Source organism: Piliocolobus tephrosceles, chromosome 4 (assembly GCF_002776525.5).
Source record: "Piliocolobus tephrosceles isolate RC106 chromosome 4, ASM277652v3, whole genome shotgun sequence".
NCBI lineage: Eukaryota > Metazoa > Chordata > Mammalia > Primates > Cercopithecidae > Piliocolobus > Piliocolobus tephrosceles.
In genome coordinates, this window is record NC_045437.1 from 138,872,911 (window position 1) to 139,016,434 (window position 143,524).

General features: G+C 42.5%; 3 protein-coding genes across 11 annotated transcripts in view; 2 read left to right on the forward strand and 1 right to left on the reverse strand.

Moving 5' to 3' along the window:
• Positions 1 to 7,365, forward strand: part of GLRA1 (glycine receptor alpha 1) — a 101,208-nt gene extending 93,843 nt beyond the window's left edge. For 2 of the 3 annotated variants that reach the window (XM_023227054.3, XM_023227055.3), the window contains 2 exons: positions 727 to 873; positions 6,917 to 7,365. In XM_023227054.3, coding sequence (XP_023082822.1) covers positions 727 to 873; positions 6,917 to 7,207 — 438 coding nt within the window. In that variant the 3' untranslated portion in view covers positions 7,208 to 7,365. Of the gene's footprint in view, positions 1 to 726; positions 874 to 6,892 lie in introns of all 3 variants that reach the window. The other variant, XM_023227053.3, reaches the window with a different exon arrangement.
• An 11,139-nt stretch (positions 7,366 to 18,504) lies between these two features.
• G3BP1 (G3BP stress granule assembly factor 1) lies at positions 18,505 to 58,132 on the reverse strand. 7 transcript variants are annotated; one of them, XM_023227096.2, is made up of 12 exons: positions 57,977 to 58,132; positions 43,324 to 43,466; positions 39,385 to 39,466; positions 38,735 to 38,908; positions 35,529 to 35,619; positions 34,221 to 34,317; positions 32,387 to 32,588; positions 30,504 to 30,605; positions 29,817 to 29,928; positions 29,471 to 29,599; positions 28,940 to 29,049; positions 18,505 to 26,002 (listed from the first exon to the last, which is right to left on the reverse strand). In XM_023227096.2, the coding sequence occupies exons 2-12, from the start codon at positions 43,416 to 43,418 to the stop codon at positions 25,796 to 25,798; spliced, it is 1,401 nt and encodes a 466-aa protein (XP_023082864.1). In that variant the 5' UTR covers positions 43,419 to 43,466; positions 57,977 to 58,132; the 3' UTR covers positions 18,505 to 25,795. The 7 variants fall into 7 exon arrangements, with proteins under 7 accessions (XP_023082864.1, XP_023082869.1, XP_023082871.1 ...); XM_023227101.2 differs by having other exon boundaries at positions 43,324 to 43,436; positions 57,977 to 58,124; XM_023227103.2 differs by having other exon boundaries at positions 43,324 to 43,436; positions 57,973 to 58,052.
• Positions 58,133 to 75,562: 17,430 nt separating this feature from the next.
• ATOX1 (antioxidant 1 copper chaperone) lies at positions 75,563 to 91,402 on the forward strand. Its single transcript, XM_023226993.3, has 4 exons — positions 75,563 to 76,040; positions 82,122 to 82,197; positions 87,752 to 87,922; positions 91,264 to 91,402. Exons 1-3 carry the CDS (start codon positions 76,035 to 76,037, stop codon positions 87,874 to 87,876), a joined length of 207 nt encoding a protein of 68 aa, XP_023082761.1. The 5' UTR covers positions 75,563 to 76,034; the 3' UTR covers positions 87,877 to 87,922; positions 91,264 to 91,402.
• Positions 91,403 to 143,524: the final 52,122 nt, after the last annotated feature.

Below are 143,524 nucleotides of genomic sequence, written 5' to 3' on the forward strand. Positions count from 1 at the left end.
TTCATATAAGATATGGATTAGTGGTTGTTTATGGCTAGGGGAATAGAGAGGTGATAGCTAAAAGGTAACAGATTTATTTTTGAGGTAATGAAAACTTTCTAAAATTGACTGATGATGATGGTTGCACACATGTGTGAATATTCTAAAAATCGTTAAACTGTACACTTTAAATGTGAGAACTGTATGGTATGTGAATTATATCTCAATAACACTTTTAAACAATGCCACAAAACTTGCTGTTCTTATTAAGATTCAGCTGATTTTCTTGAATAAATGTTGACAGGACTGATATAAGCCTTTGGTAATTAGTGGAGGTCTGAAAAGTTGGCACTGACAATTTTTTTCCAGTGTTCTCATTAATTTTTTGGAGGAATTTTCAGGTCCTTACAATGTCATTTTTGCTGACAGCCTTCATTCACTTTTAATGCTCAGTACAACAGTTTGTTCCGATCACCCTTAAACAAAACACAGCATTCTGTTCTAAGTGATAATGCTAAATATACCACTGTCCTCTCTTTAGTACTCTCATAGGTACCATAATCTATTGACCCCAATATTCTTTCCAGTCTGTTTGATGCATTTCTCTTCTGTTTTCCTCTCTACCTCCACCCTAATAACCTAGCTGAGGAGCAGACAGCAGTGGGTGATGTGGGGAATTACCGAAGAGCTTAATGTTTTACACTCCTCTGCTCTCACCTCCCTGTTTCTCCTCCACCCCTACTCTAGGTGTCCTATGTGAAAGCCATTGACATTTGGATGGCAGTTTGCCTGCTCTTTGTGTTCTCAGCCCTACTAGAATATGCTGCCGTTAACTTTGTGTCTCGGCAACATAAAGAGCTGCTCCGATTCAGGAGGAAGCGGAGACATCACAAGGTAGGCCTTTGGGTCACTGCCTAAGGAGGGATAGCTGGTAGTGAACAAAAGATTTCTAAGCAGTCTTGTCTTGTGTTATTTGTTTCAATGGTCCACCCTTCTCAATGTGCAAGGCAGGTTAGAAATAGGAATTAAAGACCTAGAGGTCTCAGCTTTTCCTCCCATAAACAATGTCCTAGAGTTTGGTCTATAGGCAGTCACTCTTCGAATCTAACAGTAACACTACAGAAATTATCAAGTTATACCTAAAGGCAGAACTAATTAATTAGAAGCTGATGGGGTCAAGAAAATAACTAACTATAAACCTAAAAGATTGGGAGATGTCCGTTGGCTTTTTTCTGCAAGCCTGCATTGTTTTAATAAGCTTGATTCCAGAAGACAATTGCACCACAAAAGGTAAGATCTTAAAGTAGGATGCCCAGGTTCAGGCCTTTGCTTCCTGCCTCCAGGAAAGAGGAAAGAGGCAACAAGCAAGATCTCCGCCAGAGTGGGTTCTCATATGAGGGATTGAAAAAAGGAATATTTGACAGGGCACCTCTGAAAAGTTACCAACCTCTGTTCACAAGGTTGTGCACTGACCAAAGAATGCTAATGGGGAGCATGCAGCCTGCTGGAGCAAACTGCTCCATACCCTGGGTCCATAACTAGTAACCCAGAAGATCCAACCACCCTGGCTTTTTCCTTAGTTCTTCAAACATACACACAGGACTTTTAATATCTTGTTCTCTTTCCCTGTACTGCTCTTCCAGTACACTGTGTGTCCTAGCAAATGCCATGTTCTAATTGAACTCAATTTCTAAACTTCTAAAAATGTATTCTGATTTAAAAGCATAAATTCAATGATGTGATTTTTTAAAGCCAATCTCTTCCACCAAATCGCAAGCACCATAAAAGCAGAGACCGTGTTTGTTTTTGCTCCATGCTCTATCTCTGGTGCCTAACACAATGCCTAACATACAGTGAGCATGCAATAAGTATTTGTTAAACAAATGAACAAAAGGATAAACAAACGATTAGGTTGATGCAAAAATAATTGCAGTTTTGGCCATTAAAAGCAATAAAGAAGAAGCCTCCAGACAGAGTCTGAAGTTTTTCCAGTGACAGATTAGGGCAACCAGGGACCCACACACTATGACCTGTCATAGTGTTTCAGGTCACAGCACGTACCTGCAATGTGCCAGGTCCCACAAGCTTTAGACTGACCTATTTAAAATCATTGTCTATTAGTCAGTAAAGCTCAAAAATAAAATAAAACAAAACAAAATAGTTGCCTGCCCAAGCGCAATGTGCTGTGACAAAGGACCCTGCCTCTTAGTTTTCTTTAGTATGTGACTTCGAGCTAGCCTATTCTTGGGCCCAGGTTCTCCATGTGCAAAGTGCATATAAAGGGAAACTGTGGTGAGAATTAAATCAGGGGATGCCAAAGTAGCTTTAAGTTTTGTTCCTGCCACACAAGTGCCAAGGATTAAAATGATTACATATACACACATTTCCATCAGTATGTTTCTTAAACATCAGCAATCTGATTCAATTAACTTCTGGCAGTTTACCACAGGGAGGAGGCCGACATTCCAAGACAGAAGACGTCCATGGGAATTAAGATATCACCATCCTTCTAAACTACATTAAGGAGGAAATTGTATTGGGTTCAGCAAGCCAAATAGAACTTCTTAAATGACTCCTAGTTTTAGTTACTCTATATTGTCCATTTAATACCTAGCCTCTGATGCTTAAAAAAAAAAAAAAAAGTCTAATTAAGAACCTGGCACGATGGCTTGTGCCTATAATCCCAACTATTAGGAAAGCTGAGGTGAGAGGATTGCTTTAGTCCAGGAGTTCCAAACCAATGTGGGCAACATAGTGACTTTGTCAAAAAAAAAAAGAGAGAGAGAGAGAAAGAAAAGAAAAGAAAGGAAAGGAAAGAAAAGAAAGAAAAGAAAAGAAAGAGAAAAAAGAAAGAACGAAAGAAAGAAACTGACCAAACATAACTATCTCTGGGATTTTATTTTTCCTTTTCTCCCCCCGCCCCCATAGACTAGCTGCTTTTTGTAATTTTGTCTGCTAGAGACAGTTGTTAAAAACACTAATTTGAAAAGACCATGTCCAAGATATTTTACTAGCACCAGCCCTTTTGATTGGGCACTGCACAGCTCCAGTAGATGCTGTTTGCATGGATTAAAATGAGAATGGAGCCTCCTAAAGATATATAGTATGGTGGGCCTATGGTACTTTCAAAGGCTGCTTAGACCTTCCCCAAATATCTACCAGTTTGACACACTAGAAGAAAACAAACACTATCTCTCTGGCCAGATAAAGTGTGAATAAGGCCACTAGCTAGATTTGATCAGATTCTCCTGCTCAGTTCCTTCCTGGAAGATACCTCAGCAATCACCCCATCCACTCCTTCCATGCAACTGATGAGGGAGACCCACAATAGCAAGGCCAAGTCGCCAGTATCATGAGGCACTGCTGGCAAAGGCAGGAGAGGTGCTGAAAAACCCGAGACTCTCCTCCAAACATTAACCATACCACCATGAGTTCTCATCTGTTCATCAGTGTGTCCATCCTGAAGCAGATAAAAATGGCCCTGCATTTACTAGATCTTAAATAAAAACTAAGCCTCATCCCAAGGCAGAGGTCAAAAACTAGTAACCAGAAGGCCAAATTTGGTGTGCAAATATCTTTACTATGGCCTGGAATATTTTCAAAATCTGGACTAAGGGGTCAGCATTTAAAAATCACACTTCTGGCTTCACTAGAAAAAAATCACAGCATCCAGCCACACTGGATATGCTTCCCATAAGGTACTGGTGCACTGGAACTGCCTTTAGGTAGGGAATGCATTTTCCAGTTAATACCATCCCTTCTAACCAGGGACATTTTTCAGCCCCAACTCACTTTACCACTCACGTCTCCTGCCTGCCTCCTTGTATGCATTTGAATTAACGTAATCTCATTCATAAGGGCTCTTAAGTTGGCCCAAATATCAGAAATTACAATGATACAGAATTAAGCTCACTATAAAGAAGAGTTTCCTTTAGAGTAAGCTGCTCTGGAAGTGATTTGTACACTAGAGGTGTACAAATTTCTTCTGCAGAAACCTCTCCTTAACAGGAAGTTTGCAGACAGGATTTTAAGTCCCAGATGGTGAGTGGAGAAGAATTAGCTACATGCCTGAATTTCTCAGAGCCTGTGATCTTGGCCAGCTTTCCCAACTCCCACCATCTTCCCATGTTGCCTCATTTATTGTGCAGAAAGCATCTGGTTCTCGAATTCTCTGGCCGGCCTCCTTAGGCAAATTATTAGGAAACCATATCTGTGAGCACCAAACTCAGCAGGCATACTACTAGCAACCTCCCTGAGTTCCAGAGTACACTACCAGATTTCCCCTGCTCCGGCTCCAAGCAGCTCTAGATGCAGTTGGGCATGCATTTCCTGCCACCTGCTGGTTCCAATACGAATAGCAAGCCTTTTACCAGTCATTCCTAGGAAATTTTTCTCCCAGACACAGAATGAAATTGATAATCCTCTAGCTAGATGGGGCCTTCAATCCAAACCTCTACTCCTTCCATTCCCATGTTTAACAGATGAAAGGCAAAGAATAATTCACCCAAAGCAGCATAAAAAGTTAATTTGGTGCTTCCCCCTACCTAACTAGGTCCCAGTTTAAAATAAAAAATAAAATAAAACAAAACAACACCCCAGCTCCACCAAGGGGAGATTTTCATTGAAATGCAATAGTGGCAGACTTAGACCCCCTTCTAAGTACTAGGTCCAGCAATTTGGCCAGCTCCTCCCAGCTCCTCTCCTTGGCCCTGGCATTGAATCTTCTACTGTTGCCCTATTCATAGACAAGTACTTACTGAACACCTGTTTGCCAGGCACTGTATGTAGCATATCCTCTTCCTCCTCACTTCTGCAATGGTGTTGGACAAGATTCATTCATTTTCCAAGGATTTTTTAAGCATTTACCATATGTCTCAAACCCTTCTGGTGCTAAAAATACAAGTCCATTTAAACAAACAACAACAAAAAAGGAAGCTAAAGCTGGTTAAGATATACAAGTAAACATTTGCTCAACAAACATATACCAAATTTTGAGCTTATGAACCAGGGACTATGTTCATATGTTCAGTGTTGAGAGTGCAGTGAACATAACAGACTTTGCCTCTACTTTCATGGAGCTTATAATCTAATAAGAGACAGATGTTAATGAAGAAATTACCATACAATGTGATAAGAGCTTTAAAAAAAGACAGAAATATGTACAGAGCGCTTATAGAGCACACAGCAGGAACGGCTGGCCTATACTTGGGAGCTCAGAGAAGGCTTCTGAGGAAAAATTAGGTGAAAGAGGAGTTGGAGCCAAGAGGTGGGGTTGAGAGTGTGTTCCAGGCAGGGAGAACAACTTGCACAAAGGCAAGAAAGGAACTCAATAAAAGAACCATGACATTTTCAAATATAAGGAAATACTTCAGTGACTAAAGACACCAGATAGAAATGGCACAAGATGAGACTAGAAAAGCAGGCAGGGTCCAGGTTCTTAGGCCTTGTTTATTGTGTTCAGGATTTTAATTAACCTGAAGTCAGTGGCAGCCTATTAAAAGGTTCTAAGCAAAAGATGACCAAGATCTGTGTTGTAACGACTCAGATGGGTTGGGTGGTGGGGGCAGATTGGAGGCTGTTGCAATGGTGGGCTGGACACAGTGGCTCACACCTGTAATCCCAGAACTTTGGGAAGCCGAGGCAGGAGGATCTCTTGAGGCCAGGAGTTCAAGACCAGACTGGGTAACACAGCGAGACCCCCATCTCTACAAACAAAATAAAACAAAACAAACAAACCGGAAGGTGGCCTGTCCTACAGTAGAGATGGAGAGGTACCAGTGGATCCTATACTGAGTTTCTTGTTCTCTGTCGGCCAGGTCCTGCACGGGAACAAGCAGAAGATGGTGTTCCTTTCCTTAAAGCGTTATCTAGGTGGGCAATGTGAGCTGATAAAACTTCCTAGTGCCAACATTGAATCAACAGCTCAGTTGAGACCAAAACATTAGACTCTCAGTTCCTCCTCAGAGCTCACACGCAAAGATAACAAAGCTGGACATGAGGAGAGCAGACAATAGGGCCTCCATGATTCAGACCAGGGCAAGACCACCAAGACCTGGGAAAGGGATGAACTAGAAGGATCAGGGCAGCAGGCGTTTTGGTAGTGAACATAAGGAAGGGACATGAGAATGCACAAGAGAAAATGTACAAACAAAGCTGGAGGGGTGCAAAGTATCTGGTGGGGGAGAAGGAAGGCCTAGAAAGGTAAGTTGGAGCCAAATGATGTAAGGTCTTGAAAGAAAACTTAGTAAAAATCCAGAGGTCTATCTGAAGTTACAACTGCCAGGGATGTGGGAACGTGGAGGCAGGAAGAAGCTGTGGCTTCCCTGGCTTCTAGAATGGAAGTGAGGCCCAGAGCTCCTGCTCCATCCTGGCCCATAGCCATCCCTCTTACCACCCACTCCTGGGAGCTATTAATTGGGGAATGGGATGGGGAAGAGGGCAAGGAAGCAACAGAGGCAAAGCAGGGGATCTCTCCAAATTGTCCTCCGAATTTCTAAGTAAAACCCAGTACAACCTTGAATATGTTCTCAATTATAACCTCTGATGGTCAAAAGAAACTTGTGGAGTAGTTGGGAGAATCTTATCCCCCAGGTAGAAGAAAAAATGAAATAAAAATTCCCGAGACTCACAGAAGGAAATTACTTGCCTATGGTCATACAGCCAGCAATTTATACAGCTGGGACTTGAACACAGGTCTCCAGACTCTGAACCACATTCTTATCCCCTGTTTTGCACCTGTTTCAGCAGGCAAGTGGCGCCCCTCTATAAGGCAGAACTCCCCAGCCAGCCAAAAAGCCTCCAAAAACCTAGAGTGATGCAGTCTGGAAAGCAGGGAGAACCAGATGGGCATGGCCTGGCCCCCAAAGGAGTGCCTTGCAGGGAGGGTGCCTAGCCCCTGTCTTATTTTAAGTAGAGCCCCATGTTGAATCTATTCCAGGAGGATGAAGCTGGAGAAGGCCGCTTTAACTTCTCTGCCTATGGGATGGGCCCAGCCTGTCTGCAGGCCAAGGATGGCATCTCAGTCAAGGGCGCCAACAACAATAACACCACCAACCCCCCTCCTGCACCATCTAAGTCCCCAGAGGAGATGCGAAAACTCTTCATCCAGAGGGCCAAGAAGATCGACAAAATATCCCGCATTGGCTTCCCCATGGCCTTTCTCATTTTCAACATGTTCTACTGGATCATCTACAAGATTGTCCGTAGAGAGGACGTCCACAACCAGTGAAGGGTCTGAAAGGTTGGGGGAGACTGGGAGAGGGGAACGTGGGAATAGCACAGGAATCTGAGAGACTAAGGAAGAGAAGGGGAAGACAGGGAGGGGACACACTTACACAACTCTCTCTACAATATGTGCAATAGCAAAATGCAGTGATGCATGAATTTCACAATGTGGCACTATTTAACCTCGGGTGGGCTGTGGGCGGGGGTCAGGAGGGACTTTTCTAATATAGGAACTGAGGGCTGGGAGGAAGGGAGGGGGTAAAGGCAGGGGTGGGGATTGGGGAAATAATAGCTTTCAAAAATCTCAGTCCATGGCTGTGCAGTTTTCCTGTTGGGAAGGAGAGCGCAGCCTGCCCCAGAGCAGAAAGCAAGCAATGTAATATATGATATATATTCATGCTTAATATTAATGCAAAACCACAAAAACAAAAGATTTGTTTCTTAACCTATCAGCCTAGTAACTGCTTAAATTTTTAAAGTCACAGAAGTAATGGACAAATTTTCCCAGAGTGGAAACAGTCACAAATAAGCTTGCTCTGGTGTATGTCCCACATCATACCCCTCCAAATGCCATACCCGTCTTCAAACTGACCCAGGCAGACACATGCCAAAAAGCCATTTTGCCTCTGCTTCAAGAAGGCTGTGTGGTATGGGAAAGGGTAGTGGAAATGGGGACAGGTAGAGAGACGAGAAGGGAGTGACTAAAGAGACAGACATTTCAGAGGCCAAGGATTGAGAATGTAGGTTACCCCAGCTCAACCCTCACATCTCAAGGCCACAACTGTCCCTCTCTGAGCCCTCTTGCTTCTGTGCTTCAACAATGTCCCACTCACCCTCCACCACCACCCAGAAATGGCCAACGTGGTTTTCTCATTATATTGCCAATATGCAACCTTTTTTTATGATTAAAAAAAAATCTTGAAAAATAATATGCAGATACACTGAGTGTAAACAGGTACTTTTTTCAAATGTCTATTTTTTTGGAGAGTCTCTTTGGAATTGCAACTCAGTGCATGTTTGGGAAGGTGGGGTCAGTGGTGTGAAATACAATTATTCTCTAGTGGTCCTACAGAGTAAAGTTTTAAGAGGTGAAACGGCAGTGTTGAGTCTGCTGCCGATTAGATATAAACGGGTGGGGAGAGATAGTAATGTTTAGAAAATGTTTGTTATATTTTGACATATCATATATCACAATGTGCAAAGTTTGGGGACTGACCCCGTTATATTTTTGTAAGTCTCTTTTTTTTCTTTTAGGTGCTTTAACATTTAGGAAAGTTAGACAAATATTTTTCTTTCAATTCTGAAGTGCCAGAATTGTCCTGGGACAGCTAGGGCACTCCAGAAAAAAGAAGGATCAGGAGATGAATTTAGTTTGGGGGATGGGGTGGGCATGGTCCTGCTGACAGAAATGGATATCACAGATGGGAGGTCTGCAAGGTGGAGACAACAGGCCTCTGTCCACTGTCAACAGCACTATGCCTGAAATAATGGCACCATTGTCTGAAGCATTTTCCCTGCTTTGTTGGCCCATGGCCAGAGTACCGGGGTTCCATTTCTTTCTTTGCACTTTAGTGTCTGAGCTTTGGATCAAAGGTGTAGGTAGAATGTTGAGATAGCTGACAATCAGTATGTCCTGAGGCCTGGGGTTTCAAATGTGTCTTTTAAAAATCTCCAACTTGAGGCAGGATGGAGGAAGAGTGGTAAGCAGAGAAGACACACTGGAAGCCTAACTTTTCCCTAAAGCACCTTCCCCTAGGGGATTTTCTCCCATTCCCTCAGCACAATAACTAATACAGTCCTAAAGCAGCAGGTCAAGACAAAGATCTAAAAAGATTGACATAAAGAAAATGCACTATGCAGTCAAAAAAGGATTTGGCTTTGAGGCTTGAATGGTAAAGGTGTTTACATCCAGGTCCAGGGAAAATAAATTATTGCCTTCCCTTCTCTTGGCCTGTGTAGACCAAAAAGCTAAACTGTATTACAGCTTTGGATGATATGATAGAACCTGTAATCTTATTTTTCTAAGAAAACTTGGGAGATGGGAGCCAAGTGGGTAGAAGTCTCTCATCGAAGACCACCCTTTCCCCCATCACAAACATGTGTCCAACAGAGGAAAAGTTTAAAAGAGGGACTTGAACGACTACACTTCAAGATGAGAACATCAGTCTTCGAGCTGCTGTCAGCACCTTTCATTAGCACTATATTCTCAAGTGGTGCATGAGTCTTTGGAGAGGCCCTTTCACTAGCACTTTATTCACTTTATTTAGGGAAAATCATTTTTTAATCTAAAAAAATTAAGCCCTTCTTCCTACTTTACTCATTACTGGACTAAATTCAGAATGTCTGAAGTCTTGGTGAATCAGGCAACAATCGTGCTAGAGCTCCAGCAGAAACTAAAGACAACGCCGTAGTTCTAAGACATTCTGCCTCCACTAAAAACAGATAAATCTGCAGATTCCAAACCAGCCTCCTTATAAGTAATGTCTGGAATCCATCTGAGAGAGAGAAATCACTGGGCCATTTGCCCAACCTCTGCTGGGTCCTTGAACTTCTGCCACCATATTCAATAGCTTGTGGGCCCACTGGGAGCTGCCAGGTTGACAGTAGCCAACAAACAATTGAAAAATCTCTTTGAGACACAGAGGGGGAATGTCACTGAAATCTTCTCTCAGACTATTTCAAACTAGTGTCCCTTATGGAAAACCAACATGAGTGGAGTGATTATAGCAATGAAAAGAACCTGGATTTTTAGTCCTGCCACTACAATAGGCTGAGTGACCTTGGGTAAAGGACTAGGCTTTAGTTTCTCTAAATACACAGTATGAAGAGTAGTATAGTATCTAAACTCCCTCTTAGGTCTAAGTGCTCTATGATTCTGTGTTTAAGCTAGTCTACAGGAAATTCACACAACCAAAAATTTAATGTCACTTTGATTTCTAAACCCTCCAAGGTGAATGTGTGGATACGCATGCATAAACACATGGACCCACACATTATTGCCTTTGGAAAATTTGCAGATTTCTTTTTTCTTTGCCCCTCTTGGTGAACGGTGGTGAGGAAAGGACATGAATCATTACAAAGTCAAAAACATCATCATGAATTAAGAATGGAAGCATATCCAAGGAAAAGACATTATCATCAATGTATAATGTAGTAAGGATTTAACAAATTACATGAATTTCATCTTTATGGAAAAATCAAACCAGATAAGCTAAGCCAATTACTTTAAGTGGCTCCAATGAACAGGGCAATACTTTCTTAATTTCCTCTTCAGTTTGAGCACAGGGGGATACTATGCTTTGGGATTACAGATGCCAAGTGGTATGGTGGCCAAAAAACTGATTTAGGTACAATGAATGGTTTACCAGTTTTCAAACTCTTTGCTTATCTAGACCACACCAGTATTTATACATGGTGTGAGAACTGGACACTGGCACAGAGGATTGGTGATTTCACCCTCCAAAACTACAGCTAATCCTAGGAGCCAAATCTAGGAGATACTAATTAAGCAGACCAAATTTCTGCTTAATTGATTCTCACTTATTAGCTTATAATGTATCTCATTCATTTCAAGAATAGTCAAAATAAATGGCCAAACTTTGACACCCTCTAGTCCTTTCAAATATTGTTGGCTAAGACTCTAGGGAATGAACAAGAACAGAAATGAATAGAAAGGAAAAAAAAATGTATGTCCGTGTGTATGTGGGTATGTAATATCTTGATTTTTAACTCTATTTTTAGTTTGAGTCTAAAGAACAAGAGGATTGGTCTTTTGACCCAAATTATTCCTTCTAAACTGTCAATAAATAAGAAATGAATCCCTCTCAAAAGCTCACCAATCTTTTTCATAGGCTATTTTGTTCATACTGGGGAGAAAAATAAATATGAGAGATGGTTCCTTTCCCTCAAAGTACACATCTTTATGAGCATCATAAAATATAGAGATGGTGTTTTGTGAGGCTGCATTAGATTACAGACTGGGCTGATGCCCCACCTAAACTGGTACCATCACTGATAACAGTCTTCTGTGAAAATTAGATTCCTTAGTTAATTGCAACACACTGAAATGGAAGGGGTGATTATTACGTCTGGAGTAACTGCCTCCTTACTAGAAGAATCTGGGAAGCACAAGGCTTGGTGGTGGTACAATCTGTATCAGCTTTAGGACAGAAGTCAAGATCTAAGATTTGTAGCTGTTTCCTAGTCTGGCTGGAATCCCAGTTAAGGAGCCATGAATACCACTCTAAAAGCATCTTATTCAACGAGCACCTTTTGCACATTCTACCCACCCTCCACACCAACTCTGAAAAGGCAGACAAGATTTTCTCTGTGGGCTATGTTTCCTGGGTTGGCTAGGTGGCTTACACTCTGGGGGGCTGGTAAGGTATGTTGAGAAAGAGTGAATCGACCTCTACCCTTGATATATGGCATCATTCCTTCTTGAACCAACCAACCCAAAAATTCTCTAAATAGGCAAGCAGACAGCGTGTTTTTAAAATATAATTTAGCTTATTTTCTACCACTGAGCTCCTTCTCTCAGAAATCAACTACAGAAATTTGAATTAAGAACCTTCCCCGGCTGGGTGAGGTAGCTCATGCCTGTAATCCCAGCACTTTGGGAGGCTAAGGTGAGCAGATTACCCAAGGTCAGGAGTTCGAGACCACCCTGGCCAACGTGGTGAAGTCCCATCTCTACTAAAAATACAAAAATTAGCCAGGCGTGGTGGCGGGTGCCTGTAATCCCAGCTATTCGGAAGGCTGAGACAGGAGAATCACATGAACCCAGGAGGCAGAGGTTGCAGTGAGCCGAGATTACACCATTCCACTCCAGGCTGGGTGAAAAGAGACTCCGTCTTAAAAAATAAAAATAAAAATAAAAAAATAAAAATAAAACAACCTTCCTATTTTCTTGCAGTTCTATGAAGCCAGAGACAAGTGCTAATCCTGACCAAAGGGAGTAGTAGGAGAAATACGACTTGTTTTAATTGAGCTGCCTTGCTCTTGAGAACTACTTGCACCAGTGTAAGGGAAATCATGTATGTTCATAAGGCTTTGGCTTTATTGTATCCTGAAATCCTAATGCAGAGGGAGAACATCCTTGGTAAGCTGAAATCCCTATAGAAATAAATAACTTAAAAAAAAAAAAATCCTGAAATGAAGCCCTCCTCAACCAAGCCCAGTATTAAGAGAATGAAACCAGTAACTTTTTTCTGATTGTCTGAGCTGAGGATCCCAGAATGTCAAAGGTTTCCTACAAACATCTCACCCAGGTCTGAGTAACCTAGATTCGCAAGGGCCCATACTAGATGACACTTCTACCAATTATCATCCTGTTGTTTCCTAAGGATTTCTCAAGTTGTAGAGACAGTAAATAGGTTTGCTCATACGTTGGTGCTATTTCATGTTGTTTTGATGGAGCTATGTGGCTATTTAAAGCAGTAATTAAGGTGCTTTGTCATTCATTAGAACAGCAAAATGAGTTCCAAAGTAGAAAAGTATTGGGCAGTAGAAACTGCCCAATAATTTTTAATACTAAGGCTCCTTCAGCTAACAGACCATTACTTCCCCTTCTTTTGCTTTCCCCCTACTCCTCCCACTGCCTCTCTTCTGTCAGCATCCCGTTTCATCAGTTTGTGCCTCTTATTTTATGAAACCGAACTATTAAAAGATGCTGATTTATTTCCAAGAGAAATAGGGTAGACTAGAATGGACATAACAACTCCTGTCTTATTTGCTTTAAGGCTGCAATTTCTGTTCATTGTCTTGCCCATGCACTTTGAAATTTCATTGCTCTGCCAAGTTTCCACTGGAACATTGGGTCGAGAAGTCAAAATGTAGAGAATAGCAAACCAAGAATATACTCTTCAGAGAGCCCAGTGATGGCAATTATATACTACATAGGCCATTAACCAGCTACAAAGCAGTAGCAGCTAACTAACCTGGGGATAAAAGACATCTGCTGGCTGCATACTGATTCCAAGCATAATGGGTCTCCCATTCCCACCTCCACCTGGCTCCACAATTCCCTGCATTGTCTTTTAACCTCCTCCTCTTCAGACTTAACTGTTTCCTTATGCAACTCCAGAAACCCAGTATCTTATTTAAACACACCTGCCATTTGAAGTAGACAGGTCAGGGAGCAGTGTGGGTCCTTCTTCTGGTATAACCTCAGGTTCATCATGGGAATATAGATAAGCTGTTTCACATTCTTGGCCTATTTACTCTCCTGTAAAAAGAGGGAGTTGCAGGAGATTCTTCAAAACCAAACTGAGTATTTTGATGGGTTGAAGAAAAGAGCTATACGGTGTGTTGTAAAAGGTTTCATTGTATTCTAGTATCAGGCTTGGCACCCCATCTCAGGCCTTCTGGTGAGTAGGTAGGGAAACATTTAAAAAAAGAATAGTGAGTCTTGGCCCTTGAAGAGATTATAATCTTAATCCTTTTCCGTGAAAGTCAAGGTATTTCACAACACTGGATGACTTGCCTCTAAGACTAGCTTCTCACCTGAGAATCCCATCACTCATCAGGACATTCCACTCTGGTGTTTTAGCACGTGTATCCTATGAAGGCTGTAACCCACTTCCCATGGCAGTTGTCTGAATTCTCTGCCAAAGCCTCTGCAAGAATCAGAAATCAGAGCAGAACTTGTGAAATATCCTTAGAGAAATAACTGTAATGACTCCTCCCTGCTCCCCCCTCCCCCACCCCTAATGTAATCATAGTGAGAAACTTCCAGCAAGATTTGAACAATGTATTCCCTAGTGTGTTCCTGTTACTCTAAGTGCAGCTAAAGCAGAAAAGATGGGACCATTCCAGACCATTGGAGGGTTTGTCTAAATTCATACCATTGACCACACTAATAAAAAGCAATTTATAGCAGACGTGACTGGAGTTGAGCCAGCTCTCTCCATATTCACCCTCAAACAAGACCTCACCCTGGAAACGTTTCTGAAATGCTTCTGCACTCCTATGGTTTCAACACTTCTTATAATCAGAAAACACTCTCTTTCTCAACAGGGATATTATGTGTGCTTTATATCAATGGAATCTGAGACAATCAATCCAAAGTCTCTTGGAGGATGGGACATTTGAGCTCAGATTCTAAACAAAAGTTCTTTTCCATAGCAGTTTACTATCTGGATTTATGTAATTGTGGTCTCATTCCAGCAGAGGAGTTTCTAACGGCTCTTTACTCCCACCCAAGCTATGGACATGAAGTAGGAAAATGAAATTACAAGGGAAGCATGTCAACAGAGATGCCCCTCTCCAAAAAAGTTAAGTAGATGCTCCTGCTTGTGTTGAAGTCCTTTTGTCTGTGCAAACTAGCCAGATGAGTTCATTGGACAAGGCCTCCATGACTGTGCTTCATAGAATCCACTTGGCCTCACCTGTCTCTTCAGTTGCATCTAGCTTGGTCTTTGGCACAACAGGACCATGAGCTACAGTAGTGATGTCAGGAATGTCTTAGCTACTGCTCTAAGGGCCAGCACAGTACCCCTTCTGGTCGGCTCTGGATGTTGTTCAGAAAAGTGGCACTCTTTGAATGGTCCCTATTTAGTGACCCCAGGTCTGTCTGGTTTAGTGGGTCTCCAGGTCCACGTACATGTCTTTGGATGACTTTTGAAATGTTTCCTTAACCAGGAGAAAGCATTTTAATCTTCTTTCAAAGTGTAAGTTAGAATGGGTTCAGGAAGAACTAGAATATATTTTATTACATAAAACATCATATGCATACATAATCTCCAGTTTTTCTATTCAGATTTTTAACTTCCCTATACCTGTCTTTCCACCTGCTATATATTAAATCTATTATGGAAAATCGGTATACCATGAAAGCAGGGCATCAGAGTAAAAACACAGCCCCTTTTCCTACAATATAGAAGGGGATAATAAAAGCACCAATATCACTACTAAAGTGGGATGTAGTAACAGGAGGAGGAGGAGAGTCCCATGAAGAGGGCAAAAATTAAATCACGGAATGTGAGCAGTAATCTAAACAGATGAGATTTTGAGAGATGAGGACAAGATTCCAGGGAGAGGGAACAGTATGAGCAAAAATATGGAGATTAAAAACAGACAGCACATTCCAGGTTGTTATCCATTTGGATAAAGTGTAATCAATGGGAGACATGTTTGGGAAGATAGATTTAGAGTACATCGAAAGCTTAATGGGTCAAGATTCATTTAGTATAGCAGTTCTCAAAGGCAAATGAAAATGGTACTCCTTCACAAACAGAGTGGCTTTCTATCTTCTTTCCATTAGCTGACACCTTCAGTCCAGCTCAGATTTTCCTGTACTTATTTTGAGCGAACTTAACTTTTCCTTTGTCTCAGAAGTAGAGTACCCACTAGAAATTCACATCTTCAAGAGTGTCAGTTTGAACCAGTAAGTACTATGCATTTAGTCTGTCCTAGGCACCCACTAGAAAGGGGATAGATAGGTATGGTAAAGTCATGGTTTTACTATGAGCTCACTATACTGATTCTCAACAAGTTATTTCAGGCGTTATCAAGGCAATACTTAGTACAATGAAGGTATTTCTAAAGGAGAGTTTTTGATCCAAATTATTACCTTTTATTGATCTAACTGAAGTAGTAAACAGACCTGAAGAAAACATAGTCTAGCATGTCCTTTTTTACACCCTCAGTTGCATCTGAAATTACTTCTCCCAACGAACATCTCTATTCAAAGCATGAAAATCAGGTCCACAAAGAAAAAAGGTATAGAGGGGAAAAGAAGTCAAATACGAGTAGAAAAAATAAAGACAAACATGTAATTGACTGGTATTAAATCATTGCTGGTATTAAGTCATTCCTAGTCCAAGTACAGAAAAGGAAGTTTCTTTCACAAAGCTACATTTCTTAAGCAAATTCTTTAGAACAAGATTGCCTCAAATCTTTTTTAAAATTGGTGTTTATATATCAAATAAGCAGTTTGCTAAACTCAACTTTTTCCACATTAGATGTATCTCTACCTCATCTAAAATGATACCATACTCAACATGTCAATTTAGCCTGAATGGTATAGAAAGGGCTAAAAAATTGAGTTCCCACTAGGTACTTCAGAGCATTTTAAATTCATACTACTTCATATTTTAATGGTTTAATCTTCCAATACTTAAGCCATTATATTTTCAGCACTAACAATAGTTAAAATGGTATGAGTAAATTAAATCCCAAGGGGGTACCACCTGCTTAGTATATTGAATGGATATAGATAAAATACCTACTCAATGTGATCCTTGTGCTTATTAGACAAAAGGTTAGTGCAATGTTTAAAAAAAGGAGAAACAGCTTGAGTTTTACTTTCAATTCAAAACAAACATAGCAGGGACCTCAGTGGCCTCCAAGTATGTCTGACAAACTGGATAAAACATGTCTTCAACTGCTTTGGACTTGAAATGGACAAAGTGAACCACAAAGTGACCAATACAAAAACCTAATACTTTTTAAGCCCTCTTGATATTCCAAGACTGCCAAAGGGTATTCCACTCTCAGTCTAGGTCAGCATCACAGTAGACCTGTTCGTTAAAAATCACCCTATCTAGAATTGATGCAAGTTACTGCAATGAATAATTTGTAGTGCATTTAGGGTGAAGAGTGGTTGGTGCATGATTAGAATACTCAGTGACCGTTAACTTGTCAAGTGTTCAGACATACCATAGTGCTTCCAAATCACAAATCACTTGGTCCTCTCCCCCAGGAGAGGCCATTTAGGGAGACCTCATTCTCAAACTTGACTGGCCTAGGGAAGCTATAGAAAGAGATCAAATTACCTTGCAGCCATGGTTGTGAACATACTGGAGCCATACTTGAAAACTGGCGATAAACAGGACAACAGAGAGAATTCATTGCTAAGACAACATTAATGGCAAAGTTGTCTTTAATTTAAAACATTCCAAAATGAGTTTAAGATTACAAAATAAATGCAGTCACTGGAGGAAGGGGTTATTTTATTTATACACTCGATCTTAGATTTAGCAACTTTTAGTTTTGAGTCAGGATTCATTGACTAACTTAAGATGGGCTAGTTTCTGCCAACAGGGCAAGAGTGTGCAATCTCAGAGTCCCACCCAACCTTGCTAAAGCAAATGACTTCTGCATTAACTGGAAGTCATCCCCAAAGGACTTGCCCTTCATGTTTTCCCCATTTTGCCCACTTACTTGCACAAAAGGTGTACCCTTTGTCTTAAAAGTTCCCTAGTTTGATGTTTAGGCAGAAGAGCAAATCCTAGGTTATTATTCTGCAAATAATTTTACATCTCCTTTATTCCAAAAATGTGCTACTAAGTTAAATGTATCAAGACCCACAAGGGGTAAAAGTTAGATACGACCTTCCAATAGCTAGGGCATGTTTCCTGAAACACTATGGTTCATTAGGTTCACTAGTACATTATTCAAGAAGTTACCGTAACCCCAAAGAATCTAAGGGCACTGTGTAATTCTTCAGGTCACAATGCCAGCACGACTGTGGAGTCTGTTACAGGTAAGACAACCACAAGTTACGATTCTGTGATTCCAAATACTTTGGGGATGCAAAAAAGCGTGAATTAGCTAAGCAACACAGTGCTATGATGGAAGAGGTTCAAGATGATTCATACTTTCATGCCAGACCAGAAGTCACAAGCCCACATAGCAGCAACTCTTGACAGCTAGCCAAAGTAGAAAGTATTTCTAAAAAGCAGCCTGGGGACATTTTAATTAATTGGCCTGGAAAATTAGGTCAGAATTACAAAGTTCCTCATCTTCATGAAGAAGAAAATGTGATAGTATGTCTTTTATATGGAAATTTCTTTGTATATATGTATAAACTTGGTATGGCCTTAATGCTGCAGTTAAGGATTTGTTTGGCTACCACCTTAAGCAGCGTATTAAGCAATCGCTTCCTTAATGTAACATTTTTACTTCTTACTGGACACTCAACCTTCAACAACTAATTCCCTTTTGCCCCTTACTCTTCCCCTTCTTTTTTTGCATGAAGTCATAAAAGTTACGGCAGTTATTTTTTGGCTTGTAAAAAAAAAAATCTATTTCTGCGGTCTGAAGATGGAATGTAAAATTTCTGTGAAACATGTATATAACAGTATATTTATTGAACCATCCATATACAGATATCCATGCTGATTCCAATGGAAAAAAATTAAAGTTTTCTGAAATTTTCTGTGGTTAACTCGTCATTATTACTATTTAACCAACTTTATATGCAAGAACTTTCACTTACCCCAGGGAGAAACCTATGTATAACCTAGAAAATATCTCACTTTAGACAAGGTTTTATGCCGAGAAATGAGAATTCACTGGTTCATTCAAGAAGTATTTATTGATAGGTGCTAGGCAAGATACAAAGATGACTCAGACACAGATCCTGCCCATAAGGAGCTTACAGTCTAATAGGGGAGAGAGAACACATACATGGGATACATGGTCAGAGCTATGTTTCAGTAAGATGAATCTAACATTGTGTATAAAGTAGGCGGGAGTAAGAAGAGGTTAAGTGAAGCTGAGAGAGTACTGAAATTAAATAGGTGAGGAAGACAGACGTGAAAGACTTGAGGTAGAACTGACAGGACTTAGCTGAAGACTGGATATTGGGAATAACAAAAATGGAAGCAGATGACTCAGACTTTAGCATGGATGATGTCATGAACTGAAAGGAGGAACAAGTTTTGGCAAAGAAATGAAAATTTCATATAAAATTCTTCTGCATAGAAACAAACTGCCTGGGATATACCAGGCACAATCAGGAAGAAATGGCTAGTTACCCAGACCAATGGAAGCACCTCAAAATGGCCAGTGACTTCCTCCCCCTTCTATACCCATCCCCCCAAATTTCCCAACAATTTCCTCCACTAAAATGGTGTAGTGCCTAACATTTATTAAATTCAAGGTCTATCTCCAGACATGCCTCCCTTAGGAATGAAAATAGAAATATATTAAGTTATTCAACTCAGTAAGTTATCATCTAAAGACTCTAGTTGTGAGTCACTGTACCTTCTGGTGGAATATAGAGATTAACTCGCTAGTCCTTGTCTTCTAGGAGCTTACAGTCTAGTAAAGTAGTAAAACAGATAATGTAATTCTAATTCTAGATTGAAGGGGTAAGTTATGAACTATGAGAAAGACAAAGTGCTCTAGAACAGTTTTAGAAATGAAGGTCGGGAACAGGACCTCACACAAGAGGGACAATGTGGAAAGTAGATGAGAATGGATTTGTTCCTCAGACAGATCAGCCCCAAAAAGGGCTACTCCCCATTCCTGTTGCCAATTTTTTCTTAGGAAAAAACATAGCTCTTGTACTGATCTTTTAAAAAAAAAATTACTTACACGGCAAGAGATCGGAGGAAAGGGGAGAGTGTAGATCTCAGTGGACCTTCAGGGAAGAGAGAAGGCACTTGAAGCCAAGGAATCACAATGCCTGGCTTATCCGGGAGGACCGTAAGTGTTTTAGCAAGGCTGGAGCATCACTTCCATGAAGAGTGGGAAAAATAACTGAAAAGTAATATTAAGACCTTGATATAAATATGGCATTGCCAGGCACTAAACAGGGTACACGCCTAAGACCAAATTGCTGCCCCCTAGGAGCTTACAATTACAACAATACAAGGTGGAAAAAGCACCACAATGTACAGAATGCAAAATGCTGAAGTATTTAGGAGAAATTACAGCTGAGTTTCAGCTATTAACACATTAGGATACCCAATAGCTTTCTGACAGCTAGTAGTAAACCCATCCCTGAGGGGAGCACAAGTTAATGTCCTTAGACAACAAGCCCTGGTAGAGCTGAGCCATTAAAGACAGTTCTAAGAAAACAGAGAAAAACGGGTATGAAAACTACAGAAGCAACTGGGTGAACATACAAAAAGTGATACCTTCCCTTTTTCTCCTGACAAACTTTAACAGTGCTGGCCTTCCTATAGTGAATCTAAATTGATGATCACCGTATTACTTCTAGAAGATCTGGGACTCTACTAGCCAATTATCTGATCATTTGTAAAATGAAGGGGTTGTACAGGTCACTTACTAGTCCTTTCCAGTACTAACATTCTATGATTCAAAGAATTCTGAGAGTTTCTCCGTTCTTTGTGGTAATAATCAAAATAGAAGAAAAAAATTTTAAGTCTGATGCTTCTCACTCAAAAATATAATTATTTTCTATATAAATGACAAATGATCCCTATGCTATCAGCTAAATTTTACTTCCACCCTATCCTTCTTCAAAATTCATGAATTTTTTAAAACCACATGTCCTACAAGCTACCTTAGCATGCACCAAATGGTTTTTCAAAAAGTTTTCTCCTCTCCTACTTCCTTATACCAGCTTCTTGGTATAATGTCATTTAAAGGGCCAAATCAGTGTACATCCAATCTTCATAACAAAATTTTAAAATTTAGGAGAACAACTGACATCAAAACATAAGGACAATGAGTAACCCAAGTGGTTTTTGTTTTGTTTTCTAATTTTTTGTTTTTTAGAGACAGCGTCTCACTCTGTCAACCCAGGTTAGAGTGCAGTGGCACGATCATAACTCACTGCAGCCTCCAACTCCTGGGCTCAAGCAATATCCTGCCTCAGCCTCCTGAGAGACCGAGACTACAGGAATGCGCCACCACGTCTGGCTCACTTTTCAATTATCTGTAAAGACAGGGTCTTACTGTGTTGCCCAAGCTGGTCTCAAATCCCTGGCCTCAAGCAATCCTCTGGCCTCAGTCTCTCAAAGCACTGGGGTTACAGGCATGAGCCACCCCAACCCACCCCAAAGTGATTTTAACTTCAGCAATAGTTAAAACTGTTTCTATCCAGGTTAAACAGGATTTAATCTTCCCTCTAATTACTACAAAAATATAGGCAACCTTCCCCATAAGTGAGTTCTTGAAAATAAATACTTGGTTCAGTAAATCAATAATTTCTGGTAAACATCCTTAATTCACTTAAAAAAAAAATCCTAAGACACACTGTATGCACTGTATGCACACTGTAGCTTACAAATCTGGGACACTGGCCACATTTCAAAATACTAAACACATATGAATTTCTGTAATTGCCCAGGTCACATGATTTATTAAAGAAATAGTTGATCAGATTCCCTATATTATTTTCCTCTTACTTACAGGGCATTAAAATAAGCTACTAGGTTTAAGTAGAAACTGTGGAGAGAAGATGAATCCAATGTTCTCAAAGTCAGTCACATAAACAGAAACTAAAAACCTAATTCCAAGTCAACGCATATGCATAATCAAAAACCAAAACTGGTTAAGGGTTTTAGGTAACCTCTACTCATCTTTTTACTCATTCAGGCCTTGATTTGAGACATGAAAGCATGAACAAGGCAGTTTAATTTCAGTGTTGTTCTGAGGTGGTATCTATCCACTAGTAAGAATGTAAATATAAACAAGTTTTATTTCACATGTGCCACCATCTCTCCTTTACTATAGTCTGTTAAGATTTGACAGGCCCACCTATGGTCCCCAGAACCTCAACATTAAACAAATATAAATCCCAAATATAAATCCCCTTAGAACTAGAAATTCTTAGTTATCATCTTGTGCCACATGGCCATTACTTGATTAGCAACTTTAACTCAACTCCTCAGCCCACATAAGACATTGCAAAGTTTTTTTGGTACATTAGGCAGTTAGCTAAAAAAACCTGATATTCAAATAAATGTTGATGTTACTTCTTTTGCAAGTTTAAAAACGGCTCAACTAAAAAGGTCAACAATTATCTTATCTGTATGCAGTACTGCAAAGATTCCTTTAAGTAGCACAAAAAGAAAACTGCAATATAAAAGACATCTTTACAGATTTGACAAATGTAACCATTTAAAAGAAATGTCACTCAGCAAAAACAGTGGTCTACAAATCTAAGCTCTTCAGAAAGGTTACCTATAAGTTCTAAAATGGCTTTCTATAAAGTGCAACATTTTCCATTAAACTGTTAAATTCTACGAGGGTTTTTCAAACAGAGGGATGAAGAAAAGTATCAGAAGGTGACAGTTTATAAGCACAAACCACAAATTCTATAAACTCACCTGGATTATGCTCTAATAAAAATATTGTTATCCACATCCAGATTTGAAGTTTGCACTAAATTATCAAATCAGATGAGAAAAAAACTTAAAAACAAACCACTACTATTGTGTTACCATATATAATCTGCAAATCAAAAAGACTCACAAAATCCAACTTTAATTATCTTGTTTGCCCTAAAGGAAATTAAGAACTGTAATGTTAACCTTGTTCTGAATGTATTCCAGACTCAAGTCTCCCTACAGTAGGAAGTTCATTGCGGTCTATGTTACTGAAATGTAATTAGGGGGGCATGATGGTTCCAGAGAAAAATCATCAGTTTGGGAAGCAAATGCGCTCCTTGCTACATGGATGACTTGGAAGCCTGTCATTTAACTGCTCTGATTCAGTTTCTTCCTCATCTATTTTGCTGAGGACAGTATCACCTAATCCGCAGCACAGATGTGAAAATTAACTTTTCTAACCTAAAGTGCAAATCAGCTAACACTGTGGTAATGACATACTCATCCAAAGTCAAATTATTATTTTTGGATTATCGATCTCACTGGTCCCTAGCAATATCTGACAAAGTTGAGAACACTGGAATATACAAAGTAAAGCCCAACCTCACCACTAACACAAAAATACAGTTTAAGGCCCAAGATCTCTAATTATAAATCAACAGGTCTTAAAAAACTAAGACCCACTGAACCAAACAAATCTTATCTAGCTAAAATACTCATGAGGCCAGGTGCAATGGTGCACACCCGTAGTTCCGGCTACTTGGAAGGCAGGAAGACTGACGAGGGCAGGAGCTTGAGACCAGCCTGACAACATAGCTCAAGACCGTGCCTCTATAAAAATAAAAATTAAAAAGCAAAAACCTCATGGGTCAAGAGTTCTAGGTTCAGTAGCTAATAACTATACATTGGGCCATTCCTATGGATGAAAATTTTCATTTTAAAATCTGAAAATGTTCAATGTGATGAGCTCCTACTGCTGCCACCTATAGAAAATGTTGCCCTAACATAATCATTTTCCAGCAGTGGAAATGTATACATCTCTAAGCTCTCATGTTTACTCTACATGCAATAATGTACATCATTGTACGAGAATTCTCAACAGTGCTGATCATGCTAATCCTATTTCTTAGGTCCAATACCATCATTCAAAACCTCACAATCATCCCAACTCTGATGACTTAAAGTACTGGAGAAGCCTTGTATTTTCTGAGATTGTGCAGTAATTCCCTGCAACAAATTGCAAGCAGCATCAGCATGTATTGCTACCACCTCTCCACATTTACACACACATACACAACACACACATACATTTGGTACAGACAATAAAAAGTGAAATTACTAATTCCTTAGACGTTACTGTAATTCTTGAAACAGATTTCTATTTCCTAGTTTGTTATTTATCTGAGGCTGAGTTTCAAAAGAATGAGTCTTCATTCCAGTTCTTCTAATCCCACAGCTCCACCCATCCACAGGAATAGGGACTATCAGTATTCTCAGTGGGGTTGCTTCATTTTTACACATTTGGTATCCTTAGACCCCACCCAATAAATGCCAGATGCATGTCTCTCCAACAAACCTTCCCAATTTCACACATTTCTAAAGGTCCTCTAGGATGTGATAACGCCAAGCTGAGGACTGCTGCATCTAGTTAATGCCGTTAAGTCTCCAAATAGGAAGAACTCCTGTTTTGAAATGTGTAATTTAATATTCACCTGTGAAGGATAATTTCTAGGCTATCCATAATTTATTACCTTGAAGTTACCACAAAGTAATTTTTTTTTTCAAAGTAACTCAAACTAAACTTTTCTTTCCACCCACCATACGCTTAATATAAGCTACACAAGTATAAGTTGTATTTCTTCCTGTTATCACTGATCTGGGCCAAAAGTGGTTACCAAAGTTACTTAAACTAACCCTACAAAAAACCCATGTGATTCAGTTACATTAAGTTTATGTAAAGGAGATGCTGCCAATTTTCAAATATTTGAGGAACCGGAACCAAACTGGTAATACCAACTTCACTGTGGCCTTAACCATCACAGCAAACCTAGTTTCTCAGTAACACAAACCAAACATTCCTATGCTATCTTCAAACGACAGTCCTAAAGATGAATACTGTTAAGAAAATAAATACGCTGAATTTTACAACCTGGTTGCCCTTCCATTAGTAATGATAAATAATCACACAAAATTTGTTTCACACGTGTAAACAAAACCTTCACCCATCTCACACACAGCACTCAACAAATAACACATATGTGAAACGAGTATTAGTCTATATTGCCAGATTAAATTTTCTTCCAGAAATATTTTAATAAAAATTGGCCATTTCCAAGTAACACCCACTGCATGCCAATCAATAAAAGAGAACCATAACAAAATAGAAAATTTACCATATGGCTATGATTTTAAGAAAAAAATGCGGACACAAGCACATGAGCAAAGTCCAATATTAAAGTAACATTCCTTCTTACGGGCTATGATTAGGAATCTGATTAGATACCAGAATAAAAACACAAATGCTGAACTATTTAGGTCAAAGAACCTCTATAGAAGCATCTGTCTTCGAAGGCATTCCAGTTTGAGACTCAATTTTAGAATAAGGCATAACAAACACGTTAACAAAAGACATACACAAAGTGATGAGAGGGATTCTGCAATTCCCCACATACTCTGGACCTAATAAAACAAATCTAGATTTTTTTTTAATTATTTTTGTTTAAACAATTGCCAAGACTGAAATCAAAGATAAATAGAAGGCACAACAGTTTTGCTCTGGTTGTTATCTGAGTTTTGGGAATTTTTTTGCTTTCTGTTTTTTTACAAATACAAATTAAACATGAAAAAACTACTTTAAAAAACAACAGTTCAAGAAAAGCCTATCAGTTGCATTCTAGACATTTAAAACCTATTATCACAATTTAAATTTCAATGGTAAAAACAGTAGGTTTTAGAATTGTTTTGTGATCCTTTATCAAAAGAAAATTTCTATTCCTTTTATTCAGTTTTTAAACATACCAGTGAGAATCAAAATTGTCAAATTTTTCAATGGCAATTTCTCCATACTAGAAGGTAGTCATGACTCTCAAAGAAGAAACAATTTGGGTTTTTCCTGCCTTCAAAATATTATCAAATCCTGTATTTCTTACAGGCTTTTGAAACATGTAGAAAATAAGAAATATTCCAATGAATGAAACATACCAAATGTCAGTAATACACAAGACATTCCTTTGGGGAAATGGCTGTTAAAAAAAAAAATCCAGTCTGTATATGCAAAGTAAGCAAGGAAATTCAGTCTTTTTTTTTTTCTTTCTTCTTCTTTAAAAGTCCATTATTCCTAAAATACCATTCCACAAAATTGGAAGTGAAAGACTAAAGCTCAGGAAAGGGAAGAGAGGGAGAGGGAGCACACACCATTAACACACAAAAAAAGTAAAATTATACAAACTTAAGCAGTTTATAACAGACTGGGGTCATACTCCAAGATACCAAAGGCTGGTCGAAGAAATTCACCATTCTGCTGGAACTAGGGTTTGTATGGCTGCGTGAAGATCCATGAAGATTCACTGCCGTGGCGCAAGCCCCCTTCCCACTCCAAATCCTGGTTTCTGCACCATGCCTCCACGGGGAGGGCCTCTCATTCCACCACCCAGCCCACCTCGAGGGCCTCCAGGTCCCCGAAGGCGATTATCTCGTCGGTCGCCTTCCCTGGCAGCTCGAGTCTTCTTCTCTTCGACATTCAGACGGACCTCACCTCTGAACATGATGGGCTGTAAGAATCAAGGTGACCAGACTTAGAATAGTGATGAGCTATCACTATCAAAGAAAGCTATAATAATGAACCAGCAGAGGCTGGGCAATGGCTCACACCTGTAATCCCAGCACTCTGGGAGGCTGAGTCAGGTGGATCACGAGGTCAGGAGTTCAAGACCAGCCTGACCAACATGGTGAAACACCATCTCTACTACAAAAATACAAAAATTAGCCAGGCATGATGGCACATGCCTGTAGTCCCAGCTACTCAGGAGGCTGAGGCAGGAGAATCACTTGAATCTGGGAGGCAGAGGTTGCAGTGAGCCAAGATCGCATCATTGCACTCCAGTCTGGGAAACAGAGCGAGACACTGTTTCAGAAAGAAAAAAGAACCAGCAGATTATAAATCAGCTAAATTCTCACAGTTCAGTTTTTTGTTTGTTTTTTTAATGCGACACAGTTTCACTTGTCACCCAGACTGGAGTGCAATGGCGTGATCTTGGCTCACCGCAACTTCTGCCTCCCGGGTTCAAGCGATTTTCCCTGCCCCTGCCTCCAGAGTAGCTGGAATTAGAGGCGCCCGCCACCACACCTGGCTAATTTTTGTATTTTTAGTAGAGACAGGGCTTTGCCATGTTGGCTAGGCTGGTCTCAAACTCCTGACCTCAAGTGATCCGCCCACCTCAGCCTCCCAAAGTGCTTGGATTACAACAGTTCAGTTTTTAACTGAGAACATACAATTTACCATTAACAAATACATGGAAAGGTGATTAGGTAGGCAGGCCAGTTTTAAAAAGCCATTTTAAATAGCACAGCAGCACAAGTTAACTCTCATCGTACTTATTTTTTTCTCATATAATTATGTAAATTGAATAAAGAATTGCCACCTTCCCCATAGATTTGGAGGCTTAGAATAAAACCTCATCATCGCCAATGTGAAAAGATGGTACTGTACATATTTATGCAAAGTACATATATATTTAAAATAAAAACTTCATTAATCTGACATAAACTTTAACTTGTTCTTCACCTCCTGAGAAGTTTGGATAGTCTTGGGCTTCGTTTCCTAACAGAGCCAAAGTTACCAAATATTTTAATATATTCAATTATGCTCTTCACCAGCAATATAATTTTCTAATTTCTTAAAATGAGCATCTAACAGTACTATGTGTCAGGGAAGTGTTCTATTCAAATTTACTAACTCACTTAACCTTTATAACAACCCTCTGAAGGTAGATACGTACTCTAAGGACTAGCAAACTAAGGACTGGGGAGGTTAAGTAACTTGTCCCATGGGTCACAACACTAATGAGTGATGAAAGGAGAATGTAAACCAAGGCCTCCAAACTGGGAAAAATAAGCTTTGAACCGCTAAGCTACACTACAGTATGTCATACACCAGGGCAGTCAGTCTTACATAAGCTATTTCTGCTCACACAAAAAATTACTGAAGGAAGCATAGCAGACTTCTATCAATACCATGAAATGAAGGGTGGCCACTAGGCCTAATAACGTGCTGAATGACGGATTTATCTACAAAGCCTACTGGACATTTCTGGGTTCTTCAGTGGCTTTGGTGAGATGAACCACTGTTCTCTCATTTCTCAAACAGTATTTTGCAGGAGATGCTTCACAAAAATATGTGGTAAAGTAATTTGAAAGATAATGTGTACGTGCATACTCAGGTTGACATAATGTTATGACCACAACATTAAACTATGCAGTATGGCCAGGTGCACTGGCTCACACCTATAATCCCAGCACTTTCGGAGGCCAAGGTCAGTGGATCACCTGAGGTCAGGAGTTCGAGACCAGCCTGGCCAACATGGGGAAACCCCATGTCTACTAAAAATACAAAAAAATCAGCTGGCACGGTGAGGGGCACCTGTAATCCCAGCTATTCAGGAGGCTGAGGCAGGAGAACTGCTTGAACCCGGGAGGTGGAGGTTGCAGTGAGCCGAGATCACACCACTGTACCCCAGCCTGGGCAGCAGAGTGAGACTGTCTCAAACAAAAAAAAAAAAAACCTTGCAGTATGCCCATTAGCATTCTGGAAAATATCACTGATCTGCAATATTTCTATTACATGGTTTAAAGTACACAATTTTAATCCACAGGGACAGAAAGCGGATTAGTGGCTGCAAGGGGCTGGGGAGACAGGTACAAGGAATGACTGTTTAGTGAGTAAAGAGCTTATGGCTATTAGTAAAAAACTTTTGGAATTAAAGGTAATGGTTGCACAATATGTGTTCTAAATGCAATTAAGTTGTACGTTTTTAAATGGTTAATAGTGTTATGTAAATTTCACCTCAATAAAAAAGTATAGCTTAGTAAATTAATATTATTTATACCCTTGTTCTTCTCGGCTACAACAAAAAGCAGTTTTTTGCTAGGGGAGGGGAAGCTTTCTTTGGGGCTACGACAGTAAGATTTACATTCTACAAATTCTAATATTAGAATTTACAGGGTTAAGAGTGCTGTTACTAAGGGTGGTTCCAAGTAGTCTGACTATATAATTTATCTTCCAAACCCAATTTATTGACTTATAGGAGAAGTTCTTAATAGTTATTCTCTACAAAACAGCAGTACACCAAAACTGCCCTGGGCAAACTGGCTCTTATCTAATAGTTAAAAGTAGGTTTGTATTTCAACTCCTGTGCACCAAAAGCCAACACCAAGGAAAGGTAGTTACATAAATCTCAGTGCACTGATAACTATTCATTTTCTCATTCTCATAATTCATGTTTTCAAAAACTAAGTTATTTAAACATAAGTTTCGTTTTTCTAAACCCCCAGGCAGGTCTTTTAACAACGGTTGAAAATAATGGAATAAATTACCTGAATATGTTGGAATAAACTGCACTTTACATAAAGACCCAGCTATAAAGATAAATATATTCTAAAGAACCAAAACCCTTTTAAAAAAAAAAAAATCAAGATGAAAAGCTGCTTACCCTGTTGCTAAGGACCTTCTGAACAGGCTCAGAATCATCAAACACAACAAAACCAAAATTGGGTAATTTCCCACCACTGTTAATGCGCAACTCCACCACGTTCCCATAATCTGCAAGTGAAACAGATTCTCAGATAACTACTTAGACCATTCCCTTTAAACATTCCATGTACACAGTCCAATACAGTAGCCACTGGATGCATGTGACTACTGAGCACTTGAACTATAAATATAGCTGGTCTGAATTGAGATGTGCCTCTCATAAGTGTAAAATTATGGGAGGCACATTTGGATTTCAAAGATTTATTATGAAAAGTGTAAAATATCTCTCACAATATTCTTACATGTTGAAATGACAATGCCTTAAGAGTTAAATGTTATTAAAATTATCCAGTTTCTTTTCACTTTTTTTTTTTTTTTTTTACCATGACTACTAGAAAATTTATAATTACGCATGTGGCTCATTTTCTATTTCTACTGTACAGTGCTAGAGACACTAGATGAATTTAGTGTTCAAAACTCAATAACCTACTTTGAAAGAAATCTTTAAGCTCTGATTTGTCCACTTCATGAGGCAGGTTGCCAATGAAGAGTTGGTGACTGTCAGGGTGTCTCACCATTCTTCGGGGTTCAATGTCACCTTGCTCACCAGCCTCACGGACTTAAAAGGAGACAAAAACATCAATGAAAGGCAAGAGAAAGAAGACATCTTTCAGTGACTGCTCACATTCAATAGTTTTCCCTCTACCCTAAAAACAGGCAATTCCATCAACCCTACAATATTTTTATTTTAAAGTATATAAATATCAACTGCCCTCCCAAAATAAGCTCTCCCCTCAAAATCCCCCAAATGAGAAATCGCCCTTCTGAGCTCTTACTTGGTCTGGGTCCCCTTTGGGGAGGAATATTTATTCGCTGTTCTCGCACTCTTTGATCCCTTTGAGGTCTCTGTGGTGGAATCTGAGATTCAGGCTTAGACTCTGGACGGGGCTGAAAAATTTTAAGTTAACTTTTGTGTTAAAACAAAGCAGGCTTATCCTCTTAATGAAATTTCTTAGCTAACAAGTTTTAAACTAGAAAATGGACAATTCCCTTACAAGAAAAATCATTAAAAACCACCTTATACCCTTTTCTTCTGTCCTATGTATCAGTTTTGTTTCTACATTGATTTGGGGTTTCTTTTTTTTTCTTTGAGCCAGATTCTCACTGTGTCGCCCATGATGCGACACAGTGAGCACAATCGTGACACACCGCAGCCTCAACCTCCTGGATTCAAGCAATCCTCCCACCTCAGCTTCCTAATTAACTAGGACTACAGATGCATGCCACAAGGCCCGGCTAATTTCTTATTTTTTTGTAGAGACAGAGTCTCACTATGTTGCCTGAATTGGTTTCAAACTCCTAGGCTCCAGTGATCAGCTGGCTTCAGCCTCCTAAAGTGCTGGGATTGCAGGCATGAGCCACACTGCACCTGACCAGTTTTCACATTCTCTAAACCTCTGTTGAATCAAATTACCAAAATATAAGTACACTTGCCTAATATACAAGTTTTATTAAGACCTTACCTGTGAAGCTGGTACTTTAACAACATGAGGTGGTATCCCAGTAACTGGAACAGCTCCACTGGGTGGAAGGTTCTTACTGGTCACAGATGCCCAAGAAAACGTCTAAGGGAGCAATACCAACATTACATAATTATACCATGTATCAAAACAATATAAAAGCTACTAACTCTTGATTGCCTGTACACAACAAATGGTAACACATTCTCACAGGCAGGATGGAGTTTATACATATATTAAGATTCTTCTCTTTCAGCTATTCAAAATTTAGTACTGAAATTCCTTGGGACTGATGATCAAGTACCAGGCAAATCTGAGAGGCTTAGGTTCAAGAAACTACTCACTTTTTTTTTTTTTTTGAGACAGAATCTAGCTGTTGCCCAGGCTGGAATGCAATGGCATGTACACAGCTCGCTGCAGCCTCCATCTCCTGCGCTCAAGTGATCCTCCCACCTGTTTCCCAAGCAGCTGAAACTACAGGCATGTGCCACCATATCCAGCTATTTTTTCTTTTTAGCAGAGATGAAGTCTCACTATATTGACCAGGCTGGTCTTTAACTCCCGAACTCGAGCAATCCTCCTGCCCTCTGCCTCACCAAGTGCTGGGATTAAGTGCGTGAGCCACAACGCCTGGCCCAAGGAAAGCTACTTCCATTCAAATTTGTGAGTCAAACAAAATTCCCTCTCCTCTAAAATCAGCTCAGCTCTTCCTGCTGTGATTCCATCCAATCCATGATAGAAACATCGACTCAATTACATCAACTGTAGAATCATCATCAACACCTTTCTCACACATTTAAAAATTGTCACAACCTGTTATTCTACCTAATTATTTCTTTTCCATTTCCACTGCCACAACTCTAATTCAAGCCATCATTCTCTCTCAACTAGGTTTACTATATTAACCAACTAAGTGGTCATCTGGTCCAGTCAAACTACTTTTCCACTTGCTTCTTACTGTTTTCTTATTGTGACAAGGTCTTACTCTGTCTCCCAAGCTGGAATGCAGTGACATAATCATAGCTCACTGCAGCCTTGACTTCCCAGGCTAAGCAATCCTCCTACCTCAGCCTCCCAAGCAGCTGGGACCACACATAGGCATCACCATGCACAGCTAATTTTTTGCACTTGCAAGCTAAAGTCATTTCAACATTGCTCTTTCCTACTCACCTATTAGCTGCCAGAGAGCAAGAACCCCTATCTGTTTTGCCAATACCTATACTTTGAACAATGCCTAACACACAGCAGGAATTTGAATTAATTGTTGAACAAACAAATGACATAACCCTGAGCCTGTAAATACAGCACTAAAAATTATATTCCTTCCCAGAGTGCTAAATGTAAAGGTTTCATGAGTTCAGTTAACACCACCCTAATAAGACTAAGGAGGACAAACTGAAAACTTCCAAAATCAGGTATGCCAACTAGAAAAGAAATTTTACTTTAGCAGTTCATTTCTACTTCCACTATAAAGTTATCTTCAAAAAAATTTCATAGAAAAAGTACATTCTGCCATGTTGTTTTTCTTAAAAAGATGTTATGCACTTGTAGTAACAAGCATGTAATAATTCATAGTGTAAAAGACTAAATATTAAAAAGATAAGGAATCACTGACATGGTGCTACAGTGGCACCTAAAATTTCTAGTCTAACAGGCATTCAAGTTACCTAGGGGAAGGGAGTGGTTTATTTTGATGAAATAAACTAATACACATCTTACCTCTCTCTTATCAAAGGCATGGCTCAGTATCTAAGAAATTTCCCTGAAATGAACCACCAATATGAAAATGTATCTACAAAAGTCAACCAAACAGCAATACAGAACAGAGATTTTTCTTTTTTAAAAAATAACTAGAAATAGAATAAAAATGAAGACATGTTTCATACCCTCAAGTCTTCCTGTACTGTCTGAGCTATGTCTGCAGGTGCTGGAGAAGAACTCTTCTGAGTATCCTCAGGAGCAGTTTCTTCTAAAACTGGCTCAGGCTTTTCCTCTTGGATTTCAGATACAGGTTCTTGTTCTGGTTCTGGTTCAGGATCAGGCTCTGGTTCAGCAACAGGCTCCTCTAAATGTTCTTCCATGTCATTACTTTGATGGAAAAATTTGAGAAATATCATTCTGCCACCATTTATTTCGCAAAAAATTCCCCATCATTTATTAACCAGAAACCAGAACACAGAGTTAGCTCCATCAAAAAAAAAAAAAAAATCTAAGAATCGTATATCTGAGTTTTTAAAAAGTAATTTTTAAAATGCCACTCAATAACTTCACTGGAATCCATTTGGCAAATTCTGATGAGCAAATGATTCAGGACATCAAAATGAACCAAACCACTTTATGGCTGGAATCCCACAATCATTACAATTCATTTAGCATACAACATCAGAAAAACTCTCAAAATAGGCTGGGGGAGATGGGGAAGAAGGTTGCCATTCAATGGGTACAGTCTGTCTGTTAAGGTATATAAAGTTATCTTCAATAAGATTTGTAAGGTGAAAAGTCCTAGAGATCTGTCATACAACCGTGTCTATACAGTTAACACTACTATACTTTATACTTAAAAATGGTTAAGATGAAAAAAAAGGTTAAGATGGCAAATTTTATGATATGTGGCTTTTAACACAAACACACAAAAACTTTCAAACACGTAAGGAATTTGGGGGAGAAAATATATTAGTTATGATTCAGAATACAATTCTTAAAATTCCACATAAATCAAACCAGGAATGCTGTTAAAACTGCAGAGGGGCTAGGCACACACCTGTAATCCTAGCACTTTTCAAGGCCAAGGTGGGCGGATCACCTGAGATTAGGAGTTCCAGACAAGCCTGGCCAATATGGCGAAACCCCATCTCTACAAAAATACAAAAATTAGCCGGGCATGGTGGTATGCGCCTGTAGTCCCAGCTACTCAGGAGGCTGAGGCAGGGGGATTGCTTGAACCCAGGAAGCGGAGGTTGCAGTCAGCCAAGATCATGCCACTGCACTCCAGCCTGGGTAAGAGAGCGAGACTGTCTCAAAAGAACAAAAACAAAATTGCAGATGTTTTGCCTCCTGAAAGTCTAATTCAGTAGGTTTGCAGTGGGACCATGAATCTTCATTTTCAACCAGCAACCCAAGTGAGTAACCTGATTAGTTCATCACACCTTGAAAAACACTTGGAAACACCCTTCAGGCACTGAATATTAACATTCAGTGTCACATGGTAACAAGTAAATATGGATTTCTTTTGCTATCAAACACATTTCTGTTCCAATCACAACGGGGGAAAAAACCCAAAGGTACAATGATGTACTTACAAAGGTAATGAAATTCTTTATTGCTACTTAACTCACATATTGGTATTTGTATCAATTTATGCCCGATCTCTAATAGGTGTCTGTCCACTTCATATTCCCTCAAAGCATTTAATACCTCAATACATTCAACTCTTGATAAACAATATGCACGTTTTCACTTAACACCAAGAAAAAACTAAACCAAAAAGAAACCGGTATTATTTAAACTAAGCAATAGTAGATTGCCTTCACAGTACAATTTACTATTAACAACAAGTTACATATTTTTGTTTAGTCAAAATTACCAGAAACAAAACCATTCTTCTGAGAAATTATTATTTTGAGGTAATTCTCAGAATATATAAATGCCCTCCAACAAAGGGAAAGACTAGACAATGCAAGTTCTTATGCAGCCCCGCACATGTGAACAAAATTTTCTTACCTGACAACTGCCTGATCATAGAAAGTTCCAGAATCATCAGGTACCACCTCAGGTGTTTGCTGTCTTTCTTCCGGTTCCTCTACTTCTTCTTCAGACTCTTAAGTGAGAAAAAGACATTTAAAGTAATTTGTACTTACTGAATTCACATATACATTCACTTTCACAATGTTCACAAAACAACAGTGAAGAAAAACACATATAAATAAAGTAGGGCAATTTGGTAAAACTCATGGCATTGACTTTAAGGACAGAACTAAGGCTTTTAAGAATAGACTTTTTTTTTGAGACGGAGTCTCACTATGTCGCCCAGGCTAGAGTGCAGTGGCGCAATCTCGGCTCACTGAAAGTTCCACCTCCCGGGTTCACACCATTCTCCTGCCTCAGTCTCCCGAGTAGCTAGGCGTCCGCCACCACGCCTGGCTAATTTTTTCTATTTTTAGTAGAGACAAGGTTTCACCATGTTAGTGAGGATGGTCTCGATCTCCTGACCTCGTGATCCGCCTGCCTTGGCCTCCCAAAGTGCTGGGATTACAGGCGTAAGCCACCACGCCCAGCCTTAAGGATAGACTTTAACGCTACTGTAGTGTCTTGGTTTTTAAGAGCATGGAGCCTAATGCAGGCTTTCACCCTACTGGCTACATTACATTAGCCAAATTACATTAGGCAGTTATCTAATGCAGGCTCTACCACTTTACTGGCTAGGCAAATGACTGCTTATCTGTAAAACAGTATTACAAAATAAATATACTCTCAGCCAAATAAACAACATACAAATTCTATTATTTTGGAGAAAATTTTCCATGAGTCTCTGTGTCTACACATCTTCCATGCCTATTCTTTCTTCTAGACTGTCTTTCAAGAACTTTTATAGAGCAAACAGCTTTGAAAGAGTATCTCCCCCAAGCACAAAGAGTAGGCATGTTTACTGCCTGTTGTAATAGATCTGTGTTCCCTAAACTCAGTGTCCCATGCCTTTAACACAACCCACTGCAGTAGAAGTATCATCTAGCCTTCTTCATGACATCCTGTTGGTAAATGTGGCAAAAATGCTACTACCGTTGCTGTGAGTTAACCTGTCTCCTTCTGACCTAAGAGTCTTATATCTTCTACTAACATCCACGATATAAGCTAACCTGTTAGCAGCTTCAAGTAGGGTAAAACCTTAGACTCTTCATATGCCATGATAATTAGCTATTAATGAAGAACAGAGTGTAATGAAAACAGTAAAGAAACGCATAGTCTCTTAAGGGCAATCTGATGCCATTAAAAAAAACTTAGACAAGTAATTTAAAATATTTCACTACTTACCCTCCTGAGGCTCAGTGACAAACCCACCAAAGACCTCATCTTGGTATCTGAAGATATCATTGTGAACATAGAATTTATTTGCAACAGACCCCTGCAATGCCAACAGAAAGTTTTAATTTATTCAACAGACTTTTAGAAAGTCGAATCACTCCACACCATTGGTGACTGAGACAAGCCTGCTTCCATGAGACATCTGGCAATGTCTGGAGACATTTCAGTTTTTGTTGTTGTGGGGTTTTCAGACAGGGTCTTGCTGTCACCCAGGTGGGGGTGCAGTGGGCCATCACAGCTCACTGCAGCCTTGACATCCCAGGCTCAAGGGATCCTCCTGCCTCAGCCTCCTAAGTAGCTAGGACTATAGTGGCGCGCCACCTTGAAAGGTTAATTTCTCTTTTTTCTTTTTTGAGTAGAGACGAGATCTTATTAAACTGCCCTGATTGGTCTTTAATTCCTGGGCTCAAGTGGTCCTCCTGCCTCAGTCTCCCAAAGTTCTGAATTATGAGTATGAGCCAGCATGCCCTGCCGACATTTCAGTATTCACTACAGGGAATGCTACTGACAACTTATAAGGTTAGGGATGCTGCTAAATTCCTGCAATGCACAGGACAGGCTCCAACAACAAAGGATTAGTTGATCCAAAATGTCAACAGTGCCAAGACTGAAAATGCCCACTCTACAATAGCTAGTAACAAGACTACACTCACATATATTTTGTTTGCTCAAAACACTTTACCTCACCACAAGATAAATATGCAGAAACTGACAAAGTTCTAAGTATGTAAGATGCCACAGTTCACACCTCAAATCATTATAAGGCAATCATATTCTGGATGGGCGCAGTGGCTCATGCCTGTAATCCCAGCATTCTGGGAGGCCAAGGCAGGCAGATCACCTAAGGTCAGGAGTTCAAGACCACTCTGGTCAATATGGTGAAATCCCATCTCTACTAAAAATAAAAATAAGAGACAGACACAAAGGGCCACGCCTGTAGTCTCAGCTGCTAGGGAGGCTGAGGTGAGAGGATCACTTGAATCCGGAAGGTGGAGGGTGCAGTGAACCCAGACTGCACCTCTGCACTCCAGCCTGGGCAACAGAGCGAGACCTTGTCTCAAAAAAACAAAAAAAAGGCAATCATATTCCTAACTTCAGCAGGTATTTCCCCAAATCTGTATCCAAAAATATTGATATAAACACTCGAGAGTAGTGTAGTCTGAAAAAGACTGCTCGCACTAGGTATAAGACACACCTGAGTGCAGATCCAATTATATAATTTATGAGTTATTCAGTTTCTAAGGCTGTTACTCCTCTGTGAAAAGAGAGGTATCAGCTAGGCACAGTGGCTCGTTCAACTCCTGAAATCCCAACACTTTGGACGGCTGAGGTAGGAGAACTGCTTAAGCCCAGGAGTTTGAGACTAGCCTGGGCAACATACTTTTTGTAGAGTGTGTCTCTACAAAAACAAAAACAAAAATTAGCCAGGAATAGTGGCCTGTGCTTGCGGTCCCAGCTACTTGGGAAGCTCAGGTGGGATTATCATTTCAGCCCAGGCAGTCAACACTACAGTACGTCATGATCCTACCACTGCACTCCAGCCTGGGTAACACAGTGAGATTCTTATCTCAAAAAACAGAAAAGAAAGATATAAGCATATGCCTCAATACTCTGTGTATTAAATGAGACAGTTTACATAATAGTGTATTATACTAACGAGAAGTTAGATACTTCCTTTAAAAGAAAGAAAAACTATAATTAAACCTATAACTGACAATCATACTCCATGTGATTCTTTGCATATTTAGAAGTCTACCACATCTTTACATTTTAATCTAAGCCTTCCTCTAAAAATTATGACTGTAATGGCTTCGTGTAATTTTGCACAGACAAAAAGTTATCTCATATTCAAAGGTTAAAAGATTTTAGGTGTTTTAGGTTTGCTATCCTAAAAAGAAAATTTAAGATTAATGCTAGAAGAAACAATGATTTAATCAACAAGTTCATACTATGCCATTTCTATATACATGCTTAAGCAGACTGGATTCCTAACCTTGTTCAGTCTGGACCAATCCAGAAGAAAACACAAATGCAATCATTCAATATAAACTTGTCACCCTTTCGTAAGTATAACTAAAAAGAACCAGGTCTCCTTGAAGGAACAGGTGATTCAAGAATAGGGGCTGGGCGAGGAACAGTGCAAGATGAACCTGAAACATCTCATGCCATAAGTGTTCAAAAAAGATAAAAGATAGAGAATCTCCCATCCTTTATTTACAAATCAAAAAGAGAACAAATAAGGCTGGGCACAGTGGCTCACACCTGTAATCCCTGTACTTTGGGAGGCTGAGGCAGGTGGGTCACTTGAGGTCAGGAGTTAGAGACCAGCCTGACAAACATGGTGAAACCCCATCTTCTACTGAAAATTCCAAAATCAGTCAAGTGTGGTGGCACACTCCTAGTCCCAGCTACTCGGGAGGCTGAGGCAGGAGAATAGCCTGAACCCAGGAGGCGGAGGTTGCAGTGAGCAGAGATGGAGCCACTGAACTCCAGCCTGAACGATAGAGTGAGACTCCGTCTCCAAAACAAAAGAGAGAGAGAGAGAAAACATATTTAACTTTACAGTGGCAAAACCTAACTAATCAAAATTCATATCACAACTTAATGACATAATGTGCCTCTCTAACGTGAGGCAATGAATGACACACGTAAAGCATCCTACAAAACAAAGTGATTATGCTCTTCAAAAATGTCAACACAATAAAAAAAAAAACCAGAAGATTAAGGAACAATTGCAGATTAGAAGAGACTAGAGACATGATAGCTAAATGCAATGTGCAATTATAGATTCCATGTTGGACAAGGAAAAAAAATAACTCTAAGACATTATTGGGATAATTTCCCAATTTTAAATATGGATGATAGAATAATTATACTGCATCAACATTTCCTGAATTTGATAACTATACTACAGAATGGAAGAGAATTCTTTATTCTTAGGAAATGCCCACTTGAGTATTTTAGAGAAAGAACTACACACATGGGGGCAAGTGGTGACAGCTGCTCTAGGTAAGGAGTGTATAGGAGTTATTGTACCATTATTCCAAGTTTTCTATAAGTCTGAAATTTCAAGTGTTATTGAAGATATGTACAACTGTTCATTGTTTCTTTTTTCATGTATTGGATCATTACAAAATAATCATTCCTATACATACCTCAGGAGCAAGGACAAACGTTTGCATGAATCTCCTCAAAGCCTGGTTGTTGTTAGAGAGAAGCCCCATCACCTGGACTACCACACCATCATTTAGTGTGGCATGAGCGTCAACATGGCGAATCTTGGTGTGGCAGTTGGTGAAGTTTTGTGACATCACTTTCCTGTGGATTTCCTTAAAAAAAAAAAAAAAAATCAACTGTGAATGCCTTAAAATTTAAATAACTTCCAACTAAAAAAAAACTTTCAACACAACACAGGTAAAGAGAATGTACATATTTAAATTACAGGAAACGCAGACTGTATTTTGATGTTTCTTTGTATACTCTATTCCCAGTGACCACACTTGAGTTTTTTAAATAACTGTTCTGAATTAACACACTTTTCAAAGTTTAAAAAAGATGACCCCCATGCTAAAGCCGATTATCTTCCAACACACACAAGCTTTATATCATGCAAAATTAACAAATCTGACATCACATAAATATTTCAACAAATATATTAATCAAATAGTAATAAAACACATCAACTTTTACTAAAAAGTTGAGAAATTTGATCCTCATCACCAAAACCTATTAAGTATGATCCACTTCAATTTTGTGAGTTATTTTCTACCTGCTTAACAGCCTAAATAAGGCTTGAAATGCTTACTTTCTGTCCGTAGACTGCATCTGCTGGCTTTCCATTTGAATCCAATCCCCCATGGACATAAGAAGAGTTCTTTCCATAAAATCTGTAAAATGGGAAGATGATTTACTTGTCATCTTCAAGTATCTTGAGTTTTTTTTTTTTTTTTTTTCATGTTTGATACTGGCAAATTTCTTTTTTTGGAGATGGGGTCTCATTCTGTCACCCAGGCTGGAGGGCAGTGATGCGATCATAGCTCACTGTAGCTTCTATGTACCAGGGCCAAGTGATCCTCTAGCCTCAGCTTCCCAAAGTAGCTGGAACTACAGGCACATGCCACCATGCCTGGCTGATTATTTTTATTTAAGTAAAAATAAGGTCTCACTATGTTGCCCAGGCTGGTCTCAAACTCACGAGTTCAAACAATCCTACCTGCCTTGGCTTCCCAAAGTGCTGGAATTGTAGGCGTCAGTCACCGCGCCTGGCCCTGGCAGAAATGTGTTTTCTTTTTCATCTTTGTATGCAATCATCTCTCTATCCCCTACATGCCACTTGATCAACATCTGCTGAATGGGAATGGATTTGGTTCCAGGTTTCAGCGTAGGATGATACTGTTGGGAAGGATCTTGTAGTTTCATGTCAAGATGGCCACCAATACGTAAGTTCCTATTCTCACTCAGGAAGAAAATAAGCAGTAAGGCTGGAACAGCTATATTCTCCACAGACTTCAAGTGTCCTTTAATTAATGTATCTGAGAATAAATGTGAGCAGTTTCCCTTAAACACCTAGTTCATGCAAGTGGTTTTAGAAGTACTTTTTAATCATTTTTGCTGATGGAATTAAGAATGTCAAAGTCGGGCCGGGCGCGGTGGCTCAAGCCTGGAATCCCAGCACTTTGGGAGGCCGAGACGGGTGGATCACGAGGTCAGGGGATCGAGACCATCCCGGCTAACCCAGTGAAACCCCGTCTCTACTAAAAAATACAAATAACTAGCTGGGCGAGGTTGTGGGCGCCTGTAGTCCCAGCTACTCAGGAGGCTGAGGCAGGAGAATGGTGTAAACCTGGGAGGCGGAGCTTGCAGTGAGCTGAGATCCGGCCACTGTACTCCAGCCTGGGCGACAGAGCGAGACTCTGTCCCAAAAAAAAAAAAAAAAAGAATGTCAAAGTCAATTCCTCATAGTTTTCACCCATCTATGTCCTCCTTTGATCCATTTTCATTAAAACAATATTCCATCAGGAAAGCAACACACCAAAATGCTCTAACCCAGGGATAACCACTATTAAGATTTGACATTTGTCTTCCGTCTTCCAGATAAACACCTTTTTTTTTTTTTTTTTTTTTTTTTTTGAGACAGAGTCTCATGCTGTCACTCAGGCTGGACTGCCATGGCGCAATCTCAGCTCACTGCAACCTCCACCTTTTTTTGTATTTTTAGTACAGAGAGAGGGTTTCGCCATATTGGCCAGGCTGGTTTTGAACTCCTGACCTCAAGTGATCCGCCCACCTCAGCCTCTCAGTCCACCTCAGCCTCTTAGCACACCTCAGCTTCTCAAAGTGCTGGGATTACAGGCATGAGCCACCATGCCTGGCCTATACTTTTTTCTTGTTGTCATGTTTTATGTCAGTTTTATTCTATGGGGTTGAAATAAACTAACCAAATGTAAAAACACAAAAAAAGGCCGGATGCGATGGCTCACGCCTGTAATCCCAACACTTCGGGAGGCCAAGGTGGGTGGATCACCTAAAATCAGAAGTTCGAGACCAGCCTGACCAACACAGGGAAACCCTGTCTCCACCAAAAATACGAAATTAGCCAGGCGTGGTGGCGCGTGCCTGTAATCCCAGCTACTCGGGAGGCTAAGGCAGGAGTACCACTTAAACCTGGGAGACACAGGTTGCGGTGAGCCAAGATAGCGCCATTGCACTCCAACCTGGTCCCAACTACTCGGTAGGCTGAGGCAGGAGGATCACTGGAACCTGGGAGGCAGAGGTTACAGCGAGCTGAGATCTCACCACGGCATTCCAGACTGGGTGACAGCGTGAGACTCCACCAAAAAAATACATATATACATATATGTATATATATACACACACACACAAACTTAGCTGGGCATGGTAGTGCATGCCTGTAGTCCTAGCTATGTAGGAAACTGAGGCAAGAGGATCACTTGAGCCCAGGAGGTCACGGCTGCAGTAAGCTATGATCGCCACCACTGCACTTCAGCCTGGGCAACAGAGGAAGACTGTCTCAAAAAAAAAAAAAAAAGAAAGAAAAGGAAGCAAGGGTAAAAACAGCCTAGAGACTTGTTCTACCACTTAATAGTCATGTGCATATGTACTAGCAAATTTTTAAACCCTCTGAGTGTATCTGCAAAATGAAGTTAACTCTCTTACAATGCCTTACCCTTCACTAAAGATTTTTGTAATGATCAGGAGGAAATGAGAAAAAATGTTCTGGAAATTTTAAAGCCTTAACAAAAAACCCAAGGGTGGTGGCTCACACCTGTAATCCCAGGATTTTGGAAGGCTGAAGCAAGCAAATTGCTCGAGTCCAGGAGTTCGAGATCAGCTTGGGCAACATGGTAAAACTGTCTCTACAAAAAAATTAGCTGACTGTGGTGGATTGTACCTCAGTCCCAGCTACTCAGGAGGCTGAGGTGGGAGGACAGTCTGAGCCCGAGAGTTCAAGGCTGCAATGAGCTGTGACCTTGCCGCTGCACTCCAGCCCAGGAGACAGATGAGATTGACTCTCTCACTCTCTCTCTCACACAAGACACACACACTCACACACACACACACACAAGACACATTTCACTGTCAGAGCGATGTCAAAACCAGCATTGAAAACATTCGTAAATTTTATTTTATACCTGATAATCATGTGGTATCCAATATGTAAGCTGGTCAAGGTATAAGGGAAAAAATAGTTCTGGTCCAGCAAATACACATTTTGAAACTTCTATGAAATTTCTAACAAGGCCACATAAATAGACAGTTTTGTATAAAGTGACATTGTAAGAGAAAATAATAGAAGCAATCTATAGATCCATCACTAGATTAAAGTACACCACATCTCCATAAAAAACTTTGTAGCCACTAAAATTAATAGGATACAAATATTACCCTGAAAAGATGATTCCAGATTATCAAGTAAGAAAGTTAAGACAGTATATTAAAACATGTTTCTATATATACAGAAAAATTGTTTCTGTGGTTTTACTGCTTTCATAATTTGTTTTAATTTTCAATAAGTATGCATCATTTCTACTAAAGACACTGTAATTTTTTAAAGCACATCAACACAAAAGTATGGTATTACAGAAACAGTCACGGATCGTCTTCAATACATTCTTATTTTTTACATCCACCTCAGCTCCAGCAATCTTTATACTTTCTTAGCCAATAATGCATAACTATACCTTTACATTTCAACTGTTATTTTCCAATAATGTACAAGTTTGGGTAACTTAGTTTAACTTTTAAAAATTAATTTTTGGGGCTAGGAGCAGTGGCTCACGCCTGTAATCCCAGGACTTTCTGAGGTCGAGGCGGATCAATCACCTGAGGTTAGGAGTTCAAGACCAGCCTGGCCAACATGGTGAAACCCCATTGCTACTAAAAAATAAAAATAAAAATAAAAATATATTTTAAAAAATTAGCCGGACGTGGTTGTGGGTGTCTGCAGTCCCAGCTACTCAGGAGGCTGGGACAGAAGAATCACTTAAACAAGGGAGGTGGAGGTTGCAGTCAGTCGAGATCGTACCACTGCACTCCAGTCTAGGCAACAGAGCGAGATTCTGTCTCAAAAAAAAAAAAAAAAAATTGGGGGACATTTATATGCAAATAAGTATTATGCAACAACCCTACAAAGTACACGATGATGAGTGGGAGAATCTCAAAGATAAGTACCACATACCAAAAGACAGCATTAGATGATGCAGGAGAAAAATGTCTTACTTACCTATGCAGCATGTCTGGGGCCTGGTTCAGCAGTGTGTAATACTGTCTCACAAATTCCCGCCCGACCAGCAGGGGACTAGGCTTCTCCATCACCATTGCTTTGGTCAATTCAACCTGGGGGGAAAGAGTCAAATATGTCCAAACCTGAAGGATCAAACACAGGGGAAAAGACCGAATCATTTAGCTGAAACCAACTGAGACAAGATCACTTCAGCAAGTCGTTTAAAACACGAACAAACATCATAAAAACAAACAGAACCCATAGACCAGTTGAGATTTTATACAAAGGTATTGCAATCATATAAATACAAAAGGGGGAAATCATTATGAAAAATTCATCATTATCCCTAATATTCAATATACAAGAACCTCAAAGGTATGTATTTCCAATCTACATCCCACTATAATTTTCTTGTTTTGTTTTTGAGACAGAGTCTCACTCTGTGGCCCAGGCTGGAGTGCAGTGGCTTGCTCTCAGTTCACCACAACCTCCAAATCCCAGGTTCAAGTGATTCTCCTGCCTCAGCCTCCCGAGTAGCTGGGACTACGGGTGCACGCCACCATGCCCGGCTAATTTTTGTATTTTCAGTAGAGACGGGGTTTCACTATGTTAGCCAGGCTGGTCTCAAACTCCTGACCTCATGATCTGCCTACCTTGGCCTCCCAAAGTGCTGGGATTACAGATGTGAGCCACAGCACCCGGCAATTTTCTTAAGTTATTAAACCCAAATAACAGTGTTCCAGTTATAAAGTTATAAGCACATCCTTACTTGAGGCAATATTAGACTCAAAGGCAATAATCTTAAACAACACAGCTTTGACATCCAGAGACAAACGATCACATTTTCTGGCCCATCTAAATCAGATAAACTTTTAGAACAGCATCTTTTAAAAAGAAACTACAAAACCAAAAATTCTAAATACGCTTACTACTTCATTCTATAATGTAATAAAAAAAATTTTCAAAATAAAATGGGGGAAGTTAGCAAACAAGATGTTTACACTCAAAATAATTCCTACTATATCAAAATTGTGATAATTTAAAGTTAACACCTTTGAGTGCCAAGAAAGGCACCTGTCCTATAAGAAGTCCAATTATTGTCAGCTCTTACCAAAAAACACTTTTTGAATTAAAACCCTGAAATAAGATCATCCCAGCTTTTCATTCATGGGAGAAGAGATAAAATTATCCCAAACTTAAACATAAAGGCAAACAGAGATAATGTACAGATTTAATTACCACAGAAAAGAAAAATTTTAGCTGCTTTTTTTTAAACAGGGTAGACAAAATAGACTGATCCATTTCTAAATGAGCAATTTGTGAAGATACATTTACTCTCATCTACTTCATCTTTGCATTATTCTTGAGTATCTACTCCAATTAGTATTTATTTCACCAATGCCTGTTATTGTCCCCAAAACTACAGCCACTAATATCAATATGAAGAAGGTTCCCAGTCATACTAGGAGTATTTCGCCTTCAGACATGTGTATTGAGGGTATCAGTAAGAAGAATCTGGATCCTAAGTCTTAGGCTAATGTACTTTAAAAGTTGGCTGGCCACGGTGGCTCACGCCTGTAATCCCAGCACCTTGGGAGGCTGAGGCAGGCGGATCACTTTGTCATTAGCTTAATATTTTAACAGTTTACATCATTCTGCAAACTAGGGTCTCAATTAGCATTTAATTTTCCAAACAGATTCTACTTTGAGTTGAGACTGTCAACTTCAGAAACATGCAACAGCTGTTAGTCAAACCAAATTTTCAATACTCTCGTACTGAAGTTTCAACATTAGATTTGCCTCAAATACCCTTATAGTTTCCCATTTACACTGTGAACAGTTCCATTTGAGTGGCAACTGGCTCCTAAAGTCACTCCTTTAATGAAAACAAATATATTATCTATTGATAATAAATATCCATCAAAGACCTCAAGGGAAACAGTAGCAGAATTTGTTTTAATTCCACATGACTAAATACGTATTTCCTTTTAGTAAAAAAATTAAACTATATTGCTTCACTGCTTTAAAAAAATCTAAGTCCTAAATTAAAATAGTCAAAGGTTTCACAAACTCTACATTAGTCATGGTCAGATAAAACACACTGAATAAAGAATACAAACTTTTTCCCAAATATTAAGTTTTTTAAGAGCAGACACCATTTCTTCCCCAACGTTTTGGCCCCAAAACTTAATGCCTGACACATAATAGACACAATTTTTTTATTCAACTTTCTCATACAAAGAGAAGAGGTTAGAATTTTATACTAGCAGAGTTGATTTCTGACCATCTAACTAACAAAACTGACTTATCAGATTTTCCAGCATTTAGATAACATAACACTGTTTCTTTAATTATTAAAAAATGTTGTTTGAGATTAGTCTGGGCAACAACAAAGCAAGACCCTATCTCTCTGAAAAAATGAAGAAAAAAATATTAGTTAAGTGTAGTGGCACATTACGGTAAGTCTCAGCTACTCAGGTGGCTGGGGCAGGAGGAATGCTAGGGCCCAGAAGCTTGAGGCTGCAGTGAGCTATCATCATGCCACTGCACTTCGGCCTGGCTGCCAGAGCAAGACCTCATCTCAAAAAAATAAAGTATAAAAATAAACATAAGAACACTGGCCAGACACAGTGGCTCACGCCTGTAATTCCAGCACTTTCAGAGGCCAAGGTGAGCGGATCACAGAATCAAGAGATCGAGACCATCCTGGCCAACATGGTGAAGCACCATTTCTACTAAAAATACAAAAATTAGTCGGCCGTGGTGGCATGCACCTATAATTCCAGCCATTCGGGTGGCTGAGGCAGGAAAACTGCTTGAACCCAGGAGGCGGAAGCTGCAGTGAGCTGAGATCGCACTACTGCCTACTGCACTCCAGCCTGGGCGACAGAGCGTGATTCCGTATCAAAAAAAAAAAAAAAAAAAGAATGTTTACGTAAGTTCTTCACTGATCAAAGACCACACACTGAAAGTTTAGTGAATAATTTTGTTATTCTCAGTTAAAAAAAATCTGGGCTGGACTTAGGGGCTCACGCCTATAATCCCAGCACTATGGGAGGCCAACACGGACAGATCACTTGAGGCCAGGAGTTCGAGATGAGCCTGGCCAACATAGTGAAACCCTGTCTCTCCTAAAAATACAAAAATTAGCCAGGCATGGTGGCAAACTCAGGAGGCTGAAGCACAGGAATCACTTGAACCTGTGAGGCCGAGGTTGCAGTGAGCCAAGATCACACCACTGCACTCCAGCCTGGGTGACAGAGCAAGACTCTGCCTTTATAATAAAAAAAAAAAAAAAAAAAAAAAAAAAAACTCTGTTTTTTTGATCATTCACAGAAAAAAAAAAAAAAACAAAAACAAAAAAAGAAGAAAAATGTAAATTTTGGCAATTTGAATCTATATAGTGTAATAAATCCTAAAAAATTGTAAACCATCGCTCTGAAATCTTCCATCTTTTCTGGCCCAAAAATAAAACACAAGCTATGAGAAATGTGAATATAATACCTCTGGAGAAAGAATTCTCACTCTTGTTCATCAACTCTCAATTCTATCAAATCTAAAAATAATTAAGCAAATTTAAACAGATTAGTCACAGAAAGGCCAGGCGAGGTGGCTCACGCCTGTAACACCAGCACTTTGGGAGACCAATGCAGGCAGATCACAAGGTCAGGAGTTCGAGACCAGCCTGACCAACATGGCGACCTCTACTAAAAATACAAAAAATTAGCCAAGCATGGTAGCATGCATCCGCAATCTCAGCTACTTGGGGAGGCTGAGGCAGGAGAATCCCTTGAACCCAGCAGACAGAGGCTGCAGTGAGCCGAGATCGCGCCACTACACTCCAGCCTGGGCGACAGAGCAAGACTCCATTAAAAAAAAAAAAAAAAAGATTAGTCACAGAAAAGACAGTTATGCCAGTGACTAATCCGCTGTTACAGACATTTTATGAAATCTATGAATTACCTCTAGGGGGAATAATTTTTAAATAAAAATGTATGCATTATCAATGAAAGCACATGCTAGTATCAGAGGTGGAAAAAAGAATACATGCTAAAAATTTCCAAGATTCTCCCTCATTTATAAATATTCTCAGCATACTAAGTCCTTTTCTACAGAGGTTTTGAAAATTTCTACAACTATGGACTTTGGCTGTTCCTAATATAACAGCATACACCAATGCATGCTGAAATATAAATAATATTCTTAAGAATGATATACACTGATATCATTAACATCTACAAAGATCATGACCTTGAGTTTACCAGTTCTAACTGAACCATCCAAATTTAAGACAAAGTTTAAGAGTTATCAAAGGCTACCTTTAACATGAGTAAAATATGACCAAAAAACTTTGAAACTGAGTGTTATTTTTAAATAGTGAATAAACATTTCAAAGACAACAAAAGGAAACCCCCAAAATTTATTTAACCAATTCTCACTAAGGAAAATTCTCCAACACCATTCACTTGCTGTGACCTTGAGCTAGTAACTTAATCTCTCTGCACCTCAATTCTAACGTCTGTAAAATTATAATCAGAATTATAGCAATTAAGCCTGACAGTAAGCAGGAAACGTTAGCTATTATTACTATCAGTATTAAAATTATTAACTATAATGAAGAAAACCATTTCTACATCCCACACTCTTGTGTCATCTGGGTGGGTATTTTCCTTATTCTCCTAGAGATTAAAATGGAAGAGTATTTCCTAAAGGAGTTAAAAAAACAAAAATCCCAAGCATCTAACATAAAACTTTATTTACCTTTTGGGTGAACTACAGCTGATCCTTCAACAAGGTGAGAATTAGGGGCATGGATAGCCCAGAATTGAAAATCTGTGTATGACCTGACTCCTCAAAATTTTAACTACTAATGGCACGTTGGTGACCAGAAGCCTTACCAATAACATAACGAGTCATTTAACTATTTGTAGGTTACATTATATACTGTATTCTTATAATGAAGCTAAAGAAAATAAGAAAATCATATGCAAAATACATTTACAGTACTGTATATGTTTATGTTGTCTGTTTAAAAGACAAATCACCTCTCTGAAATGGCAGGTAACCACAGCTGCAGACCTCAACCTATGGTATAAATCAAGCAATTTAATATTTCCTTGTAATGTCATAATTTTTCTGTTTCTTGGGAGTGCTTTCAGAATCATTAGTGATACTTCGTATGGGTCCCATGGTGTTATTCAAGGCTTTCAGTATTGCATTAAACATGATGAGAAATACTCAACGAAAAGAAATCACTTTTTACTGCATCCAAATTTACCGGAGAGAAGAACTGCTCGCATAAAGATGATTAGCATCACACAGTGCTGTAAGCAGATTGCAATATTTACAGGAGGTGGCTAGGGAAAAAAATTATAGTACAGTATATACTAAGGTTAATTTTATGCAGTTATAAATACTGTATCTTTACATTTGTTGACATTTCTCTTGACTGCAAATGGTGCCCTGAATGGTCTCCAAGTGTTTGTGTGGGCTCATTTTGACACATTTTAACTCTGTAATAGATCTGTAATAGACTTGTGTATATTTTATGGTAGTAAATAACAGCATCCACATATATTCTATGCATTCATGACAAACCTTTTTCTCAATTTTTTTTTTATTATTTCTAGGCTATTCAGTTTGTGAGCTTTTTCAAATTGTTACAAATCTCCAAAAAACAATTTCCAAAATATTCATTGAAAAAAATCTGCTCAAGTGGACCTGAGCAGTTCATACCCATGTTTGTTCATGGTTCAACTGTACTACATGACCTTTCAAATTTTCCACTTGATCCCAAGTTTCCAGATTGCATAGTAACTTTAAAGAAACTCCCCATCAATAATTGTGCTGAAGTTAACATAAAATCGTTAAGAGTCTAAAGAACTATGAGCATTATTATCAGTCAGGCGTGGTGGCTCACGCCTGTAATCCCATCACTTTGGGAGGCAGAGGCAGGAGATCACGAGGCCAGGAGATAGAGACCATCCTGGCTAACGCAGTGAAACCCCGTCTCTACTAAAAATACAAAAAAACTGGCTGGGCATGGTAGCGGGTACCTGTAGTACCAGCTACTCAGGAGGCTGAGGCAGGAGAATGGCATGAACCTGGGAGGCGGAGCTTGCAGTGAGCCAAGACCGCGCCACTGCACTCCAGCCTGGGTGACAAAGAGCTGGGCGGGCGGGGGGAGAGGGGGACTATGAGCATTATCTTCCAATTTTTAACAGACAGATGGGCAGGGAAACATGAAGGCAGATGATACTCCACCTGCATTTTTAATGGCAAAGCTCACTCTATAAAGTAGCCAAATGCCTTCTTAGCCCATTTTTAGTGTCAGTTTTATAATAAGAAAATATATAATAAAAGATTAGTATCTAGAATGTATATAAAACTGCATACAAATCACTAAAAGAATAACCCAAGAGAAAAATAGGTAAATGAAATGGAGTTGCCAATTCTCAGGAAAGTACTAAATGGACAGCAAACAAAACAGAGTAAGTAACCAGGAAAATGCAATTAATAAATTCTCTCACTTCTCACAGGAGATACCTTACAAGACATGCACCAAAGTATTAAAATCTCAGTCAACACCAAACATTGGCAACTAAGTAAAAAAAGAGCCTGCAGGACTGCTGATGATGAAGTCTCAAATGGTACAACCACAGTGGAGAACAATCTTGCCGTTATTTAATAAAATCAAAAACACTCTGATGAAAATCTTGCAGTTCTCTTCTAGGTACATATACAAAAGAAACTCACCCAAAACAAAACAAAGTCACACAAGACAAAAACAAGTAACTGTCACCTTATCTCTAAAATACAACATTGGTAACAATCTACATGTCCATCAAATAAGGAATGGATATTAAGTTGTGGTTTATTGGCATTAGGGAAACCTCTATATCTAAGACAACCATATGAGAGCACTTTTAAGATTGAAAACAACTCCTATTAATTGTGTCAGGTTAACTGAAGTGAATCAGGAGTGTCCCTGGCAAACTAAGACATATGTCACCCTATTTATGCCTGCCAGAAAGTGAGCACAGAACTCAAAAACATTATTAAAAAGAAAAATCAGTTCCCAAATATGTACTGTGTGGTAACATTACATATATTTAAAAGTGTTTTTAGTATACGCAAATACCAGGTATCGTATACAGATACACAGGCTGGACATAAAGAGACAAATGGATCCATGAAACAGAATGGAGTTCACTAACATATCCACACGGACAACTGTATTTCAAAAATTGCAAAGACAATTCAGTGGAAAAAGTATACTCTTTTCAACAACTGGTATTGAAACAATCAGATATCATATGGAAAAAACAAAAACAAAAACCAGAACCTCAATTCATGCCTCACACCACATACAAAATTTAACTCAAAAATGATTCAGTGTAATAAAAGTGTAAAGCCCAAAACTAAACTTCTAGGGAAAACTTGCATGACACTAAGCAAAGATTTTAGACACACTAAAAGCAAATGAAGAAAGCAAATTGATCTTGTAGACTGACTCAAAATTAAAACCATTGCTCTGCAAAGACCCCATTAAAAGAATGAAATGGCAAGCAGGCAAGCCACAAATTAGGAGTAAATATTTGCAAAGCATTTATCTGATTTATTTATTTATTTATTTAAGAGGGAATCTTCCACTGTCACCCGGGCTGGAGTGCAGTGGTGCTCACTGCAACCTCCACTCCCAGATTCAAGCAATTCTCATGCCTCAGCTTCTCAAGCAGCTGGGATTACAGGCACGCACTACCACGCCCAACTAATTTTTGTATTTTTAGTAGAGATGAGGGTTCACCATGTTGCCCAGGCTGGTCTCGAACCCCTGGCCTCAAGAGATCCACCTGCCTCGGCCTCCCAAAGTGCTGGGATTACAGGTGTGAGCCACCGCACCCAACCCCTATCTCTAATTTTTAAAAAACTCCTATCCAGAATATATAAAGTACTCTCATGACTGTAATCCCAGCACTTTGGGAGGCTAAGGCAGGCAGATCACCTGAGGTCAGCAGTTCGAGACTAGCCTGGCCAACATGGTGAAACCCCATCTCTCCTAAAAATACAAAACTTAGTCGGGAGTGGTGGTGGGATGTCTGTAATCCCAGCTAACTCAGGAGGCTGAGACAGAAGAATCACCTGAACCCAGGAGGCAGAGGATGCAGTGGGCAGAGATGGCACCATTGCACTCCAGCCCGAGCAACAAGAGCGAAAGTCTGTCTCAAAAAAATTAGTTAATAATTAAGTAACCAGTCCCATAAAATATGAGCAAAGACTTAAAGATATTTCGCCAAAGAAATTATACGAATGCCAAATGAAAAATGCTGATCACTAGCAATTACAGAAATGCAAATTAAAACCTGTGAGGTACCACTAAACACCTGTCACAATGACTAAAATTAAAAAGACTGACCATACACACTGTTAGCCAACATACTGGCAGAACCGGAACCCTCCAAACATTGCTGGCAGCAATGTAAAATGGTACAACCACTTTAGAAAACAGGGAGTTTCTTTAAAAGTTGGGCATACATTTACTACATGATCTAAACATTCCCCTATCAAGCATTTACCCAAGAGAAATAAAGGCATATACCCATACAAAGACTTGTACACAAAGTTCAGAAGCTTTATTCGTAATAGTCAAAAAGCTGGAAATACAGCTTTTGTGTTTCAATGCCCACCAACAGGTAAACCAAAAAATTGTGATATACCTACACAACAGACTAGCACTGAGCAATTAAAAAAAGAACATAATGTATTTACACAAAAATTCTAAAAAATGCAAAGTAATCTACAGTGATAGAAAGATCAAGGATCTCCTGCAGGAGAAAGAAGGGTGGGAGCAACAAGCAAGAAAGTGGGAAAAGGAACATGAGAAAACTTCTGGGGGTAATGGATAGGTTCACAATCTTGATTGTGGTGATGGTTTCATGGGTATACGTTTTTTTAAGAGTCTGCTATGTCACCCAGGCTGGAGTGCAGTGGCAAGACCATAAGTCACTGCAGCCTCCAACATCTGGGCTCAAGTAATCCTCTCTGCCGCCTCAGTCTTTCGAGAGGCTGGGATTACAAAAGATGTCTGAAATTATCAGGCAGTACATTTTAAAAACATGCAGTTTATGTCAATTATACTTCAATAAAGCTATTTTTAAAAATTACCCCATCAATAAAACAGCCTGGAAAGATGTGAAAAAGATCCCTGGAAGGAAGGGAATGGAAACCCATATAGAAAAAAAAGGAGTCTTAAAGGGCAACGCAAAATGTCAAATGTTAATTCTGAGTACAATAGTATTTAAGTGGTCTTTTTACTTTAATGAAGTTGTCAAAAACATCAAGGAAAATAGCAAGTGTTTGTGTGTACCAACTTGAGCATATATTAAATTTTTCTAAATTTTGTTTCAGGATTATGCTATGTATTCAAAAATTTGATATTTGGTTCTCTAAATCGTAGGAATTTAGAAACAAAATATTTTCCCAGAACCAGAGTAATCTGAATACAGAAGCCAATGTCTGTGCTTAGAGTGAGAGAAGTATCAACATCACTGGGCCTACTGTCGATCTATTTTTCCAAACTCTGCATTTACCACCTGTCACCGTCCTTCAAAATTCTTCCTGACAGCTCCCTGGAGAAATGGTTAATTCTGGACCTGAGCTACACAAAATACAAGATAAGCCTGAAATACCTGGTAATCAATGAAAGAAAAAAACATGCTTTCAAAAAACAGAAAAGACAGGGAAGTGTCAAAAGGACAAAAGAGCCAAAAAAAGGCTGGAACAACATGAACAACAAAATAATCTGTGGCCCGCACAGTGGCTCACACCTGTAATCCCAGCACTTTAGAGGCCAAGACAAGAGGATTGCTTGAGCCCAGAAGTTCGAGACCAGCCTGGATGATATTTTATAAAAATATAAAATAAATAATCAAAAATAAGTAAATATCAGCAAGGATAATTGTGGATTACAACCCAAAGAATAAAATTAGTATCGATGGTCTATAGTGATATAAATGAAAAAAAGAAAAAATATGAAGAATACACAAATCTTCCTTACAGGAAATTTATACTGTAGAAGGAACGAGGGAAATAAAAAAAAAAATCACTATTAGAACTCAACAGTAATAATAGCAGTAATAATAATGGATCTTGTCTAAGATCCATTAAAATGGTAAAATTAATGAGGGGAACTTTATTTGCAAGGCTTCGAAGCATCTCCCCCGAAATACTAACAGTAGCTTCAATATATGTCCACAAATTCACATTCTCCTCCCTCTAGAAAGTAGAGCCTAATTCCCCTCTCTCCTTGAGTGTGAGCTGGACTTGGTGACTAGCATCTAAGGAATAGAAATACTAACCTGACAGATTAACCAAATCATCAGGTTAAATTCATTCAACCAGTTATATATTATGGACACCCAATATGATGTGATAAGGGTAATTTCTGTGGTATTCTTCCCCCAAAAATCCATAACTTCAGTCTAATCATAACATCAAATCCAAATGAGATCAAGTGTCATGGTCACGAAAGACAAGAGGCAAGACAAACTGACACAGATCAGGAGACTACATACAATGTGGCATCTTGAACTGGATCCTAGAACAGAAAAAGGACATTACTAGAAAAACTAAGGAAACCCAAATAAAGTCTTTCATTAACAGTATTTTATCGATGTCGATTTCTCAGTTCTGCTAAATGTACCTTGATTATGTAAGATGTTAACACTGGATAATAGGTATGTAAGACCTCTCTATTACAACTCTTCCAGAAATCTTATTTTATCTCAAAAATACCATTTTCCTGAAAGAAAAAAAACTTCAGGAGTCAGAATACTTAACAACTATCTTTTATCTTAGTGTATCCCTTCCCCACTCTGAAGTTAAAACCTACTCAGGTTCATAAGAAAAATCTTCATTCTTTCTCATCAAGTGAAAATATATGTTACAGTTAATACTAATGCTCATCTGCAAAATTCTTAAACCGACGATCAAGACAGGTGGATACACTCCAGGGACATCTAGGCAACCTCAGAGTGCAGAAACAAGGGTGTACTTAAGGCACAGCCTACAGCTTTGCATAAACAGCAAATGGGAGAAGCCTGCAAGAGCAGGTAGGTGTCACATTCATACATTCCAGCTTCAAAATCCCTCTAAGTTTTTTTAATTAAGGAAATAAGTTGGCTATAGTACCCTATTAGGTACCACATGCTTTTCAAAACAGTTTTGACAATTCGGTTTCAGAGCGCCAATTCACTTCTTAGTGTAAGTATGGTAATACCAAAGATGTGTGAAAGCACTTTCAAAATACGCAAAGGGTTACACAAACACATAATGATGCTTTATATAGCCAATGAAGTTAATGGCCACCAAAGATTACATCCCGACAAAGTAGATGTGTATACCATCCAGGAAGCCAAATTTATCTCAATCATCTTTAATCTTTACTTTTTATTAAGTACCTAAGATACAACACACATACCAAAAACGTATTACATGACAGACTGGCCATCTGACAGAAGAGGAACTCTATCACAAAGTCGCCTGAAGACCTTATTTACTAAGCTACAGGCTGTGAGGGCAATTTTTTTGAAATTGCTTTCCACCTTGTAAGATAAAATATTAAGACACTATTCATGTGTTAACACACTATTCATGTGGATGAATTATTTCTACTCTTAACCCTATCACCTGGTTTGCAATTTGGCCTTCCCAACTAAAGACAGACAGGATGTCCAAGAATACTTAAAAAAAAAAAAAAAAGTAAATAGCTGATTTCTGAGATGTAAAATTATAAACCTAGTTTGCCACCACACTGTGATCACCAACTACATGTAAGATAACAGTTGCTGAATCTAAATTTAACTCCAGAGCTTGGAAGGGCAGTACTGCACTACCAAAGATTTTTCCCACTTGCTGTTGACAAATTATTGGGGGGACGGACGAGGCTTCTTTTTTTTTTTGACCTACCTACTTCCACAATTATTCATTCTTCTTCCTAAAGTCAGTAATAGTTTTGTCCAAGGACGCCAAAGCACAATATAATTAAACAAACAACATACAATGCCTATTTGAATTCTGAAACTTAAAAAAAAAATCAATTTGCAAACTGTTAAAAGAGCAAGTGGGCACTTTTACCAGACTGACAAAAATAAAAAATTATAAAATTGGCTTTAGTCACAAATGTAAGCTTTATGTTAAATTTTATCTTTTAACACTAACCCCATCAGTCCTAAGGACGATATAAAATTCACAAACTTTTACAAAAACCTAAAACTGCCTTCTGCCGTTCACTTTCTATGCAAAATACTAGAACGAGTGGGGAAAAAAAACAGAAAAACCATAAGTTACAAAAGAAAAACTGCTCTAAGTAGGTCACAAACCAACATCACCAAAATCTCCTAATGTTCCCTGGTGGATTGTCAGCTGAGAACAGCAAACTGAGTTAAACAAAGAACTGTCTACTTTTCTACCTGTAAGAGGTACAAAAGCTTAGACTTTTCTACCGGTAAGCAGCTCCAACAAAACTGACTTATGACTTGGTAGGGATGTAGGGCGGCCTTGCCAAGCCTTACATTACCACAATTTGCTTCAACTCACTTGTTCCTGATAAAGGAATGCACAAGTGATCAGCTGGAGCACCAGTCTGTGAAATAATCACGTAATTTGCATATTCCTGCCCAAGTGAACCATTTGCCTGAGGCCAGGAACTGTATTTTTTTTTTTTTAATATTTTAAGTAGAAACTAACAAAATTTTCCCTCAATAATACGTAAGGTAATTTCATTCTATTTTGCCTCAAGCAGTAATAAAATGAGCTGGACTCAAGCTTTAACAGTTTAAATGCAGATCATTCTAGTGTTTTTCCATTTGACAACTTAAATTGCTCGTCTTTAAGTCTAACTTAAAATGCTAACTCAATAGTTAACCAGTCTGTAAGGGCAGGTAACCGGAATTGCTACACCAGGAAAGTTCCAAGTAAATGTTACTTGGAACATTGTTATATTACAACGCATAACAGCTTCTCTAGATAGAGTTTCTAAAACATGTTTATAGAAATGTTTATGTTTATAGAAGCGTTTCTATAACATAGGAAGATTTATTTCACTAAGCCAAGGAGTATGCTGGCTTTTAAATAATCTAAAATATGGTAACTCTACTAGAAAAATATAATCTCAAGTGTCTGAAGAAAAGCATCCTGTTTCTGCATATACACAGGAACCCAGGAGTAAATGCTAAATAAACGGAGTGTGTACACAAACTTTCATCCACTGATCTCGACTGTCACAGTTGTTTTTTCCAAGACATCTCCAACACCAGTAATTCATCCAGGGTGACACGCGCCACAGAGATCAAATGTATATCGTAACTGGGCGCCATCCTTTCCATTCCAATTCCGTATTTTAACCCACAGATGCTAGTGAGATCTGAAACTCGTTGCTTTGCACCTCACTTCCTTCAACTATAAAGTTAATCTTCTCAAGGTCTTTCTCCAAAAGCCTCCTCCAATTAAAAAAAGAAAGAGAGAGAGAGAAAAAAATTCAACGTCTAAAACCGGAGCCTAACTTCCCGCTGGCGGGAATTTCCCATCAGCAATCTGAGTTTCAAACTCGATGAGGAACACAGTCCATGTTCATTTGCACTTACTCATCGTTTTCCCTACTTTTTTCCAGAAGTTACTGTGGCGGCACATCTACCCACGGCCTGTACGAATACACGTAGAAAAGAAGCCCAAACCCTTTTCCTTTGTCACATTCCCACTGCCAACCCTAGTCTCCCCGGAAGCCCAGAACTAGCCCAAGTACAAATGCCGCTGCAGCCTGCTCGGCAGGTGGCCTTTTGAGGCTGATGCTGCCCCGAGGGACAAGTGCTCAGGGGGCAAAGAATAAAACAGGCTTGGGAAGTGGGGGACTCGGAGTCAGAGGGCCCGGCGTCAGCAAATCCCCGCGCTTCCCGTGCGTGCCTGTGACCCCGCTCTCCAGACCCTTGCCTTGGGCCGCTACGGAAGGAGAACAGCCGTACCCACCTCGCCGGTTCACTGCGACAATCAAACGAAAGGCAGAACAGCGGCTCCGCACAGTGTCTGGCACACACCGAGAGCGTGGAAAGAACACTGGTTGTTACCATCACTCCGTGCACTCGCTGCTCCCTTTCCTCCCTGCAAAACTGAAGGCACTTCTGCGGCGCGCGGACCACAAGACTCCAGACTTTAGTGCTGCACCCACCCTTAAACGAAAGCCTCCTTCTGGTCCGAACCCACTGGATCTCTTGGCCAGGGGACGAAAAAATTCCGCAGGCGCGTGGCGGAGAGGGTGAAGGGCGGGAAACGCTGGGCGCAGAGCCCCTAGCCCCCGAGACCGCCCTGGGGCCCGGGCGGCGGCCGAGGCTCACTCCCGCCCCGCGTGGCCGTTGGACGCAGCACGCGCACGCGGCGAACACGGCCACGCGCCCCAGTCGGGAGGGGAGGGGGAGCGGAGAGCCGCCGCGCTCCCGTCCGTCCGCCGCGCGCGCCTGCGGCCGCTGGGGTTGGGGTGGGGGTGGGGGACGCGCCTGGCGCGGCCGCGGCGAGCGCCACTCAGACTTCTCCCTCTCACAACTGCCGCGGCTCGGCTTAGTCCTCTGGCTGCCCTGCCCCGCCCACACCCCTGCGTACCTACCTGGTTGAGCTGGAGAGGAACTAGCTCTGCTCCGCAGCACCAAGGATAGCAGGAACGCCTCACGCAACTGCGTCCGCACACACGCGTGCTCCGCCGCCGGTCTATATAGCTGCCACTCACCCTAACTTGTTACGGCCAGGTCGGGCGACGGGATGACCAATCCCGACCGCGTCCTCTGGGCTCTTCGAACAGCAATTGGGCACTTACTCGGGATGAAGGCGTGGCTCTTGATTGGCTTTGACTCATGCCTATGAGACTGTGAGGATCTCGTTTCCCTAGTAACAGATCGGCACTAAGCGAGACCAATAACCGAAAAGTACAATAGAAAGGCGGGTGAGCAGTTCTTTGACTGATACCCACAGTAGCCAATAAATATGCGGGACTGCTCTTATTCGTTAACACGTCTTCCCCTGGGCGGAGATCCGTTTTCCATGCAGGAGCGGTTGCGCCACAAGGTGGGGCCCGTGTACTTTTGGGAAGTAAACCCCTAGCAACTAGGAGGCGGGCGCCCGAGAGGCCAAGACAGCATGTGGCCAATCGCAATGCCCAAAGGAGCTGATAGACACGGAGGTTGCGGCTCGGAAGAGACCGAGCTCCAGGGCGACCGTGCCCTCTGGGCGGTTGTGAGGCCATGCAGGCTGTGGCTTCTGCCGTCTTTCCTTTCTTTCCCTGACTTGCTGGGTCCGGGCTCTGAGGTGTGTACACCGCCTTTTCTGCACAGTTTGGTACCTGTGGGGAACCAAGTGGCAAAGTTTCCCGGGTTGTTTTCTTTTTATTACAATTTTTTTCTTACATACGACGGCCAAGGGCCTTGCTGCCCTCACTATTACTCAGCACTGCTGTGGGGCAGAGGAAGGAAAGTCGCTCCTGCGCCGCCTGCGGGCTCCTGCCGTAAGGTCGCCAGTGGAAGCACCTGGGAGCGCGCCCTTCCGCCAGGCGCTTCCGGGCGGGTGCTGCGAGGCGGCCGCGGGCGTGTGGCGAGACTCCCTTTGTGGCGGCTGAGGCACGGTGGTCCGCGCGTGCTCCAGTGTAGTTTGGGCCGTCGCACCACGTCCCGAGCCGCGCCACTATTGTTCAGCCTCCAATTGCCGCGGATGGGGGTTTATTCTCGTCGCTACGCCTTTAAAGGGCAACTCATCCCCTCCTCCTGGCGTGTCAGGCACTGGCGGGGCTATAACTCATGGCTGGCCGGCCCTGCCTGCTTCGCCGTGGGCATTTTCTATGGAAATAGCTTTGTTTCCCAGCCCTCAGGCACAGACACGCCCCGGTTTGTTTTAGTTCAGGCAGGTGACCAGGCGGGAGGGTCTCCCGCGGAGTTTCGCTGAGAATTTTGGAAATGAAGCACGTGGAGCGCCTATGTAGGGGTAGTAGAGAGGCCCAGCTGAAAGGAGCACGGCCGCCAGCCTCAGCCTGTGGGGAGCCGGGCCCGCTCGCCTCCCTGCGCCTGTCTAGCCGGAGCCTGGAACTCGGGAAGCCCAGGAGCGAAGTGAAAGCCCCTTCTGGTCTCTCAGGGCTCCACTCCCGCAGCAGCCCGGCTCCGTCGGCGTCAGTGGAGCCCCAGGCCTGGGTCTGAGTTGAGCAAGACGCTGCCCTGGCTCGCGGTTGCCCAGGCGCTCCCAAAACCAGGTAACAGGCCTCAGGAGAGAAGCCCCTGAAGTTTCCTGGAGCAGGGAATCTCCAAGATCCTGTTAGTTCTGCAAAGGAATCTGGACTTCATTCTGAGGGCGGTGGAGAACCCCTGCAAATTTATTTAAAAGGTGGACTAAGAGATTGGCATTTCACAACATGACTCTTCAAATTGAAACACTAAGAAGATTGGCGAAACTTAACATTTACAGATTAGTAATGTAACCCAGGTGACCCGCGATGAGGGACATGGCTACCCTTCATTTTTGGAGGGAATTTTAAGTGATACAGATCTTTTTGCCAAACAATTTTTTTTTGGGGGGGGATTCTCACTCTGTCGCCCAGGCTGGAGTGCAATGATGTGGTCTCGGCTCTCTGCCACCTCTGCGTCCCGAGTTCAAGCGATTCTGCTGCCTCAGCCTCCCGAGTAGCTGGGATTAAGGGAGGAGACTACCCCTCATATCGTCTTATGCCCAATTTCTGCCTCCAAAGAAAGAAGAAGTAAAAACTAAAAGGCAGAAAGAAATCCACAGGCAGCCAGCCCCGCGCAGCACCCTGAGCCTGGTAAAGATTGACCCGTGACCTAATTGATTTTGTTATCTATAGATTACAGACATTGTATAGGAATACACTGTGAAAATCCCTATCTTGTTCCCATCTAATTACCAGTGAATGCAGCCCCCAATCACATACCCCCTGCTTGCCTAATCAATCACGACCCTGTCACGTGCACCCCCTTAGAGTTGTGAGCCCTTAAAAGGGACAGGAATTGCTCACTCGGGGAGCTTGGCTCTTGAGACAGAAGTCTTGCTGATGCCCCTGGCCGAATAAACCCTTTCCTTCTTTAACTCGGTGTCTGAGGAGTTTTGTCTGCTGCTCGTCCTGTTATATTTCTCGGTTCCCTGACCGGGAAGCGAGGTGAATGGTGGATGGTCAAGGCAGCTCCTTAGGCAGCTTAAGCCTGCCCTGTGGAACATTCCCGCGGGGGACTCCAACCAGCCGGAGAGCTGAGAGCACTCTTGGGTAGGCATTTGCTCTGGTGGTATACTTCGCCAGAGCAGTGTGTGGCAGGCCCCCATGGAGGATCAACACAGTGGCTGAACACCAGGAAGGAACGGGCACTTGGAGTCTGGACATCTAAAACTTGGTAAGACTAGTCTTTGAAACTTGCCCACTCCCTTTGAGTGGAAGCATGGCCTGATCACCCATGGCGTGCCTTTATTGGCACTTTGGTTTTGATTTTGATTTGGTTTGAATTGCTTGACAGGACCAGTCTTGGAAACTTGCCCACTCCATTTGAGGGGAAGCGTGGGCTGATCACCGACGGTGTGCCTCTACCGGCACTTTGGTTTTTGTTTTTGACTTGATACTTTGGTTTTGGTTTTGACCTGGCTTGGATTCCTGGATACTCTGATTTTGGTTTTTATTTTGGTTTGTTGTAAACTACAAAAGTGTGTGTGTGCCCTTTTTACTCATTCTTTGTTTCGTGGTGTGCGTGTGGTGTTAGCGTGGTGTTTTGTCTAGAGGAAACATGAGTAAGGCACAAAGTAAGCCCACCCCACTAGGAACTATGTTGAAAAGTTTCAAAAAAAAAAAAAAAAAGGATTTAAGGGAAATTATAGAGTACTATGACACGAGGAAAACTTAAAACTTTGTGTAAAATAGACTGGCCAGCATTAGAGGTAGGTTTGCCATTAGAAGGAAGCCTGGACAGGTCCCTTATTTCAAAGGTATAGCACAAGGTAACATGTAAGCCAGGGAACCCAGACCAGTTCTTGTACATAGACACTTGGTTACAGCTGGTTTTAGACCCCCGCCCCCAACGCACAGTGGTTGAGAGAACAGCAGGATAAGCGGCTGGCAGAGGCAGGGAAAGACCAGCAGAGAGAGAGAGAGAGAGGAAAGAGAGGAAAAGAGGCAAAGACAGAGAAAGGAAGAGACAGACAAAGAGGGAGTCGAGAGAGAGAGAGGGAGAGAGAAAGACAGAGGCAGAGAGAGGAAGAGACAGAGGCAAAAGGAAAGTCAAAGAGAAAGAAGGAGAGAAATAAGTAGTTAAGAAAAAAGAAAAAAAAAGTACCCTATTCCTTTAAAAGCCATCATACCAATTCTAATTTGGACAAAACAAGGTCTTATGAATAGCAAAGGATAATTAAAATCCCAAACTTACAAGGTTTTCAACAAAAGTAAAGTTTGCTAAAAGTTAACAGTGTAACATGTATTATAGTAACTTATATTCTTGTGGCCTTAGACAGTCTAGTCCACAGACATAAAAAAAGGTTCGCTTTGGAAAAGAATGGTTATCATCTTCGAAAAAAAAAGGGGGAAAAAGGGCGGAATTTATATAAAAGGAGTGTTTTATGGTAAATTCTTGTCCTGAAATAAATTAACTGGTTATTTAAAGAAATAAATGTTTGTAATAAGTCAGAAAGTTAAGGCATGTCGAAAAATTGCCTGTAAAAGTCGTGGAGAAAAAAGGTTATTTTAAAAAGTGTGTTAACAAAGAATTTATGCAAAAAATGTTTTATAATTTAAAAGTAACTAGGTCTCCTGAATGTAAAACTACTGGAAAACAAAAAACAGTTTATGTGCAAGGTGTATAAGAAAAGCAAAATATACCTTTGGTAAAAGGATTATAAGGAGGCATAAGACTGTACGTTTTTACCTACATTAAAAAGTTTAAAAAAAATTTATTTTGTTTTGAAGGTTTAAGCAAGTTTGAAAACGTTAATTGTAAAGAACATTCTGTGTGTAAACATATTAGCTAAAGTTAAAGAAGTATCATCCAGTTTTTCTGTGAACTGGACATTAAAAGCATAACAGGTTTTTCTTAAAGCACCAACCTGTTCTTTAGGAAAAATTATAAAAGATTAAAAAGAGTCTATAAAATCTTACCTTATGGTCAAACATTAAAAATTAAATAAATATATCTACAAGGTTTTGTTAAAATTAGGTTTAACATTAATAGCACGCTAATATAAAGATAACCTTTAGCTTATCTGGTGTAAAAATCATACAAGAAGCATTGTTAAATGTAAAATGGTATTTGGCTTTCTTTGGTTTAAAAACTAATAAAAATAGGTGCTAAAGGAAATTTCTCAGTAAAAAGGCACTAAGGACTATAAAGTCCACTCCCAAGGTCCCCACATTTAAAACAAAGGGTCAATTTCTCAAAAATTATATACTTGGTTTATCTTCCACTTTCCTTTCTTGCAAAAAAAAAAAAAAAACTAAAAGTCTTTTAGCACATGTACCAACCCTAGAATTTCCAGTAAACCAGCACCAGCCTGAAGATCACATTCTCATCGAAACGTGGAAAGAAGAAAAACTCGAGCCAGCCTGGGAAGGACCCTACCTTGTGCTGCTAACCACCAAGACTGCTGTTCGTACAGCAAAAAAAGGATGGACTCGTCACACCCGAGTCAAGAAAGCACCTACCCCTCCAGAGTTGTGGGCCATAGTCCCAGGGGAAAACCCTACCAAACTAAAGCTAAGAAAAATTTAATTATTTTAGTGTATTCTATTACTCTTTCTTCTTTCCTCATTCTGTTGCTGACCATCTAGTTATTAATATAACCAAGTCAATTTCACCACGAACTGTTGCATTTAATGCTTGCCTTGTTATACCCTGTGAGGACTTGCCAAGTCAAAGACAGCTTTCTACTTCAGAAAAGTACTTCTGTCCCTTCTGACTCTCCTCAGACTATGCATTAGTAAACTAGGACTATTTAATCTGAGGAGATTTCGATAAAGACCCCAGTGCCAACCATGAGTGTTGCCCCCCGATGTAGAGCTTTCATGCCATAGTTGGTCCAACATTCTGTGGACCACTAAAGAGCAAGGATGGACTGCCCCAACTGGTTTTTGTAATTTCCCTAAAACCATACATTCATTTTACTAGAGGATCATAGAAGTTAAAGACTTAAACTTTAGCAATTAAGACAGGCTACCAAGATGCAAATGACTGGTTAAAATGGATCAAATATTCCATCTGCATGTTAAACAAAAGCAATAGTTATGCTTGTGCACATGGCAGGCCAGAGGCCCAGATTGTCCCCTTTCCACTAAGGTGGTCCTCCAGTTGACCAGGTGTGGGCTACATGGTAGCTCTTTTCCAGGATTCTACAGCCTGGGGTAATAAGTCATGCCAAGCTCTCTCTCTGCTATATCTCAAAGTCTGGCACACAGCGTTTCAGCCCCTGAGGGCCATCCAGCTTCCGTCTCCCAATATTAAGTTCACTTCGTGTCTCTCACGACAGGGAGGAAACTTAGCATTCCTTGGAGACCTGAAAGGATGCAGTGAGCTTAAGAATTTTCAAGAGCTTATCAATCAGTCAGCCCTTGTTCATCCCTGAGCAGATGTGTGGTGGTATTGTGGTGGACCTTTACTGGGCACTCTGCTGAATAACTGTAGTGCTACTCGTGCTTTAGTCCAATTGGCTATCCCTTTCACCCTGGCATTTCATCAACCAGAAGAAAAAAATAATAATAAGATATCATAAAGCGAGGGAAGCCCCTTATGGGTCTTTCGACTCTCATGTCTATTTAGATGCAACTGTAGTCCCACGAGGAAGACCAGATCAATTTAAAGCTTGAAATCAAATAGCTGCAGGATTTGAGTCAATATTTTAGTAGGTGACAGTTAACAAAAATGTAGATTAGATAAACTACATCTATTTACAACCAACAGCAATGAGCTTTTCATGAGTTAAAAGAAAAACTCATGTCGGCCCCAGCCCTGAGACCCGACAAAACTCTTTACAGTCTGTGTGGCAGAAAGAGAAAAAATGGCAGTTGGAGTTTTAACCCAGACTGTGGGGTCCTGGCCAAGGCCAGTGGCCTATCTTTCAAAAACAAGTAGACAAGGTTTCCAAAGGCTTGCCCCCAGGTGTAAGGGCCCTAGCAGCAAAGGCCCTGTTAGCACAAGAAGCAGATAAACTAACCCTTAGGCAAAACCTGAATATAAAGACCTCCCATGCTGTGGTAACTTTAACACCAAAGGACATCATTGGTTAACAAATGCTAGATTAACCAAGGACCAAAGCTTGCTATGTGAAAATTCCAACATAACCACTGAAGTTTGCAACACCCTAAACCCCACCACCTTGCTCCCAGTATCAGAGAGCCCAGTTGAACATAACTGTATAGAGGTGTTGGACTCAGTTTATTCTAGCAGGCCCAACCTCCGACACCATCCTTAAACATCAGTAGACTGTCAGCGGTATGTGGACGGGAGCAGCTTCACCAACCCCTGCAAAGTGACTCTAAAAGAAGACGACAAGCCCTGCTTCAGTCACACGCGGAAGCTTACTGGTCCACGCATGGCCAAAGCATGAGGAAACTCATCGCGGGACTCATTTTCCTTAAAATTTGGACTTGTACAGTAAGGACTTCAACTGACCTTCCTCAGACTGAGGGCTGTTCCCAGTGTATACGTCAAGTCACTGAGGGTAGGACAAAAGGTTGCTATGGTCCTATTATTTTACGGTTATAAGTGTACTGGAACTCTAAAAAGAACTTGTTTGTATAATGTTATTCTATACCAGGTATGTAACCCAGGAAATGACCAACCTGATGTGTGTTATGACCCATCTGAGCCTCTCATGATCACAGTTTTTAAAATAAGATTAAGAACTGAAGACTGGTAGGGGCTCATAAACAATATGAGTACAGTGTTAGCCAAAACAGAGAAAAAAAAAAAAGGTGCCCAAACAAGTCACTTGAAAATTTGATGCCTGTGCTGTCATTAATAGTAATAAGTTAGGAATAAGGTGTGGTTCTCTTAATTAGAAAAGAGGCTATATGGCAGAAAATAAGTACATCTGTCATAAATTAGGACTGTGTGGAAATAAATGTAAATACTGGTCTTGTGTCATTTAGGCCACTTGGATTAAAAAAAAAAAAATGATGATGAAAAGGATCCAGTCCACCTTCAGAAAGGAAAAAATAACCCTGTACTAAGGGTCAATGTAACCCCTTAGAGCTAGTAATAACCAATCCCCTTGATCCTCACTGGAAAAAAAGAGGAGTGTGTGACCTTAGGAATTGATGGGGCCAGTAAATATCTTGGTTCAAGGAGAAGTTTACAAATGCTCTCCTGAGCCAGTGTTTCAAACTTTCTATGATGAACTAAATGTGCCAGTACCAGAAATTCCAGGAAAAACAAGAAATTTGTTTTTGCAATTAGCCAAGCATGTAGCAGTCTCTCAATGCCACTTCATGTTATGCATGTGGAGGAACTGTAATAAGTGATCAATGGCCATAGGAAGCCCAAGAATTAATACCTACAGACCCAGTTCCTGATGAATTCCCAGCTCAAAAGAATCACCCTGATAATTTCTGGGTCCTAAAATCCTCAATTATGGGACAATATTGCATAGCTAAAGAAGAAAAAGAACTCACCCTATAGGATGACTTAGTTGTCCAAGACAGAAACCGTATAATGGTACCACAATAACAGTCACTTGGTGGAGTTAAAAATCACACAGAAATCAATTTAGTAAATTCCCAAAGTTGCAAACCGTGTGGACCCACCCGGAGTCCCACCAGGACTGGACAGTCCCCACTGGATTATACTGGTATGTGGGCATAGAGCTCATGCCAAATTACCTGACCAGTGGGCAGGTAGTTGTGTTATTGGCACTATTAAACCATCTTTCTTCCTATTGCCCATAAAAACAGGTGAACTCCTGGGCTTTCCTGTCTAGCTTCCCGCAAAAAAAGAAGCATAGCTATAAGAAATTGAAAAAAAAAAAATGATAAATGGCCCCCTGAGAGAATCATACAATATTATAGGCCTGCTACTTAGGCACAAGATGGCTCATGGGGATACTGGACCCCCATTTACATGATCAACTGAATCATACGGTTACAAGCTGTCTTAAAAATAATCACTAATAAAACCGGCAGAACCTTGACTATTCTGGTCCAGCAAGAAACTCAGATGAAAAATGCTATCTATCAAAATAGATTAGCTCTCAACTACTTGCTAGCAGCTGAAGGAGAGATCTGTAGGAAACTTAACCTTACTAATTGCTGCCTACACATAGATAATCAAGGGCAAGTAGTTGAAAACAGTTAGAGATATGACAAAACTGGCACATATGCCCATGCAAGTGTGGCATAGATTTGATCCTGAGGCCATGTTTAGAAAATGACTCCCAGCGCTAGGAGGATTTAAAACCCTTATAATAAGAGTGATAATAGTAATAGGAACCTACTTACTGCTGCCTTGTTTGCTACCTGTACTTCTTCGAATGATAAAAAGCTTCATCGCTACCTTAGTTCACTATAATGCACAAGTGTGCTATATGAATCACTATCAATCTGTCTTGCAAGAAGATATGGGTAGTGAAAATGAAAGTGAGAACTCCCACTAATAAAATGAATGAGAGTCTCAAAAGGGGGGATTAAGGGAGGAGACTACCCCTCATATCATATGCCCAATTTCTGCCTCCAAAGAAAGAAGAAGTAAAAACCAAAAGGCAGAAATGAAATCCACAGGCAGACAGCCAGGCACTGCACCCTGGGCCTGGTAGTTAAAGATCGACCCCCTGACCTAATTGGTTCTGTTATCTATAGATTACAGACATTGTATAGGAATACACTGTGAAAATCCCTATCTTGTTTTGTTCCCATCTAATTACCAGTGAATGCAGCCCCCAATCACATACCCCCTGCTTGCTCAATCAATCACGACTCTCTCACATGCACCCCCCTTAGAGTTGTGAGCCCCTAAAAGGGACAGAATTGCTCACTCGGGGAGCTCAGCTCTTGAGACGGAAGTCTTGCCAATGCCCCCGGCCAAATAACCCCCTTAATTCTTTAACTTGGTTTCTGAGGAGTTTTGTCTGCTGCTCTTCCTGCTCCAGGATTACAGGCACGCGCCACCAGGCCTGGCTAATTTTTTTGTATTTTTAGTAGAGACGGGGTTTCACTATGTTGGCCAGGCTTGTCTTGAACTCCTGACCTCAGGTGATCTGCCTGCCTCCACCTTGCAAAGTGCTGAGATTAACAGGTGTGAGCCACCGCGCCCAGCAGCAATTTAAAGATCTAATAAAATTGTGTATATCCCCCAAAACAATAATGTCACTTCTTGGTTGATAGCCATATTTGGTTACAAAGGCATGTGCCCAGATTTTCACTGCAGGTTTGTCAGCATTGCTGGAATATTTAAAACCCAAACGCTTAATGTTCATCAACTGATAAGATGCTTAACAGTGATATACACCTAATACAGAATGTTATGCAGCATGCCGGATGCGGTGGCTCATGCCTGTAATCCCAGCATTTTGGGAGGCTGAGGTGGGTGGATCACCTGAGGTCAGGAGTTTGCGCGACCAGCCTGAGCAACATGCGAAACCCCATCTCTACAAAAAAAATTCAAAAACTAGCCAGACGTGGTGGTACACGCCTGTGATCCCAGCACTTTGGGAAGCTGAGGTGGGAAAATCACTTGAGCTCAGAAGGCAGAGGTTGCAGCGAGTGGAGATCTGCACTCCAGCTTGGGCACCAAAGTAAGACTGCCTCAAAAAAAGGAAAACAAAAAGAATTTCTTCTTTAAAAAAAAAAAAAAATACTCTGCAAACGAAGAGTTACTAATAGTCATTGCAGAATTGTTTGTAGTAGAAAGAGGCATAAAACAACCGAAATATCTGACTGTATGATACTGGTTACAATACTACAAATCAGTATACTTACAGTAGACTGTCATGCAGCCATACAGAAAATGGGGTAGATCTACTTGTATAGTTACAGAGCAGTCATCAAGAGATATCAGTAAATGAAGGAAGCAAAGTGCAGAATAATGGGAAAAGTATGCTTGGGTTGATATAATAAAGGAAGAGGGATAGCATGGGGTGATTATGTCCATTAAGACATACGTATTGCTTTAGTTATCTGCACTACACATTTGTTCCCATATGTTTTTGCTGTTATACATGCACAGGTTATGTCTGGAAGGAGTCACAAGAAAATGTTAATGAATATTAATGATTGCTGAGGGAGACGAACTTTGTCTAGGGCAGCAGAGAGTCTTAGTTTTCTTTGTGTACCCTATAGTACTGTGTGATTTTTTTTTTTTTTTTTTGAGACAGGGTCTCACTCCATCACGCAGCAGGAGTTCAGTGGCACAATCATAGCTCACTGTGACCCCGAACTGCTGGGCTCAAGCAATTCTCTCGCTTCAGCCTCCCCAGTAGCTACAGGTATGCATCATTGTACATAGCTAATTTTTTTTGTAGAGACAGGGTCTCAGTTTGTTGCCCAGGTTGATGTCAAACTCCTGGCCTCAAGTAGTGCTCCTGCCTCAGCCTCCCAAAGTGCTGGGATTACAGGTGTGAGCCACCATGCCTGGCTGTGTCATTTTATTTTTAAAAGAAAAAAGCCTGTATTATTATTTTAATTAGTGTTAGGTACAGATTTTAATAGTGATATGAGGAACTATAATACAGAAATTTTGATCTTTAAAACAAAAGGGATGTAATACATTAGCCCTTGTAGGTAGGTATATGAAAGGGGTGTTTTATGGGGGGGGGGGGTTCTTGTTTTTGAGACAAGGTCTCGCTCTGTCACCCAGGCTGAAGTGCACTAGCAAGATCACAGCTTACTTCAGTCTCAACCTCCTGGGTGCAAGTGGTCCTCCTACCTCAGCTTCCCAAGTAGCCAGGACCACAGGTATGTATCACCAAGCCCAGCTAATTTTTTAAAATTTTTGTAGAGAGAAGGTATCACTGTATTGCCCAGACTGGTCTTGAACTCCTGGGCTCAAGCAATCCTCCCACCTCAACCTCCCAAAGTGCTGGGATTACAGGTGTGAGCCACTTCACCCAGCCTTACAAGAGGTTTTGAAAATGAGGCATCCACGTTTTAATTCACCTCCCCAAACACTGCTAACCTCTTTGCCTTTTGCTCCTTACCATGCAAAGATCATACAAAGATCCAGGCCAGGTGTGTTGGCTCATGCCTGTAATCCCAGCACTTTGGGAGGCTGATGCGGATGGATCACTTGAGGCCAGGAGTTCGAGACCAGCCTGCCCAACATGGTGAAACCCCACCTCTACTAAAAATACAAAAATTAGCCAGGTGCCTGTAATCACAGCTATTCTGGAGGCTGAGGCAGGAGAATCGCTGAAACCCAGGAGGCAGAGGTTGCAGTGAGCCAAGATCATGCCACTGCATTCCAGCCTGGGTGACAGAGCAAGACTCCGGATCAAAAAAATAGAAAGAAAAAAGATCATACAGAGATCCAAAGAGGCCCTTTACTGGCTTAGAAAGACATGCCTAATTGCATTCCTCCCTTCTTTGACATTGTATCTTGACAAGTACCTCACCTCCTCAGACTCTGTGGAGCACTGACCATGCGCCAGGTAACTTGGTAATATTCTTTCCAAGAACGATCTCATTTAATATTCACAACATCCCTATTTCCTGTTTCTCAAGTACGAAAACAGGTTCAGAGAGGTAAACAACTTGCCCTTGGTCACACAGCTAGGGCTAGAAGCTAGGACTCTGACTTCAAGTCCATATTTTTTTACCCACTGTCGATACTGCCCAGAGAAGGAAGATACAGTCATGAATACAGAAAAAGGGCATAGTCTTCTCAGAAACCCCTGAAAGGCTGGGGCTTTTTCTTCATTATCTCAGGCATGACACCAGCTAATGCTGCATAGACAAATTTCCAAGTGATTTGAGAGTTCTGGAGTCCATGGCAAATCCTGATCATCTGCAGCCAGAGCTCTTTGCAAAAGGTTCTTTGCTGCACACTCTGGTACCACATACTAGAAGTCTTCGCCTCCTGTGGCTTAGAAGAGGAATAACTAACATAGCATATATATATCAAGCACCTATTATGTGACAGTCACAGTGCTAGTTACAGTTTTTCAAGTCATCCTTACAAAAACTCTATGAAGTATTAACTCTTTTACTGATGTAGAAACTATGACTCGGAAAGGCTAAAGGACTGGCCCATAGCTGGAAAGGGGCAGAGCTCAGAATCAGACTCAGGTTTGTATCACTCGAAATTCAAAGCCCAATAAGGAAAAAAGAAACAAGAATAAAATATACATAAGAACTGATCGAAGGCCAGGCCCAGTGGCTCAGGCCTGTAATCCCAGCACTTTGGGAGGCTGAGTTGGGCAGATCACTTGAGGTCAGGAGTTCAACACCAGCCTGGCCAACATGGTAAAACCCCGTCTCTACTAAAAATACAAAAAATAGCCGGATGCAGTGATGCATGCCTGTAATCCCAGCTACTCAGGAGGCTGAGGCAGGAGAATCACTTGAACCCAAGGGGTGAAAGTTGCAGTGAGCTGAGATTGTGCCACTGCACTCCAGCCTGGGTGACAGAATGAGACTCTGTCTTAAAAAAAAAACCACACAAACAAAGACAAAAAAAAACTCATCTAATCTTCAAACGGCTCATTTCAACAGATAGGGATACCCCTGAGCTGAATATTTTGAGTGTTGTCTTATTGCTCACCACAGCACGATGAGCTACATCTAATTACTATCTTTATTTTACAAGAGAAGAGACAGGGTCAGAGAGATTAAATGTCTGAAACAGCAAGGAACTGAACACATGTTTGTCTGGGTTGTCTCATTAAACACATCTTTAGAAACCTGAAGCCCTGGGGTACAGAGAACAAAGGAGGAAGAGGACAGCATGGCAAATGTTCCCTGACCATTGGCTGCTATTTTGGGAGTCCATAAAGAGTGCTGGGGACTATGATGGCTTCTATAATGATCACTGTCCCCTCACATGGCAGAATGGCAAAAAGGGCTTACAGTACTCCGTTCAACGTCTTTTATAAATTCTCTAATCCCATCCATGAGGGTTCTTCCCTCATTTCTTAATCACTTCCCAAAGGCCCCACTTCTTAATACTATCACATTGGCAGTTAGGTTTCAACATATGAATTTTGGCGGGACACTTTCAGATCAGTGCCATTCTATATGGTGACTCTCTCTCAAACCAGGTCCTTGAGCAAAAGCAATTTGCACAGAGCCACTCCTCCAACTTCAACCCACTTAGCCAGTTATGGGCATATCACATAAGAAATAAATCTTTGTTGTTTTAAGCCATTGAGGTTTTGGGATTGTTTGTTACTATAATATTACTTGGCCTATCCTGCCAGTTATAGACATGTTTCCAGATCTTTCAGTTTTTCAGGAGATATTAAAAATCTAGGTTATGTGACTCAGTGTTCTTTTTTTAAAAACATTTACTAATAGTACAAAAACTTTTTGGTCTCACTTAAAAAATACAATGTAAATATTCTGAGGACTTTAGTTGAATAGGTTTCACCCTTTTTATTAATATTATTATTATTGAGATGGAGTCTCCCTCTGTTGCCCAGGCTTGAATGCAGTGGCATGATCTCAGCTCACTGCAACCTCCGCCTCCAGGGTTCAAGCGATTCTCCTGCCTCAGCCTCCCAAATAGCTGGGATTACAGGCGCCCACCACAACTCCCAGCTAATTTTTGTACTTTTAGTAGAGATGGGGTTTTGCCATGTTGGCCAGGCTGGTCTTGAACTCCTGACCTCAAGTGATCTGCCTGCCTCTACCTCTCAAAGTGCTGGGATTACAGGTGTGAGCCACACACCGCACCTGGCCATCACCCTTTTTAAAAACTTCTTTAGGCCAGGTGCAGTGGCTCACGCCTGTAATCCCAACACTTTGGGAAGGCCAGGGCAGGAGGATTGCTTATGAGACCAACTTGGTCAACATGCCAAGACCCCCATCTCTACAAAAATACAAAAAAAAAAAAAAAAAGAAATTAGCTGGGTATGGTGGCATGCACCTGTGGTCCCAGCTACTCAGGAGGCTGAGGTCGGGGGATCGCTTCAGCCCAGGAGGTCACAGCTGCAGTATGCCATGTTCATGCTACCACACTCCAGCCTAGGTGACACAGCAAGACCCTGTCTCAAAAAATAAAAATTAAAAACTAGAATTTTTATTTTTAAAAATGCTTTTCCTAGGCTTGTAATAAGAAAGTAACTAATTTTACATGTCAGTCTAGAAGTAAATTTATTTATTTTTATATTGAGACAGGGTCTTGCTCTGTCGCATAGGCTAGAGTATAGTGGCATGATCACGGCTCAGTGCAGCCTTGACCTCCTGGGCTCAAGTGATCCTCCCACCTCAGCCTCCCAAGTAGCTAGGACTACAGGCACACAACACCATGTCCAGCTAAATTTTAAATTTTTCACGGAGACGAAGTCTCACCATGTTGCTGGGCTGGTCTTGAACCCTGGGCTCAAGCAATTCTCCTGCCTGGGACTCCCAAAGTGTTGGGATTACAGGCGTGAGCCACCATACCCTATTTTTTAATTGTGGTAAAACATACAGAACATAAAATTCCTCTTTCTAACCATTTTTAAGTGTATAATTCAGTGGCATTAAGTATATTCACAATATTGTACAAGCATACTCAGGGTTCTTAACTGTTGTCAACTAATCAAAAAATATTTTGAATACTTTAGGAACTGAATGAAATGTGTCTGTAGACCCAGTTCTGCCAGCATGCGGCTCTGCAGGACACCATGCTCCCTCAGCTTCCACTTCATAGCCCTTCTCTTCTCATGCATGACTTGGCTGCTCTGAGGGCCCTTTCAGCTCAAAATCTTTGGTCCTAGATAAAGGGTTCCTTGATGGATAAAGCAGTGAGGCAAATAGCGTATACCTGTGTTATGATACAACAAACAGACACTTGGTTTCCTGCGGTGGGGATAGCAGGGAGCAGACAAGCAGCTACACAACTTTTCTTTGCAAAGAATTAAACTCCCCAGCATCTGTCAAAGAAAGGGTCATCCCAGGAGGCTGGGTCTAGAGGTAGATGATAGCAGGAGGAACCCACCATCTATACATGCCTACAGTGCGTACATTCCTATCCTCACAACAACACTGTCAGCCAGAAAGGGCAGGGATTCTATATGCCCATTTCCCAGGCTCACTGGCTTAGAGATGGCTCATTGCCTACAATCCCAGCACTTTGGGAGGCCAAGGTGGGCGGATCACAAGGTCTGGCCAACAAGGTCAGGCTGGTTCGAGACCAGCCTGGCCAACATGGTGAAACCTCGTCTCTACTAAAAATACAAAAATTAGTCGGACAGGGTGGTGCACGCCTATAATCCCAGCTACTTGGGAGGCTGAGGCAGGAGAATTGCTTGAACCCAGGAGGCAGACGTTTCAGTGAGCAAAGATGGCGTCACTGCACTCCAGCCTGGGCGACAGAGCAAGACTCCATCTCGAAGAGAAAAAAAAAAAGGAAAGAAAGAAAAGGATTGATATGTACTATTAAGGAATAATCTTTTTTTTCTTTTTCTTTTTTTTTTTTTTAAATACAGGGTCACATTCTGTCACCCAGGCTGGAGTGCAGTGGTGTAATTATAGCTCAGTGCAGCCTTGACCTCCTAAGCTCAAGTGATGCTCCCACTTCAGTCTCCTGAGTAGTTGGGACCACAGGCATATGCCACCACACCTGGCTAATTTTTTTATTTTTTGTAGAGCTGGGGTTTCACCATGTTGCTCAGTCTGGTCTTAAACTCCTGGGGTTAAGTGATCCTCCCACCTGGGCCTCTTAAAGCAATGGGATTACAGGTATGAGCCACTGCACCTGGCCCAGGAATAACCTCTAAGATATGCTATAAAGTGAGAAAAGCAGGGTGCAAAACTGTATATAGTATGCCTTTTGTTTAAGAAGGAGAGGTCAGGGTAGGAGGGAGAACTACTTTTCACTGTATGCTACTTTGTGTTATTTGAAAATTAAACAGTAGGCGCATTGGGATTCCACCTGCAAATCCTACACTTATCCAAGATAACTTCTAGTAACATTGGCTGTAGTTGATTTCAGGCTTATTTTTATGTAAGTACACAGAATGTATGTATATATTTATGCAGGAACTACAGTCTGGCATATTTTCTTCTCCTCTTTAATAGGCCTTTATTTGCGATCTTTAACAGATCTTCATAAAGCTGTCTTCTCTTTAAATTGCTGTCTCTAGGCTTAGCCATACCCCCAACCCCTACCCCTAATTCTCTAAAACATGCCGTGGGTGGCTCGCCCTGTACACTGTTGCCTTTGGGAAGGATTTCGTTCCCTCATGGCTACCCTCCACCTTCCCTCATGGCAATCTAGCTATCCCTAGCCCCACTGCAAAGTCGCACCCAGGACTACCAAGATGCTAAGCCTTGCCTCTACAGGACCTAATGTGCCAGCACCCTCTTTCCCTCTCCTCCTCACCCCCTTCCCTTCCATCTTTAGGGAATTCCTGGCAGGTTGGGTAGGGGATGAATCGTTAAGGGGTATTTCGTGAGCAGGGGAAGACCCAGTGCCAGGGAGGCCAACCGAGGGCCTAGCAATTAGAGAATACTTATATATTTTGGTGTCTACCATGTGCCAAGCAATGTGCTACGAAGTCTGCATACATTACATGTATTCCAACAATACCACAAAGTAGGTTTCTTGGAGGGAACCATGTGTCCCTGTTTGCCTGAAACAGTCATGGTGTATGCCTGTTGTCCCGGCAAAATTATTAATAGCATCTCCTTTCTCTAGCAAAAGGTTTAGATAAAAAATTGTATAGTCACCTTAACTGTCCCCATCTTACACGTGAGGATATTGAGGCTTAGAGAGGTAAGTTCATCTGCCCAGGGTCACATGGCTGGTAAATGATAGAGCTGAGATTAAAACTCTAGTCAGTATGGCTCTGTTAGGGACTGAAATCTGACATGGACATGAATGGTGTCCCCCAAAATTCCTATGTTGATACCCTAACCCCCAATGCGACTGCATTTAGAGACAGAGCCTGTAATAGGGTGAAAAAGGCTAACTGAGGTCCAGATTATTGCCTCCTCCCAAGGCCGCCTCTCTTCCACAATCGCCCCTACCCGACTCCAGTCAGGGCTCTTCCTCCTCTGCCACGACAGCTCTGCTAACCCTGCACTATCACTGCCTGCGTCCTTCGCAGCCTCCTGCTACATCTTTTCCACCGCTGCGTCCTCGTTGGCTGGCGCTCAATAAACATTGACTCGGTGAATAAATGAGTGAAACTGTCCTTTTAGGGATGGATGAATCTGTCCTATTCAAGGCGGTGCCCTTCTCTGGTATTCCCTAACACAATCTTGACCCGAAGTAGGCGTTCTGAAAAAGGCCGACAGTCGATGGAGACCAACGCAGCACTCCTCTCACCTCCTCTCTCCGTCCAGGCCGGGTGACCATAAGCGGGGCCAGCGGAAACGGGGCGGTGCGGCCGGCAGCGTTGAGGGCCGGAGGGGGCCGGGCTTCCCTCGCGGCCTGGCCCGGAGAGGGTGGGGCTTCCGGGAAGGGGCCTCTAGCGCGCACTCTCGGAAGCGCAGCCGAACCCGCCCCCCGAGCCCAGAGAGTAGCTGCTGCCACTGCTGCCACTGTCGCCACGCCGCCGCTGCCTCAGTTATGCCGGTGAGTGGTTGCGCCCTCCCCGCCACGCAGACTTGCAGTCCCCGGGTTCCTTCTCGGCTGCAGAACAGCTTGACCGGATGCTTCTCTTGAAGGGCTCAGGCCGCGGCCGGAGCCACTGTTGTCCCCCAGCTTACCCCACCCAGCCCCCAGCTTTTGCGACCCTTCAGAAAATGGGATCCGAAGGGAATTTAATTTAGGAGCTAGGCTTCAAAACGTCGGAGCTGGAAGGCCTCCAGGGGCGACAAGCCCACACCTTTCCTGCGTACACGGAGAAATAGACCCAGAGAGGGGGCAGGGGATCGCTCAGCAGGACGCGGGGAGTTGGTGGCCAGCGGGAACTGAGACGCCTAGTCCCTGAGCCTTCCTCCTGGCTGCCCTGCCCGCGGAGCTGGCCTGAAGGAGGGCGGTGGGGAGGCTCTGGGCAAGGGGATGGACCCGGTTATTCCCTCACGGACCGGGCAGGTTTTCAGAGGCTCATGCTTTTCTTAATTTTCCTGCCCACTATGGCTTACTTTTCAAATCAGCTCTGGGCGACTCTGAATGGAGACACTTTGTCAGCCTGAACCCATAAGCCCCAGAGAGGTTCAGGAACCCCCCTCAAAGTCACCAGTTGCTCAGTGGCAGAGTCTGGGAAGTCAGTCTTAGCCTGCCTTTGCAGATCACTCAGTATATTGTTGCTCGTGGCCTCGTTTTTTATATAAAGAATTGAGGGCTTTGGCAGATAAAAATATAAAAAACCCAGTAACTTATTCCAGGTCGTGTTGAAGTTGGCAGAGCCAGGATTCAGCTCCTTGTCCTCAGGCTCCCCTCTCCAGGCCTGACCACATCGCAGGTGCCTGGCAAAAGGAGTCATACCGGCTTGGGAAGATGCTCTGATCTCAATTGCATCTTGGTTAGGGTCATGTGATGTTTAGCATTGTCTTTGAGGTGCGTAATTCATGGCTCTGGGCCAGGTGGATATCAAGAGGTATCCCACAGATGCCATGTGTCTTAGCAGCCTGTCCTTTGGGAGCTGACAGGTGAGCCTGACGCCCCCTGGGCAGAGCCACTAACATCTCAGGTGTCATTTTCCTTGGACCTTGCCAGGTGCCTTGAGACAAATCCTCCAACAACAAAGTATGGATAAGGAATCTGATAGAATCAGCCCTACCAGTTGAGCAAGTAGCCTGTGGCAGTGGTAGAAGACAGTATTAATCTCCCTGGGACTTGGAGAGTGAAGGTCACCAGGATTTTTTGTGGGAGGTGGCAATGAGGAAAAGGCCAGCTTGATCATCAATGTATTCTGTATCTTCTGGGGATTTTGACAAAAGACCCTCTGGAGCAAATGATGGGAATGAGGAGGGCGCTTGGCACCATGTACCACAAGATGAGCAGCTGAAGGAAGGAGGGTGTTAGTCAAGGGACTGCCTTAAAACTGGAAAGGGAAGAAAAAACACACACACATACTGGGTGACAGTGCGAGACTCCGTCTCAAAAAAAGAAAAAAAAATCGTCCCACTTACTTCGCCCAGGCTGGAGTGCAGTGGTGTGATCTTGGCTCACGGCAAGCTCCGCCTCCCGGGTTCATGTCATGCTGCGTCAGCCTCCTGAGTAGCTGGGACTACGCCCAGCTAATTTTTTTTTTTTTTTTTGTATTTTTGGTACAGACGGGTTTCACCGTGTTAGCCAGGATGGTCTTGATCTCCTGATCTTGTGATCCGCCTGCCTCGGCCTCCCAAAGTGCTGGGATTACAGGCATGAGCCACCGTGCCCGGTCACCACTTACTGACTTTTAAAACCTACTTTAAACCTACTGGCTTTTAAAATCTACCCATTTTATAAGTCTTTATGAAAGACCCCAGAGGCCATGAGAAACCAGAACTACCCAGTTATACATCCGGTAGTAGAGCCAATCTTGAGCTTCTCCTATAAAGAAGTGATTACTCTGTCCATGAAATAGTTTTTCCATCACCCTCAAATTTATTTTTGCCCCTCAGAGGTGGAGGAGGAGAGCACTGAACTGTAATGTTTATACCCAGAAACTGATTTCTGACTTCTGACCTTTATACTGTAGGGGATGGGCCCTACTCCCTGTAATCAGCAACTGAAAGTTTCAGGTATTTGTTGACTTTAGGTCCTTGGGCAGCAAAAAACTGTGCTCCCTAAAAATGTATTTCTAGTTTCGGAGCTTCTGCTGAGAGTCACGGTTATGAGAGCTGGTGGTGTACTTTGCTCTTCCAGAACGAGCAGGATTTCCCTGGAGCGAAGAAAGCCTAGGTTCATATTCCATACTCAGTAGGTATTTGCCACGTGACTGCAGGCCACTTAGTGAACTCTTGGGAACTTCACTTTCCTCCTGAGTGAAATAAGATAAATAGCTTTCTTTCCAGGCTCAGTGAGGACTAACTTAGATACTGCATAAAGAACAATTTGACATATAATAGACAATCAGTAGATTTAGCTCTTAGGTTGAGCTTGCAAACCCTTCCAAACTTTGGCTCAGTATATAAGTGCAAACCATTGATTAATCAATTTTCTACTGGTTATCCTAGAGCAAGACTCAGCAAACTTTTTTTTACAAGGCCCAAATAGTAAACATTTTAGTTTTCACAAACCACAGGGTCTCCGGTACAACTACTCAACCCTGCCATTCTCGTGCAAAAGTAAACAAATGAGTTGGCTATGGTTTTTTGTTTTTGTTTCTTGTTTTTTTTTTTTTTTTTTTTTGAGACGGAGTGTTGCTCTCTCGCCAGGCTGGAGTGCAGTGGCATGATCTCGGCTCACTGTAACCTCCGCCTCCCAGGTCAAGTGATTCTCCTGCCTCAGCCTCCTGAGTAGCTGGGATTACAGGCGCACGCCACCACTACCAGCTAATTTTTGTATTTTTAGTAGAGAACGGAGTTTCACCATGTTGGCCAGAATGGTCTCAATCTCTTGACCTCATGATCCTCCTGTCTCTGTCTCCCAAAGTGCTGGGATTACAGGCATGAGCCACCACACCTGGCCCGAGTTTGGCTATGTTTTAACAAAACCTTTTCCCTTGTAAAACAGGTAGCTTGTAGTGTGCATGTTCTAGAGCATCATCATTTTTTTTTTCTGAAATAATTTTTTTTGTTTTAAATTAAATGGAGCCATGATCTCACTGTATTGCCCAGGCTAGTCTCAAAATCCTGGGTGATCCTCCCATTTCAGCCTCCCAAAGTGTTGGGATTACAGGTGCAAGCCACTGCACCCAGCCTTTAGATTTTTATTTTTATTTTTTTTTTTTGAGACAGAGTCCTGCTCTGTTGCCCAGGCTGGAATGCAGTGGCATGATCTTGGCTCACTGCAGCCTCCGCCTTCTGGGTTCAAGCTATTCTCCTGCCTCAGCCTCCCAAGTAGCTGGGATTACAGGCACCTGCCACTATGCCTGGCTAATTTTTTTCTATTTTTAGTAGAGAGACAGGTTTCACCATGTTGGCCAGACTGGTCTCGAACTCCTGACCTCAGGTGATGCACCTGCCTCAGCCTCCCAAAGTGTTGAGATTATAGGCATGAGCCACATTGCCCTGCCTAAAAAATTCTTTAATAGAGGAGAGCATCATCTCAGACTGTAATGTGGGCAGGAATGACTTGGGTGTCTTGTTAAAATGAGGATTCTGATTCCGGACTTCTGGGAAGGGACCTGAGATTCTGCATTTCTGGCAGGCTCTCAGGTGATGCTCATATTGTTCGGTTGAGGACCACATTTTAAAGACAAGATTTTGTAATACCTACTGCAAATCCTTCTTTCCAGAATTTGTTATTGCTGCTGTCTTTGAATAGTCATGAAACAAAATGAAAAAATCAGAGATGTTTAGAAGAAAGGAAAGACTGACCATTTTCTTTAAGGCAGATTTTGCAGATTTGGCCTTAATAAAACTAGTAGTTTACTAGTCACAAAGGTCATACAGTCTACACTGGAAAATCGAGCTGCTTAACTCTTAGTCTTGGTTTCCTCTTAGAGCACAATGACGATCCAGACTCAGAGGTGTTTAGAGACTTGGAAAGAGTTTGAGAAGCCACTTAGCACTTTATTTTCGGGTTTGTAGTTTTGCCTCCCTGTCTCTCCCCAGTAGGTTAAAAATGGGGAGTGGCAGGGCCTGCTCCACATCCATAGAGCCAGTTGAGGCAGGTGTCTGGGAGCTGCACTTTATACAAGGTCCCCAGATTTTTCCTGTGCACACTGAAGTTGAAAAAAAAACTGAGTTAGCTAATACCCTTTTGGTATAGATTAGGGAACTGGAGCCCTTCTGGAGCAGAGATTTTGCCTGTGGTTTTCTAGCAAGATATATCGCTACACCCAGAATTCCAATTGAGGTAATAGACTTGAAATATTTTGAAGTGCTCCATGAAAAATGTAGCCATTGATTTTTGAAGGGAAACAGGAAGGACAAATGGAAGAAATTAATAATAACCCAATAGCTAATTTTTTACCCAATGGAACCTAGTACTAGGCTCTAATTTCCTTAATGTATTAGTTATCTATTGCTCCTTAGTAATTATCCCAAAACTTTGTAGTAAACAACAAATATATTTATAGTAACTCACACAGTTTCTGAGACTCAGGAATTTGGGAACAGCTTGGCTTAGTGGCTCCGGCTCAGAGGCTCTCATAAAGTTGGAGTGAGATGTTGGCTGGAGCTGCATTCATCTGAAGGCTTGACTGGAGCTGGAGAATCCACTTTCGAGATGGCTCACTCACATGCTTGTTAGCTCGAGGGTTGGGTCTCTCACTTTGTGGACCTCTCCTTATGGTTACTTGAATATCTTTATGATTTGGTAGCTGACTTCCTCTAGTGCAAGTGACCCCTGAAAGAGAGCAAGACAGAAGTCACAATGTCTTTTATGACATTTGTGATATCTTCAGAAGCCACATAACCTCACTTCAAGCCATATTCTATAAGACACACAGACCAACCCAAGACATTTGGAATGGGATTACTCAAGGACATAAATACCAGAGGCAGAGATCACTGAGGCCATCTTGGGTGCTGGCTACCACACTTAAAATCCTGTATTCATCCCATTCACAAATCTAGAGAGGGACTCTTACCCCCAATGTTCAGATGTACAAACTAAGGCACAGAGAAGTAACTTATTGATGATCATGCAATTAGTAGTGTCAGAACTGGTATCTGAAGCCAGATTTATCTAATTTCAGATTGTCTCATTTCCAGAGATTTTAAAATGAAGTATTGGTTTACGTAATCCTTGTGTGAAAGCAAAGCAAAAGACCCAGAAGTTCAAACCAGCCATGTCAATTATCCATTGACTCAAAAATATGTTTTAAGCACCTACTCTGTCCAGGCACTGTTCCAAGTATTAGGAATCCAGCAGTGAACTGAACAAAACCTCTGTCTTCTGGGTGCTTACCTTCAGACCCTTGATCTGTTAGATATCCTGGAGACTGCAGAATGTAGAGCTTACATGAAGACTAGGAGCCGGGGATCCCTTCCTGCCTGGCCTCCAACCCACTGGGGAACCCAGGCAATCCTTTCTCTTCCCTGGACCCAGATGCTGCCGCTGAGAATGCAGCCCTTGGATGAAAGCAGAATCACCTGGGATAATGACTAGACATAACAGATTCCCCAGCCCAGACCTGCTGACCAGAACCTGTAGTTTTTGCAAGCTGCAGGTGACTCTAGTGCAGAAAATAATTTTCTGGGTCATAAATGGGCCCACCAGCATAGCATTGTTAGAAGTATGGGGGCCCATCCCTGTCAGAGTTATTGGTGGCCCTGAGACAAAGCTCATAGCTCAAGAATCAGTGCTTTGAAGGTAGGACTGGGAAAAAGCATTTTAAACTAGATCTCCAGGTGATTCTATTCACTATGTGCCAGACACTGCTAAAGGATTTATGGGGATGATTCCATTGAATACCACCTGTGAGGTAGAAACTCTTAGCTACTCTATAGTTGAAGAGACTGGGGCTCAGAAACAGGCTCCTGATGAGTCTGATGCCAGCCAGGTCCTACCCAGTCTCTCTGCCTACTCTCTCGACCCTGAGTGGGCCTGTCTGCTGGCACTGTGTGTGGGTCACTCTGCAGGGCTGGGGTCATGCTCCCCCTTTGTTTGTTTCAGAAGCACGTGTTCTCCGTGGACATGACCTGTGGAAGCTGTGCTGAAGCTGTCTCTCGGGTCCTTGATAAGCTTGGAGGTGAGTGAGTGGCCCTCAGTTGGGGGTGGGATAGAGGAGACAGATGCACTTATGCCATGTTCAGATGCATGCAGATGTTGCAGGAGAGGCTTAGGGTTAAGCTGATCATAACGGTAAAACTAAAATGTATTGAAGGCTTAGCACGTGCCAACTACTCTTGTTAGTTTCTTACGTGGATCACATCATTTAATCCTCACCACAGCCATTTCAGATAGTTTGTTTGACTATCTCCATGTTAAACAGGAGACAGCTGAAATTCAGAGACGTTAACTTATCTGGGGTCACATGGTCAGTAAATAGCTCTGGAACCATGGCAGTACTAGTGAATATGTTGGTCATCTCCAGTGTGTACTGCATGACACATCTGAGTGTCATTTTCTGTTAAAAAAATTTTTTTTTTGAGACAGAGTTTTGCTCTTCTTGCTCAGCCTGGAGTGCAGTGGTGCGATCTTGGCTCATTGCAACCTCTGTCTCCTAGGTTCAAGCAGTTCTCTTGCCTGAGTCTCCCGAGTAGCTGGGATTACAGGCATGTGCCACCATTCGTGGCTTATTTTGTATTTTTAGTATAGATGGGGTTTCTCCATATTGGTCGGCTGGTCTCGAACCCCTGACCTCAGGTGATCTGCCTGCCTCGGCCCCCCAAAATGGTGGGATTACAGGTGTGAGCCACCCTGCCCAGCCTCTATTAAGATTTTTTAAATGGGGCTGGGCACGGTGGCTCACACCTGTGTTCCCAGCATTTTGGAAGGCTGAGGCAGGTGGATTGCCTGAGCTCGGGAGTTCTTGAGACCAGCCTGGGCGACATGGTAAAACCCTATCTCTACAAAAAATACCAAAAAAATTAGCCAGGCATGGTGGCACATGCCTGTACTCCCAGCTACTTTGGGGGGCTGAGGTGGGAAGATCATTTGAGTCCAGGAGGTTGAGGCTGCAGTGAGCCTAGATCATGCCACTGCACTGCAGTGGGGGCAACAGAGCAACACCCTGTCTCAAAATAAATAAATAAATAAATAAGAAAAAAAAAGGAAAGATTTTTAAAAAGTAATAATTTTTAAAAATTTTGTCTTTTTCTATTTCTTTGCTTCAAAAAAATTTTTTAAGTAATTTTGAATCGCTCACATGCAGGGTTTTTTTTTGTTTTGTTTTGTTTTTTGAGATGGAGTCTCGCTCTGTTGCTCAGGCTGGAGTGCAGTGGCGCATGATCTCAGCTCGCTGCAACCTCTGCCTCCTGGGTTCAAGCGATTTCTGGCAAATTTTTGTATTTTTCATAGAGGTGGGGTTTCACCATGTTGGCCAGGCTGATCTTGAACGCCTGACCTCAAGTAATCTGCCCACTTTGGCCTCCCAACGTGATAGGGTTACAGGCATGAGCCACTGCACCTGGCCACATGCAGATATCCTTAAAGCACCTCTTTTCAACAATCAGTCTTATCCAGCCTTGTCATTTCACAGTTGGGGAAACTGAGGCCCAGAGAGGGCTGGGATCTGGTCCTGGGACTGAATGAGGTAATAACTGAGTTGTGATCAGAGTTTTGGCAATGCCAGTGCTCAGCCTTCTGAGACTTTTTCTTTTCTTGTTCCCCTACATGAACTGTCACACAATCTTCTAAAATTTTCTCTTTTAAAACCCTAAATAATAATGACATTAAGTTTTCAAATGGCTTCCACGTGGACGTGATCTCATTAGCAGTCCTCTGAGCTGTACTTTCCATCTTTGGAATGAGGATGTTGATGCCAGTACCCAGGAGGTTAAGTGACTTGCCCAGAGTCCCGCAGCAAGTCAGTGGCTGATCTCTGGCCCTGTAAACTGGGATCTTAATCTGAAAGAAACTGAAACAGTGGAAAGAACCTGGCTGCTGACTTTCCACATGACTGTGGGCCCTTGTTTCTCAGGCCTGGGTTTCCCCAACTGTGGTATAGGAATGTATATCTTGTGTATCTGTATCAACTTCTGCTGTTGATGCTTTTTTTTTTTTGAGATGGGGTTTCCCTGTTTTGCCCAGGCTGGAGTGAAGTGGCGTGATCTCTGCTCGCTACAACCTGCTTCACCCGCCCTCCGCTGGATTCAAGCCGTTCTCCTGCCTTAGCCTCCCGAGTAGCTGGGATTATAGGTCCCTGCCGCCGCGCCTGGCTAATTTTTTTTTTTTTTTCTGAGATGGAGTTTCGCTCTTGTTGCCCAGGCCAGAATGCAATGTCGTCATCTCAGCTCACTGCAACCTCCACCTCCCGGGTTCCAGCAATTCTCCTGCCTCAGTCTCCCGAGTAGCTGGGATTACAGGCACGGGCCACCACGCCCAGCTAATTTTGTGTTTTTAGTAGAGACGGGGTTTCTCCATGTTGGACAGACTGGTCTCAAACTCCTGACCTCAGATGATCCTTTCTCCTTGGCCCCCCAGAATGCTGGGATTACAGGCAGGAGCCACTGCACCCGGCCTGTTGACGCTTTAAAAATGAAACTGCACAGGAGCCCCTCAAACAAAGCAGCAGGCTCTGGATGAAGTGGGAACGGGCCTAATTTTGTTTGACAGCTCAAGGACACCTACCCACCCCAGGAACTTCATCCAGGCCGGAGTGTAGTGGCGTGACCTCAGCTCACTGCAGCCTCAACCTCCCAGGCTCAAGTGATCCTCCTACCTCAGCCTTCTGAGTAGCTGGGACTACAGGATCACACCCGGCTATTTTTTTTTTTTTTTTTTTTTTTGTAGAGACAAGATCTCACTTTATTGCCCAGGCTGGGAAACCATATGATTTTTGTTCATGGTTTTGGTTTTTTTGAGATGGAGTCTTGCTCTTTCGCCCAGGCTGGACTGTCCACCCAGGCTGGAGTGTAATGGCCGGATCTCAGCTCACTGCAAGCTCCGCCTCCCGGGTTCACGCCATTCTCCTGCCTCAGCCTCCCAAGTAGCTGGGACTACAGGCGCCTGCCACCTCGCCTGGCTAGTATTTTGTATTTTTTTAGTAGAGGCGGGGTTTCACCGTGTTAGCCAGGATGCTCTCGATCTCCTGACCTCGTGATCCGCCCGTCTCGGCCTCCCAAAGTGCTGGGATTACAGGCTTGAGCCACCACGCCCGGCCTGTTTTTGTTTTTGAGAAGGAGTCTCACTCTGTCTCCTAGGCTGGAGTGCAGTGGCATGATCTCGGCTCACTATAACCTCTGCCTCCCAGGTTCAAGCAGTTCTCCTGCCCCAGCCTCCCGAGTAGTTAGAATTACAGGCACACGCCACCACACTGAGCTAATTTTCATCTTTTTAGTAGAGATGGAGTTTCACTGTGTTAGCCAGGCTGGTCTCGAACTCCTGACCTCAAGTGATCCACTCGCCTCAGCCTCCCAAAGTGCTGGGATTACAGGCATGAGCCACCACACCCAGCCAACTGTATGATTTTTAAGGCCCCTTGCTGGAGGATCTGCCTTTGAGCTTCGGCAGGTTTCTCCCCATCTTTTCCTACTGTCCCTACTTGGATGGCCTCTTGAGAAAGTCAGGAGGGTTTTTTGAGTTACTTAGGGCCCTAAAAGAAGAGTGCTAGGGCTGAGGAATCACAGATTAATGGCATTCTTGAGCTGGATCAACCACAGGAGCTGGCCAGCCCTGAATCCTTCATGTACAGATGAGGTAACTGAGGCCTGTGAGAAACAGGACCCCACCCCTGCCACCCATGGTCACCTAGCACGTCAATGGTGAGGCCAGGCCTAGAACCTCTCAAGACTTTTCCTTCCTTTCTGTGTGCTCTTTCGTCAGAGTAAAACTCTGGGTCCTCTCATGTGCTGCTGGGGAGCTATAAATTGGCATAGCCATTTAGGAGGGCGATTTTGCAGTGTCTGTTAAACATTCAAAATGTGTCAAACATCTGTCACCCCACAATTTCCATTCTGTAAATTCACTGTATAAAAATATTTTTATAAGTTTTTTTAAGACAAGTTCAAATATGTTTGCTATAACATTGTGATAGTGGTGAAAAATTAGAAGCATCCTCAATGACCTTTAACATGGATTAATTAAGTGGATGTGTGGTACGTTCACACTGTGGAAGACTGTAGCTTTTAAAAAAAGAATATGGCCAGTCACTGTGGCTTACGCCTGTAATCCTAACACTTTGGGAGACTGAGGCAGGTGGATCACCTGAGGTCAGGAATTCAAGACCAACCTGGCCAACACAGCAAGACCCCATCTCTACTAAAAATACAAAAATTAACCGGGCATGGTGGCTTATGCCTGTAATCCGAGCTACTCCTGAGGCTGAGGCAGAAGAATCGCTTGAACCCAGGAGGCAGAGGCTACAGTGAGCTGAGATCACATCACTGCACTCCAGCCTGGGAGACAGAGCGAGACTCTGTCTCAAAAAAAAAAAAAAAAAAAAAAAAAGGGCTGGGTGCAGTGGCTCACACCTGTAGTCCTAGCACTTCGGGAAGCCAAGGCAGGCAGATCGCTTGAGCCCAGAAGTTCAAGACCAGCCTGGGCAATATGCAAAACCCTGTCTCTGCATAAAATACAAAACTTAACCAGGCATGGTGGCATGTGCCTGCAGTCACAGCAACGTGGGAGGCTAAGATGGGAGGATCACCTGAGCCTGGGTGTTCAGGGATACAGTGATTTGTGATTGTGCCACTGCACTCCAGCCTGGATAACACAATGAGACCCTGTCTCTGAATGAATGAATGAATGAATAAATAAATAAATAAATAAATAAATAAATAAATAAATAAATAAATAAATGTAATAAATAAAGAAAAAAGTAAAATATTAGCAAGACCTGTTTATGTAGTGTGATGCCATTTGGAGGAATTATTTTTCATTTGTCTATCTGGGACAAAGTCTGGATAGAAGCCAGGCTGTTCACAGTGATCTCAAGGGGTAGGATCAATAGGGGGCCTTACCGCTTCTACTTTTATTTAGAAATGTTCGCTTTTTTGAAAAACAAAGAAGTATCTATATTACTTTTGCAATTAAAAAAAAAAAAAAAAAACGTGACTGGGCGCGGTGGCTCATGCCTGTAATCCCAGCACTTTGGGAGGCCAAGGCGGGCAGATCACTTGAGATTAGGAGTTTGAGACCAACCTGGCCATCATGACAAAACCCTGTCTCTACTAAAAATACAAAAATTAGCCAGATGTGGTGGCGTATGGCTGTAATCCCAGCTACTCCGGAGGCTGAGGCATGAGAATCACTTGTACCCAGGAGGTGGAGGTTGCAGTGAGCTGAGATTGTGCCACTGCACTCCAGCCTGGGCGACAGAGTCTGTGTCTCAAAAAGCCCTAGTATAGAGCAGGGATCAGCACGCTACAGCCCATGGACCAAATCCTGCTCACAGCCTATTTTTGTATGTTCAAGAATAGAGTTATAAAAAAATACGCAGAATATGCAACAGAGTCCATATGTGGTCCACAATGCCTAAAACATTTACTTTCTGGCCCATTACAGAAGAAGTTCACCAATCCCTGCTCTAGAGGAAAGGGCAAGGGTGGTTGTGAATAGTAATTTAGAGCCTGAACTCTTTCTTGCTGTAACTGGGAGGGTCTGTGCTTCCTTTCCTCATACCCCATTTCCTCTTCCTGCAGGAGTTAAGTATGACATTGACCTGCCAAACAAGAAGATCTGCATTGAATCTGAGCACAGCGTGGACACTCTGCTTGCAACCCTGAAGAAAACAGGAAAGACTGTTTCCTACCTTGGCCTCGAGTAGTAGGGACCTGGTCCCCACAGCCTGCAGGATGGACCAAAGGGAGCAGGTGGGTAAGGCCCCAGCACTTGCTGAACAAACCTACTGCTCACACCTCTCATCAGAGCTAACACCTTGGCCTTTGAGAGCTTGAGTGGAGCAGAAGAGCCCCCTGGGTTCTTTTCAATCCACTGTCTACCTTCTTTGAAGTGGTTACAAATATTTTATTATTGTCTAATGCACATCACAAGTTCAGGGAATTCTTACAGCCCCTGTGAGTGGACAGAGCACTGTAAAGTCTCCCAGAGGCCTCTTTTGGACTTGGGGGTTGCAGTTCATGGATAGCAGGGTTTAAGTTTACAGTCTATGACCCTAAGCAGTGCATTTTGGCTCCTTTGTTTGTTCGTTTGTTTGAGACGGTGTTTCATAGTGTGGCCCAGGCTGGAGGGTAGTAACTCTTCATAGGTGTGATCATAGTGCACTATAGCCTTTAACTCCTGGGCTCAAGTGATCCTCCTGCCTCAGCCTTCTAAGTAGCTGGAGCTGTAGGCACATATTACCACACATGGCTCTGGCTTTGATAAACTGACTGTCTCATCAAAGTTGACACTTATGCCTTGGGCCTTATTCTCCTGTGCCCTGACCAAGTGAGTTAATTCAGACTGTGCCGCCCTCTCTACTTGAAACTGTTGTCAGCTTCCTGAGCATGCTCTTTGTCCAGACTGGTACAAAAACAATAGCATGTTTGAGCTAGATGTTCCCTTCACTTTTATGTAATCCAGTGAGGCAGTAAGGGGCACTGTGCCAGCAGTCTTCACTCTGGAACCAGGCAGACCTTACTCATTGATCCAGCCAGTCTCAGCCGGGCACTTCTGGCTGCCACTGCCCATGTAGCACATTTGACTTGTGAATTACAATGATCACCCCATCTCTGATGTGGTTTGGTGCCCTGATTGTGACTGAGAAAAATGAGGTCAAGAGAGGGGAAGTGATTCAACCAAAGTCCACCGAGGTGAGTGGCAGAGGCAGGACGAAAGTCAGATATCCTGAATCGGAGTTCTGTAACTATTACTGGTGGCATTGTCCCTGTGAATGGGCCCACGGAGACCCCACAGACAGAGGCCAGCCACAACTGACTGGTAGGTCCTCTTTGAGGATAGCCTCCTTCCCAAAGGCGTACATTTGGAACCTGAGCCATGGTAGTGTTCTGTGTATGTGGTAACATCACATACAAGTCACAAGATGTCAGATGCATCTGTTTTCGTCATGCACTTTCCGTCCATAGATAGAACGCATATTCAGGAATGAGCCCAGGATGAATAACGAGGAATCTGGGATTCTGATTCCAACTCTGTCCTCATTTCACACTGACTTTGGGGACTTTTTACATTACAGAGATTTGGTCTTCCCATCGGTAAAATGGGGCTAAAACCTCCAACCTGCTTTTCTGCCTTGTGGGGATTGGTGTGCAATCTCTCCACATATGAAGGCTTATCCTCTAGGGAAGTAAAACATCAGCTGTTTCCAGCATGTTGAAGAACAGTATTTCTTACATCATTCCTCCACCCCTAGGGTTTCATAGGGAGGGTGAGTGGATGGGGCTCTGGACCCTCCATAGCTCCCAAACAGCCCTGTGTCATATTGGGCTTCCTGTAAGATTGTATTTTATGAAAATGCTCTGTAACAAGAAGGAATGGAGGGAGAGAAGGAAAAAAAAAAGCTCTTGCTGAACTAGCTATATACATGGGGGAGCCCTAATGCACACATCTTGGATTAGAAACACACATTAGGGATTAGAAGCCCTAATGCACACATCTAGGCCTGGGCGTATGAATTTTTTTAACTAAAAAAGTAATATCTGTTGGATGTAAACCATGTGTAGCTTAATGTGTTTTTCTCATAGAAAACATGTTTTCTCATGTTATTTTATTGAGATGAAATTCACAAGACATAATAATTAACTATTTTAACCCATTTATGCTGAATATTGCGAAGTTTTTTATGTGAAAAAATCAAACCTTGGTGATGACCTTGAGCAGTAGGATATAAATAACTCCCACAAGCTTAGCATTCCAATAATGGAACACTAGGCATAAATGGGCTAAAGTCTATCATTTAGTGGCATTTGTTGCATTCACAATGTTGTACAACCACCACCTCTCTCTAGTTTCAAAACTTATTCATCATCTCAGAAACACACCCTATATCCATTAAGAAGTCACTCCCCACTACCCATTTCTCCATCCCCTGGCAGCCACTAATTTGCTTTCTACTACTCTGGATTTGCCTACCCTGGACAGGTCATATAAAAGGAATTACATCATATGTGACCTTTTTGTGTCTGCCTTTTTCCATGTAGTATAATGTTTTCAAGATTCATTCAAGTCATAGCACGTGTCTGTAAATCATTCCTTCCTATGGCTTAGTAATTTTCAGGGTACTTTTTATTTATTTTAGATTTTTTATGATAGGAAGTTTCAAACATATATAAGTAGAGTGATAGAATGAATCCCCAAGTACTCGTCACCCAGATCCAACAATTAGTGTTTATTTCACCAAGGCCTGTTATTTTTTGATAAAAGCACTCTGTGACAAGAAGGAATGAAGGGAGAGAAGGAAAAAAACTCTTCTGGAGCTATCTATATCCATGTGGGGGAGCCCTAATGCACACATCTTGAATTAGAAACTCCACTGTCCTCATTGTTTCATCTGGGTGACAAAACACCCAGATTATTTTGAAGCAAATTCCAGACATCATGCCCACTCCCTCCTGCCCAGATTATTTTGAAGCAACTTCTAGACATCATACAATCTTATCTGTACATATTTCAGTAACCATGTATTATATGGAAAGGCTCCTGGAAATTCAGATGCACAATACTCAGTAAGAATCACCCAAATAAGCCAGCTTTAGTCCACGTGCTCAGGCAACATGTCTTTGAAGTCTGCTTTGAGGCTCCTCAGTGACCCACTTGAAGCCAGGCTTAGGAACCTCAAAGATAGAGTGTTTATTGGTTTTGAAGTCACCTTAATCATCTGACTCTTGGCAGATTTATTTGCTCATGATTTTGTTGATTGCCTTTCCAACATAAACTGTAACAGGATAGGGAGTGCTGTTGACTGAGTATCCTGGCAGCCCTGGAAATTCCCCAGAAGAGGGCTTTGGCAGTGATTGGCTTAGCAAGGTTAATGCGTTCCAGCCAACCTGAGTATAACAGGTTCATGGGAGTATAACAGACTTCATGGAAGCAGTGTGCAGGGCTGGACATTGGAGATCTAGTCCTGCCCCTGCATCTGCACCCTGGGTTTTCCACCTCACCCATGCCTCTTTGTGCATTTCTTGCCTTTGCAATATCGCTATGTCCACAGCAGATGGCGCCTTTGTTCCACCTAACTTTCCATCTTTCCTAGGATGCTGATCCTCCCCCGGCTTCCAGACAGACCTGGGACTTGGCAGTTATGCTGGGCAATGGTGTTCCTGTGGAGACCCTCAGTTGTCCTATTCCTTCCTAGCTTCCCTGCAATAAAATCAAGCTGCTTTTGTTGGAGATGTCTTGCCTGGTCTTAGTGTTGCTTGCTCACATGTAGGTAGTTAACGCTTACTCGGGTTGGAGTTTTGAGAGTTCCCACCTGGGAGTCAGACACCCTGTAGATTCTGATTCTTTGCTGTGTGATCTTTAGCAAATCACTTCCCCTCTCTGGGCCTCATTTTTTCCTCACCTATAAAGTAGAGGCGTTGACCCAGAACAGTGATCCCCTTTCTTTTCACAAGTTTCGTAGATTTCATATTTTGAAAAACTTTTGTCTATCAAGTGAATTGCACAAAAGGTTATCAAATGTTAAGGCAAGTGGAATAGTGGGAAGAGGCTGTGGAGACAAACTGCCTGGGATAGAGTTCAAGCTCCAGTACCTCCCAGCTGGGCCACTTAACCTCTGAGTGTCCACAGACATAAAATGTGATGATAGCATCTACTGCAAATGGTGGTTGTGGGGATTAAATGAAGTGATACATGTAAATCAATTAGAGCAGTGATTGCTGGTTAAAAATCAATCAGAAAATATTAGTGATTCATTTTTGGCTTTTTGTTTGTTTTGAGATGGGGTTTCACTCTGTCACCCAGGCTGGAGTGCAGTGGTGCAATCAGGGCTCACTGCAGCTTTGACCTCCCGAGCTCAAGCAATACTCCCACTCTTGCCTCCCAAGTAGCTGGGACTACAGGCACATGTCATCATGCCCAGTTCACCTTTTTTTTTTTTTAGTTTTTTTCTAGAAATGGGGTCTTGCTATGTTGCCCAGGTTGATCTTGAACTCCTGAGTTCAAGCAGTCCTCCTGCCTTGGCCTCCCAAAGTGGCCTTGAATGCCTGACCTCAGGTGATGCACCCGCCTCAGCCTCCTGTAGTGCTGGGATTACGGGTATGAGTGGCACCTGGCTGCCACTCATTTTTAAAATATTTCATTAGTCATTTTTAAAATCTGTCACAATGGCAATTTGAATTCCAGTCAGGCTGAGTCAGGTTGAAGCTAGTCAGGTTGGAGTGCAGTGGCATGATCATAGCTTACTGTAACCTCTACTTCTGGGGTCAAGCAATCCTCCTGCTACAGCCTCCTGAGTAGATCTTATATACTCTTAAAAATTATTGAGGATCTTGGCCGGGTGCAGTGGCTCACACCTGTAATCCTAGCACTTTGGGAGACTGAGGTGGGTGGATCACTTGAGGTCAAGAGTTTGGGACCAGCCTGGCCAATATGGTGAAACCCCGTGTCTACTAAAAACACAAAAATTAGTCGGGCATGGTGGCACATGCCTGTAATCCCATGTACTCTGGAGACTGAGGCAGGAGAATCACTTGAACCCAGGGGGCAGAGGTTGCAGTGAACTGATATTGCATCACTTCACTCCAGCCTGGGCCAAAGAGCGAAACTCCATCTCAAAAAAAAAAATTAAAAATTTATCAAACAGTTTTGGTTATGTGGGTTATACTACATTAGAAATTACAACAGGAATTTTTAAAACAAAAATACCCAGGCACACATCCCATTAGCCACTGGGACTAGATGAAGTCACTGCATTCATTTAGACTCTGGAAAACTTTACCGTACAATTGTTAAGAAGGAAAAGGCATCTTACAGAAGCTTTTAAATTTAACCTCATGTGCCTTCTGAAAGGCTCTTGGGGGTCACATGTTGAGAATCACCACTTTAACCATTTATTGGGCACTTACTGGGGACCCAGGGCTGCTGGAGACTGGAATAAGACCTGGCTCTGCACTTGACCAGCTCAGACATGGGACCAGCTACCTCATCTATCTCATGGGCAGTTTCCTCATCTGCGCAATGCATAATGCCTGCACCTCGGGGAACTTAGTAGCCAGAAGTAACACTTTATTTCAACTCTAAACTGATTGCAAGCATAATTTCCATCCCATTATGAAAGTACTAAACAAATCTCAGGGCCATTTCTGCCTTTGTGGCCCCTCGGGTTCAGGGACTCCTTCCCAGCCCACAAGGTAAATGTGTTTCTTGACCACCAGATGGCAGTGTCTCCTGGACTTAACCATCCACAGAGAAGTTTAAGACAGTTTCTTTTTAAAGAAAAGTTTCTCTGGGCTCTGAGAGAGCAAACTTGAGGATTTTTTCCATTTTCAATTGCCCTGGGAGGTCTGGTGCAGACTGGCTGGCCCATTGGGAATGCCCAAGAGTTGAGACACTGGTGCTTCTTAGAGTGAGTGCTTCTCAGAGGGCTCATTTCCTTTGAGTTCTCTCTACACCACCACCCCCAGCTGAAATCCAAGTTTCTAGCTGAGGCACTTGGCTCTGTTCTTCCAAGGCCACAGAGGCATTAGGGAAGCTCCCCTGCCTGCCAGCAGCCCAGCCGGCTGTCCACGGAATGAATGAATCACACAGCGGAGCTCAGGCTTCTGCAGGAGTAGGGGTGGGGAGCAGATGTGTCCACATATTTCTCTGGGGCTTCCCCGTACACCTGGCCCTAGCCCACCCTTCTAGGCTTTCTCACTCCTCACTGCAGCCAGCCAGCCCGCTTCTCAGGTGCCTTGCTTTTGTTCATGCTGCCCCCTGTAAGTGGAATGATCTCTACTAGTGATGTGGTTGAGATCACCTCAACCTGTGGGGCAGCCTCACTGTGGCTGCCCCAACTCACAATTGTATCTACTCAAGCCCTTGTCCCCATATACAAATTCCTTTCCCTCCCTTACATACCACAGCCTCCATGAAACCTCTCCGCAGCTGGAAGTAATTTATTTCTCCTCTTGGCCCACAAAGCATTTATCTCACAAACTTCGGTGTTGTGGCAAAGCTTTCTGTCCACGTATCTTTCCTGGCCTCGAGGATCAGCCCAAGCATCTGTTCCCTCTGCACCCAGAGCAAGCACTTAGGGAATATTTGATGAGTCATGGCTACCATTTGGGGGATGCCTATTTAGTGTGTCATGCCCTTGCATTGATATCATTCCATCCTTACCTAGATTCCATAAGATAGCAAGCTAAGGCAGACCCTCACACGTGGTAGGTGCTCAGTAGGTGTTGGCTCAGGTAATTTGACAGAGGAAGAGATTGTCTCTTCTAATCCTTCTATCAGGTTTCTATTTTTGTCAAAGATCCCTGGTTGTGAGTACAGCCTCCCCTAGGGTGTTCCCAGTAACCAGCCCTTGTTTCTGTGCTTGATGGGGTGAAGCTCCCACCAACTTTGCCTTGTTAACCTACCCATTTGCCTGGTAACCAGAGCCTTGGCTTGTCCAGTACCCACGTTACCATGACTGGAGAGAAACCACCCTGGCCCTCAGTATGGGGTGAAGCCTGGGGGCTGTATTTTGGGGAGGCTCCCTTCCTCACATAGGTGTGTCACAGGGGGAGCTCTGGCCTGGCCTGGCTCCCCATCAGCGTGCTGAGTGAACTTGAGCAAGTCTTTTGAATTTTGAAGTGGTGTGTGTGTGTGTGTGTGTGTTGTTTTTCTTTTGTGTGTGTGTGTGTCGTTGTTTTTCTTTTTCTGAGACAGGATCTCTATTACTCAGGCTGGAGTGCAGTGGCACAGTCTCTGCTCACTGCAGCCTCCATCTCCCAGGCGCAAGCAATCCTCCCACCTTAGCCTCCCAAGTAACTGGGACCACAGGCACACACCACCATGCCCGACTAATTTTTATATATATATATATATTAGAGACAAGGTTTCACCGTGTTGCCAGGCTGGTCTCGAACTCCTGGGCTCAAGCAATCTGTCTGCCTCAGCCTCCCAAAGTGTTGGGATTACAGGCATGAGCCACCACACCCAGCTGAAGTTTTTTTTAACTGCTATTTTAAGGTATAATTTCATTCAATAAACTGCACATATTTAAAGTGTAAACTTTTTTTTGCTATCTCCTACCTAAGGAATAAAGTGTATAATTAAGATACATTTATATCTAACACATACACATACATACACACACACTCATGAAACCATCACCACAATCAAGATAGTGACCATATTGCCGGGCGCGGTGGCTCAAGCCTGTAATCCCAGCACTTTAGGAGGCCGAGATGGGCAGATCACGAGGTCAGGAGATCGAGACCATCCTGGCTAACACGGTGAAACCCCGTCTGTACTAAAAAAATACAAAAAACTAGCCGGGCAAGGTGGCGGGCGCCTGTAGTCCCAGCTACTCCGGAGGCTGAGGCAGGAGAATGGCGTAAACCCGGGAGGCGGAGCTTGCAGTGGGCTGAGATCCCACCACCGCACTCCAGCCCGGGCGACAGAGCAAGACTCCGTCTCAAAAAAAAAAAAAAAAGAAATTCTGTTTAGGCCGGGCGCGGTGGCTCAAGCCTGTAATCCCAGCACTTTGGGAGGCTGAGACGGGCGGATCACGAGGTCAGGAGATCGAGACCATCCTGGCTAACACGGTGAAACACCGTCTCTACTAAAAATACAAAAAACTAGCCGGGCGAGGTGGCAGGCGCCTGTAGTCCCAACTACTCGGGAGGCTGAGGCAGGAGAATGGCGTAAACCCGGGAGGCGGAGCTTGCAGTGAGCTGAGATCCGGCCACTGCACTCCAGCCTGGGCGACAAAGCGAGACTCCGTCTCAGAAAAAAAAAAAAAAAAAGATAGTGACCATATTAATCACCTAAAAAGTTTCGTGGCACCTCTTGGTAATCCCTCCCACCCTCTCCTTGCCCCCACATGACTGGTTTCTCTCCAGTCATGGTAACGTGGGTACTGGACAAGCCAAGGCTCTGGTCACCAGGCAAATGGGTAGGTCAATAAGGCAAAGTTGGTGGGAGCGTCACCCCATCGAGCCCAGAAACAAGGGTTGGTTACTGGGAACACCAGGCAAATGGGTAGGTCAACAAGGTAAAGTAACCACTGATCTGCTTACTGTCACTATTGATTAGTTTGCATTTTCTAGAGTTTTATATAAATGCAGTCACACAGTATGCTCTCATTTTTGTCTAGCTTTTTCATTCAGCATAATTATTTTGAAATGTTATCTTTTTACCACTGAGTAGTAAGTATTCCACTGAATGAATATACCAGAAGGTGTGATTCATTCCTCTGTTGAAGGACATTTGTTTCCAGTTTTTTTTAAACTGCTTTTGTGCTATCAACGTTTCCTAAGGGTCCTACAGGGCACAAGGGAAAGTCTCAGTGAGCTGGCCTCTTCCAACCCAACATACCCAAACCCAAACCAGAGCAGCTCAACTCATAATTTTATTTGTTATCTTTTAATTTATTTTTATTGTTTAGAGATGAGGCCTTGCTGTGTGGCCCAGGCTGGAATGCAGCAGTGCAATTATGGCTCACTGCAGCCTTGAACTCCTGGGTTGAAGTGATCATCCTGCGTTGGCCTCCCAAAGTGCTGGGATTACAGACATGAGCCACTGTGCCTGCCCCAACTCACAATTTTATCTACTGGGCTTCCACCTACAGCCCCAGTGGTACTAAGCCATGTTCTGGACTTCAGCAGATCCGGATTTAAATTCCTTCACCACTTAAAAACTGTGTGACCTTGGGAAAGTTCCTGATTCTTTTGTGCAACTCAGTTTCCTATTCTGGAAAATAGGGGTCATAACTACTCTGACCATTGTGAGAATTAAAGATCTTCATGTGCCTCATTCTTGATAATGGCATTCCACAAATAAAACTTTCTGTCTGGCCAAAAAGTTTCACAATTATACGACTTGAAGTTTGAAAACTGAAGTCTGAAAAATTTCAGATCTAGATTATTTCAACTTTGGCAGATTATGAAAAGTAAAATGGAACCTCAAGATTGTGCCATGTGGGAGGTGAATGGTTGTTCAGGTCACCGCCCTCTCCATGACATTCGCCTTTAATTAGTGCCAGTCTCTAAAAGACTCAAGTCTGTAATTTCTTGGGAGTGTCCATCAGAGCTTCTTTTAGATTTCCATGTCTTTAAGGGCTGTGGCCACTTAGTTTAAGAAGACAAGTTTTCTAATCTGCTTCCTCAGAGAAGGAAAGTCTTCATGTCCCTAGGTAAATCTCATGACTACTGACCAGGGCCTTGCAATAAAATCAAAGCCTCTAAAAATAAGGATGTTACCTCCCATTGGTCTGTTTATCATGGGCTCCAAGGATCTTAATCCTTTTAGAATCATAAATCCCTTGATGCCTAGAAGTAAGCTGTATCTTGGATAAGAATGCTGGCTCTGCAGATAAACAGACTGTTTACCAGATGTGTAAGCTTGAGCAAATAGCTTAACTGTCCAGGACAAATGAGCTGGGCACGGTGGTAAGTGCCTCTAGTCTCAGCTGCTTGGGAGGCTGAGGCAGGAGGATCACTTGAGGCCAGGAGGTCATAGCTACAGTGAACTATGATCACGTCACTGCATCCCAGCCTGTGTGACAGAGCTAGACACTGTCTCTGAAAAATAAATAAATAGAACTGTCCAGGACCTCGGTTTTCACACCTGTAAGGTGAGAGTAATACCTTCTTAGGGTGAAGTGAGATGACACATGCACATAGAAGGAGCTCAGTTTTGCTGTTGTTATTATCATTGTAGGATCTTAGGAACAGATGTCTGCATGCCCTCCTTCTGATGGGTGGTCCATGAGCCTTTCTTCACCTGCACGGCAGCCCCGCCTCTGAAAGGGAGCACTGTGAGCTGCTGGCTCTGCTCTGGACAGCTCTGCCAGGGGAAGTTCTGATGTTGAACCCACCCTTATCTATATCCCTGGCAGTTCTCTGGACTGGAACTGGGTTTGTCTTGATATGTGGGGCATCAGCCTAGCCCTTCCCTGTGGTCATTCCTCAGAAGCAGGTCTTTCCTTTGTCCTCCCTACTACTCCCTTTCTGCTCCACCTCCCCAGGCAGATCCCAGATTCCCTCCTCAGCCATTCCTTGGAGAAAGAGTTTTGAAAGAGCATGACTGCCTGGTCACTAGTCCCTTTGTTAATGCCTTTTTGAGAGTAGAAGCTGAGAAAACATGGAAAAGCCAAAGCATTCTGGGCCTCCGCTGATCCTCTGCCAGCTCACAGGGTTCCTGACTCCTAAGGAGAGAGCTTACTGGGGGAAGTTACTGAAGGATGGCTGGAGGTGAAAGGTTAAGGCTGGGAGCACAGCCTGGAATCACACAGAAGGAACCCGGGGGACTACTCCCTCTGTTCTTATCTGGGGAATGTGACTCTGGATGGTACCTACATTGGAAGTAATGCATATAAAGCACCCAGCATGGTAGGGGCTCAACGAAGCCTGGCTTCTCTGTTGTGTTTTTGTTTTGAGACAGGGTCCCACCCTGTCACCCAGGCTGGAGTGCAGTGGTGTGATCATGGCTCACTCATTACATCCTTGACCTCCTGGGCTCAAGTGATCTTCCTATCTCAACCTCCCAAATAACTGGGACCATAGGTGCATGCCATCACACCTAGCTAATTTTAAAATTTGTTTATAGATATGGAGTCTTACTTATGTTATCTAGGCTGGTCACAGACTCCTGGGCTCAAGCAATCCTCCACCTCAGCTTCTCAAAGTGCTAGGATTACAGGCGTCAGCCACTGCACCTGGCCTGGCTTCTCCATTTTACACCTTTGAAAACGTGTCCCTGGATCTTACAACTTTGTAAAAGGACTGAGCCTGCTAGGTCAGGCTACTTCCAACATCAAGCCTGGCCCCTACGCTTTCCTCAGACCCCTTCCAGAGTCCAATTTGGTGACAACCCTCACTGAAGCACTGGTTTGTGGGTATGTGACTTCTTTTTTTACCAAAACAGAAGCTGTGCTTCTCCCTGTGTTCCTAGTAATTAGGCCACTAAAGCTGTTGAGATGGCAAGGAGGGCTGGAGGTGGAAGGTTAGAGTCTCCAAAAGCTCAAATTCACCACGCCCCACCACCCACCACCCTGAGAGCTGAGAAATCCCCCTACTGCCATCTGAAGCCTCTGCCTCTGCCTCAGACCAAACCTCCAGAGATGTCAGGAGTCTTGGATATTCTAAAGTGTTAGAACTGGACAGTCCTTTTGAAATCAAAAGTCCTACTGCCTCATTTTTTGTTGTTATTAATGCAAATACCTAATTTACTGTGATATTACAGGATAACTGTAAAAAACTAAAATAATTTTATTTATATGACACCCTCCCCCATAGTCTCCATATGACAAAGAAAATTCTCTCTTGCAGTTTGGAGTATATCCTTTTTAGGCTTCTGTAAATATATACAATATAAGTAAAGCTAAATGTTGATATATGGTAGTGTTTCATATAACTCAGGTTCCAGAGTTAGACTAACACCATATTTTATTGACAAGTTACGTAAACCATCTAGCCCGTTGTTTCCCTAACAGTAAATTGAGGATAATAGCATTGACATCATAGGGTGATTCTCAGAATTAAATGAGATAATCCACAGAAATCATTTTGCACAGAGGGTGGCATGCTGTAAGCACTCAATAAGTGCTAACTAACCATTTTATTAGTATTGATGTTTTATTACCTGCTTCTTTCACTAACTGAATAGTTAATGGGCACATTTTCATATCAAGTTTTATTTTCATTTCAGAGCAACATTGATCCCCTTTTCTTAACAAAATAACTTTTAATAATTTTTTTTTTTGTAGCAATAAGGGGTCTCTCACCATGTTGCCCAGGCCAGTCTTGAGCTCCTGGGCTCAGGCAATCCTCCCACTGTCTCCTCCCAAAGTGCTGAGATTACAGGTGTGAGCCACTGCACCCAGCAAATTTTATTTTGGAATAATTTTAGATTTATAGAAAACTTGGAAAGATAGTACAGAGAGTTTCCATATATCCTTCACTTAGCTTCCTCTGATGTTAATGTCTTACATAACTATGACACATTTGTCAAAACTAAGATCTAATTGGTACATTGGTACCAAAGCTCCTTGGCACATTGTTTTTTGAGATGGAGTCTCACTGTGTTGCCCAGGCTAGGGTGCAGTACAGTGATTGTGGCTCACTGCAACCTCTGCCTTCCAGGTTCAAGCAATTCTCCTGCCTCAGCCTGCCTGGCTATTTTTTTTTTTTTTTTTTTTTTTTGAGACTGGGTCTTGTTTTGTCACCAGGCTGGAGTGCAGTGGCGCCATCTCGGCTCACTGCAACCTCCGCCCTCCGGGTTCAGGCTATTCTCCTGCCTCAGCTTCCTGAGTAGATGGGATTATAGGCACACACCACCACGCTCAGCTAATTTTTGTATTTTTAGTAGAGACAAGGTTTCACCATGTTGGTCAGGATGGTCTTGATCTCCTGACCTCGTGATCTGCTCACCTCGGCCTCCCAAAGTGCTGGGATTACAGGCATGAGCCACCGCGCCCCGACCTAATTTTTGTATTTTTAGTAGAGATGGGGCTTTGCCATGTTTGCCAGGCTTGTCTCAAACTCCTGACCTCAGGTGATCTGCCCATCTCGGCCTCCCAAAGTGCTGGGATGACAGGTATGAGCCACTGTTTTGCTGGTACAGTGTTAACTGGACTCCAGCTGTTATTTGGATTTCACCAGCTTTCTCATAAGTGCTCTCTTTCTGGACACAGATCCAATCCAATGTACCACATTGCCTTTAGTCATCAGGTCTCCTTCATCTCCTCTGATCTTTAAGAGTTTAGCAATCATTTTTGTTTTTCATGACTTTAATGGTTGTGAAGACTATTGGCCAAGTATGATATAGCCTGTCCCTCTAATTTGGTTTGTCTGGGATTTTTCTCATGATTAAACTGCAGTTGGGGGAAGAATGTACACAGAGGTAAAGTCTCCATCTTATTTCATTATCTCAGGGGGTGCATAGATATTGACATGATCTATTACTGATGATGTTAGGGTTCCTGGCAAACTCCTGGCCATGAGGTTCCTGGAAAACTCTCAAAGATCAGAGAAGATTAAGAAGACCTGACGACTAAACCTGATGTGGTACACCGGATTGGATCTGTGTCCAGAAAGTTACGATTTTGACCTTTTCATTCTCTATTCTCAGGAAGTAAGTCCAGCCACATTCAAGGGTGCGTATGGAAATAAACTCCACTCCCTGAAGGGACAAATATGTTGTCTGGAATTCTAAGATTTGTCCCTTCTTGCCCATTTAAGTGACTGGAAAGTATTTATTGGCTAAAAAAAATACTGATTTTCATGGCTGGAAAGCATTCCACTGTGCGAATGCACCTTAATTTGTTTAGCTAAGTTATACAGAGTGGTGCATGCATATAGTTCACCAGCACTACATGTCAATTCCAACCTCTTTCCTGTGTGCTTTCCCACATGTGAGGCTGGAAGGCCAAGCCTCACGTGAACCTAATTTCCTGGTAGTTACGTTTCTCATTGAAAATTAGGTTTCATTGGCCAGGCGCAGTGGCTCACGCCTGTAATCCTAGCACTTTGGGAGGCCGAGGAGGGTGGATTGCTTGAGTTCAGGAGTTCGAGACCAGCCTGGGCAACATGGTGAAACCCATCTCTACTAAAATACGAAAAATTAGCCGGGCATGGGGGCATGAGCCTGTAATCCCAGCTACTCGGGAGGCTGAGACAGGAGAATCACTTGAACCCAGGAGACGGAGGTTGCAGCGAGCTGAGATTGTGCCACTGCACTCCAGCCTGGCGCACGGAGCGGAACTCCATCTCAAAAAAAAAAAAAAAATTAGGTTTCATTGATTAGGTTCATTCCTGCTCCATTTGAAAGGTGGAAATCAGGAAGAGCCATTGTCCCACAGATTTTGGCTATTCCAGCCCAGCATGGAGACATTGGGTTATTTGGCAGCAGTGTTCCTGTGTCTAGTCACTAGTTTCATAGGTGTTGAGAGGCACTGGTGGCTGTGGCTTCCTAACCCCTTGGATCATAGCCATGGCAGTACATACTTGAACTTCATAGTCCAGCAGCCACCCTCTGCTTCCCTGCCCTCCTGATAGGGCAATGTGGCTGCCCCTCTGGTAGCCAGTTCACCTGCACTGCTCTGAGAGTCATAATGCTGGAAGCTCAGCCTCAGCCCCTTCCTCCAGCCCTTCCAATCCTTTTGTAAGCACCTGATGAAGTCCCTTTCTGAGCTCTGGTGGTGGCTGTGCCCCACAACTGAACTCAGGTGGATAGAATGATCTATTAATAGGTTGTTTCCAGAACTTATTAAAGTGTATATTGTCTGGTATCAGGTAACTCAGTATTTCCTAGGAATAAAATCCTACAAGTGGAATTGTTAGAGTCCTTTCACTGTGCATATGGCTAAAGTGAAGCAACAGAGAAGTGCAGGTACTTGTCTGAGTTCACATAGGGAAATGGGAGCAGCTTGGGGTGCTCTTTCCATTAATTCAGGCTGCTTTGTCATGGTCATTAAACACCCCGGGCCTGGAGTTTTTCAGGTGAAAAGGAGCAACTCACATCTATTCAAATAACTTGTGACAGAGACTGCTAATTTTCTATTCAAAAGTCTTTTTTTTTTTTTTTTTTTTTTTTGAGACGGAGTCTTGCTGTGTCGCCCAGGCTGGAGTGCAGTGGCCGGATCTCAGCTCACTGCAAGCTCCGCCTCCCAGGTTCACGCCATTCTCCTGCCTCAGCCTCCCGACTAGCTGGGACTACAGGCACCCGCCACCTCGCCCGGCTAATTTTTTGTATTTTTTAGTAGAGACGGGGTTTCACCGTGTTAGCCAGGATGGTCTCGATCTCCTGACCTCGTGATCCGCCTGTCTTGGCCTCCCAAAGTGCTGGGATTACAGGCTTGAGCCACTGCACCCGGCCTCAAAAGTCTTTTGGCCGGGCACGGTGGCTCATGCCTGTAATCCCAGCACTTTGGGAAGCTGAGGTGGGCAGATCACATGAGGTTGGGAGTTCGAGACCAGCCTGACCAACATGGAGAAACCCCGTTTCTACTAAAAATACAAAATTAGCTGTGTGTGGTGGTGCATGCCTATAATCCCCGCTACTTGGGAGGTGAGGCAGGAGAATTGCTTGAACCTGGGAGGCGGAAGTTGTGGTGAACCGTGATCGCGCCATTGCACTCCAGCCTGGGCAACAAGAGCAAGACTCCATCTCAAAAAAAAAAAAAAAAAAAAGCCTTTCATCCCCTTTTCGTTAGTAATAAAACCCAATTTATGGCTGGGCACGTTGCAACCTAAAATAAAGATGACATTCCCTAGGTTCCTTTGCCGCTAAGTGTGACATATAACTAAGTTCTGGCTAATGAGATGCAAAGAAATTCCAGAAAGACTCCTTAAAATGAGCTGATGCAATTAGAAGGCCCTCACCATTCTTTATTCTTCCTCCTGCCTGAAAGAAGGATGTAATCTAGTAGCCATATCGGGCCATGATGTCACTTTCCTTAGCGCTTGAAGCCATGAGCTAAGGATAGTACCTGGGTCTCCAAAGATTATTACTATTAATTTATTATTTTTTAGAGGCAGATAATATTTATTATATTTTAGAGGTCTCACTCTGTTGTCCAGGCCAAAGTGCGGTGCCTCAAACTCTTGGGCTCAAGCGATCCTCCTGCCTCAGCCTTTAGAGTAGCTGAGACTACAGGCATGCACCATGGCGCTTAGCTAGAAGACGATGGATTCTATACATGAGCCTTAAACTGTCTATTTCCAGACTTTGTTTCTATGTGAGAATGAAATAACCTTCATTTTTGTTACAGCTACTGTTATTTTGAGCTTACTGGTATATACATACAGCTGAACCTAACACTAACTGATACATAAGCTTGTGCTTCCCTGATTTCTTCTGCCCACCTGCCATATGCTTGCTTTCATTTGCCCATAATACCAAGATACACAGGCCTAAAGTCAAGACTGGGATCTGCAGCAGTTGCTCTCACAAGGTCCTGTTTTGTTTTGTTTTGTTTTGTTTTTTGGTGTGTGTGTGTGTGTGTGCACGCAATCTTGAGCCACTTTAACCCTCTGGGTCTCAGTTTCCACAACTTTAAAAGGAAGGGGTTAGGCTGGACATGATGGCTGATACCTGTAATCCCAACACTTTGGGAGGCCAAGGCAGAAGGATTGCTTGAGGCCAGGAGTTCAAGATCAGCCTGGGCAACATAGTGGGACCCCCACAACTCTAAAAAAATTTTGAAAATTAGCCAGGTGGTGGCACTTGCCTGTAGTCCTAGCTACTCAGGAGGCTGAGGTGAGAGGATTGCTTGAACCCAGGAGATTGAGGCTGCAGGAAGTTATGATCGCACCACTGCACTCAGCCTGGATGACAGGGTGAGATCTTTTCTTAATAATAATAATAACAATAATAATAATAATAAAACAAATAAAAGGAAGGGGTTGGTCTACATCAAAGACTGGCATACAATAGCCTGCAGGCCAAATCAAGCCACCATCTGTTTTTGTAAATAAAGTTTTATTGAAACACAGTCATACTCATTTATGTATTATCTGTGGCTGCTTCGACACTATAACAGCTGAGTTGGAGAATGGCAACGAAGACCATATGGCCCACTTAGCTTACAATGTTTACTATTTTGCCCTTTTCAGAAGAAAATTGTCTATCCATTGTTGTGGGAAGTCAGGGAGCCTGAACGGAGAGATCGGCTGAAGCCACTGCAGAAGAACATTAATTGTGAAGATTTAAAGGACATTTATCAGTTCCCAAAATTAATACTTTTTAATTTCTTACGCCTGTCTTTACTGCAGTCTCTGAACATAAGTTTTGAAGATTTCATGGACATTTATCACTTCCCCAATCAATACTCTTATAATGTCTTATGCCTGTCTTTAATCTCTTAATCCTGTCATCTTCGTAAGCTGAGAATGTACGTCACCTCAGGACCCTGTGATGATTGCATTAACTGTACAAATTGTTTATAAAACGTGTGTTTGAACAACATGAAATCAGTGCACCCTGAAAAAGAACAGAATAACAGCAATTTTCAGGGAACAAGTGAGATAACCATAAGGTCTGACTGCCTGCAGGGTCGGGCAGAATACAGCCATATTTTTCTCCTCACAGAAAGCCTACAGACGGATGTACAAGTAGAAGAAATATCGCTGAATTCTTTCCCCAGCAAGGAATATTAATAATTGATAGCCCTGGGGAAGGAATGCATTCCTAGGAGGAGGTCTAGGAACAGCCGCTCTGGGAGTGTCTGTCTTATGTGGTTGAGATAAGGACTGAAATATGCCCTGGTCTCCTGCAGTGCCCTTAGGCTTCCTAGGATTGGGAAATTCCAGCTTGGTGAATTCTAGTCGGACTGGTTGTCTGCTCTCAAACCCTGTTTCCTGTTAAGATGTTTATCAAGACAATGTGTGCACAGCGGGACACGGACCCTCATCAGTAATTCTAATTTTGCCCTTGCCTTGTGTTCTTTTATTGCCCTTTGAAGCATGTGATCTTTGTGACCTACTCCTTGTTTGTACATCCCTTCCCCTTCTAAAATCCCTAATAAAAACTTGCTGGTTTTGTGGCTCAGGGTCGCCATCATAGTCCTACCAATATGTGATGGCACCCCCAGAGGCCCAGCTGTAAAATTTCTCTCTTTGTACTCTTTCTCTTTATTTCTAAGACCAGCCGACCCTTAGAGAAAATAGAAAAAACCTACGTTGAAATATTGGGGGCTGGTTCCCCCAATAATCCATGGTCTAGATCAGTGATTTCAAACTGTTCTGCAGAGACCTAAGGTTCTGTGAAGGTACCTCAGGGAAAAGGGAGGAACTGAGAGTGGGGCTCCAACCCCTGGCATCTTCCTACCAAGACTACACCTCTTATTTGTCAAAATTAACTAGTTGAAGCCAGTCGCGGTGGCCCATGCCTGTAATCCCAGCACTTTGGGAGGCCAAGGCGGCGGATCACCTGAGGTCAAGAGTTCAAGACAAGCCTGGCCAACATGATGAAACCCCGTCCCTACTAAAAATACAAAAATTAGCCAGACGTGGTGGCATGCACCTGTAATCCCAGCTACTCCAGAGGCTGAGACAGGAGAATAACTTGAACCCGGGAGGGCAGAGGATGCAGTGAGCCAAGATCGCACTGCACTCCAGCCTGGGTAACAAAGAAACAAAAAAAAAAAAAAAAGAAAGAAAGAAAGAAAGAAATTAACTAGCTGCATTTTATTTAAACATTTTATTATGGAAGTTTCCAAAAATATCTGAAAGCGAATAATATCATGAACCCCATACACTCATCTCCCAGCTTCAAGAATTACCAACTCATAGCCAGTTTTGGTGCATCTTCCACTGCCTGCCTCCATCCCCCACAGGGTTATTCTGAAACAAACACCAGCATCATTTCATTTTATTATTGTATTTCTTTTTTCTTTTCTTTTCTTTTTTTTTTGAGACGGAGTCTCGCTCTGTTGCTCAGACTGGAGTGCAGTGGCGTGATCTTGGCTCACTGCAACCTCTGCCTCCCAGGTTCAAGCAATTCTCCTGCTTCAACCTCCTGAGTAGCTGAGGCTACTGGTGTGCACCACCACACCTGGCTAATTTTTGTATTATTGTATTTCTTCTAAGAGATAGGATTAAAAAAACCAAAAAAACTATTCATCATGACACCTAAAAGTTAATACAAATCTCTTAATATCATAAAATATCCAGTGTTCAAATTTCCTCTATTGTTATTTATTTATTCTTTTCTTAAGCCCTTGGTTTGTTCAAATCAGGATGCAAACAAAGTCCATACATTGCATTTGGTTGATGTTTCTTAAGTCTTTTAGTCTGTAGCAACCCTACTCCTGCCCTTTTTTGTTTTTCTCCTTGCAAATTATCTGCTGAGGAAGCTGGGTCTTCTGTGCAGGAGGGTCTTCTGTAATTCTAGATTTTACTGAGTACACCCCATAGTGCAATGTGTTCCTCAGTCCCCTGAAGTTTCTGTAAAATAGTGGTTAGGTTTATGCTTCATCAGAACCACCTTTGATTTTTGCCGACAATCTTTCATAGATGGTGCTGTGAAATCCTTTTATATCACATCAGGCAGCACATAACATCTGCTTGTCTTTCTGTGTGTAATATCAAGATGGTTGGATGGATTCAGATGTTGTCAGCCTAGTCCATCCATTATAAACTCCCCATCAGCTTTCAACTCATGGTTTTAGCAGATATTGATGATTATTGTTGCACCCACTATTTTTTTAATCACAAAAGTCATACATGTAGGCCGAGCGTGGTGGCTCACACCTTTAATCCCAGCACTTTGGGAGGCTGAGATGGGTGGATCACTTGAGGCCAGGAGTTCGAGACCAGCCTCGTCAACATGGTGAAACCCCATCTCTACTAAAAATACAAATATTAGCTGGGTGTAGTGGCACACGCCTGTAATCCTAGCTACTCGAGAGGCTGAGGCACAAGAATCTCTTGAACCTGAGAGGGAGAGGCTGCAGTGAGCCAAGACTGTGCCATTGCACTCCAGCCTGGGTGACACAGCAAGCCTCTGTCTCAAAAAAAAAAAAAAAAAAAGCATACATATAAAATTGTAAAAAAAAAAAAAACCTAAATATCCATCCAAAGGAGACTGAAAAGATAAAAGCAGTAATTATATCACACTATATTTATACATCAGGCAATACAGCAGTCAGAATCTAAAATCTAAATATATCATTTAGGGGAGGCATACATATGTGTTAAAAGTACAAAAATATGTATAGGAATGATAAACACCAAATGTAAGGTATTGTTTACTTCTTTTTGTATGGGAAAATGAGGAATAGGACTGGGTTTCAATATATATATAATTCAATTTTATATATATATACACAATTCAATTTTATATATATATATACACACACACACACATTTTGTTTATTAACAGAGAGAGGTCTGTCTGAACTATTTATTGCAAAATGTTAAGATTTGTCAAAGGCAGGAGGTATTAACTTTGTTCTTTCTATAGTTTCTTTGTATGTTTAAAATATTTTATGATTTTTTTAAAAAGGACTTGATATATAAACGTGGAAAATATTGCTAACTCAAAAGGATGCATAATAAAAAATACATTCTGTTCATCTCAGACCCATGGTCCTCGTCCTCAGAGACACTGATTATTACCCATTTCATATGCATCTTTCAGGAATTGTCTATGCAAATGAAAGACTTAATACCCAAAAGAGCTGCTTCTCTCAGAAGAACCACTTTAAAACATTTTTTTTTGGCGGGGGGGGGGGACTTGCTTCATTGCCTAGGTGCAGTGATATGATCATAGCTCACTGCAGCCTCAAACTCCTGGGCTCAAGTGATCCTGCCATCTCAGCCTCCTGTGTATATGGGAATACAGGTACATACCATGCCCAGCTAATTCAGAAAAACCGTGAGCCATCTTTACACACATGGACATCTGACTGCACCCACCCATGTGGGAGGCAGCCTATAAACTGAGGCCTTCCATTTGGAGAGTCGACTTTGTGAGCTTTTATTTTGGAGACTCACTGGAAACCAGTCTTTGTTTTCCCTGTCAATGGACCTGAAGCTATCTGGTTAGTCTTTTCTTTTCTTGTTTAAGATGGAGTCTCGCTCTGTCACTCAGGCTGGAGTGCAGTGGTGCGATCTCGGCTCACTGCAATCTCCACCTCCCGGGTTCAAGCCTCCCAAACAGCTGGGATTACAGGTGCCTGCCACCACAGTTGGCTAATTTTTGTATATATATATATATTTTTTTTTTAATTTTTTTAGTAGAAACGGGGTTTCACCATGTTAGCCAGACTGGTCTCGAACTCCTGACCTCAGGTGATCTGCCCACCTCGGCCTCTCGAAGTACTAGGATTACAAGCATGAGCCACCACGTCCGGCCTGGTTAGTCTTTTCTGATTGGTGATCTCATAAGCCTCGTCTGTTAAACTAGTGTCAGCTTTGGGGAGTGGCTGCTTATCTCTTCAAGTTTCCTCTCCAGAAGGAAGGGTTACTGGGATCAATTTTCATATGCCCAACAATCTGTATTTAAGTCAGACCACCCCAAACATATCCTCAAAGTATGGTGAAAATCAGCCCAGCCATTTTCTTATGATGGAGTACATAAATAGACAAGTCATAAACTTCATTTTATTATATGGACAAATCCCCCCTGCTCCCCTGCTCTGACCTTTGGGGGTAGGGGAAAGAGAGAGAAAAGAACTTAAAAAATGAGAGTACACTCAGTTCACTGTTCTGTACTTGCCTTTTCCCCCTGCTTTTTACTGCACCTTGAGATCGTTTCATGTTTCATATCAGTTCATATGGTTTTGCCCTTGTATTTGAAGTACAAATACCAGCCGGATGCGGTGGCTCACACCCGTAATCCCAGCACTTTGGGATGCCGAGACAGGTGGATCATGAGGTCAGGAGTTCAAGACCATCCTGGCCAACATGGTGAAACCCCATGTCAACTAAAAATACAAAAATTAGCCAGGCTTGGTGGTGTGCGCCTGTAATCCCAGCTACTCAGGAGGCTGAGGCAGGAGAATCGCTTGAACCCGGGAGGCAGAGGTTGCAGTGAGTTGAGATCGTACCATTGCACTCCAGCCTGGGCAACAGAGTGAGACTCTGTCTCAAAAATAAATAAATAAATAAAAATAAATAAATAAAGTACAAATACTGGTTCAGTTTTATTTGTGAATATATTGGCTTATTAACGTGGGCTAAAATTAGTAATAATAATCTCCCTATTCTTTCTAAAATAACGTGTTGACTTCTGTTAAGTATAGGGTGACCAACTCATTCCTTTGCCTGGAATTTTCTGTTTTAGCACTTAAAGTCCTATATCCCAGGAAACCCTTCAGTTCTAAGCAAACTGGGATATTTGGTCACCATATTTAAATTCCAAATAAACATTAGACAAGTTTGAATAGGAGGTGGTAAATTTTAACAAAACAAGTAGTAATCTTGGTCTTTGCCCTAAAATGGAACTGTTAACCAAATACTGTCCATATAAAGTAAAGATTTTCTCAGAACTTGTGCTATTATTGTTGGGAGATGCCTCATGCTTTTAGATGGCAGAATAGTATTCCATTGTATGACTTCACCATAATCTTATTAAATCTGTTCCTTACTGATGGACTTTTCGTGTCTTTCCAGTGTTGTGCTACAATAAACAAGTCTGCCATAAAAGTCTTTATTCATCTGTTCTGTAAACTGGCAAATTCTGCGTAACAATTTGTTTTGAAAATAAGGTCTTCCTGCTAAAAACAAAACTCAAAAAGCCACAGGATTAAAGAGTCTTTCATCTTGGGCCTTCTGTGAGTCTCCTTTTCTTCAGGTGACTGACTGGGCTTCGTATGGGTGTAAAATGGGTTGGCAGCCAAGGCCCTGGGAAGAAAGCCCAGGCAAAGAGGAGAGGCTTCCTGGGGTGTATGGGGGAGAAAAACAGTCCACTGCTGTGGTTCCCAGCATGGAGGGGGTTGTTTATCAAGGTGCTGGAAGAGGAGTTGGCCAGACTTTGAGAGGTCCAGTGTTGGCCAGGAGCAGTACTGAGAGACTGGAACCATTCAGCTGTGTTCTAAAAGGAGGAGGGAAAGGAAGGAAAAACAAGTCAAGACACACACTGGGTGGCTGCCGGCTGGCCAGGGCTCTTGGTACAATAAGTCTGGTGCCAGGCTGTGGGGCTCAGCCAGCTCTCCCTGGGGAACCCACCCCAGACTGGTTTAGATCATTTCTGCAGTGGCTTCTTGGGGCTATTAGAAATGGATTTTTACAGAAATGGAGATAATGCAGTACTTTTCCAGAGGGATGGCTACCTGGGCCAGAAGGGTGATTTTCCAGCCATGTTGTCTATCCTATGTGTATTAATACATCCTTTATCCATCAAAGAGGTGGCAGTATCATTTGCCAAACTGTTTCGTGCAGAATGCTATTAGTGAAACATGAGGTCCCAAAGCCAAAAAAGTTTGAAAAGTGCCAGGCCCATCAAAATCAAGCAAAATAGTTTACCATAGAAATTTGCAGATCCTTCAACATACTAATACTGTACTTCAGACTTTTCAAAAAGGAGATAAAGTATGCACCTGTTTCCCAAATTTTTAGTCCTGGAACACCTTTTTCTCCCCCACAGAACACATAGTCACATCTTTGCTAATGTTGTCTGCTAATTCTAACCTATAGGAAAAGGAAGAAGCCAATAGGCCTGACCCAAAAACCTCCAAGAGTCGGAGACAAAGAAGGCTATGGAATCTGGCCAGTGAGCTATCTTGGACACTGCCATGTCCTGCACAAAAGCATGATGCACATCTGTCATAATATAAAATAATTGACTTTTGGCCAGGCGCGGTGGCTCACGCCTGTAATCCCAGCACTTTGGGAGGCTGAGGCTGGTGGATCACTTGAGGTCAGGAGTTTGAGACCAGCCTAGCCAGTATGACCAAACCCCATCTCTACTAAAAACACAAAAAAATTAGCCAGGCTTGGTTATTTATTTATGCTTGGAGCATCTCAAATAAAACAGATAAAAGTAGTCTCTGACCAAAATGTTTTTAAGGAAATGTTGTGTCATTACGGTATAACAGGATATGTTTACTATACAAATTGGGACAGAGATTGCTTTTAGAAGCAAGGAGGTAGTTGTGATTGGGACAGGGCACACAGAGGGCTTCTGGGGTGGCTGCAAAATGTGGGTGTCAATAGCCCCAGCTACTCAGAGGCTAAGGTGGGAGAATGGCTTGAACCTGGGAGGTGGAGGTTGCAGTGAGCCGAGATTGTGCCACTGCACTCCAGCCTGGGCAATAGAGCGAGACTCTGTCTTAAAAATAAATAAAGAATTGACTTTCATGAGCAGGAAGGATTCTTCAGAAACTGAGTTAGAAGCAGCCACATGCTGGTCAGAACAGTCTAGCAAAGACAGCAAAGGGAGCTGGGGCTTGCCTGCATCTCTACATTTCACACCTCTGCTCGAGACTCAGCATCACCCTTGGCCACAGTGATCTCCAAGGGCCCCTGTGTGTCAGGTTCAGTGCACACAGTATCTATAGGGGAGATGCCTTGGTGCTGGGTTCTGAGGAGGCCTGCGAAGATCACTTCATCCAATCGGCATCCCCACTGTGTCCCTCTGTGTCCGACCGCATCTTTGCTGACATGTTTGTGTTAAAATGCAAAGCCATCTGGGAAGAACCATTGTCAGAGTCCTTGGTAGCATCTTTCCCCTGAGATTTGGGTGGAAAGAGGCAGGTTTTGTGTTTGTTGAAGATAAAATGTCCTGTACTAGAGACTGTATTTGCAAGTCTTTCCCATCCTTGAGTCATTGCACAAACTGGTACCTTGTATCTAGGATTGCTTCCCCGGAAACGGATTGGAAAATAAAATGTTAAAAAGTCAGAGAGCAGAGAGAGCATGAGTTCTAGTCCACTCTAACTCTTATTTGCTGGTTGACATTAGAAAGTCCTTTTGCATAGATACATACATATATACATACATCAAAACATCATGTTTTATACCATAAATATATACAGTTTTTATTTGTCAGTTTTAAAACAAGAAAGTTCTTTCCCCTCTCTGACTTCATGTTCTTCCTCTGTGAAATGAAGGGGTCAGACTATTTCAGTTATTGGCCAACTTTTTTATTAGAAGAAGATTTCTGTCAAGCAAAGTCTTAAGGAGCATCTCAAATAAAACAGATAAAAGTAGTCTCTGACCAAAATGTTTTTAAGGAAATGTTGTGTCATTACGGTATAACAGGATATGTTTACTATACAAATTGGGACAGAGATGGCTTTTAGAAGCAAGGAGGTAGTTGTGATTGGGACAGGGCACACAGAGGGCTTCTGGGGTGGCTGCAAAATGTTATTTTTTGACCTTAGTGGTTTCCTTGACCTGAGTGGTTTTCCTTAGGGTTATTCAGTAAGCTATTTTTATTTTTATATTATGAATGCATTATAAAATCAATTACTGAGAACACCAATGTGTCAATTAGATTTAGCTGCAAAAGGCAGAAACCCCCAAATAGAAGTGGCCTCAACAAGACAGAATTGTATGTCTCTTTTATATAAATGAAATCTGGAGGTGAGCAGGCCAGGACACTCACTGTAAGAAAGTGAGTCAGCAAGTAACTCAGTGATGATCATCAGGACCAAACCTCCTTCTCTCTGTCAATTCAAAGTCCAAGATGACTGATTGAGTTCCACCATCATGTCCATATTAGAGCTAGTCAGAAGAGGAATGAGAAGAGCATCCCATTCACTTGAAGAAAACTCCCAGAAGTCACACTCACAACCTTTGCTTACATCCCACTGACTAAAGCTTAATTGCACTGCCTTACCTATCTGTAAGGAAGGCTGGGAGATGTAGTTTAATCAGGGCAGTATGGCCCCACTCAAGTATAGTTTCTACAACAAAGGAAAAGGGGACCACTAGCAGAATCTGCCACATTTTGGTCTCTGATGTGTTCACATCTGACAGATGACTGATTTGGGTGTCTTTGTTGTTTTTCAGCCACAATTTTAAACGCAGTTTCTGGTATATAAAATAAGGTGAATATTAATAGTTTGTGGAACTGCAGAAGTACAGAAAGTGACTGAAAAACCCCTGAACTAGAAACTCCCTAAGAGCTTTTCCAGCTTTGACATTCCAGAATTCTGTGGAAGTCCTGCCCACATATATGAGCTGACAGAGGGTTTTCTCTCTGGAGACTGGCAGGGTGTTCTTGTTACCCTCAGGACTGAGAACTGTGCTCATTGTTTAAGTTAGCACAGCCCGAGCCAAGTATCATGAAAAGTGCTCTGTCATTCAGCAGTCTTCCCCCTTGGGCTGGGAGTTCCCCAGAGGTGATAGAGTTTACTGAGGCATTGAAAACTCAGGCATCCAAGCAGTAACAGCTTCTTAGTGGGGAGTGGCTCAGACTTTCCCTCCACAGGGATTTCAGAGATTGTTACAGTAGAAGAGTCTACCCTTGATTCAACCTTTTTCATTTTTCAGAGGAGGAAGCATGGATCCAGAGAGGCTGAGAGATTTAATTGATGTGACCAGCAACTTATAGCAGGAACAAGTACTAACTTGTTCTGATACTTTCTTTTTTGTCATTTTACAGATGAAACTGCAACCTGGAAGGGTAGCTTGCCCAGGGCCACATTGTTACTCAGAATGGATCAGAATTTGAATGCAGACAATGCACTGCAGAGACTACACTTTAGCCTCTATGCTAAGAACTACTGCCTCCCACTGTGTGAGGACAGACTTTACTGTGGGAGCAGGAACACTTCATCACACCACTTAGATGTCACATCCCTTCAGATCACCCTTTGCTCCAATTCTGTACTCCTTCATCAACTTCTCAATGTCTAATTCAACACCTTGGCATAGGGAATAATATGCCTCTAGGTGTAGAAACAAACTTTCTGCTCATGCAAAAGCTCATCCTCCACATGAGGGGGATGGGACATGTTGGTATTTTCCAGGAGCATCTGTCTTTGTGCAGCAATCCCCCAACACTGCAAACTGATCAGATAGAGTTCAAAACCTGCAAAGGTTATGACCTTAGGTAGTGGGGACCACAACCTGTGGAGTCCTAATTAGGGAAAAGGAATCAGACTGGTGGGAGCAGGGGAAAGAAAAAAGAAAAAGCAGGTAAACTATACGTCTGCCTTTCCTCATGGTCCAGGACACACAATCCTCCTGTGCAAATAACTCACAGTCTTCCTGTGCCCAACTATCACCAGACACCTCAGCTGATAGAATAATGTACATTAGCTCACTGCAACCTTGGCGTTATCTGTACTGTACAAAGCCCTCTTCAGCACACAGCACAAGCACCACCCTTAAAAAATCCCTAGCAAGACTTTGTCTCCTTGCAGTCAACTCCTTTCTTGCTGACTTGCCCATTGCACCCTTGCAATATACTTTCATACTTCCTCTAACAAATCTACTTTGCTGACCTACAACTGTCTTGGTAAATTCTTTTTGCCACCCACATAGCACCGGCCCCACATAGTCACTACCTGAGACACAACTTCCCTGAAAAGCAGTGCCATCTCCGGGAGCTGCCCAAGCAGCTTACAAGTCTCCATTTACTGCAGCTTTCTAGGTTGTGCACAGTGGCACGACAGCAGCAGGACCTTCCTGACTGTTATCACTTACTTTTCCCTAGGCAAAGGGGCTGGGGAAACCATCCATTGGGCCTCATGAACAACAGGAAAGTCTCAGGATGAGAGGCACGTTGGAGAATCACTGGAGCAACTCTAGCAGTTCAGCTAGTTGAATCCTCTTCAGGATTCTCCTTGTCCTCCAGCACAGAAGGCTTTTAATCCAGCCAGAGGTGGAGGGAGGGTGGGATGAGCTAATGGGCCTGAGAGGAAACTTTGTATCTTAGAAGACACTCCAGAAGGACCTAGAAACAGAGGGTGTTGTTTTTGTCCTTATCCCAACAACTCTTCTGAGAGGATAGTTGGGGCTGGAGGATCTGTGCAGCCTGTTTAGAGGGCAGAGAAGTTGGAACAGTGTGAGGGAACTGGTAGAGCTGACCTCCTGCCTCTGTGAAGAACATGACCCTGGGGAATCCCAAAGCTTCACATGGCCCAGTCTGTGAAGAGCCATATGGAAGAAAACAAAGTGTTACAGTTACAAATCATTTAAAAGTGCTACAATCTTCATTTTTATATCTCTAAGAATATTAAAAGGGATCTAATTAAAAATTCATAGAAAACTCTATTTCAGGCTGGGCATAGTGGTTCATGCCTATAATCCCAGCACTTTGGGAGGCCAAGGCAGGAGGACTGCTTGAGCCCAGGAGTTACAGACCAGCCTGGGCAACAGGCTCTATTAAAAAAAAATTAAAAATTAGCTGGCATGGTGGTGCACGCCTATAGTCCCAGCTACTAGGGGGAGCTGAGGTGGAAGAATCACTTGACCCTTTGAGGCTGCAGCGAGCCATGTTCATGCCACTGCACTTCAGCCTGGGCAAGAGAACAAGACCCCTGTTTCAAAAATAAAACAAAAAACTCCGTTTTGACCAGACACTGGTTCATGCCCGTAATCTCAGCACTTTGGGAGGCCAAGGCAGGAGGATGGCTTGTGCCCAGGAGTTCAAAACCAGCCCTGGCAAGATAGTGAGACCCTGTCTCTAGAAAAAATTTAAAAATTAGCTGAGCGTAGTGACATGTGCCTGTAGTCCCACCTACTTGGGAGGCTGAGGCAGGACAATCACATAAGCCCAGGAATTCAAAGTTATAGTGAGCTATGATTGTGCCACTGCATTCCAGCCTGGGTGATAGAACGAGACTCTGTCTCAAAAAACAAAAAGGCTGAAATCTTACTGACTCCGGAGTTTGCTCATGCTCACATTGATCCTTAATCTTTCCCCCACTCGCCTCCCTGGCCCTCTCCAGGAAAGAGAAAGAGTCTTGAAGAGGCCCAACCCCCAGAAGAATGTAGTTCTTCACATGCCTCAAAAGAGTAAGGGCCAACTACACTTTGCTAAAAGTTGGAGGATCTTCCCCTACATAGCTTGGCTATAGAGTCATCAAAATTATTTTTGTGACCCAGACAGCAGCCCCAGACACTGCATCAGCTCCGTTCTGAAGCCAGAAGAAACTTTCTGCTCCCCATAAGGCTCCTCTTCACCCCCATTACATTCCTTTCCTCTCTCCACCTCCCGCTTTGATGATCCCCCGCAGCCAAACGTAAGGAATATCATCTTCTTTCTCTTAAAGGGACAATTATTGTTCACCTTCTCTCATAGATGTGAGACATTTACCTGTTGAGTAAACAGGATGTCTTCTCCGAGTCAAAAATGGATTTTTTCTGTTGAAAGTGATAGAAAACCCAACCCAAACCAGTATAAGCAAAAAGGGGATTTATTGGCTCATGGAAAGGAAAAGTCCAGGAACAGGGCTGTATATCACATACGACTACACTCTCATGTGTGTCACAGAAACCTGATTCCAGCAGCTTTTATCCCATTTTGCAAGCAATCTGGCCATCTGAGGATGATGCTGGGTCCATGCCATCACCAGGCTGCAGTCAGCCTTTCCTTGTGGATTCCATTCTCCTGTGGCTCCACTTTGTCTTACATATGCCATCCAAGAAGGAAGAAGAGGGACAAAAAGCAAAGTCTCCCTCTTTCACAAGCTTCCCCAGAAGCTCCATGCACTGATTTCTGCTTATAAGTTCACTGGTGAGAAGCATGTCCCATGGCATCTCTGCAATGCAAAGGAGTCTAGAAAGATTAGTACTTTGAGGTGGGCATAGAGCTCCATAAGCAGAATTGAGGGTCTGTTGATTAGGCAGAAGAGGAGAATGGATGTTGAGCAGACAAATAACAGTGTCTGCCCCAGGTTAGCTTAGGGGCTTGAACCAGTGTATGAGTATCTTTCTGTGTCTCTGTCTCTGTCTTTGTCTTTCTTTCACTCTCTCTCTCTCTTTGTCTCTCTTTCTCTGTCTCTCTTTGTCTGCCCTTTTCTGTCTGGCTCTGTTTCTCTGTCTCTTTCTCTCTCTCTTTTTCTGTTTCTCTGCTGTCTCTGTTTCTGTCTGTCTGTCTGTCTCTCTCCCCACTATACTCTCTTTCCTGTTGGCTTCATGTTCATGCAGCGCCCCCCACCCCCCACCCCGTGGTCTCAGGGAGGCTCCTGCTACTCAGGATCTCACATTCCTAGTCAAACCAAGGGGAAGGCCAGATTCTCTGTTGCGGCCCTGTATCCCACCTCATGTCCATCCCTGAAAGAGTTACTGTGGCCCTGGGAATGGCATGGCATAGCCCAGTCACATGCCCTTTCTCTAAGTGGGGCTAAGAGTGTAGGAGAGGGTATTGCCCAAGAGGAAAATCAAGGCATAGTTCCCGAGAAGGGGAAATGGATGCTGATGGCCCCAAATCAAACCCAATAAATCATAAACATCTACTACAGAATCTTAGACATCATCCTATTAAGAGACGTTTAAATCGCTGAAAGTGTTTCAGAGCTTCCCTAAACATTTGATTAAAATAATGTTTTTTGTTTTGTTTTGTTTTTTGAGACACAGTTTCGCTCTTATTGCCCAGACTGGAATGCAATGGCATGATCTTGGCCCAATGCAACCTCCGCCTCCCCGGGTTCCAGCAATTCTCCTGCCTCAGCCTCCCAAGTAGCTGGGATTACAGGCGCCTGCCACCATGCCCAGCTAATTTTTTTGTATTTTTAGTAGAGACGGGGTTTCACCATGTTGGCCAGGCAGGTCTTGAACACCCAACCTCAGGTGATCCACCTGCCTCGGCCTCTCGAAGTGTGGGGATTACAAGTGTGAGCCACCATGCCCAGCCTTGTTTTTGTTTTGAGATGGAGTCTCACTCTGTCGCCCAGGCTGAAATGCAGTGGCGCAATCTCAGCTCACTACAACCTCCACCTCCCAGGTTCAAACGTTTCTCCTGCCTCAGCTTCCCAAGTGGCTGGGACTACAGGCATGCACCACCATGCCTGGCTAATTTTTGTATTTTTAGTAGACATAGGGTTTCACTGTGTTGGCCAGGATGGTCTCGATCTCCTAACCTCGTGATTCTCCCGCCTTGGCCTCCTAAAGTGCTGGGATTACAAGTGTGAGCCACTGCACCTGGCCTTATTCTCTGTTTAATTGCCAATGCGTTAAATATTGACAGATAAAAACTACTAAATAAAAGTTTATCAGAATTAATAATAATTTTTAAGGAAATAAAGGGACCCTGAGACCAAAAGTTTAAGAACTACTGTTTTAGATACAAGGTTTGCTTGGAAATTTTAAATAAGGAGAAACAGACACACTTATAAATGTTACATATCAAATTTTAACATACTTGGCTAGACAAGGTGGCTCATGCCTGTAATCTCAGCACTTTGGGAGGCCAAGGTGGGAGGACTGCTTCATGCCAGAAGTTCAAGACCAGTCTCGTCAAAACAGTGGGAGCCTGTCTCCAAAAAAATAAAAAATAGTAGGTGTGGTGACACAAGCCCCTAGCTACTCAGGAGGGTGAAGCAAGAGGATTGCTTGACCTCAGAGGTTTGAGGCTACAGTGAGCTATGATCACCACTGCACTCCAGCGTGGGCAACAGAGAGAGACTCTAAAAAAAAAAAAGGTATCTGAAAGCTTCATCAGTTTAGCTTTTCTATCAGTCAGGTTCAGCAGTAAGTGACAGAAAACAAAACAGCAATGTCTTCAACAAAACAGAAATTTGTTTTGGCCTCACACAAATAAAATTTGGATGCAAATAATCAAGGGCTGAGATTGTGGTTCTGGGTTCATGAGAGACCTAGACTGATTATATTTTGTGGCTCTGCCACTTTCAACATGGGGTTTAAACCTCATGTTCCAAATGGCTATTCAAACTCCAACTATCTCAGCTGTATTCTGTCAGCAGGACATTTCCCAAAAATTGCATATAACACTACAGCTTATATTCTTTTGGCCAGACTTAGTTAAATGACCACACCTAACTGCAAAGCAGATTGGGGCATGCTATTTTAAAATTGTGTTTTTTCATGCACCCAATTAAAAATCAGGATTTCTATTGCTGGGAAAGAAACGTGTATAAAATATGAGAGGTTGGGGTCAACTACTCTGTCATCTTTGTGCTATCAGGTTAACACATGTTTGTGCAGATCGTGGAATAAACCTTTTCTTTTATTCTCTGTTCAAATGCAAAACATGCTGTGTTGCAAGGTGAGCTATTTGTAAACAGTGACCATTTACAACTGCATATCTATAAGTTGGTGTTTTGTCAGTATCATCTAAAAAAATAATTCTTGTGCAATAAATCAGCTGCCGAGGCTGATTCAATCTATAATTGTCATCCAAACTCTGGTTTCAATTCAAGTTTTTGTGATCATTCTTCTTATTGACTGGTTTTAAAAATATATATAAAATCATGTGTTTTTGGCCAGGTGCAGTGGCTCACATCTATAATCTAAGCATGTTGGGACGCCAAGGTGGGAGGATCACTTGAGGCGAGGAGTTTGAGACCAGGCTGACCAACATGGCAAAACCCCGTCTCTACTAAAAAATACAAAAATTAGCCAGGTATGGTAGCGCACCCCTGTAATCCCAGCTACTCGAGAGGCTGAGGCAGGAGAATCACTTGAACCTGGGAAGCAGAGGTTGCAGTGAGCAGAGATCACACCACTGCACTCTAGTCTGGGTGACAGAGTGAGACTCTGCCTCAAAAACAAAAACAAAAACAAAAAACTAGAAAAGCAAGAGCCAACCAAATCCAAACTTAGTAGAAGAAGAGAAAAAATAAAGATCAGAACATAAGTAAATAAAATTGAAGTGAAGAAAACAATACAAACGAACCAAAAAACAAAAGGTTGGCTTTTTGAAAAGATAAACAAAATTGATAAACCTTCAGCCAGACTAAGAAAAGAGAAGACCCAAATAAATAAAATCAAAGATGAAAAAAGTTACATTACAACTATTACTGCAGAAATTCAAAGGATCATTAGTGGTTACTATGAGCAACAATTCACCAATAAATTGGAAAATCTCAAAGAAATGGATAAATTCATAGACACATACAACTTACCAAGATTGAACCATGAAGAAATCCAAAACCTGAATAGACCAATAACAAGTAACGAGATCAAAGCCATAATAGAATGTCTCCCAACAAAGAAAAGCCCAAGATCTGAAGACTTCACTGCTGAATTCTACCAACCATTTAAAGAACTATTAACAATCCTACTCAAACTATTCCAAAAAATAGGGGAGGAGGGAATACTTCCAAACTCATTCTGAGGCCAGCATGATCCTGAGAGCAAAAGCAGACAAAGACAAAGCAAAAAAGAAAAGTAGGGCCCAATATTCCTGATGAATATTAATGCAAAAACCCTCAACAAAATACTAGCAACATGGTATTTAATTCAACAACACATTAAAAAGATCATTCATTATGACCAAATGAGATTTATCCCAGGAATGCAAGGATGGTTCAACATATGCAAATCTATCAATGTGATACATTATGTCAACAAAATGAAGGACAAAAACAATATAGTCATTTTATAAATTTCAACATTTCTTCGTGATGAACACCCTCAAAAAATTGGGCATAGAAGGAACAAACCTCGAAATAACAAAAACCATATTTGACAGATCCACAACTAATATACTGAATGGGGAAAAACTGAAAGCTTTTTTCTGTAAGATTTGGAACACGACAAGGATGCCCACTATCACTACTGTTACTCAACATAGCACCGGAAGTCCTAGCTAGAGCAATCAGACAAAAGAAAGAAAGGGTATCCAAATTGGAAAGGAAGAAGTCAAATTATCCTTGTTTGCAGATGATATAATCTTGTATTTGGAAAAACATGAAGACTCCACAAAAAAACTATTATAACTGATAAACAAATTCAATAAGGATGCAGGACACAAAATCAACCCACAAAAGTCAGCAGCATTTCTATATGCCAGCAGTGAACAATCTGAAAAGAAATCAATAAAGTAATCCCATTTACAGTAGCTACAAACAAAATAAGATACCTAGGAATTAACCAATAAAGTGAAAAATCTCTACAATGAAAACTATAAAACACTGATCCAAGAAATTGAAGAGGACACCAAAAAAATTGGAAGATATTCCATGTTCATGCATTAGGAGAATCAATATTGTTAAGATGTTCATACTATGCAAAGCAATCTAGAGATTTAATGCAATTTCTATCAAAATACCAATGACATTCTTCATAGAAATAGAAAAAAAAAATCCTAAAACTTATATGGAACTACAAAAGACCCAGAATAACCAAAGCTATCTTAAGAAAAAGAACAAAACTGGAGCTCTACAGTATAATTAAAACTATAGCTCTATAGTATACTTCAAACTGACTTTAAATTATACTACAGAGCTATAGTTACCAAAATGGCATAGTAATGGCATCAAAACAGACACATGGACCAAGGGAATAAAACAGAGAATCCAGAAGTAAATCCATACATCTACAGTAAATTCATTTTCAACAAAGGTACCAAAAACATACATTGGGGAAAGGACAGTCTCTTCAATAAATGGTGCTGGGAAAACTGGATATCCATATGCAGAAAAATGAAACTAGACCCCTATCTCCCACATTATACAAAAGTCAAATCAAAATAGATTAAACACTTAAATTTGAGACCTCAAACTATGAAACTACTACAAGAAAATATTGGGGAAACTCTCCAGGACATTGGAGTGGGCAAAGATTTCTTGAGTAATATTCAACAAGCACAGGCAACCAAAGCAAAAATGGACAAACGGGATACCATCAAAATTAAAACACTTCTGCACAACAAAGGAAACAACCAACAGAGTGAAGAGGAAACCCACAGAATGGGGTAAAACACTTGCAAACTACCCATCTGACAAGGGATTAATAACCAGAATGTATAAGGAGCTCAAACAACCCTACAAGAAAAAATCTAACAATATGATTTAAAAATTTGTAAAAGAGGCCGGGCGCGGTGGCTCATGCCTGTAATCCCAGCACGTTGGGAGGCCAAGGCGGGCACATCAGGAAGTCAGGAGTTTGAGACCAGCTTGATCAACATGGTGAAATCCCCATCTCTACCAAAAATACAAAAAAATTAGCCGGGTTTGGTGGCAGGTACCTGTAATCACAGCTACTCGGGAGGCTGAGGCAGGAGAATCACTTGAACATGGGAAGCGGAGGTTATGGTGAGCCAAGATCGTGCCACTGCACTCCAGCCTGGGTGACAGGGCGAGACTCCATCTCAAAAAAACAAAAAATAAAAAATAAAAAAATAAAAGATCTGAATAGACATTTCTCAAAAGATGACATGCAAATGGCAAAGAGGTACATGAAAAGTGCTCAGCGTCATCAGAGAAATGCAAATCAAAACTACAATGAGATATCATCTCACCCCAGTTAAAATGACTTTCATCCAAAAGACAGACAATAGTAAATTCTGGTGAGGATGTGGAGAAAAGGGAACCCTCATATAGTGTTGAAGGAAACGTAAATTAATGCAACCACTATGGAGAACAGTTTGGAGGCGCCTCAAAGAACTAAAACTAGAGCTACCATAAGATCCAGCAATCCTACTCCTAGGTATATACCCGAAAGAAAGGACGTTAGTATATGGAAGAGATATCTGCACTCCCACATTTACTGCAACACCATTCACAAAATCCAAGATTTGGAAGCAACCTAAGTGTCCATCAACAGACATGTGGATATTAAAAAATGTGGTACATATACACAATGGAGTACTATTCATCTATAACAAAGAATGAGATCCTGTCATTTGCAGCAATGCAGATGGAACTGAAGGTCATTATGTTACATGAAACAAGTGAAGCATAGGAAGACAAACTTTGCATGTTATCACTTATTTGTGGGAGCTAAAAATTAAAACAATTGAACTCACTGAGATAGAGAAGGATGGTTACCAGAAGCTGGGAAGGGTAGTGAGGGAATTAGGGGGAAGTGGAGATGGTTACTGGGTTAAAAAAAAAAAAAAAAGTCAGAAAGAATGAATAAAACCTAGTATCTGCTAGCACAACTGGTGACTATAGTAAAAAATAGTGTCATTGTACATTTGAAAATGGCTAAAAGGGTATAATTGGATTGTTTATAACACAAAGGATAAATGTTTAAGGTGATGGATACTCCAGGTACCCTGATGTGATTACTGTGTATTGCGTACCTATATCCAAATATTTCATGTAACCCATAAATATATACACCTAATATGTACCCACAAAAGTTAACTATTAAACCTCTCCTTTCTACTATTTTGCTATCCTGGTGATCTTTTGGATGGCAATATAAACATATATACACTTACATACATTTTAAGTAAATTTTAAAACACATAAAATATTTTAGAAAGCATATAAACATAAGAAAATAAATTTAAATTGATAAAATATGACTGCTTTTAAAAATGGGAGTCTGTATAATTTCATTTGGAATTGGGGAACTATTATTAAAGAGTTTGATAGCTGTGATCCTCTTCAGGTCCCAGACTAATAGATGTGTTTTGTTTGAATATCACTTTATTGTTAAACATTCTGAATTTGAATGTCTGTAGACAGGGCTGCTACTCTTCAGTTTACCACAGGCTCTACCTTACCCTTTTTTTTCCTTTCCCTTTTATTGATATATAATAATTTCCATATTTGTGAGGTACATGTGGGTGTTCGTTACATGCAAAGAATGTGTAATGATCAACTCAGGGTAACTGGGATCTCATCACCTTGTGTGTTTATCATTTTTATGTGTTGGTATTATTTCAAGTCCTTTCTTCTAGTTCCTTTGAAATATACATAATATTGTTGCCAAGTAAAGAAGTATAGTCACCCCAGGCTGCTATCAAACATTATAACTTGTCTCTTCCATCTAACTCTGTTTGTATCCAGAACCAACCTCAATTCATCCCCCACTCCCCGCCACCCCCACTCTTCCCAGTCTCTGGTATCTATCTTCTCCATCCTCTTGTGTTAAACTAGGTTGCATTACCAAATCTTAATGAAGTGGCATCATTTGTCTGGGGTAAACACCTGAGGTTCGTTGTCTCACGCCAAGGAAATTGAGTACATGGACACACACAAGAAGCAGGTTTAGGAGCTGAGATGTAATAGGCCAAAGTAAGAAAAAGGAGAATAGCTTTCTCTCCTGTGAAGGAGAGAGCTGCCCAGTGGGACTTCAGCTGCGCGGAGTGCACCAGATTTTATAGACTGGCTTAAGGAGGCAGTGCCTGATTTACATATTGCCCACAGATTGGTTGGATTCGCCAGGAAGCTGTCCACCCGACCTTAATCTTGCTTATTATGCAAATGAGTTTGCCACTTGGTGAGCACCATGTTGTTTGCTCCTTACTGCACACGTGGTTGGCAAGGAAATGGAAAGATGGAGCTGTCATTTTGAACATGCCTAGTCCCCAGATAGACCTTTCCTGCTGGCACAACTGCTGGCAGTCACTCGTGCAAGCTTCTAGCTTGTCTTTGTATGTCTGCAGCTCGATTTTATAGGCTGCTCTCTGTTACAAAAGAAAATGATTTGGGGGCTGCTTTTCATTAAAAGGGTGAGAGGGTGAGGAGGACTTCCATACCCTTGCTATCTGCTAAAATAATTCATTCTTAACTCCTATATCATTAACATCTGCCTGATCCCTGGAGACACCTGAAATTTCCATCAAATTATACAGAGAGAAAAAAACTTGTCTAAAGCCCAATAAGTATTTGTTAACTTGAAAAAAAACCAAGGTGACTACGTGCTCTTATAGAGAATAATCTCTAAAGTGAGAATCAAGTACAGGCTGATCATGGTGGAAGTTGAGATCAGATGTTGGAGAGTCTTAGAGGTGAGCTGATAATTCTGGCTTTGACCACATGGGGAATGGGAAACCACTGAATGTTGAATTGTAAGGGATTTAGAATTGTTGGGGAGGTTCTAGGAAGTGCCTCCTTAAAACCAAAGGTAAAATAATTTGTTCTAGATGAGATTAGAAGAACTAGGGCAGGTTGAAACAAGGCAGATAAGTATGCCCTATGGTTAGCATTAATGGAGAGAAGCACTGCGTGTGTCTGCCAAGGGAATTTGGGAAAGTCTTCAAGGAAAACTATGGGTTAGATCCATTCTAGCATGTTAGCTGTGTTTTTTGTTGTTGTTGTTGTTGTTTGTTTTTTTAGTGGTCATTAGTATTCCAAAGAACATTCATAAGCAAGAATTTAATTGTTTCTTGGGAGCCCCAAGCAAGCCCCAAGCATGGGCCATTCAACCCAGAGAATGGCTCATAGGCCACAAGCTAAATGACCAGGGCCAAAGTTGGGTTTGCTGGGTTCTATGGGGAGGATAAAAGCAGGAGCCACAGAGAATCAACAGGAAGGTCACACTCCAGGATGCCTGGGCAAGTCAGGAAGTTGCTTAATTGGGTTGAGTGGACAAGAGGTAATAAAATCACTGGTATTTATTGAGGCTTTTTTATGTGCCGGGCATTGTGCTAAACCTTTCATAGCAATTTCTCTTCCTGAATCTTCTCACTACTGTATAAGTGTAGGCACCATTGTGCCCATTCTAAGAAGGAGAAAACTGGGGTAGAGAAGTTAAAACCATTTGTTCTTTGAACTGATTCCTGTTGATGGGATGAACTGAAAAGTATAATTGGATTTTTAATGTTCTCTCTCCTCAGAGGAAATAAGGAAGTTTGGTATCTTTATTCTAGTATGCACTTTCAGTGAGATAATGAGATAAGAAACGTAATGTGCTGGTGCCTTTTGACCCTTGGCATCCATTGATCCTTCCTCCAGTAACAGCACCTGGGTTTCCCTCTGCAGGACCACTCCTCCCATGCTCAGGGCCTGTGTGTGTCTCGAATGACTCTACCCCCGGCTTCAGGGATAAGAATGTCCTGCAGCCTGGACAGTTCGTGCACTGCATTCTCTGTCCCAGGGATGCAACAGCTGTTCCTCCCAGCTGTTCTAAAACACAGATGGCCTGTGGAGGAAGAGTCAGGACATTTAAATAGGCACGAGATCTGGGAGAAAACAGCTCCTCATTTTTTCCAAAATGTGCTACTAGGCCAGTATCTATTTTTCTGAATAGCTAACGTTCTCTTAGAAATGGTACATTTACTGTAATCCCAGCACTTTGGGAAGCTGAGGTGGGTGGATCACTTGAGGTCAGGAGTTCAAGACCATCCTGGCCAACGTGGTGAAACCCTGTCTCTACTAAAAATACAAAAATTAGCTGGGTGTGGTGGCACACGCCTGTAGTCCCAGCTACTTGGGAGGCTGAGGCAGGAGAATAGCTTGAACCTGGGAGGCGAAGGTTGCAGTGAGCCAAGATCGCGCCACTGCACTCCAGCCTGGCAACAGAGTGAGACTCGGTCTCAAAAATAAATTAAATAAATAAATAAATAAATAAACAAATAAATAAATAGAAATGGTACATTTGTAGCTAGACCATAAGCTCTGTGCAGGCAGGGAGCATGTCCAGCTGCATCCCAGCACCCAGCACAATAAATGGTAGGTGTTTCATAAACGATTGTTGGATAATTGAATGAGTCAAACACTTATTCATTATTTACTGAATCACAGCTTGAGAGGGAGGGACTTAGAGGTCTTTTAGCCTAACTTCTCCCACTTTACAGAAGAAGGAACCAGGGCGAGGTGACTCCTAGCGAGATCATAACTGAGTGAGAATTAAATTCCATGTCTCCCGTCCCCAATCCCTGGGTTGACTTTACAATACCAGGCTTCCTAAGGTAGACTGCTTAGCATATTTTTGTTGTGAAGATTATCTCAGCATTAAATAACACTGAATCCACATAGCAAGCAAATTGTTTCCTTTTAAAGTCTTTTTCTTTTCACAGTCACAGATTGAACTCCTCGTTCTACTCTTTCCACACTTCTCACTACTGCACTTGACTAGCCTTTTTTTTTTTTTTTTTTGAGACGGAGTCTCGCTCTGTCACCTAGGCTGGAGTGCAGTGGCGCGATCTCGGCTCACGGCAACCTCCGCCTCCCAGGTTCAAGTGATTCTCTGCCACAGCCTCGCAAGTAGCTGGGATTATAGGCGAAGGTAATTACCACCACCACACCCAGGTAATTTTTGTATTTCAGTAAAGATGGGGTTTCACCATCTTGGTCAGGCTGGTCTTGAACTCCTGACCTTGTGATCCACCTCCCTCGGCCTCCCAAAGTAGTAGGATTACAGGCGTGAGCCACTGTGCCTGGCAAGTTTTCTTTTTTTTAGATAAGGTCTTGCTCTGTAACCTAGGCTAGAGTGCAGTGAATGGCTCGTTGCAGCCTCCAACTCCTGAGCTTAAGGGATTCTCCTACCAGAGCCTCCACAGTAGCTGGGACTACAAGCGTGCACCACCAGACTTGGCTAATTTTATTATTTTTTGCAGAGACAGGGTCTCACTGTGTTGCCCAGGCTGGTCTTGAACTCCTGATATCAAGCAATCCTCCTGCCTTGGCCTCCCAAAGTGCCAGGATGAGAGGGGTGAGCCACTGTGCCTGGCCTGCACTTGCACTTGACTAGTCAAAAAAAATAAAAATAAAAAGAAGAAGAAGTAGAAAGAATAAAGTATTTTCCATGGCTTGTGATCATAACGAGGAGGAAGCCTTAGTTTGGAGCTAATATGTCGCTAACACCTTTCTAGCACTTGCTAATCTTTCCTAGAGTCCTCACAACTAACAGCATTAATTATTTTATTTTATTTTATTTTATTTTATTATTATATTTTGAGATGGAGTCTCTTTCTCTCGCCCAGGCTGGAGTGCGGTAGGTGTGATCTCAGCTCACTGCAGCCTCCATCTCTCAGGTTCCAGGGATTCTCCTATCTCAGCCTCCCAAGTAGCTGGGTAATTACAGTTGCCTGCCACCACGCCCAGCTAATTTTTTGTATTTTTAGTAGAGACGGGGTTTTGCCATGTTGGCCAGGCATGTCTTTAACTCCGGACCTCAAGTGATCCGCCTGCCTCAAGCCTCCCAAAGTGCTAGGGTTACAGGCATAAGCCACCATGGCTGGCCCTAATAGCATTAATTTAATTTGATGTTGTTATATTGTTTTATGAATATTTTCAAGCACAAAGAGAATAATATAATTAAGCTTCCATGTACCATCAGCTAGCTTGAATTACTATCAACCTTCTCTCAGTTTATTTTACATACCCACCCCCATCACATACTTTTTCCTAGGAGTAATTCAAAACAAATCTCATATATTATATCATGATACCCATAAAAATTTCAGTATCTGTAAGCTAACAGATAAGGTCTTTCTTTTCAACGTAGCCACACCTCCCTCATCTCATCTAACTAAATTAAAGTAATTCCTTAATTAGCCATCTGCGGTGGTGCACACCTGTAGTCCTAGCCATGGAAGACTGAGACAGGAGGATTGCTTGAGCCCAGGAGTTTGAGGTCAGCCTGGGCAATATGACAAGGCAAGGTCTCTAAAAAAAAAAATAGGAGAAAAAAGTAATTCCCTAATATCATTCAATACTCAGTCTGTGTTCAAATTTTCAGTTTTCTGAAAAATGCTTATTTAAATTAGTTGCTTTGAATCAGGCTACAAAGAAGCTCATGCTTTACACTTTCCTCTTTTTTCTTTTTTTTTATTTGAAACAGAGTTTCAGTCTTGTTGCCCAGGCTGGAGTGCAATGACACGATCTCGGCTCACTGCAACCTCCGCCTCCCGGGTTCAAGGGATTCTCCTGCCTCAGCCTCCCGAGTAGCTGGGATTACAGGCGCCAGCCACCACACCCAGCTAATTTTTGTATTTTTTAGTAGAGGCAGGATTTCATCATGTTGGTCAGGATGGTCTCGAACTCCTGAACTCAGGTGATCCACCCGCCTCGGCCTCCCAAAGTGCTGGAATTACAGGCTTCAGCCACCGTGCCTGGCCTACACTTTATTCTTGTGGCTCATTTAATCTATTAGAGTTCCTCCTTTCACTCCCCACCTTTTGTCATGCCATTCATTTATTGAATAAATCATGTTATTTGTCTTGCAAAATTTATCATACTTTGGTTTGGCTGATTTAATTCTTCTGTTTTTAGACACATTTCTCTATTCCTTTGTATTTCCCATAAACTGGTAGTTACACTCAGTTTAATTTCTTTTGCCATAAGTACTTCCTAGGTCATGGTATACACATTTTATTACATCACAACATGAAGAACAAGATTTCTCTTTGTCCCACTCTTAGTGATGTTAAGATTATTGAATTCGGATGTGTGGACGATCTGGCTATGATGTATGTCACCTCATTGACCGCCAGAGTTGATTTGGCTGCTCTGGTTGGCTAGGCGGGTGTCCCCGTCCTTCCTCACCACTCCATGCATGTCCCCGCTGAAGCAGAGTGCTAGGTCTGAGAGGATGACCATCCCAGACAGAGCAGGACCGGTCTTCAGTCAAGGGTGTACAAAACAGCTGCACTCCCTTGCTAGAACCTCCAAACAAGCTATCAAGATTATTGAATTGGTTCAAGTACTGTTGTCCTGGTCCATCCATTACATGGTTCCTCATCAACCTCTCATTCCTTAATCATTACTTTGACCCATTACTATTAGGGGCTGCAAAATGTTGATCTTCAATTTCTAACCATGCTTCCTCAATGTTTCAAGGAAGAACTTCCCCTTGAGAAAGAAAAGTAGCTCAGAGCTGTCCAAAGAATGTGAGGTATGCAAAATTTATCAGGCTCTGAGAGACATAAGTATGAGACAGTCTTGATACCCACCCCCTTCCACTCCCCTTTTCCAGGGACAATTGTTTAAAGGCATTTTTTTTCTTTCTTTCCTTCACCAAAGCTTCCAGACTAGTTGATAAATTACCTAAACTGTTACCATAAGTTGCACTATGTGACCTTCACCCATTAGCTTTATGTTCCTGGAATTTGTGGTGCAAAAGAACATTGTATAGCCAATCAATAGCTTATGTTATTTTAATGTAAATTTAATTATATAAAACACTTAATAGTTCCAAAGTTAAAACCATATAACAAAGTAATCAGAGAACTCTGGCTTTTTATCAACATTTTCTCTCTCCCTAAGGTAACCGTCTCTATTAATTTTTAGTTTTACCTTTCGATTGCTTCTTTTTGGGTATGTGAGCAAATGCACATGTACATGTTTTTATTTTTCTCTCCCTTGCAGTCTAAACATTGCTCTGCACTTTGGTTTTTATGGTTTGTTCACTTTTTACTAATATGCTCTGAAGCTCATTCTATAGCATTATGTAAAAATTATTCATCCCTTTTTACATTTGGTCAGAATTTAATAGCATAATTGCATTATCACCATCAATTACTTTCTCTTTATGACAAATATATCAGCCAGATTCCTGGCAGAAAACAGATGGCACTTTCAAAATGGGTAATCTGAGAATTTCATCAAGGAACTATTTATAAAGATGCAGGCCCTGTGTATGTAAATCACAAGGACAGTGCAGTCGTCTAGGGGCAGCTGCAGCAAGGTGCCTGAGGGGTAAGGGAGAGTGGGTACTAGAACCAGAGAGAGGGCCAAGGAACAGGAGCTCAGCTCTTGGGTTGAAGAACACAGCCAGTCTGCTGTGATCCCCTAGGGAAGGGGGTGGGGAAAGAAAGCTTCTAACTTCACTCTTGTTTCTCCCTCTTCCCAATCTCCTACTAATGCTGCCCACTAGCTAATCCCACATGGAAACAGACGCCATGGGAGCTCATGGGTGTGGGCCATAAGGTCAGCCTCTCTGCCCTAGAGCAGATGGGGAGGGGCAGAGAGTGGATCTGAGGGGATAAGGTGGACACACCTGGCAAATTATACTCTTTTTTCAGTAGTGTGATGTAAAGTTTTCTTTAAGTTAAATTTATTTAGATTTTTTTAAAAAGTTGAAATAAAGTAAATAATTCTGTAGGTATTATGAGGATATGGCAACAAAGGTGAAGATGGTACCGGATGACTGAAGTCTCAAAAGTCCTGCTCTGGACCACTCCTCTTTGTGTTTTAGATATTGGCCTCCCCTCCCTCCTGCCTCCTCCCTGGCTGCCTTTCCCGTGGCCCTCTGAGAGCCTCTGAGAAACATTAGGGAAATGATATTTTTAATTGGAAAGCACAGGAGAGGCCCAGAAGAGTCCCTGGGTGAAGAGGTTGGCGAGCCTCTGAAATGGATCTATACACACCTGGGCATCCCACAGCACTGGGCCCCACCCAGACCCACTCCCGTGGCTGCCCTCCCATGAGCACGAGGTGGCTTTCTTATTTTTTGGCCAGCTGAGCAGCTGAGGGAAGCTGGATGCTGCCTGTCTTTGGGGCCAAAACTCTGGGCTGGAAACTGAAAAGGACCTTAAGGGGTAGAAAGTCCCAGGCCTGGATTCAGTCCAAGCTGCACTTGGCCCTCATAAGCCAGTCATAGCCTGAGGGGCTAAGAATGATCTCAGAGAGCCAAGCGCAGTGGCTCATGCCTGTAATCCCAGCACTTTGGGAGGCTGAGGTGGGTGGATCACGAGGTCAGGAGTTCAAGACCAGCCTGGTCAACATGGTGAAACCCTGTCTCCATTAAAAATACAACAACAACAACAACAACAACAAAAGTTAGCTGAGCATGGTGGTGCTCGCCTGTAGTCCTGGCTACTCGGGAGGCTGAGGCAGGAAAATTGCTTGAACCCAGGAGGTGGAGGTTGCGGTGAGCCAAGATCGTGCCACTGGACTCCAGCCTGGGTGACAGAGCGAGACTCCGTCTGAGAGAAAAAAAAAAAAAATTGGCTTGTGTGTTTATTTATGGGCCTATTTTCTTATTGCCTTCTCCCCAGAATGTAAGTGCCATGAAAGCAGGGACCTAGTCTGTCTTTGTTACCACTGTAGCCTTTGTGCCTCACACAATGCCTACATTTGTTTCACAGTGATGATGTTTCCATTGTCAAGAACTCACCATATGAATTTTATATTTGTTTTACCATGATTTTAAAAATCAGCCTTAATAGTTACAAAAATTAGAAAGTTTAAGAAAAAACGTCACAATTAATTTTCAAGAATTTTACTTACTCCCAAAGTGCTTGGATTAACAGGTGCCAGCCAGTGTACCTGTCCTTGCTTTTCTTGATGTTTTCTCTCTCTAGTGGTTTTGCTTCTTTCACAGTCTTTCTTTGCCTTTCCCTCTATGCCTATTTTAAAAATGTAAAATGGGCTGAGCATGGTGGCTCACGCCTGTAATCCCAGCACTTTGGGGGACGAAGATGGGAGGATTGCTTGAGCCCAGGAGTTCAAGAGCAGCCTACGCAACATAGTGAGACCCCCTCCCCCGCATCTCTATAAAAGTAAAAAAATAGCTGGGCCTAGTGGCGCACACCTGTAGTCCCAGCTACACTGGAGGCTGAGGCAGGAGGATCACTTGAGCCTGGGAAGTCAAGGCTGCAGTGAGCCATGATCACACCACTGCTCTCTAGCCTGGGCGACAGAGTGAGACCCTGTCTCAAAAAGATAAAAATTAAAATAAAAGTATAAAATAACACATGATCATAGTCTCATAAGAAATTAAAGTGCCTGCACAGTGGCCTATAATCCCAGCACTTTGGGAGGTCACAGCAAGAGGATCACTTGAGCCCAGGAGTCCAAGACCAGCCTGAGCAACATAAAGAGAATCTGTCTCTAATAAAAAAAAAAGAAAAAGAAAAAGAAAAGAAAAGAAAGAAATTCAAGATAGAAGTATAAATAAATAAATACAAAAGTCCCTCCCCTTCACCTCCACTTTCACTCCAATGTATCCCTTCCCCAGAGGCTAACATTACTTCTGGTGTTTTGTGCATGCATGGCTGACCTTGATCTCTGCTGTTAGCCTTTTTTTTCTCTCTCTCTCTCTGACTCTGTGCATGAATTCACTGGGTCTCAGTTCCTCTAACCTTTCTTTCTTCTGTTTGTCTGTGTATCTCTTTCTCTGGCCTCTCTCAGTGTCCCTATGTCTCTTTCCCTTTCTGTCTCTTCCTCTGCCTCTCTCTCTCTCTTTCTTCATCTCTGTCTCATTCTATATCTGCCTCTCTTATCAGAATATAGTTTTTAATAGTTAAAAACAAGAATCATAAAAAATGAATAAAAATGAATTAAAAAGGAGCACATGTTAGTGATTTATTTAACCCATTAATGAGGGAATAAGCAGGATGGTAAAACTGGTTCAAAGAGAATTCAAAAAGAGATTATACAGCTACTGCATTGAAAGAATGCTGGAAAAGGACTGCTGGGTAATATACAAAACTGGTTAATGCCCTACAAGGCAATTGCACTGTCAGCTCTGGGGTTCTTTTTTTTTTTTTAATGGACAGAAAGCTGCAAGTTAGTATGTAACTTCAAAGTCAGAGCCCTCATCAATAGTAAGTAGCAAGCCAAATCAAGATAAATCCCCTAGAGAAGATGATCCCTGGATGGACTTGTCAGACCCTGTTCCAGTCTAACATTGAGAGGACATGCAATTGCCCTTTTGCTTTGTTGCTAAGTTGCAGGTAAGTTTTCTTCACATTTGTTTCTGTGTCTCTCTCGTCTCTCTGTTTCTCTGTCTCCCACCTCTGTCTCTCTCTCTCTTTTTTTTTTTTTTTTTTGAGACAGTCTCACTCCATCACCAGACTGGAGTGCAGTGGCGCAATCTTGACTCACTGCGACCTCCACCACCCGGGTTCAAGCGATTCTCCTGCCTCAGCCTCCTGAGTAGCTGGGGCTATGGGCGTGCTCCACCCTGCTCAGCTAATTTTATTTTTTGTATTTTTAGTAAAGATGGGATTTCACCATGTTGGCCAGGATGGTTTCAGTCTCTTGACCTCATGATCTGCCCACCTCCACCTCCCAAAGTGCGTGAGCCACTGCGCCCGACCATTCTTCTTTTTTTTTTGAGATGGAGTCTCGCTCTTTCACCCAGGTTGGAGTACAGTGGTGTGGTCTCGGCTCACTGAAACCTCTGGCCCTCAGGTAAAAGTGATTCTCATGCCTTAGCCTCCCAAGTAGCTGGGATTACAGGCACGTGCCACCACACCCAACTAAGTTTTGTATTTTTAGTAGAGACGGGGTTTTGACATGTTGGCCTGGCTTGTCTCAAACTCCTGACCTCAGGTGATCCACCCACCTTGGCCTCCCCAAGTGCTAGGATTACAGGCATGAGCCACCATGCGTGGCCTCTGTCTCTCTCTTGATCATGGCAGACTCTCACTGTCTGTCTCTCCCTTCCACTGTCTGATTCTGTCTGTCTTCGTTTGTCTCCTTTCTCTGTCTTGATTTAACAAACTTATTTTAATCACCTTCCCTTAGGGGTTGATCATGAGCCAGGACCTGCACCAGGAGCTACAGGGAGAGGACAGAGCTGAATCCAACATGCCCTTGACACTCTATTTCTTTGCAGAATTGAAAGGAAATCAAATGGAAGTTCTGAGTGCTGACAGGAGAGGAGCTGAGGGTGTGGGGACGTGGCAGGGAAAGGGAGGGCCAGCAAGCTGCAGTGGGCTGGAGTGAGCTCCCAGCTTCGGCTGACTGGGCGGAGATGATTTCACACCACAAAAATGTCTGAATCAGGAAAATAACCTGACTTGGGATGGGGCTGGGAAGCGAGCCGTTCACTGGGAGACGGGGGAGCTGGAGAGCTCAGCGTTGGACCAGATGGGGGCTGGCTCTGATTTGTCCTGACCCTTGGGTCTCCCTCATTGTTCTGCGATCTTAGGAAAGAAACAATTCTTCTCCCATGGTGCAAGTGAGAGGGCAGAGTCCAGCCTCCAGAGAGACAGCAAGATAGACTTAGGGATGCAACCCTGAAGGATCATGAAGTCTCTGCCAGCAAACTCAGGGATTTGAGTAAGGAATTCAGGGGAGAAAGAGAAGCAGGAGACAGAAAGAGGACAAAAACACTGAATTTAATGATCAAAAGGCCTTTAAGTTACATGGCCTAGTGAGTTTCAAGCATTTTATTAGCTGCAGAATCCTTGTTTACAACTAACATAGCAAAACAACAGCTGCCTCTAAGAGGATATGAACCCCATCATCTTGGTTCTCATCACCCACTGCCTGGAAACTATGATTTAACCCAATAGCTTCATTTTACAAGTGAGCAAAATGGCTGGCCACAGTGGCTCATGTCTGTAATCCAAGCACTTTCAGAGGCTGGGGCAGGTGGATCACTTGAGTTCAGGAGTTCGAGACCAGTCTGGCCAACATGGTGAAACCCCGTCTCTACTACAAATACAAAAATTAACTGGGTGTGATGGCGGGTGCCTGTAATCCCAGCTACCCGGCAAGCTGAGACAGGAGAATCGCTTGAACCCGGGAGGCAGAGGTTCCAGTGAGCCAAGATTACACCGTTGCACTCCAGCCTGGGCAACCAAGTGAGACTCCATCTCAAGAAAAAAAAAAAATGAGCAAAGTAAGGCCCACAACGAGAAAAGGATTTGCCCATATCATTTAATGATTGGGTGAGGAGCCCAGGTCTCTCAAATCCTTGTCCAGTGCTCATTTTGTTTATTTATTTATTTATTTTTGAGACAGGATCTTGCTCTGTTGCCCAGGCTAGAGTGCAGTGGCATGATCCCAGCTCACTGCAACCTCCACCTCCAAGGTTCAAGTAATTCTCACGCCTCAGCCTCTTGATGATGCATGCCTGTAGCTGGGATTACAGGCATGCATCACCACATCTGGCTAATTTTGTATTTTTTGTAGAGATGGGGTTTCACCATGTTGGGCAGGCTGGTCTTGAACTCCTGACCTCAGGTGGTCCCTCTGCCTTGGCCTCCCAAAGTGCTGGGATTACAGGTGTGAGCCACTGCGCCTGGCAGTTTTGTTTTCTGTTTTTTTTTTTTTTTTTTTTTCTCTTTCGAATAGGGTTTCACTTTGTTGCCCAGGCTAGAGTTCAGTGACAGGATCACAGCTCACTGTAGCCTTGACCTCCTTGGGCTCAAGTGATCCTGCCACCTCATCCTCTTGACTAGCTGGGATCTCAGGCACATGCCATAGCAGGCTAATTTTTGTATTTTTTGTAGAGCCAGGCCTCCCTGTAAGCTGGTCTTGAACTCCTGGGCTCAAATAATCTGCCTGCCTTGGCCTCCCAAAGTGCTGGGATTACAGGCGTGAGCCATAGCACCTGGCCTCTGGTTTTTTCTTTCGGGGAGATGCCAGGCTAATAGATGGAGTCTCTTCCTCCAGCTTCTGGGTGGACATAGGGACTACCAGCTGCCTGCCTGCCCAGAGTGACCAGACTGAAAGCTTCCAGCAAGCAGGCTCGAGTCTTCCGTGGCTTCTGCTTGGATCTTGGAACTCTCCTCCTTCCCACAGAGCCTTGGAGAGCTTACAATGCTCTGGGTCTTTGGATAGATCACCCCTTCTCTCTAGGGTTCATTTTTTCTCACCTGGAGAGCCAGTGGGCTGAAAATAAATCAGTGCATTCCAAACTTTTTTTTTAATTACTGAAACCCCTTTTGAAAATTAAATCTTTCAAGACTGTACTTTCAGGGATTATTTATATAGTTCGTTACCACAAAAGTTTCTCTGAAACGTAAATTAAAATTTTATTAAAAATTAAAAAATAAAAACAAAGAACAAATAAAAATTTAAAAAGAAATGAAATTTTAGACAAAAGCCCAATACTTCAAACAGACAAAAGCAGTTCTGCTCTGGTTGAAGCAAGGACGGACGAGGGGTCTGAAGATCTGCCTCCTTGGCCTTCCTTCTGTCCTCTTAGGGCTGCTGCGTGGAACTCCCAGAGCTCTACAGAATGCAGTCGGAAACGGACATGGGAAATCTCGAAGAATCATGACAAGAAGCTCCTGTCTGAGGAAAGGTACAGGAGCCAGGAGTGGGGAGAGATGACATGAAGCTGCTGTGCTGGATCAGCCTCAGATGACAGTGAAGGCCGCTTTGTCTCAGGCAGTGGAGGAGAAGAGACAGGGGTGGGGGAAGAGGATGGGGCTGAGCTGCTTAGTCCAGATCACCCTTCCTTGTCAGCCATCTGCCCCAGCCCAGAGACCCCAGAGGACAGAGCCTTCAGGCTGCCTCTCAGGCTGGCTGAGTCATGTAGTATAGGCTGCCACGTCTCTGGGCTGGCGGGGCCGTAGTTATTCCTGGCCTCACAGCAGCTAAACTGAAGAAAGGTTTGGTTTGTGGGCCACGTCAAGGAACGTGTAAGAGCTGCCACGTTGTCAGGGCTGGGTTATTGGGCTTTTCCCCTCCTTCAGAGAAGATTTCCAGGCGTGTGGGGTTTCAGAAGAAAATTGATGCCTGTGTGTGAGTGTTCCCTGGACCTGGACCAGCAGCGGCAATATTACAGACACGGGGGTTGGGGAAGACTGAGCCAATCTGCTGCCGAGCTCCTCCAACCCTCCCCAGAGCAGCAGGGAGCCCTGCACCCTCAAAGTCATGGATACAGAGCCCTGGAAAAAGGCTGAAGGGCTATGAAACCAATAATACAAATCTTTAACCTTTGGAGAGTGACTGGCCACATCAACAGCCGAAGGTGTTTTCTTCTCAGTGTGGTTTAATAAAAAGAGCAATAGGTCAAAGAGTTAGTTAGCTTGAGTCAAGTCCCAGCTCTGCTATTTATTGGCCGGGAGACCCAGGCCAAGTCACTTTACCTTTCTGAACCTTAGTTTCTTCTTCAAATGAGGGTGTTGGAGCAAATAAACATTCCCCAAAGAGTTTGTTAGGAAACAAACTTCTGTGGAATGCCTTAAACACTCATGAAAAAGAGGACTTTGTGATAGCTTTAACAGAGTTCAACATTTTTCTTTTCAGCAGGCATTTTCAGAGCTTTTAAGGTTTCAAGGTGCCTCAGGAATATCCGCAAGGAAGGTAGTGAGTGCTGCATTTCGCAAACGCACTTCAACCCAGGGTCCCCCTATCTTTCTGGAGTATGTTATAGGACAAATATTTTGTAAAACACACTTTGGAAAATGTTAAATTAGATAATCTACTTATAAGATAGCTGACATTTTTGAAGTGCTTCGGACGTGCAGCAGTGGGCCAAATGCATTGCATATAAGATCTCATTTAATCCTCACAAGCACCTCACAAGAACTTTACACTTGAGGAAGCTGAGGCTAGAGGTTAATAGCATGCCTCAAGTCTTCCAGAGTTGAATAACTTTGACCCAGGACCCAAACCCAGAGATCTGACTCAAAAACTAGGCCTCTTAAGCATCCTCTTATATTTACTGACTCCCTAAAATCTATGTTCACTTGAATCTTACACTGACTTTGTACCCAGGAGGGTGAAATGTTTTAATCATGCTCATTTTACAGATAAGAACACTCAGGTTTGGAAAAGAAAAGAGAACTGCTTAAAGTCAGAGTATAAGCAGGGCCTCAGGACACAGGTCCTACTAAGGGAAGAACCCAAATCAGAATTCAAATGAGTGCTTCTTTCTCCTTGGGTGATGCGATGATTTGAACATGTGCCCCTAAAAGCACGTGTTGAAAACTTTATCCTCAATGCAACAGTGTTGGGAGGTGGGGCCTATCGGGAGATGCTTAGTTCATGAGGGCTCTGCCCTTACGAGTTGATTAACATCAATTAGGGTTTGAGGTTGCAAGTTCTATCTCTTGCTCTCTTTCTCGCTCTCTCTTTGCCCTTCCACCATGGCATGATACAGCATGAAGACCTTTGCCAGATGCTAGCCCCTCAATCTTGGACTTCCCAGCTCCAGAATCATGAGCCATTAAATTTCTGTTTGTTATAAATCAGCCAGTTCCAGGTATTCTGTTATAACAACACGAAAACAGACTAAGACCAGTGGGTTTGTGTCAACATGAGAAGGTGCAGCCAACACATTGTTAACATTTGTCACCTCAGTGGAGAGGGAGCCTCTGTGAGAAGGGGGTGCCTTGGCAAACTCTTACCAGGACCCTGGGTGGAAGCAGTGGGTTCAGTGGAAAGAGTCTTGACTGAGTGTTAAGAGTTTGGGAGCTTTCATTTCACCCCCACAATGGCCAACTATGTCACTTTGGGCAAGTCTGTCTATCTGCTCAAGCCCAAAATGGGCTTAGTGAATCCTGACTTTTCTACTTTGTAGACTAAATATGCCACTCAATAAGATTAGGGTGATAAAAGTCGTTTGTGGGCTGGACTCAGTGGCTCATGCCTATAATCCCAGCACTTTGGGAGGCTAAGGTAGGCAGATCACTAGGTCAGGAGTTTGAGACCAGCCTGGCCTACATGGTGAAACCCTGTCTCTACTAAAAAATACAAAAAATTAGCTGGGCGTGGTGACACACACCTGTAATCCTAGCTACTCAGGAGGCTGAGGCAGGAGAATTGCTTGAACCCAGGAGGCGGAGGATGCAGTGAGCCAAGATTGTGCGACTATACTCCAGCCTGGGTGACAGAGCGAGACTCCGTCTCAAAAAAAAAAAAAAAAAAAAGTCCTTTGTGAGCTACAAAGCACTAAAGGAGAAACCTTCAACTGCTCAGTGGGTGTGTTGTAAGTGGGAAGAGTGCTGAGGTTAAATTTCATCTTCTTCTGTTTGGCCTTGGCCTGGTTGGTGGATGCTCTGCTTGGGGGACCCAGGGCCAGATGACAATGGGTTCTTTGTGCCCTTCAGACAATGAGAAGGCCTGCCTGGGGAAAGATACAGTAACAAGGCAACAGGCTGAGTCAGCCTCCAATGTGCTTGAACCTTCTTAGCTTGGCAGCCTTGACATTCAGCCAGCCACACAAAGAGTACATTTGAGAGTTCTGATACATAATCCTCATCCCAAAGTGGTCAGCCTGCCCAGTCCCTGCCTCTGGAGATTTGGATCAGGCCAGAGTTGGCTTCAGCCTGGGAGACAGAGGCCCCAGGCCTAGCTGTCCACACTGTAACCTTGGGCTCTTTAAACCTCGATGTTCCTAGCCACACACGGAAAATCTGGGATTGAATAGGGCTAAAGGGCCCTATCAGTTCTAAGCTTTGAAAAAATAGGAGAGATCCAATCTGAGCTCAAAGGATGAATGGGTCTGTGTTTGGGGCCAGTGGGGGAAGGAAGGCAGCCATGGCCAGAAGGGCAGAATGGGCAGTGGAGTGCATGGGGAAGCCATGGAGAGAGAGCTCTGGAGTGGAGCTACCTGTGTGCATTCCTGGCTTCTCCACCGTGGGACCTTGACCAAGTGATTTAGTTCTCAGAACTTTTCTTTATTCATCCTTAAAATGGGAATGGTAATTGTACCCACCTATGGTAGACAAAATAATGTCCCTTCCAAAGATGGACATGCCCTCCTCAGAACCCATAAATAGGCTATCTTACATGGCAAAGGGGGCTTTGCAGATTGATTTAAGGATTTAAAGGTGGGAAGATTATTTTAGATTATTTAGGCGGGCCCAATGTAATGACAAGGGTTCTTCAAAGATGAAGGCCAGAGGGTCAAAGTCAGGATAAGATGTCAAGGCAGAAGCAGAGTTGGAGTGATGTGCTTAGAAGACAGAGTGAGGGTTCACAAGCCAAGGAATGAAGGTGGCCTTGAGCAGCTGAAAAAGGTAAGAAAACAGGCAGGGCACGGTGGCTCACGCCTGTAATCCCACCACTTTGGGAGGCTGAGGCAGACAGATCACCTGAGGTCAGGAGCCTGAGACTAGCCTGACCAACATGGAGAAACCCCGTCTCTACTGAAAATACAAAATTAGCCGGATGTAGTGGCACATGCCTATAATCTCGGCTACTCGTGAGGCTGAGGTAGGAGAATCTCTTGAACCTGGGAGGTAGAGGTGGCGGTGAGGCAAGATCACACCATTGCACTCCAGCCTGGGCAACAAGAGTGAAACTCTGCCTCAAAAAAAAAAAAAAAAAAAAAAAAACAACAACAAAAAGGTAAGAAAACAGATTCTTTCATTAACAGATTAATCCTTCCTCTGGAAGGAACACAGCCCAATGACACCTTGATTTTAGGACTTCTGATCTCCAAAACTATAAGGTAATAAGTGTGTGTTGTTTTTAAGTCACCAAGTTTGTGGTAATTTACTATAGTAATGATAGAAAACAAATATTCCTCATAAGTGTTGTGTTAAATGAGATAATGGACATAAAGAGTTTGGCCCACCATCTGCTCTGTAATATTGAATATGATTGTCTCTCTTCTCAGTTTAGTAACAATTGCTCCAATGAAACCTGGTCCCTCATGGGCTCTCAAGTTCTCCTATGTAAGTTTTGTTGAGTTTTTTTAACCTGAAAGGCCCACTCAGGAGTTATGACCTAGAGATCTGAACTGCTGAGATCCCGATGCTGTTTTTAATGCATGGCCTTAGGAGATGTTTCTTGGCCCTGCTTTTATTTGTTTAACTTTATGCTTGGTTGCTTTCCTTCTTGCCAGAAGCCAAATCCACAGAGCCTTCCTGATCTATTTCCAGAGTTCAGACCTCTTGCTCCCTGTCCAGGTATTCCTGTTCCTGTATCGGAATGGTTTACCTGGCCTCAGTCCAGCTCCCAGAAATGGTTCATCAGGTGGTCCATAGGCTGGTCTCAGAGCTAGTGACAGAGTCTCTGTAGTCAGTGAGCAGAAAGACAAGAAGATTCTTGGTGTGGTTAAGAATCTGGTTTTTAGCCAGGGGTCAGGAGACCCGGTTTTGAGCCCCAGGCTCCCTGAGTGATAGAGGCCTCAGTTTCTCCGTATCTACACTATAGGTTCTAATCCCTACCCTAACTGTTTCACAGGACTGAGATAGGGGACAAGAAAGTACGTTGAAATGGCTAAAAGGGTGTAAAAAGGGTAGGAATGAATAAGAGGAAAATGGAGGAGAAAAGGACAAGGAAGAACAGGAGGAGAAGGGAAATCTCCCCCAATAGGTAATTCTAGGCACACTTGCAGTTACTTGAAAAAGCCAAGCTCTCCTCACATCAGGGTTTTGGTGCTTTTTCTCCCCTCTCCTGGAGTACTCTTCTCCCAGCCCTTCTCATTGACTCATCCTTCAACATCTTTCTCATCTTGCCTCCTCCAAGAGGCCTATGCTAATGACCCTACCTAAGTCATCCTCCACTGCTTTTTCATTTCATCTTCCTTATTTCTTCCATGAAACTGATCACAACCTGAAATGAGCTCATGGCCTGCCTCCACCTATTGGAATGTAAAGTGCATGAGGGTAGAGTCTTGTCTGTCCTGTTTACTGCTATATCCCCAGTGCCTGATGCAAAGCGCAACAAAGATTGAATGAATGAATGAGGTAGCTGATGTACTGGGGGTGTAGGGAGCCTGGATGGCAGGCACATGTGGACATTTCCCAGGCAGTCCCTTGAGTTCTAAGGCTGTGGTTGGGTTGCTAGGTCAGGAGGGCAGGATCAGGGTAAAGTGAGAAGTGCCTAGAAAAGCACAGCTGGAGAGTGGTTGGAGGGGGCAGTGGGAAGGCAGCAGGGACCCCAATATACTGACTGTTTGCTTTACAAGATGAAAAGCTGATTCAGCCTAATGTTGGATCAGCAGCATACTTGACTCTGGAGAGGGTTGTGTGGTCTGAAGTCCACATATGTCAGAGCTGGAGAGGAACTGGGGGGGAAGTAGTGTGCAGTAGTCAAGCACTTGGGCTCTGGTGTCCCTTAAACCTGGATTTGAATCTCTGATTTACCATATACTTGGTGCATAAACTTGGGCAAATTATTGATATGAACTTCATTTTCCACATTTATAAAATGGGAATAATAACAGTTCTAGATTTATAAGGGTTAAATCAGAAAATATATACAAATAGTTTAGCTGGTGCTTGGCACATAGTAGGTGTTTAATAAATGCTGGCTCTTATTATTACTATTCTGCTGTCCAACCTATTTTATAAATGAAAAGGTGTAGGGTCAGTTACAGTGGCTCATGCTTGTAACACTAACACATTGGGAGGACGAGGCAGGAGGATTGCTTGAGGCCAGGAGTTCAAGACCAGCCTGGGCAACCTGGCAAGATCTTGCCTCTATTAACACAATTAAAAAGAAAGAAAGAAAAGGTGTAGTTCAGAGAGGGGTAGGGATGAGCCCAAAGTCACTCAGTGACTCAATAGCAGAGCGGGGACTCACACCCAGGTCT

Excerpts from the sequence above, each read along its gene's own strand:
- ATOX1 (XM_023226993.3), top strand. Across the intron at positions 82,198-87,751 it reads GGTCCTTGATAAGCTTGGAG|GAGTTAAGTATGACATTGAC; the intron begins GTGAGTGAGTGG and ends CTCTTCCTGCAG.
- G3BP1 (XM_023227096.2), bottom strand. The coding sequence starts at position 43,418 with ATGGTGATGGAGAAGCCTAGTCCCCTGCTGGTCGGGCGGGAATTTGTG. Across the intron at positions 38,909-39,384 it reads ATGCAGTCTACGGACAGAAA|GAAATCCACAGGAAAGTGAT; the intron begins GTAAGCATTTCA and ends TTTTTTTTTAAG. Across the intron at positions 29,600-29,816 it reads CCAAAGGGGACCCAGACCAA|TCCGTGAGGCTGGTGAGCAA; the intron begins GTAAGAGCTCAG and ends TCTCCTTTTAAG.